General features: G+C 37.9%; 20 protein-coding genes across 20 annotated transcripts; 3 read left to right on the forward strand and 17 right to left on the reverse strand.

The window, feature by feature from the left end:
* Positions 1–26,104: 26,104 nt before the first annotated feature.
* On the forward strand, positions 26,105–28,316 carry LOC106649248 (odorant receptor 45a). Its single transcript, XM_014366553.1, has 9 exons — positions 26,105–26,278; positions 26,346–26,465; positions 26,520–26,637; positions 26,688–26,949; positions 27,010–27,117; positions 27,191–27,281; positions 27,339–27,478; positions 27,534–27,666; positions 27,744–28,316. The coding sequence occupies exons 1-9, from the start codon at positions 26,111–26,113 to the stop codon at positions 27,792–27,794; spliced, it is 1,191 nt and encodes a 396-aa protein (XP_014222039.1). The 5' UTR covers positions 26,105–26,110; the 3' UTR covers positions 27,795–28,316.
* Positions 28,317–34,519: 6,203 nt separating this feature from the next.
* LOC106649063 lies at positions 34,520–35,464 on the reverse strand. Its single transcript, XM_014366331.1, has 2 exons — positions 34,912–35,464; positions 34,520–34,839 (listed from the first exon to the last, which is right to left on the reverse strand). The coding sequence occupies exons 1-2, from the start codon at positions 35,462–35,464 to the stop codon at positions 34,520–34,522; spliced, it is 873 nt and encodes a 290-aa protein (XP_014221817.1).
* Positions 35,465–37,992: 2,528 nt separating this feature from the next.
* LOC106649252 lies at positions 37,993–38,858 on the reverse strand. The gene is made up of 2 exons (XM_014366560.1): positions 38,646–38,858; positions 37,993–38,580 (listed from the first exon to the last, which is right to left on the reverse strand). The coding sequence occupies exons 1-2, from the start codon at positions 38,856–38,858 to the stop codon at positions 37,993–37,995; spliced, it is 801 nt and encodes a 266-aa protein (XP_014222046.1).
* A 3,016-nt stretch (positions 38,859–41,874) lies between these two features.
* On the reverse strand, positions 41,875–42,782 carry LOC106649064. Its single transcript, XM_014366332.1, has 3 exons — positions 42,664–42,782; positions 42,229–42,594; positions 41,875–42,157 (listed from the first exon to the last, which is right to left on the reverse strand). The coding sequence occupies exons 1-3, from the start codon at positions 42,780–42,782 to the stop codon at positions 41,875–41,877; spliced, it is 768 nt and encodes a 255-aa protein (XP_014221818.1).
* A 2,132-nt stretch (positions 42,783–44,914) lies between these two features.
* Positions 44,915–46,637, forward strand: LOC106649236 (zinc finger protein draculin-like). The gene is made up of 3 exons (XM_014366539.2): positions 44,915–44,957; positions 45,034–45,145; positions 45,227–46,637. Exons 1-3 carry the CDS (start codon positions 44,929–44,931, stop codon positions 46,229–46,231), a joined length of 1,146 nt encoding a protein of 381 aa, XP_014222025.1. The 5' UTR covers positions 44,915–44,928; the 3' UTR covers positions 46,232–46,637.
* An 884-nt stretch (positions 46,638–47,521) lies between these two features.
* On the reverse strand, positions 47,522–51,413 carry LOC106649065. The gene is made up of 6 exons (XM_014366334.1): positions 50,759–51,413; positions 49,693–49,922; positions 48,858–49,442; positions 48,731–48,797; positions 48,409–48,604; positions 47,522–47,660 (listed from the first exon to the last, which is right to left on the reverse strand). The coding sequence occupies exons 1-6, from the start codon at positions 51,411–51,413 to the stop codon at positions 47,522–47,524; spliced, it is 1,872 nt and encodes a 623-aa protein (XP_014221820.1).
* Positions 51,414–63,881: 12,468 nt separating this feature from the next.
* Positions 63,882–65,087, reverse strand: LOC106649066 (fez family zinc finger protein 2-like). The gene is made up of 2 exons (XM_014366335.1): positions 64,996–65,087; positions 63,882–64,920 (listed from the first exon to the last, which is right to left on the reverse strand). Exons 1-2 carry the CDS (start codon positions 65,085–65,087, stop codon positions 63,882–63,884), a joined length of 1,131 nt encoding a protein of 376 aa, XP_014221821.1.
* A 5,298-nt stretch (positions 65,088–70,385) lies between these two features.
* On the reverse strand, positions 70,386–72,104 carry LOC106649067. Its single transcript, XM_014366336.1, has 6 exons — positions 71,531–72,104; positions 71,426–71,461; positions 71,129–71,395; positions 71,031–71,062; positions 70,775–70,943; positions 70,386–70,690 (listed from the first exon to the last, which is right to left on the reverse strand). Exons 1-6 carry the CDS (start codon positions 72,102–72,104, stop codon positions 70,386–70,388), a joined length of 1,383 nt encoding a protein of 460 aa, XP_014221822.1.
* Positions 72,105–77,332: 5,228 nt separating this feature from the next.
* On the reverse strand, positions 77,333–79,078 carry LOC106649068. The gene is made up of 4 exons (XM_014366337.1): positions 78,976–79,078; positions 78,337–78,606; positions 77,498–77,787; positions 77,333–77,410 (listed from the first exon to the last, which is right to left on the reverse strand). The coding sequence occupies exons 1-4, from the start codon at positions 79,076–79,078 to the stop codon at positions 77,333–77,335; spliced, it is 741 nt and encodes a 246-aa protein (XP_014221823.1).
* Positions 79,079–84,538: 5,460 nt separating this feature from the next.
* On the reverse strand, positions 84,539–88,889 carry LOC106649069. Its single transcript, XM_014366338.1, has 2 exons — positions 88,511–88,889; positions 84,539–84,966 (listed from the first exon to the last, which is right to left on the reverse strand). Exons 1-2 carry the CDS (start codon positions 88,887–88,889, stop codon positions 84,539–84,541), a joined length of 807 nt encoding a protein of 268 aa, XP_014221824.1.
* A 2,183-nt stretch (positions 88,890–91,072) lies between these two features.
* Positions 91,073–91,990, reverse strand: LOC106649071. The gene is made up of 3 exons (XM_014366341.2): positions 91,792–91,990; positions 91,513–91,686; positions 91,073–91,431 (listed from the first exon to the last, which is right to left on the reverse strand). Exons 1-3 carry the CDS (start codon positions 91,988–91,990, stop codon positions 91,073–91,075), a joined length of 732 nt encoding a protein of 243 aa, XP_014221827.1.
* Positions 91,991–95,841: 3,851 nt separating this feature from the next.
* On the reverse strand, positions 95,842–96,704 carry LOC106649070. The gene is made up of 3 exons (XM_014366339.1): positions 96,506–96,704; positions 96,241–96,414; positions 95,842–96,167 (listed from the first exon to the last, which is right to left on the reverse strand). The coding sequence occupies exons 1-3, from the start codon at positions 96,702–96,704 to the stop codon at positions 95,842–95,844; spliced, it is 699 nt and encodes a 232-aa protein (XP_014221825.1).
* Positions 96,705–98,424: 1,720 nt separating this feature from the next.
* LOC106649072 lies at positions 98,425–99,321 on the forward strand. Its single transcript, XM_014366342.1, has 3 exons — positions 98,425–98,623; positions 98,730–98,906; positions 98,993–99,321. The coding sequence occupies exons 1-3, from the start codon at positions 98,425–98,427 to the stop codon at positions 99,319–99,321; spliced, it is 705 nt and encodes a 234-aa protein (XP_014221828.1).
* A 2,543-nt stretch (positions 99,322–101,864) lies between these two features.
* On the reverse strand, positions 101,865–103,167 carry LOC106649224. Its single transcript, XM_023458211.1, has 3 exons — positions 102,924–103,167; positions 102,643–102,819; positions 101,865–102,559 (listed from the first exon to the last, which is right to left on the reverse strand). Exons 1-3 carry the CDS (start codon positions 103,120–103,122, stop codon positions 102,192–102,194), a joined length of 744 nt encoding a protein of 247 aa, XP_023313979.1. The 5' UTR covers positions 103,123–103,167; the 3' UTR covers positions 101,865–102,191.
* A 2,111-nt stretch (positions 103,168–105,278) lies between these two features.
* On the reverse strand, positions 105,279–106,368 carry LOC111693505. Its single transcript, XM_023458222.1, has 3 exons — positions 106,126–106,368; positions 105,858–106,034; positions 105,279–105,774 (listed from the first exon to the last, which is right to left on the reverse strand). Exons 1-3 carry the CDS (start codon positions 106,322–106,324, stop codon positions 105,440–105,442), a joined length of 711 nt encoding a protein of 236 aa, XP_023313990.1. The 5' UTR covers positions 106,325–106,368; the 3' UTR covers positions 105,279–105,439.
* Positions 106,369–108,728: 2,360 nt separating this feature from the next.
* Positions 108,729–109,920, reverse strand: LOC111693482. Its single transcript, XM_023458155.1, has 3 exons — positions 109,722–109,920; positions 109,452–109,628; positions 108,729–109,368 (listed from the first exon to the last, which is right to left on the reverse strand). Exons 1-3 carry the CDS (start codon positions 109,918–109,920, stop codon positions 109,037–109,039), a joined length of 708 nt encoding a protein of 235 aa, XP_023313923.1. The 3' UTR covers positions 108,729–109,036.
* A 1,928-nt stretch (positions 109,921–111,848) lies between these two features.
* Positions 111,849–112,976, reverse strand: LOC111693506. The gene is made up of 3 exons (XM_023458227.1): positions 112,778–112,976; positions 112,495–112,674; positions 111,849–112,395 (listed from the first exon to the last, which is right to left on the reverse strand). Exons 1-3 carry the CDS (start codon positions 112,974–112,976, stop codon positions 111,995–111,997), a joined length of 780 nt encoding a protein of 259 aa, XP_023313995.1. The 3' UTR covers positions 111,849–111,994.
* Positions 112,977–115,994: 3,018 nt separating this feature from the next.
* LOC111693507 lies at positions 115,995–116,664 on the reverse strand. The gene is made up of 2 exons (XM_023458228.1): positions 116,623–116,664; positions 115,995–116,534 (listed from the first exon to the last, which is right to left on the reverse strand). Exons 1-2 carry the CDS (start codon positions 116,654–116,656, stop codon positions 116,134–116,136), a joined length of 435 nt encoding a protein of 144 aa, XP_023313996.1. The 5' UTR covers positions 116,657–116,664; the 3' UTR covers positions 115,995–116,133.
* Positions 116,665–119,980: 3,316 nt separating this feature from the next.
* On the reverse strand, positions 119,981–120,945 carry LOC106649074. Its single transcript, XM_014366344.2, has 3 exons — positions 120,750–120,945; positions 120,465–120,644; positions 119,981–120,363 (listed from the first exon to the last, which is right to left on the reverse strand). The coding sequence occupies exons 1-3, from the start codon at positions 120,943–120,945 to the stop codon at positions 119,981–119,983; spliced, it is 759 nt and encodes a 252-aa protein (XP_014221830.2).
* Positions 120,946–122,756: 1,811 nt separating this feature from the next.
* Positions 122,757–124,903, reverse strand: LOC106649211. The gene is made up of 3 exons (XM_014366506.2): positions 124,604–124,903; positions 124,298–124,492; positions 122,757–123,926 (listed from the first exon to the last, which is right to left on the reverse strand). The coding sequence occupies exons 1-3, from the start codon at positions 124,800–124,802 to the stop codon at positions 123,481–123,483; spliced, it is 840 nt and encodes a 279-aa protein (XP_014221992.1). The 5' UTR covers positions 124,803–124,903; the 3' UTR covers positions 122,757–123,480.
* Positions 124,904–128,792: the final 3,889 nt, after the last annotated feature.

Consider the following 128,792-nt stretch of genomic DNA (forward strand, 5'->3'; position numbering starts at 1 on the left):
AAATCAGAAATTTCTCAAAAAAATCTAAAACACCGAAGGAGCGTCAATGAGTGGGGATAAAGTGCCAGTATTATTATTAACTATAATCAATGTATCTGTAAGTCTAAAAAGCTTTTTTTCCAGCCAAAAAACTATCCATCAATTTATGAGTATTTCAATCAAGGAGCTTTTGTTCTAAATTATAATTTAAGAGAACTGCGACAATATCTTCCGTTAGAGATAAAAATCACATCGTTTTAAAAATATTCAAATTTTGTTGATACGTAAAACATGAACTCCTTTTGTAATAACTTGAATAATCGACTGATTTTCTAAACCCGTTCAGCTTCCATAATCACAATCTTTATACCATAAATTGATAAGTATCTTTTTATAATAAAGTCTGTATGTTCAGGTGTTTTAATATCAGGGTCGAGAGCTAGTCAAAATAAAAGTCACGCTTGAACGAACAAGTTTTCGGCTGAAAGTTTAATTTTTGAATTAATGACAACAATCGAATATTTAATTTATTTTAAATTATCAAACTTATTCATAATTAACTATATAATTCACTTTCGCTCTTGTAATATCCAATCAATTAACTACTTCTATTGTAACAGATGATTGTGTTTGACATAAAATTATTATCATTCAGACCATATCGGGCCTCAATGTGTATAGGACACGATATTTCTCTCGTTTGCGCTGAGACACGAAAAATTAGTTCTTTTTACGAAGCGCACGTATAGATCTCTTCGGGTGAAATTCGACAAGCACAAGCTTATTAACGATGATAAAATATCTCGCAAGTGCTTTACTATGAATTCGATTTTCACCACTTTCACCTCTCGCTACCGCGGCCACGGTCGCGTATTTATTTTCCGGCTGCTTCGTATAATACGCGCCAGCGTAAAATAGTTCCTGCGCGACGTTTTAATTGGCGCACGCAGATAAGACGAACGCACAACACATACACCCCGGTGTCTCGAGCCATATTTCAATCGTTCGGGGATAAAAAGTCTCCGCGCCGTATTTGCGCGACGCGACGCGAAGGAAAAACCATATTGATAAAGACGATCGATCCTCGGAACCTTAAATCACCGCAGCAGCACACGGAAGAGCTCGAGCGACGACACGCGTATACCTGTGTGTGTGTGTGTATGTACGAGCCACCCAGCAGGGCTGTATCTACGTACATATAAGAGTCTAAACAAAGAGAGAAAAAAAAGAGAGAGAAAGATAGTGGAAGAAGAAGCAAATTTTCAGAAGCGCATATCGAGCTGTATAGAGAGAGAGAGAGAAGAGAGAGGAAAAAGTGGTCTCACGCGAGTGATGACTCGTTTTCTCTCTCTTGCGCGATCCTCTTCCGCAACTGTCACTCACTTAAGGCTATCTATAACCGATCTCTCTCTCTCTCTCTCTCGTCGTTTTTCAACCCCATACAGAGGCGCGTCGAAAATACGCATCTCATATATAGACAGAACGCTCATCGTACACGTCATACTTTGGAAAATCGCCGCGCACAAATAGGTAGAGTGAGAGAGAGGCGTTTGTGTATATTAGCCCACGTTATAGTCTATTATAAGTAGACAATATAAAAGAATTGATCGCTCGAGGATTCCGAGTGTCCGGAAGGACACAAAAGCTGCGAGAATCGACGCCCTATAACTATATGAAATTTAGACGTAAATAATCCTCTCGCGTGAAAGAGAGAAAGAGAGAGAGAGAGAGATGCAAAAGTTCTCCGCAGCGGCATGAGCGCCTACATGACCAGTGTTGTCTGGAACTTTCGAGTTACATCACGTAAAGACCAGATAATCCAGGTATATATGCGCGGGCAGACAGGCAGCTCTCGCTTGCTCTAGCGCGCGCGCACACACACACACACATACTCTCATATGCTGTTTTTAAGCGAAATTACTCACACACACGTGTATCGTGTGCTGGGGCACATGCATACATACATATGCACGAGGAGAGTCGTATATTTATAAATAAGGCGCGGGTATATACCTCTCTACTCTCGGGCTCATAGCTCCCCGCATATAGAGCCAGCTCCAATGGAGCCTCGCGCGGAACGATATGCGGAAGCGCCGCGTCGCCGGAGTCCACCATATAATGCGCTGCGTTATACACAGCACACACACAGCACACATGCATATGATATAGGTGTCTACGCGCGAACGACGAGGAAAATCGAGTATCGATCATTCGATTTTCCGGACGATAATCCGTCGTCGCATTATTTACACTTCCCACCCCTCGCAGTGTGGTATCTCCTGTCTATACGTAATAATTGTCAGACGGTCCGTAGACGCCTTTTACGTTATTTTTCGCGCCCATCGCATCGATCCGATCGGTTGCGTAAGAGATCCGTACCGCCGCGCAACGACATGGGATCCAAGAGCTGTATGCATGGCTATATATATCGTGTATTATATACAAAAAGAAGCAACTGTGCGCCGAGCATTATGTACGATCGCCTCTATCTCTCGACTCTTCTCTTTACTTCGCTGCGCCGAGTCGAGCCTCAGCGTCGTCGGGCTTTTGCAGCCGATCTCCCCCTTACGAGCGCGCGCGCGCGCTGGCATGCTCTCGGGATCCTAACTGTATTTTGACTTTGTGGCCTGAATTGCGGCTAACACGGTAACAGACTCTTTTTTTTTCTTTCTCTCTCTCTCTCTCTCTCTCTCTCGCTCAAAGTCAACCCAGCGAACCGATCCGCGACACCCCGGAATATAACGGATCTTGGCTCTGGGCTATACACAACGCGCCGCACATATGGTCAAGTATATAGCGTGATTACTCACACACACATACAGACATACAGACATGCACGCGTCCCGTCGAGTAGGTATATAGTCGACTGCAGCTCCGAGAGCCATGACCGTGGCCCAAAGAGAAGCTCGGCTCGGCTCGGCTCGGCGCACGTGAGAAGATCATTGTCAATACACACACATACATACACGTATTTTTATTGACTGCAGCGCAGCTCTGTATGCAGCTGCATGTATACCTCTCGCGACGGTCAGCCGACGCGGAAGAGAACCCGACCGGGAACGAACAAAGATCGCGTGTTAAAGGCGCTTCTCTCTCTCTCTTTCTCTCGGTGGACGTATATAGCCTCTCTCTCTCTCTCTCGCGGGGTGGCTATATGTTGCGCCGATTGCTTTGGCCGCTCGGGCAAGAGCCCAAGAGAGGGAATATGTATAGCGGGACAATCTCGTCTTGGTCTCGTCTTCTCTTGGCCGCCGTCGTCGTCGTCGTTGTCCGCGCGCTGCTTGCGCGCACCGGTCCGCAGCTTTTTCAATGCTTTTTCGTGGAAACGAATCGTGCGCTCGCTCGTTCGATGTTATTTTTTTTACTTTAACTCAACTTTATTTCGGCCTTTTTCCCTTCTTTTCGCGAGTTGGAAGGCAAAGCGAGCAAGCGCTAACTAACTGTAAATGCACACTGCTGAATTTGCCTGCGCCTCAGATATCGTGTGCAGCAGCAGCAGCAGTTGTTGCACAGAGAGAGAGAGAGCACCGTTAACGACGATATAATGCCGAGTTTTGCGGTCGTTTTGTCGTCGTTGTATACAGTCCTCGCTTACGTCCAATGCATATATGATCGTGTGTAAATTAATTTTTTCTCTTCCACCCCATTATACCCCCTTTATACGTCTGTAATGTGATTTATGCATCATTATGTAACAATCGTTTCGTGTATTGACCGATGTGGCTGTTTCTCATCTCTGCATTTGGTTATATACGAAGATCGGTATGGATCGGTATGGGTACTCGAGTCCATGAACATTTGACTTCTTATTTTTTTTCGTCATTACCTTGATATTCTACCACGATCATTCACGTATACATCCGTACGTACATTCTACACATATATAAAAGGTACAGCTGAGTGCAGCCGAGGGGGAGTCGCGTCCAGCTCTTGCTTGCATATATATATACGCGCGCGCGGGGATCGACGCGAATACTGTTACATAGGCGCGAGGCAGCCGAGTGCAAGCCGGAGCGCGAGTTAGCCTCGCACACACACGTGTATATAGCATATATTTATATCTGTGTGTGTGTAGACGTACTCACACATACTCGTTGCAGACACACCACCACGGTCGCCAGGACCTTGGGCCTTAACCCACTCTTACTCGGAAAAGGGACTACTAGCGGGCATGATACTTTTCTCTCTCTCTCTCTTTTTCTCTTTTGCTCTTCTCTTTTACTCTTGTCTTTCTTTCTTTCTCTCTCGTTTCTTCTCTCGTTCGACCTTCTTCTTCTTCTTCGGCCTTTTCTTGGGCGTCCTTTTTGCCCGATCTGCGCGCCTTACAGCATCGTAGTAGTAGTAGTTGTAGTAGTACACCATATCCCAGGCCTCGACTTCATTTTTCTCCATTTTTTACCCCCTTCTTTATGCGCGAGCTTTGCCTCGGTGTGCTGCTGTCTACCTGACTCTGCCTGCACTGTGTGCCAGGCAGTGTTCCGCGTTCTCGCACGCGCCTAACGCGTTACTCATCGTCGCGCGAAAATAGGACTTTAACGGTTTTTCGATCACTCGCTCGAAGCAGACGTGCACTTATATACACACTCGAGAGGAGTTGAAGTGCAAAAAGCGCATCACCTAAGAGGAAGAAAAAAAACATTGCCGGTCAACCCCTGCTGTAGAAATGATCGATATTGTTAATGACTTATGAACAAAACTGTTTTTGGCGATTTTTCTGCAACAAATATGTAGCGAATATTAGGCACGTACTTAATCAACTGAAAATGTTAATGAAGCCTCTTACACTGGTGAGTGTAAATTTGTATGTAAATTAGCAATCGGCAAGGTAAAAATAATTTTATAAATCAAAGCACGATTTTGTGTTATTGCGTGTGCATTGAAGATTGTAAATAAAATAGATTTTTAATGAATTTTCTTGGTTAAACTCAATTTTATTTTACACCATGGGACTGCTTAAATATAGTATCTCAAAGTAATAATCACTATTATGTGGACTCAGTAAGAACTGTTCGTGTTAACATTTAATCAGTTTTTAACCACTTTGAAAACGCGTCATATTACTTTGAACTTCGACCGCTAGAAGTCGAGGGCCGTAATCTGTAAATCTGCTAGTGGCAAAATGAAAATATTTGTATAAGTTAAAAAATATCCAAGTATTTTTTTGAAACATTATTTTCCGTAATTTTACCCCGAAACTTACATCTGAATATCGATATAGTAAAAAGGAGTCAACGTTGGTACGCCAATCGGTACAAAACTGAGAGAAGCCAAAGTCAACGACAAAGCTCACTTTAAGCTTCCACCGCTAGATGGCGAGTACCTTTAGCTGTAAATCTGCAAGTGGCAAAATCAAAATAATTGTGTAAGTCAAATCAGAATTTTGGTATTATTTCAGTTTAAATGATTGATGATGCGTGAGCGCACAAATCTCGCAGCCGCCAAAATTCCGAAGATGATTACAATATACGATGTGTGTGTCTGCGTATAGACGACGGTGAGAAATATGCAAGAGCGCGTGACTCGAATAACTTGACCCACTTACGTTGACGTCGGCGTCGGGATGCGCTTATGTTTTTTACGAGCCTTGGCTATTTTGTTTCTCTTCTCTCCCTTTTTTTTTCTTGCGCCTTTCTCTCTCTCCCATGCCGTGGCGTTAAACATCGGACACGTTGTGTATAGTGTGCATGCGAGTTTTTGAAGTCGACGCGCCGCTGCCGGCCAACAAGTACCGTAAGCAGCGACGACTCGGGTTATATCTCTCGCTTACGTTGCGATTACGTTTTCGTCTCTTACACGTATATAATTATTATTATGCACGCGAAGATGATGATCATCATCATCGTTTTTCTCACGCGGCCAAAGCGACGCGATCATTGCAATCGTCGTAATTGTCATCATCATCGTCGTCGTTGTATCGTCGGTGATATACATCGCGTCGCAGGTGATCTTTTCCCCCCATCGAGTTCATAAGCTTGACATAATACTCGTGTGCCTGGAAGCAACAGCAACAGCAGTAGCAGCAGCTCGCGACGATGATCACCACTACCACCAACGATCGACCAAAAAAAAACGCACCCTCTTGCGTGGTGTGCGCATTATGCGTCTACAATGGGATCATCAAAGAGGCAACGAAGAAAGCGACGGCAGCAGCAGCAGTCCAGCGCGAGTCTACTACGACTACTACACTACACAAAAGCTCGAAGAAAGCTGCTGCTACTATTACCGGCAGGAAGTGCTATGTACGCTCGATCGTCTCTCTCTCTCTCGAGTTTGCTGGGCCGCCGTCATTTGCCCGTGTTGGTATTGAAAAGGCCTGGCTCTCTCGATTTTTCGGTCGCGTGCGATGCACGCGACACGAGCGCGTGTCTCGCCCGCGCGCGTGGAATAGCAGTAACAGCAGCAGCATAGTCGAGAAGTGTGTGTACAAAAAAAAAAAAAGAGAAATGTCTATAGACTCGTGTATGTGTACGACGGAAGAGGTGAAAGGGATCCTTGCTGCATACGTACACGCATACCCCTTTTACTCAACTTCATAGTTCCGTCTTCTTTCTCTCTCGTCGTCGATATGTGTACGTACTGTCGTGTATAGTATCCCATGCTCTTTTTTTTTTGTTTCTTCCGGCTGCAGTTATAGATATTGCTTTTGCCAGCAGCTGCATCATGCACTCGCGTGGCCTGCACACAGAGCACTTGCCGCCGCCGCGCACGAGAGATCTATATATAATCCACCACACGCGCGGCTAAAAAAGAGGAATGCAGCAGCAGCAGAGAAGAATACAAAAAAAAGAGAAAGAAATGGGAAGAAAGAAAGAAAGCAAGCGAGGAAAGGTAAGAAAGACAGAAAAACCCCCTGCGTGCGTGCGCCGGTGCCCAGGACAAAGAGAAAGTTGCGATCTCGCGCGGTGCAATTATCAGCGAGGCAAAAGGCCGCGCGCAAAAATTTTCTGGATTTATATCGAAGCCGCGCGTGTGTATTTTTTTTTTTTATTTTTTCAATGTAATAAGTCGGTTGAGCTCTGACCGTGAAAACAGTATACACGCGCGCGACTTCCTGAACTTTTTTCAAGTATACTCGCATCAACCTTTACGTTGTATACAGCGAAATAACGAATTGCGCATAATTAGAATGTATAATATTCACTGGCATTCCGTGTATGACTCCCCGACGACTGACGTACGAGTTTAACGAGCTATAACTTACTCGCACGTGTGTATATTGTATATTGTAGCTCTAAATACGCATACAAGCGTATGTATTACGAATTATACACACCTACTCGCATTATGTCAGCATCAAAGAGCATCGAGCGAAGATGTGTGTGTGCAAGAGAGATTATATTGTGTCTGCGCGTCTTAATAGGCCTCCTTGAGATGAGCACATTATGTGAAAAAAAGCACCGGGCCTCGTCGTTCGTATAGTCGTGAAATGCCTATATAGCTTTATCCCAGATGACAGGCGTTATACACGCGGCCCAAAAGTTCAAGAGGAAAGGAAGAACTTCATCATCGTGCGCGCGTAATAATATATAAATGAACGAGATGGGCTGTGCACGTGCCACCGCTGCTGCTGCAAGGGAACGTGTGCGTGTACCGACCTATACCAGGTGAAAGGGTTGCAGCATTTCTCCGGCAGAGTTTAACCCCTTTCGTGAGCTCGCAATATATTATAAACTCTCCCATTGATGTCTAGTCTCGAGAACGACTGCTTCTGCTGCTGCTTACGCGTCTGCCGTGTGCTGTAATGATCGCGCACAGGACGCGCCTACTGCAGCCGCAACGTGCAGCGTGTGTCCTATCCTTTGAAATAGGCATTTACCCCAAAAAGGCAGCTTCCTGACGAGGGCCACGTGCCGCGCGATGCAACGACTTTTTTCTCGTTGATACACAGGAAGCCAAGATTACGGCATCTGTCTCCATCGTCGTGTGCGCCTTATAAAAAAAAAAAAACCATTTTCGCGAGACTGGACGTGTGACACCGTCGAATCATCCCAAGGTCCATCGCACGTACGCACGTACGTACGTACGCAGCTGCTGCTGCACGACTCGCGCGTTGCGTTCTTTCGGCATTTTTTGGAGAGAGGAAGCAGCAGCTTTTGAGCGCTACGTATGCGCGTGGGTGGGTGTGTTTTTTGGACGAACGGGCACGCGCGCGTGTGTCTGGCACGCGACCCTCGCTTTTTTTATAAAAAAGTATTTACGATATGCGGATGGACCACAGCGCGTCGTCCGCGATTTTTACGAGGCGATTGAATAGTTACGGGGGAAGAGATGTCGGGTGTAAAGATATTCGATACTGTCCAAGCTGTTATTCTAATGATGTGCTGCTGGTCACTTTTTTTTTGGTTCAGCAGACATTGAGGGGGTGCATTTTTTACAAGGTATGGGTAAAGTTTTGTCCTACGCAACTTTTGAACGCGTGTGTCGAACCTTATGTAGAGAGTCGATAGAGAAATAAGTAACTCATTATCAGATATTTCTACCGAACATCTCAATTTAGTTTACATATTTCAAAACTAGATTGGATTCCCAAATAATTTTCGTACATTGTATACTTTCCAAAGTAACTGACCGTGCTGCATAATTGTATTCGTGCATGCAAGATTTTTTCATGAGTTTCATTTCATTAACAGACATTTTTAGAATTTTAGATTCTTCGAACGCTCTAAATGCAATATTACCACTTTGACTCGCCTCCCACTAGATGGCGAGTATACCTTTAACTTCAAATCTGCAAGTAGCAAAGTCAAAATAATTATATAAGTCAGCAGCAAGAGTTCAAGAACAGCATGTGTATCCTGAATGGCTCCGCTCCGAACGAAATTTTTTCCAATTTTCTGAGCTGTACTCTTGAAAGATTATTTCGGAAGAGCTCATTTATGATTATACTTATAAGAATTACTTGAGAATTTTTATTTTTGAACGCTTCCAACCCCATAATATACTATAATCATCTTTGAGGATCGAGTATCCCTTGAGAACTCAAAATATGATATAATAGTTGCGCAATTAGCGCATTTAGCTTTTGACAAACGACACTCCCACATATACATAATACTTGCAGGACTTTACAACTTCTTCCTTCAAAAATCACATTTATCCCTGTGCGTACGGTAAATGAATCGGTAGCGTCCTGTAATAATCCCGTATGATTTTTCCTTGGCCGAACCGTCTAACGAAACCACATCATTACGTACACGTCTACCTCTCACGGCGCAGTCTTTTAGAAATTATTTCTCTTTGATCGCGCACTCCGAAACGGAGGCGCGTAATTTCGTATACATTGTATTTGTATGTATGTATAAAATTCGTCCATCAAGAGAGTATAGCGGCAGCGCATCGGGCCGAATCCCTTTTATAATTTTTCGCAGATGGTGCGCCGCAGATCGTCTTTTTCCGGAAATCCATGAAAGAGAGACGCGAGAAATAATGGGCGCCGGAAGACAGAAGCGAAATAGGCACCCCCGAGTGAAAGGATTGCGGGAGTGGCCGTATGTGTAGTAAAGTACTGTACATACTACTCGAGGCTTGTTGAATCATAGTCAAAATTAGATGAATATGTGTAGCTATTATACGTATAATATGGCTCGAGTGCAGCGTCAATGGAGAGCCATGCATGTGTCACGTGCACATTTTTTAAAGTTTTAATCCAACATATATATTTCGTAAGGCTTCGTAAATTGGTTTATTTGTGTTTGTTGATCAATCGATTAAATTTACTAACTTACAATGATAATTTTGATAATGACGTATTATCGGTTTATCCCTCACATAATCTGCTTCTTATTCTTCCAATTAACCCCATTTATAATACGTAATAGATTAGAAATCGTACACCACGTGCGACTGTCAAATCATAAATTCAAAAATTTCCAAGGTTTTTTGTTATTGATGAATATTTGATCACACGAGCTATCGGGGATCCGTTACTATTCATCTGTACAGTTAGTCAAAATGTATGTAAAATCATGGCGATTCGATAATCCTGTATTTACCCACCTGTGTGTATGTGTGACTTGAAACTCGTGCGTACAAACGTAAGTATTATATATACGTGCCATTATGTTAGTGGGTACATCATTACGGTGCTTTACATATAGCGGATAAGTAACTATAAGATGTAATAACTGGGCCAGTGAAATTCTGATTGAGTCATGTCTGTGTTGTTGTTGTTATTCTTTATTTTTTTTTTTCGGAGACGCACGTGTTGTGGCGTACTCGACTTGAAAAGTCTCGAAACGTTGTCGAGGCCTCGGAGGTAAACGGCCCTGATTTGGAGCAAGTAAACAGATCCTCTGGAAAGATTTTTACCGTCAGAATTTGCATTTCACGCGCATCGCGAACTTTCGCGCGAAGCTGACTCAATAGTTGGAAAGAATTACACCTTATAACGAAGCGATAATCGTCGGCAAAAGATAATCAATGCATCTATTTGATTTAATAAGAGATATCGCTATCTGGCGTTTATAATACAGTATTGTAATGACATAACATTAATCAAATAGAGAAGTCAACCTAATTTTTTGGGGCTGGCGTTCGAAAGTTTTACTTGTGTTTTCATCAGCCTCGGGACAGTGTAATAAAAAGCGCATGTGGCATAGAAATTGTCTATCCATCGAGAAAGTTTTCTCCTCCTTGTGACGCGCGAGGAATGAATTTCACAGTCTACCAACGCGCAATTGTAAATAGAAAACTTCCACCTCACCTATTGCCTCAATGCTGCTGTTTGCTTGCTGGCCTGACTCCACTACGTCCCGTGCATTACATAGTGCCATATACGACTATATGGTCAGTCGAAGAAGTAGAAAAAAAAAAAAATACGCGTGAGTTACATAACGAATGCGCACGACGATGTGTATACTTTGCATTGGCACAAGTTCTAGGGGACAGGGCCACGCCTCGTGACCCATAGGCTTTATATATTATACACAGGCGACGTTTTTGCCCGTTCTCAAAACGTCGATGTATACGAGGACTCGAGTATGTACCCGACTTTGACGCGTTACGACTCGCGTAGCAGCACCACCACACCACACGTCGTGCATCTTATTGTCGCACTCCGCACGCGTGATGTGTACCTATTATATTCACGTACTCGCGCGCCGAGAAAGAAAAGAGAGAATGAGAATGAGAACGTCCGCACTTGTTTTCAGGTTGGCGCGCGACGACGACGACGACGACGACGACGAATTCCTGGATTTCTAGGATACATCGTGTTTGAGCGCTAAGAATCGGAAAGTGTTTTTTTTTTCTTTCTTTCTCTTTCTTTCACCGAAGAATTTTATTTACACGATCCGATAGAAAGTCTTCCTCGGTTTTTCTGATGCAAAAAAAAATGCGGAAGGAGATCTCGAGTCAATTTTTCGGCCCCGCGAGGATGACGATGACGTTAGTCCCAAAGCACGTGCGAGCTCGCGTACGTTGACTTCTCGGCCCAAATTCTTACGCGCCTTATGTATATATGTATAATGTATTTTTATTGGACGATAATATAATGTGAGCCGCGTTTGCGGGTGAATTAAAAGCACTAAATCCGTTCGCGTCGATGTTATTACACGCGTTTAATACAGCAAATGCACAAAGGAAAGGAATAATATAACGTGTACCGTACGTATCGCGTGTACCGCTATTATATATGTACTGGCCCGGCGATCGCGACGACGAAGAACGACGACGACTGACGTCATCGCCGAGAGACAGGACAGAGAGAGAGAGGCCTTGACATCGACCATATAATCCTTGGGACCCTGACATAGAACATTTAGATTTATAATAAATGTATATAAGCGCGAGATCGATTGCGATCGGATGTGATCATGCTTCGTATCGGTACGATACACGTGATTCTTGTTTATTTTGTCGTTGGTTGATGATCATCGACACGAGGTGATCCTTTCGCGAAAGTTCAATAAACTACCATTTAACTTTCTGTATATGATTAGCCGCATTATGACGCCCGTTAAAGCGCGAGCTCGCGGTGTTTACATTTAATTTTTAAAGCGAACGCGAAAAAAATTCCTTGAAATGCGATAAGGCGAGTGTTGGTTTGCTGTGTTTTTGTTTTGCTACGAAAATCTATTCTTAACCAGGATCATATATTGCCGATTGATCCAAGGTAGAAATTCTCAATATTAATAATGTTTTAAAATACACTACCATTCATTTTATTAGTTTTGGTGGTACATTATTGTAACAATTATTTCACAAACATTAGTCACATTTTAATTTATCTGACAACGACAACTACAATGACTTGAAAAATTTAGATCAGTTTCCAACTACTGGGAATACGTTCGATAATATCACTTTGAGCATTTACCACTAGATGGCGAGTACCTTATAGAGCACCTAGATCGATGTCGCTTTAGCGATATTTCTGTATTCTTTGACTATTAAATTCAACAAACCGACATTATACAAAACACAGGGCAATTGAAGACAATTTTACCATTATTACATTATTGGATATTGTATACCTCTAAGCCCGGTAAAGTCAACGACAAAATGAAAGAGAGCATATTACGCTTAGTCGACATTTTCCATCACTAGAGGGCGAGTACCTTAATCTGTAAATCTACAAGTGGCAAAGACAAAATAATTATATAAGCTTGAGATTTGATTAAAATCGAGAAGACTACTTCTCTATTAAAATGTTACTATCTTATACTGATTTTGAGCTGTAATAAAATTTTCGATACGCGTTCTCACACTTGCATAATATTAACATCACGATGATTCTCTTGTTCGCAGCTCTATGACAAATCGGCTGGAATTTAAATTATCGGTAATAATGTTGGCGGAAGATAAATATCGACTGGACGGCATATAATTATATATCGTTTGAACGTCCGGTCTGCTGCTTGATAAACGGCGCTAATTTGAATAAACATTTTGCCCGTAAAAGCTGTATTTATATAAGCTTTGATTGAAAAAACATCATTTAACGAACCGATCTCTCTTCGGATCGCGCCAAAATCTTCCACATCGGAGCTTTTTTGTAAGCTTTATATTTAAACGCGCGCGTCATACGAATTGACTTCGATCAAAGATTTTTGGTCTCGAAGACGGTGCGGGGGGGACATGGAAAATATTTATTTTCCATTTATGCGTACGCCACAACTTCTGAATCTTCGAAGAAGAAAAAAAATTGAGAAATTACGAGGAAGATACCTGGCAATTTTCTCGCTTGCCGCGCGCAGCAGAAAAAAAAAAGAAGAGGCATCGCATTTAAATATATACGCACACACAGCCGAGCAAGCACGTAAAACACCTTGAACTTGATATTATTCAATGTGCTCTCGCTAACCCGTTATACACATTCGACCTACAAAGGAGATCACCGTGTGAAGCGAGAAAGAGAGAAAGAGCATTAACCTGTGATGTAAGAATATTATAGTCTTTTTTTTCGAGCCGTGCACGCTCGTTGTGATGCAACGCCCAGATGCTTTTTTTGCAATGTCTATTGTGAAAAAGAAAACTGAATTTTTTTTTATCGCTTAATTAGAGATTGTCTGACAAATAATACGGTCCAGCTGTTTTTATAGAAAGCTGAGTTTGTAAAATTTGACCGCCTTGGTACGCATCAATTTTTCTCTCAATTTTCCTGCCTTTAGCAATTCAGATAAACTTAGGAAATTCGTTTACAAACATTAGCTCCGAGTCGAGAATTAGAAATAGCCTCACGGAAAATTGTTAACGTTGTCTGTGTGAACTTCCTCGAGGGCCGTTACGTTATATGCGCATGTCCATTTGATAAAGATCAGCTCTCCTCTAGTACTTATAAATTTTTCAGTCTCTGGAGGGGATACAGGCTCAGCTGCTTCTGCTGCTGCTGCTGCTGCAGTACTGCATCAGCTGACTTTATAATCGTACTTATCGTAGATCTTGGAGCTAGAATCATGATTTGCTATGAGGTTCATTTATATTTCATTCATATGATTGTATACAGTTTGTTATTTGTTCATATTTTTTACCTTGCATACGTAAAAATATGCTCACTTGTTTTCACATGTCTTTTTCGTACACGATGACAGATGTCTAAAATTTGAGCATTGGCGTATGACATCGATCAGTATAATGCATGAAAAAATACGGCAGGTAAAAGAAATTTTTATCTTTGATTAGATTTTCATGAACCCCCCGTAGAAATGCACGACATTATTAATATTCAAATGGCCAACTTAAAAACTTAAAAAATGACCCTTTAAAATTTTTTGAAGTGAATCACCAATAGGTCAGTTGTTGTAGGCGATTTTTTGATTAAAAATATGTCCCAACAATTCAGTGAATTTTTAAAAACCTTAAAATGACACTTTACTTGTTTCGAAAAATCTAGATGAGTTTTCAACGGCTTCGAATAAGATAATATTACTTGAAGCCTCCACCACTAGATGGCGATTAAAAAATCTGCAAGATGCACAGTCGGAATAATTGTATAAGGCAAAGCAATGAATGTGTTTAGGTATTGTTATGGAATCTTGATTTAAGGTCAATATGTTATGGAAACATGGGTTTAAAAAATTTATTCTGTGACAAAAAACTGGCCTAAAAATGTTAGGAATTTCTACCAATGAACGGCAAGTTAAAATAAGCTAACTTCAAAGCACGAAGCCCACTGAATATTATTGCCGATCAATTTGTAAACTATTGTGCGCCGGAACGAACATTTCGAACGATCTCGAGAAAAAAAAAATGTTGGTTAACGCATAACTCAATTTGAATGCATGTATACTGCTGTATGTGTGGCTTTTAATCGTACACATAAATGCGCGCACGCGGCGTACGTGCTGCGAAAAACAAATTGTGATCGCGTCCAGGAGGCAATTTTTTTTTCGTGTATGCGCGCGCCCTCGGTCAATGACCGCCTCCTCTCTCTCTCTCTCTGCATATAACCAAATGTATTACGCAAGCTGACGTAATAAATTAACTTTCGAGGCTTTCGTGCAGTGCACATCCATGCGCATGTGTGTGTATGCCTGTAAGACAGTTTAATGAGACAATTTTTTACGCTCGAGGATAAAGAAAAGCAATCGCTTATTTTATACAATACTTCGTGGGCAATTTATTAGTTTTTTCGATAAAAAAGGCCAAAAACACGCGTAGAACACACGTCTTGAAACAATTATAAGGAATTCGGGGGAATCGTTCGATGCAAATGTTGCGATAATTGTGCACCCACGAATCCATCCGACATCGTGCGCGGATCGATGTTTGTCCGAAACTCTGCATGCCTCGAAAAAAATAGCGGAGAGAATAAAAAAAAAGTAAAGAAAAAACGAAAAGAGAGAGAGAAAAAAATCAATCACTATCCTCGAGCACTTCGGACTTCCGCGTTTCCCACGATTTCTCACGTGCTCGCGCGGCTCGGCGCAGCTTATACACAGCATACACACATACACTTACTCGCATACGTACATACACGCTGCACCCAGCTGCAGAAATTTGGCTGTATTCACAAAACGTCATTGTCAAAGTCAACGGGCGTGTACCACGTATAAAACGTTAGCTCTTCTTCTTCTTCTTCTCCTTCTCTCTTTCTCTCTCTCTTTTTTTTAAATAAATGCGGCGTGCCACAGCACCGAGAGGCAAAGAGGCAGCAACAGCAGCAGCAGCAGCAGTGCTGCAATGAAGAAGAGGCGCTCTCGCGGCTGCTCGTCGCTGCTGCTGCTGCTGCTGTGTATATACCAAGCAGCACACCTGGGGGAGAGTCAATGTCCTAGCGCTCGCACTGGGTCACGGCGAGCCGTCCGCGGCCAACGAACTCGAGAAAGAGAGAGAGAGAGAGAGAGAACACACAGAACAGAGCAAAAGCAGGGGTAGCATCAGCAGCATCAGCAGCAGCAGCAGCAACAGCATCAAGAAGCATGAGCAGCATCTCTTTACTTTGCGCGCCGGCTTATACACGAGCCGGAATATAATAGCGCAGCGAAGTGCAGCGCAGTTGCGCGATGCGGCAGAGAAACACAGCGAATGACGAATAAATGGATGGGCACGTCCTGCGCGCGTGGAGCCATATGATTTAACGCTGACCTTGAATATATTTATACGTATGCGATAAGGATCAAGGCTAGACCAGTCGATCAATTTTTTTTTTTACAAGCCCGATAGACGTGGCATATACACACTCTGGCAACGCCTAAAACATGCGCTAAAACATATCATCTGATAAAAGAGTTATATAATAGTCGGCTAAAGTCTAGACTATTCTCTATACTTACGAGGTTCATGTTCAAGAGTAGAGTAGCTGTAGACACGGCGAATATTTATTTATCGCTGCGAAAATCAAACGATCGAAGTGGGTTCGTGAGATATGCTTGACTATTATGAATATGAATAATTGAAGTCAAAAGTCATCTGACCGCATAAATCAATCATGGACACAGATCGTGTGCGAAAAAATTCAAGTTCAAGTTGAGCCAATAAGTAGTTCATCGACCCCTTTATATGATGTGTGTATACATCTAGTGAACTTACGTAATATAAACATTTTACAACGTGCCCGCGTCCACTCAGGTCAAGGCCAATTTTGGCATTAGTGGGCAAATGTTTAAAGCTCCTAATCAAGGTGCTTTCATGATCCTATAGTCGAGTTCGCTCGTTATCATTATCATCAGGCATATGAAGACGTAATATTTGTATGTGCAGTCCGTGAGGGACCAAGCGAAAAATGTGTAACGAGCTGTTGAAACTTTACAAGCTCGGCTCGAGCCGATCGCGAGAGGCGAGTTGAGAATCGGAGGAGCTGCTCCGTGTATGTGTGTGTGTGTAGCAGAGCAGCAGCAGCAGCGGATCGCGGCGCGTATAAGTCACTTCATCATTGCCCCGCTGTATATAAGACAGTCGCCGGTGAGGAGAGAGGAGAGGGAAGAGCAGTTTATGTACATGAACGATTCTACAGAGAATTCAAGAGCACAAAATTTTTTAGTTGTGACTCTGGTAAAAATGCTTAACATCTGTGATGACGTAATGACAGAAATGAAAAAATGAACCTATAAAGTATTATACAATACATGATTATTAACTGGCTAGTTTTCGGCAAATTTTCTTTTTCGAATACGTTAAAAATATTAATCGCGTTTTAAGTGATCTGAAATTGTCAATTTAATTATTTCAACAAATTTTATCAGTTTTCAACCTCTTCGAAACGCAACAATACCACTTCGAGCCTCCACCGCTAGATGGCGAGTACCTGTACCTATAAATCTGCAAGTCGAGAAGTAAAAATAATTTTATAAGTATGGCACAGATTTATAGCTTAAACGTTAACTTCGGCTTTTTTAATTAAGCTTCAAGCCCCTACCTCTAGATGGCGCGTACGTGTGTATGTAAACTCGCAAAGTGGCCAAGTCAAAATTTGTGTATAAGTCGATCCATAAAAGTCCTGCATCGGTTTATACACCTGCGGATATCAAGTCGAATCCATAAAAGTCCTGTATCTTATAATATAACTTCTTCTGTCGATCTGTAACGGTAAGCTTTCTCTCCCTCCCGTGATGTTGTTCATATTCGGGAGATGACTCCGAATCCGATTCGGACATAAGCTCGTCTTCTGAATGATCTTTGTTCTTTTCTCTTTCGATCTCATTTTCAATTTCCATCAATAAAATTACAGTTTTTTGTGAAACATGTCAAGTAAATGGGCATTCGTTTTACTCCTTGGCGGTTTAATGCATCGATTACAAGCTTTTTTGACCTCCAAGAACGCTGACTGAGCAACTGGATTCAAGATAGCTGCACCTTCAGATATTTCATCGCCGTAACTAGAACTTGAGGAGCTACGGCATCGTTTGACCGCCTTCAAGGCAATTATTTCAAGGGTATTTCGATTTATTTGGATATGTTTTCCCAAAATTTGAATTGATTTGAGAAAATGACTATTGAAAGTCTGCTCAAATGGTCACATACGTGCACTTTGGGGCGTGTTTTCGGTAGTTACCGTTTAATTTCTTTAAAATTGCCGACTCTTCCGAAGCTCGAAATCTAATACGGTTTGATTAACTGAACCTCATCGAGAAATTGCATTATCTATTAATAATTGCATTATCGTTTACAAAAAATTATAGGGTAATCTTTGATAATGCGAGAAAAGTTCGGATCGAGTTAGGACTCGATCCATGCGGTCTAGTCCGGTCTGACAAAAGAACATCGTCGGTCCATACGATTCGACAGAGAACCGACCATATACAATACATGCATAAAGCGAGTATATATACCGACGCGGGCAGCGACTATCGCGGAGAGGGATGACGGTAGGAGGAGCGTATACGGAAGAAGATTTCCCCCCTCCACCGCCACCGCTTAGTCCGAAGAGGACTGGGTCCTGTGCGCAAAGAAGTGCAATATAGCGTGCGGCACGTTAAGTGTATATATATAGCAGCAGCAGCAGCAAATACACAGCTCCGCGCACACAGCTCCTCTATTCGGTGTGTAAAGAGTCAAAGAACTCGGATGGCTCGAATTTGGGTCAGGACGCGCTTGTACAGCGGCGCACGCTATAATACACAACCCCTTCGGCGCTGCTGTGTGTACTATACGCGAATATGAAGCCTCTTCCGCGATCTGCAGCAGCAGCATCAGCATCAGCTCGCAAGTTGTCTTTTTCTCACGACTACCAAGCTTAGCGTTGCCTACTATATACAACCTATCGCGCTAGCATCTCTCTCTCTCTCTCTCTCTTTCCACTCGATTACGGACTTTTCTAATTTTTACCTTTTTAACGACGAGCTTCGGTGCATATAACGGCGAAATGCTATATAGCGCCGGTAGTAGTAGTAGTAGTAGTAGTAGTAGTAGTAGTAGTAGAGACGATTCAACCGAGAGAGAGGTTTTGCCTGTATACACACACATACACGTACGTATACAGCTGAAAACAGAGAGAGAAAGAAAGAGGAAGAGATGCAGCAGCGCCGAGCCGAGCCGCGCGCACACGGCGCCAACCGATTGGCTTTTCTTTCGGCGGCGATGCGAGATCCTTTGTGCCTTAATACAGCAGAGAGAGAGGAGCAGCGAGGATAGAGAGAGAGAGAGAGGAAGATGCGCGCTCGCGGGACGTGCATTTGAAAAGAGATGAGTCTGCTTGATATTATATATTGTATTGTGAAGAAAAAACATTCCGCGAGCCGAGCGAAGACGAGAGAGCTTTTATGTTATATGAAAACGTATGTATATGCATTTATACATAACTTATTCGAAGCTTATGTGCCTTATTAATTTTTATATTTTCGGATTGTATAAGCCGGCTTATCTCGTTATTAGCCTCTTCCGCTTCGTTCCGTGCGCGGATATATATGAAAAATCCCATTTAGACGTGTCAACAGGGTCTCACGATCCGAAACGCGCAATGTTACATGTGGTGAGAGATGCCACTTATCTATCGACGCGTCGACATAATCGAATGCTAATTTCATTTCGCGCGCACGCACACGATTTTTGCGATCTCTCAGCTATAGTGGCCTACGTGAGAGAATTATCGAATACATTATGAAAATGATATAATTATTCAATCCACCCACGAGATCACAGGTTAATTCGTATACATCCCAAGGATGAGCGGCGGAATCGTGAATTCTTCTCACTGTCCGAGAGTCTGCTGTATCAGAACGTCCAAATTGGATTTTGCGGGTGCGCGCGTATTTTGGAACGAGTCAAGAATGTCTAGAGCGCAGCAGCTATTGGATTTCGGTGACTGGCCATATTTGGATTTTGGCCGATTTCACGTGTGTAGTATAAGTGAGATTTAAAGCTGTATTTGGAAAGGGGCTTCATACGGGTGTCTCAATTAACACTTCATAACTCAAGGTTGATCGATACAATTCTTTTGTTGAAATTTTCACGCGAGCTAGACCATTATACCGTGACTACATTTAAATTTCATTATTTCGCTAATATGGCAAATTATTATGTATTGCTCTGCGCGATCGGTATTTATATCGGAGATAATTAACCGGTGATAACTATTAATTTTAATTGATGCTCTCGATACTTCACTACAACTATTTGTCGGCTACATATTTATTTAGGCAACGAAAAAAATTAGCATTCATTATCACCGGAAAATTGTTTTATCGACGCGCGGGCAAGATTCGATTAAATATATAACACATGGATTATTCATGTCTCTCTCGAGGCAGATAAAGTCACGTGCGAAAAAAATAATGGACCGGCCACGGAGGAATTTCACGGAACGACGCACGAGGCACACGAGTTTCTGTGTAGGAGTCGTATACCGAAGTTTCGTTAATATAATGCACGCACGTGTAATTGCGAGCGAGCGAGCGATCGAAGGACGAAAAAGAAGTTGTTGTTGCTCGGCTTAGAATTCTTCCTTCTTCAAAAAATGTTTTCCTCCAACCATAAATTTCATCTACTTCCTATCCCAAAGGAATTCAATTTGACGCGATAAGAGCCCCGAATAAAAAAAAAAAATTGTTGACCAGTGGCACATCGCACGCAATGGCGCGTGTATATCTAGGTAAAAAATTATTATAAACTTTTGCGCCGCCGACGATCGTCGTTGATCCTTGCTCTCGGGATGCTCGCGCTCGGCGCGTGGTAGTGGTGCGGGGCCCCGGTCGTTGAACTTCGCCGGGCTGCGCGATATAAGCCAGCGGTGTATCGTTACGTATATACTTTACCAATTCTCTCACGACTGTGTATCCCGGAAATCCATGCGCCTCTCTATACGTATACACACGTGTATATTATGTGTATATGCGCCAGGGTATTTGTGTGTGTGTACGAGTTTTGATACATATGGATGCAACACATATATGCACATATTCATGCATCTGTGCGAGGCGTGCGCGCGGGGTCTCGTTATCGAACGCGATTTTTTTTTCTTTTCATTCTCTCAGTCTCGTCGCAAGCTCGAAAGAATTTCGACTCTGTATTTATATCAGTCCAGCTTTTATACGTATACGAAAAACAACGCATCGCACGCCAAAAAGTGTAAACGTATAGGGAGCCCTACAAGAACATCGCGAAGGGTATGTACGTACGTATATAATAATGGTGCGGTACGACGCGGCGCAACGACGTCGTCGTCGCGCGGACGAAACCGGCTTCTCTTCGGCTCGAGCCGCTGTTGCAGCGGCGATCGCTGTATATATAGGTATATATACAGGTTTTGTTATTTTGCCTGTATATGCACGATCCTGCCGATCCTCGCCGATCTTTACGAAGGAGAATCGGACTCGTTGACGAGGTAAACACAATTTTTGTCAGTAAAATAATACACTAGCGATAAGGATGACGATGATTTCGCGAGTGATTTTCCACGTTGACGGTCGCGGCGATCGGAAAACTCGACGGTCGCCGGTGCCGATTTATCGTTGATCCAAGTCGATAAAAATTAAGTACGTACCGATAATCAGATTTAACCGCGGCAGCCGCGTGCGTATATAACTTTGTGGCTTTGGATTAATTACGTTCCGCGGGCTGCATATTACAGTATATATCGTCATCGGGGGATATACGTGTACGTGACTTTCACATGCGAGGCATACACCATCGTGTCTCTTACTTTGTGCACTTACCTATGCGGCGAATGTGTACGCTCACCGCGCGCGTATGTGTGCACGTAAAAAAAAGAAAAAAAAAGGAACGACGACTTTAACGCGCCGCCGATATATAGAAGGAAAGAAAGCGGTTAAGTACGTCAAGGAACGAGGAAGGAAATCGAAATCTCGCTCGCTCGCTCGGATATATGCAGTTCACACGTGTGTCTGTCTGTATGTGTATATACATATAAATATATATAGATATATATATATAAAAGGTAGGGAAGGAGTGCATAGTGTGCAGCCAGAAGAAGGAGCCTAAGCTCGGGCGCGCGAGACGCAGCTCTCTTGTATTGCGCGATGCGACGTGTTGTGTGTATAACTTTCACTTCCTTTCCCCTTCAGTCGCATAGACTACTTTTCCTTTCAGACCCTTCTTCTTCTTCTGTGCTCTTCTGCCAAGTGTGTGTGTGTGTGTGCACATCTAAAACAGCGTGTCTGTGTGGACGAGACGTCGTCGTCCCGCGGGTTGTGCTGCACACACACACAAATATACGCGTGCATGTAAGTATGTATTGCTCCCCGAGCACAAGTAAAAATGTTGTGATATACACTGAGAAGGACGTGTTTGGGACTACAAAAATAGAACCTGTACTTGTAAATTAAATATCAAGTTGGTATGTGTGACTACAGATTTTTGTTGAGCCAGCAAAAATAAGAGTTAATAAAACCAGAATACCACGTTTATGTTGCTAATTCTAGCTTTACCGGCCAGACTAACGAAAAATCACTGCCAAGAAAGATGCTGAAGGCAGTGGGGGGTGTGGATTCGATGATACGGTCTACCGTGCTAGAAATGCTCGAAATTTTAACGCTGCCTTTTGGTCATATGAAATGTTTTTGTCATCTCTCAATTAAAATTATTCAAAACTATGCTTCAACTTATACGTATTTTTTATTTCGCTACTTTTAGATTTGCAGATCAAGGTACTCGCCATCTAGAGGTGGACTCTTAAAGTAATATTAGTGGAAACTGTTCCAAATTGTTCGAACTAATTTTATGGTACCTTTTCAGTTTATTTATTATGCGCTATATAATAATTACATAATTGTGGCAAAAAAATCTTCAAAAATAGGCCAGTCAATCGAATTTCAAAACATTTTAAATCGTTTGAACCATTAGGCCATTGCACGAGACGCGATTTTCTACCAATTTTAATTGCTGCTGCAGATGCATCGGTGGCGCTACACAGCATTGCCGTACCGATAACTATACGGTTTGCGGATTACTGCCGCAACCATTTGCGTCAAATAGACAAGTACATGCACTAGCACATGCATTATGGTTGATGTCCAACTTATTAGTGTTGATGGATTATCGTTAATTCTACCTAAAAAACTCAATTTCGCAAAGTGAAATAAGTACTTCAGCCACACCAAATATTAGTTTTGTTAAAAATAACGAAATCCTCTTCGTTGGTACATTATTCATGCATTTAGGAATTTTGAAAATAAGAAGTATTTTATTAAATGTTTAAATAACTTCAGACTGAAAGTGTGAGATCATTTGCAATACTGATTTATAATTTTTGATAGAAAAAAACATTATAATTCCGTTACCATAGTGAAAATTACCATTCGATATTGTAATTTTTCCGATATTTTCATTTCGAGGCGCCTTTACAATGCTACTTGTTAACTTCAATCGATTTTCCCATAGTTTTTATTTAAAAAAGAGCAGTTAGTTCAATTTGTGTTTAATTTGCATCCAAAAAATTGCGTTTCGTGGTCACGAACACGACGTGCACAACGACATTATTATCCTAGTTCCGATGTAGACACATAAAAACCATCGACGCTCGATTCGCTATCGCAGTTCTTTCTACCTAAATCAACGCATTCTTGAGGTGACGTTTTAATGTGATGGTTAAATAAACTTGCAGCAGTCGTGTCGAATTCCAGTATTGAGGAATTTGGCACAGAAACGCTAATTATAATAAACACGAATAAAAATATTCGATCGTTACCTGGAAAGTGTAGGTGTTTTTAGTATGATTTCATAAAAATACCCGAAAGAACAACATTTGTATCATGCCATAGCATTTATCGATGCATAGTTGGCTTGTAATGTAATAAGTAATTTTCCATATTTTTTGAGTCATAAAAAATATTGAATTTCAAAGATATACTGTGTATTGCTAGAAATCATGAATATTATTTTGAATTTATTTTATTTCAAATACTCATAAATAAATAAAAATTCAAATAAAATGTTATGCGAGCGAAATTATAAGTAATTTTTTGCCCCCAAGTCGAAAGGTACATTTTGTAGTCACTGGGAGTTAGAGAAAATTTTTTTATTTTTTTTGGTGATATTTATATAAACAGTTGATAAAAATTTTCATCAGTGACGTTTTCATAAAAACCACGTGCACTCCGACAAAGGATGACGAGTCGTAGCAAAAATATATACGGCAAAGCATAAGTCGCTTCCCGGTAGAGAGAAACGGCGAAGAGGAAGCTTGCGATATTGTATAAACACATCAAAGCATACGTATACATATGCTCTCCAAGCGAGATAGAAGAAGACGCAGAAGGAGGAAGATGAAAAGAAGTACTAGTACCATAGGCGCTAGTTCTACGGGCAGATATCTATACATGCATAGTACCTATGGACGCACGCGAAGTTAGCAAGAGAGAGAGAGAGAGAGATATGGTAGGAGGCATGGTAAAAGCCACACACACACACACATACAGAACTCGCGGCTCGCAGAACGCGAATTAATGCAAGAAAGAAAAAGAGACGACTCGCGAGTTGTGTGTGCAGTTGTGCGTTCGCGAAGAAGGCGGAAGGAGGAACCGAGTGGAGCGCGCGCGCGCGCGCGAACCGGTCCCGGTCACTGGGCCACCTGCCGGCCATCGAACTCGACACTGCAGCAGCAGCAGCAGCAGCAGCTCGCGAGCGCTGCTCCTATACATGCACATGCACACACACACACACACTTATCCCTTCCCTTTATAGGTGCGCTTCTCTATCTTCGCAGAAACCTTTTCCTTATGGTCTTTTCCTTCTCTCTGCGTCGCTGACTTTTTAGTTTTTACGCGATTGTTTATCATTTGGTTTTCCTGCGCGTACACGACCGGTTGTATATAAATGAATTTCATCGACGAGCAGTTTTTTTTTGTTATCAAAAGAAGAAAGAAAGAAGAAGAAAGAAAAGAAAGATCAAATAATTTTGGAAAATGTGGTAAAGGGTAATATGGAATACCCATGGAAGTCAATAGTTATTAACAATTTTTATAAATATATTGCATGATGAGTCTTTAGTAATTTGATGCGAGAAAAATATTCAATGCCGGTATTAAAAATAGATCATTATATCATGCGAATTCTTTATGTACTTTGATGCTCAATAATTTTCATAATGTATCATAAACTTGAAAATCTTGATGAAAATGTGAATGAAATCTAACAACTTTATTGCAACAATTACCTTAATTTTAATCATCATTGGGTAAATGAAACAAATACATTTTTCGCCTCGTGCACAGTCGATCACTTATCGATTGAAAAACCTACTCTGAGCTCCTGCGAGATGATAGGAATCTTGCTGTTTTGCAACAACTAAGGCTGTTAGCGCCACCTGTCTCGGGGTGATTGAAGTTATAAACCAATTTAGATGAAAAATTTAACCGGTAAGATTTTGTTATATCACTGATTATTTTTCTTTGCACGAAAGTATGAACAGTCAGTGTGCAGTAATGAGCACGTGTAAAGTTTGTATAATCCCAATGCATAAATAAAGATATGATACGATAGACACGTATTTGGATTAAATGATTGTCTCATTGTTTTACTCACAGTTTCAACGCATCAAGGTGTGTATCGCACTAAATAAAGTTTCACTGCAACATAGATGCGTTGCTCAACAGGGGGAATAATTCTACAATCATTTCTTTACCTCCTGCCTAAAAAATCTTGACATAACGTATTTTGATAATAACGAAAAAAAGACAAAGTTTATGTCCTGACTGAAACAGGCTGAAAGGAAAATGTTTCAATGATCACAACCATTAATTGGTTTGTTTTAGTGCTTTCTCTGATAAAATTATGTAAAATAATTGAGACAACATTTTGAAAGATATAAAAATGATAATAAAATTGTTCCGAAAAATCAAGACCAATTTTCAACCGCTTTTAAATCAATAATACCACTTTAAACCTTCTCCGCTAGATGGCAAGTACCTTCATTCGTAAATCTAAAAGTGGCAAAGTTGAAATAAAGATATAAGTTCAAACTCAAACGTAGTTCATTAGCGCTTGTTCTGGGGCATTTACCACGAGGTCGCAAATACAGTTTGATTAAACGAGTACATTCACAACTTTAAGATCAATATTGTAATTATTCAAATAACAGCAATAGCTTTACGTATAATTAGACGTAGTGTCTGTGATTAATATTTTGAAAAGCCAATTATTCTTATTGTTTTCATTATCTTAATAAAAGTCTATTGTTGAAGAAACCATTAATTATTAACACAAAAATTGAATGTAACATTAAAGTCACCCTATAAAGACTTTGAAATCTGTGAGAACCTTTCACAGAATAAATTCTAAGTTTAGCGATAAAGTGACAATGTTAAACGATCAAAATTCAGTTGATTCATTTTACGATAGCACCACGTACCATCTGAATAAAAAATGTTTGATACTAGCTGGTGGCTGGCCTTTTTTAAATCCAAGAAAAAGAAAAACCATATGGCTCGCCATTAATTTTTCCTTATTTATTGGATTTGTGGCAGAGGTAGATGAGTTTGTTTGCAATCGATTTGCTATAATATATGTGCAGTTGGAAAATTTTTATGATGCAGATAATTTACATCGGGGAAATAATCGATAGAACGACAGAAGTAATCAACTGCTTGATGGTAATTTTTTGTGCAATTTTGGCTTTTTGTTTATCGATCAATGGCGCCGTCAAATCTCACTCGGTAAGAAAAAGTCAAAAAAGTAGCTTCTCTCGATTAGTGACAAAAACTTTTCAGATGAAACGTCTACTCGATTCTGTGAGAGAAAATTGGAATGATTTACAGAGCGACGACGAAAGGAATATTTTCTCAAAATACGCTAATTACGGCAAGATTTTCACCATCGGCCTGTCAGGTATAGATATGACACTTTTACCGCTCGATGATAAAATTTTTGTTCGCCAGTTTGCTACTATTTGGTTCTATTGTGTCAATGTGTATCGCCACTGATACCTCCGATGCTACATTATTGCATCACGGGCAACTGGACTGACCCCGAAAGAAACATCCTGGATGTCGAGTTTTTCATCGATCCCGTCAAGTACTATTGGCCAATTTTCATTCACGGAGCTACATCCACCGTAGCGGCGGTTTGGATGCTTGTGGCTTACGATCTTTTCTTCGTCGTGGTGGTGCTGCACTGCTGCGGCATGTTCGCTGTTTTGCGGTAAATACAATTTTAAAAATTAACCCAACATAACCATTGTGAACAGTAGTATGATTTCAGATACAAAATCAAACAAATGGACATTATGCTTTATCGTTATTCCTACGATCAGCAGTTGGTCTTGAAAAAAATTGAGGAGATTGTGATGTACCATCTCAAGTGTCTCGAGTAAGTCTGTTCGAATTTCGTGAAATTTGTAAGATTTTGAGATATTGTTTATCCAAGATATTTTTAAACTCAGATTCGCCCAAAAAATCGAGGATTTTTTCTGCATTCAGTGTATAATACAGATATTGGTCAATACAATCGTGATAAGTGTATGCGGATCGCAGGTGCAAAATCAACGGCGATATTTGATATAATTCATGGTCTAATCATTGCCCTTGCAGGTCATACAACTTGCAGATACGTCTCCACAAGAATCATTCAAGTTTGCTTTCGTGGGCGTTTCGGGCACCTTTCGTCTCGCTTTCTTCAATGTCTGTGGACAAATCGTGAACGATCAGAGCCTCAGAGTACACGATCAATTGTAAGTTGACCATTTGCAATATCGCTCGTAATTCGAACAAATTGTTTTAATTCAGAATCTACACTACTTGGTACGAGTATCCAAAACGAGCAAGAAAATTATTCGTAATTCTTTACAATAGAAGCGCCGAGCCTTGCAATCTTACAGGTGCTAAAATGGTCAATCTCAATCTCGCCACTTATTCCATGGTACGTGAAATTCCTTATTAAAACTTATCGAATTGATTAGAATCAAAATTTTTCTTATCGACCCATTATTTTTCCAGCTAATGAAAACTGCTATGTCTTATTTCATGATGATTATCGAAACACAATAATAGATTAAAAAATGTTTTATATTAAATCAAAGTTCATAAACACACATTAAAACTATTTTACATTTTAATAAAGAGTGGGGAGCTGTGTACCTGCATTTATCGAAATAAGTATGATGACAAATCACTCTCGCTTGGCTGCAGAGATTTGTGTCTTGGAAAAAGCCCACGGAACATCTTCCATTTACGTTTGAAGCCATAAAATCATTATTATGTTATTATTATGTGTGTTGTTTTTTCTCAATCTTTGGCATTATCCCGGTAACCTTTGACGAGCGATCATCTAGATGTGATTTTATTGAAAATAATTATTCATGAAAAATCACATACAAGCATTCTTAGTTTTCAAGCCTGTGCTCGTCCGTGAGAAAAGCTCTCTCAGGGCAGAGTAGGTTCTCGAGCTCTATCCGATTACCTTTATAATAGAATCGTCGACCAAGCATCGCCCTCGGTCCTTTTTTGAGTTCCCTCCTCTTCTTGTTGTTTTGTCGTTGTGGCACTGCTCGACGCGGCTTGACATCTCGCCGCTAAGTTCCATCGCACCGTGTCTCCAGTCTCGCACACACGGGATCGCGGATACAGAGATGTCATACCTTTGCTTTGAAGCATTAGGGCTGAATTGCAAGATGCCTCGGTTGCTTGAAGCTGGACGCTTACGCGGCCTCGACATATTACTTTCCTTTACCAAAAATTTTGATGAATTTAAAAACTCATTTACTTAAAGTATTCGTTGAATATTCATTCATTTTTGGTTATATTTAAGTGAATTATTTTTTATATAGGCCGTACAAATAGTGCATGGAAATGTATTTATACACATTATTTTCAATCCAAAAATAAACCAAAAAATCTAATTCTGTACTCAAATTTAAACATTTTTATTAAAATTGTCAAAATATCATAATTAGTGCCAGTATTTACCGCTAGATGGCTTAAGTACCTTTATTTGTAAATCTGCAAGTGCCAAAGTCAAAATTATTGTATAAGTCAAAATGAGACAAATTAAATTTCGGGAAAATACTACGGCACCGCTCCAAAAATTTGGGGAAACATTTTTCAAATTGTCGAAATCATTTGACCCTATGGTCCGAGAAGCCGCCCAGACAGTTAATAATCAAAGGTGGCTGCTTTTGAACAGTCAGTTGAATTTAACAACTGACAGCCCAAGCAACACATTAGAATTACATTATTTAAATATACCAGAAGGATTAAAAATAGCGGGAACCACAGTCCAAACGGGCGACCACGGCTGAAGGATGCAGTTGAAAAGCTCCTTAAAGATAAATACCAATCCTATGCAAAATAAGTAAATTATTTTAGACTCACCAACTATTTTTTTATTACATTAAATTTATTACATTAATATCACTTTCTCGTTTTAGCATTGAAGATCAAAAGAATGAAGGGCGAATAGTTGTACGTTTTACCACATGAGGCAGATATTTTCTACCGGTTGGCATCAGAAAGAATAAAGACAAAGCCTTTATCGGGGGCGCAGCCTAGTAGGCAGAGACTCTGTTCGAGACAACGTTAACAACGAGCAATGAGTGTTGCATAAGGTGGTTGTTTGTCTCTCCTTGACAACAGGGAAAAATTCATCTCCAGATCATAATAGTAAAAAAATTGCCAACATCACATCTAAAGAGTCGACAAATGTTGAACTGGAAATGCCAAACGCCGTTTCTACATCTTTCATGCGTTAGGCTTTCGCCATAAAAACAAACAAATACATTTTTTTGTGTATTTTTTTCTCATCTTTTTAATAGTGTGGTTATTTTTTTTTTCGTAAATTTCCCAAAAACAATTTTCGATTTTTTTTATTCTCTACATTGAACTAGGAGGTCTTAATAAATTGTTAATAAAATAATCTTTTTTTTTTAGGGCAAAGTAGAAAAATTAGATTTTGAAAGAAAGCTGAGAGACCACATTCAAAACTTGAGGGTAACCTTTTTTAAATTATTAAAATCGGTTGACCCTATGGTCCGCGCAGCTGCCCAGACAATTAACAATCTAAGGTGGTTGCTTTTGGGCAGTCAGTTAAATTTAACTACTGACAGCCCAAACAACAGCTTAGATTTGCACTATCTAACTGTGCAAGAAGGTCAAAAAATGGTTGAGGTTAATATGAATCTTCAAATAAAAAAACGCACCACTCAAAAATACACCATTGTGACAGGAAAAGGCAACCATAGCCAAAACGGGCCTCGGCTGAAGAATGCGATCGAAAATTTCCTTAAAGATAATTACGCATCTTTTATACGGTAAGTAAATTATTTTAGACTCGCCAACTATGAACTAAGTTTAAGTTTGAACTTATATCTTTATTTCAACTTTGCCACTTTTAGATTTACGAATGAAGGTACTTGCCATCTAGCGGAGAAGGTTTAAAGTGGTATTAAATGATTGTAGAATGGACCAACATGATGTGCCGTCTTATCCAAATGAAATTACCAACGATCGTAACTCCTCGTAACCTAGATATTCAGAATAGGAAGGTACTTACGAAGCATTTACTCCAGCAAATATTTTAGAGAAATTACCCGACTCCTCTGATAACTAATAAAATAACTCTCTTCGAGTAGTTATACCAATCAAACCAAAAACTACAAGTGATATTAGATTTGATTTTGAGGATTAACATAATATAATCATTAATTCGTTTATTTTTAGTGATTTTTCTGTTGGAATTAAGTAAAAAAAAAATTAAGAACATTTCAAAAGATATAAAAATAATAATATAATTGTTTCAAAAATTCATAACCAATTTTCAACCACCATAGATACGATAGTACTACTTTAAACCTATCCCACTAGATGGCGAGTACCTTCATCTGCAAATCTGAAAGTGATAACGTTAAAATAAACGTATAATTCGATCGTCAAATGCTATCTTGTGAACAAGTCACAAGTGACAGATAAAAAGTTCCTCCTTTATTTTGAAATAAATTTAATGAGATTTAAATTGAAACAATTTTCAAAAACACATGATCTACCGTGTTCCATCTTTCTCTCGTAAAATTTTGTTAAATATTGATTTTTTTGGCATTAATGTTATACACATCGAACTAAGATCTTAAATTTAATATAATATTTACGAATCATAATACGAACTATAAAATGAAAGAAATACACTATCAATCTGCAGTATATTCATTTATTTGATGAAGCAACACCATACATAAAAAAATGTTTACAAATATGATTATTTTCATCATCGCGAGCTTCGATCCGCAGCCGCCAGACAAATGTTAAACAAATCCTTGTTCTGCAGCTTCTCAATGATAATTTCACAGCGCTTGGTCGACAGTCGGTAATGCATCAATTCCAAAAAAGGATCCAGGGCCCAGTCGTGGAAAAATTTTCTCAATACTTTCTCGCACAGACGCAAAGAACAAGCACCAATAGACTCTTTGGGAACCTTAAGGAATCCGTACGTGCTTGCGAACTTGAAGTAATCCATGTACGTGGATTTTTTCGCCATCTCTTCAAACAATGAATCGACCAAATCGTCAACATTCTTATTGGTCGAAAAATCCGCACTTTCGTAAAATCCGTACTCGTGGACAAATCCCATGAACTTCAGGGCGTCGTCTTGGTTCAGTTCGTATAAGCCTCTTGTCTCGAGCAGTTCGACGATGGCCAGCAGGCCAGTCGCAGCAGCCAGTTTAGTTACAGAACAGCTCCGGTTGAGAGCATAAATATCAAGATCATTGAGGTTAAGGTCATAGAATTTACAAACAGCCTCAGAAAGACTACCAAGTATTATATGATAATTGATGCCCTGGTACCTATCAGAGTCACTCGGGGTCGGAAAAACGAAGCCGGACAGGTCGGCGCCACAATCCAGAAGACTCTTAACTGTGTGTGGCCAGCAACGCGTCACGGCCCATTCCAGCGCTGTTCGGCCCAAATAATTGTCCCGGGCGTCGATCCTTACCGTCTGCTGCCATTCTTTATTTTTACTTGAAAACAATATCCTTACTATGTCGCTCCTGTCAATGAGATGCTGAGGTAGTAGTCCTTCCTCGTTGGCCAGGCTCGGATCGGCGCCTCGCATCAGCAGCGGCTCGATCATCTCCGCGTTTCCGCACGCAACAGCCAAATGCAACGCTGTGTTGCCCTCGTTGTCCCGGGCATCGACATTCACCGTATTCTCCATCTCATCGTTGACCCTGAAGAATAGCTGTGACAAGCCGTTATTCTCTATTATTTCGGATCTCTGGCACATGATGTGTAGAGGAGTTTGTCCTTTCGCATTGGCTAAATTTGGATCAGAGCCTCTTCTGAGCAGCTCTTCGACAATGTTCTTACTAGCGTTGTCCTTCAGAAACAAGTGCAACGCTGTGTTGCCCTCATTGTCCTGGATATTGAGCTGAACCGTCAGCTCGAATTCGTCGATGCTCCTAAGTAGCATTAGGATCACGGGGTAACGATTTTGACAGAGTGCTTGCAAAACAGTCGATCCGTCCTTGTTGGTCTGATTCGGATCGGCGCCATGTTTCAGCAGCGTTCGAATAGTCGCTTCTTCGGGATACTCCAAATTTGTGGCTGCAACATAGTACAGCATCGAATCACCTGTTTCTGGTACGAGGCAATTGGGATCCTGGCCGGCCTCGAGGAATTTCTCCACGACTTCGTCGAGGTTATACATGCAGGCCATGTGGAAATGTGTGTAGCCTGAATCGTCGGTATAATTTACGTGGAATTTGTCGTAAATTTGGAATAGGTTTTTCAGATATTGTTTGTTCATCCAACTGCCGGTTTTATCTAACCTTACATGGTGTACTGCTGTGGTACGACGCAGCAGGGGCTTACCGTCTTCGTCCAAGTCGGGCTCGTCCTTGTAGCCGCTGCGAGCGACGAACTCAACGATTTGGCAAATGAATCTCGGCCAAGTCGCCTTAATGCTCGCCACGAGAACCCAATCCATCTCTTCCTTTGTAAAAAAGTCGTGCAGATTTGGAAGTTCTTCCTTCCAATCACTTATTAATGCTCCAAAATCACTGAAAAATAGCTTTCGATGGTGTTCAACCTTCCAAAAGTAAATTTCACGTAACTTCTTCAATTTTTTTAATTTTGGATGCTCCACGTTTTTTTCGACTGCCTCGACTCCACCTACGGACCTCTCGCTATTTGACGAAGCCATTATAAATTTCGAACACCAACACACAAACACTGATTATTTAAAAAGTATATAAATTTTTTTTTTCAAAAACCACTAGCTAAATTACGATGTTGTAATTTGTACGGTCTGTAGACGTTCACTTTGATCTATGCAGAGAGTAAAAAACACGCTGTCGAAGCTGTGAGAGCTGTATGCACAGAGGCGGCTTGAAAGTGAAAGTCCAAAGGCAATGTCTCTATCTCGCTGGATTTTCACTCGTCCGCACTTGCGCAGAGCAAGATAGACAGAGTTTTGTGACGGTACAAAAAAATTCAAAATCGAGAACAGTTAAAATTTTAGAGAGAAAATTCAATCCCCTTTTTTATACATTTCTTAAGTAAAATTGCGAGATTTATCGATTTAGCTAGTCAAAAAGTCAATCGAAGTTGAATCCTCGAAGTTTTTCATTTTTGACCGCATCAGTAGAAAGCTAAGGTAAAAATTTATCGAAAACCTATAATTGTTACTTTTGTAATATAAAATGATTTTTAAGTCGAAAACAAAGACTCCAACTAAAAAAATCACAAGAGTAACTTTTTAATTATAATCATTCAAGAAAATTGAAATTTATTTAAAAAAACCTTTTTGATTGTTACTGCATTAAAATTTCATTATCTGAAGACTGGATTTTGTCATTCGAAAAAAAATTAATTTAAACGGAGGGGAATTAGTTTATTATTGGCAGGCATTTTTAAGAGCATCTTGAGCTGTGCTTTGTGACTTTATTTTCATTTGTCTGGTTTCTATTGATATAATTATAATTATGTCTTAAAACTTTTTTATTATTATTATTTTTTTATCATAATGTAGCCTAGCATTTATTTTTAAAATGGTCAATTTAACAGCATACTTTACGTAACTTGTGTGAGGTAAAACTTTTTACAAAAAAATGTCGTTAAAAATTGGCAAAAAAATCAACAATTTTATAAATTACTAATTAAAAAAATCACCTGTTTAATAAAAAAAAAGAGTGATTAATTAACTACTCATAATCATTTTTAAATAAATGAGCTTTCAGAATGTTATTTATCATTTGGTATAAATATCTTTGGATTAATATCTTTAATATTTATTATAATTATATACATACACAAAAAATGTGTAACAATTGGTTAGAGCAAAAATTATGTTGACTATTACAATGTATCGATAATTACATTCACGATGTAGATGAAATGATTGACTCAAAATATGTATTATATAAATGTTATTGATGCAGTACCTCATGTACATCTCCTTTCTCGCTCTTACTAAATAATAAAATTAGAAAATCTATAGTTACATTTTGAACTATAATTTAATGCACGCCTCGTAAATCAATATTTTACATGCATCGAAATCAAGAAAACAAATGCCAATCATGGAAATACTTTTAATTCGTTGGGGGGGTAAAATCAGCCTTTTCGAAAGTTCACAAATTTTTTGTTAAAAAAAATTTTTTTTTTCCAGAAAACCTGAGAGGTATAATTTTTTTCATTACACTAAATAATCTTTCTTCATTTTTACGACGATGTATTTGGGAGAATCGATGCGTATTTCACCTCTCAGTTTTCTCGGGCCTTGGCTAAAAACTCGACGAGGCACCGGAACTGCTCGTTGAGGAGGAGGAGGACAGCGACGACGCGGGCAGGCCGGATCCGGACGACGAACCGGACGACGAGGCCAGCGAGGAGGGCGAGTTGTACGAGTTCGAACTACTGCCACCCGTGTAGTAGTTGTAGGCAAGGTTTTGGGATTCCAGTGCGCCGCTGCTGCTGGGCGTCCAGACACGGGAATAGGGGCCGCTTCCATCCCAGGCGTTCACCGGCTCGTAGCCGGAGGTCGTGGTGGAGATCGGCGGCAGACCGTACGCCGGAACGGGGGGCGTCGGCTCCATCGTCACGCCTGTGAGAAAAAATCATCGGAAGCGTTGGAAATTAACTCGATTACCTATACGATATTGATGCCAATGCTTACCCATCGGAGCGGCCATGCCTCCCTTCTTGAAAAACTGGAAGGCTATGAATCCGACGACCAGCAGGATGGCGAGCTTCGACAACACCAGAGCCTTCATGGCCTTGAGGCCGATGATCGCCACGAAGATGGGCATCAGTGCTTTTAGCTTCAACTTCAGCAACAGCAGAACCGGCAAAAGCAGCTTCTTCTTCAGCAATCCTCGGGCCTGCGCGGTGGCCACCTCGTTGTTCTTGAACTCGACCTCGAGATCGGCCAAGTTACGCGCGGGTCGATACTTGAGCCTCGCGTCGAACACCGGCAGATCGACTCCGTACTCGAAGCTCTTGAAGTACTTGAAGTAGCGCGAGAGCAGCGCCTCGTCGATGCTGTCCAGGGATCTGGCCTCGGTCTTGGTGCCCAGTCGTTCGTCGAGATAGCCCAGCATCTCGCGCTTCAGGCACGACGTCCACGAGTCCGCCTCGACGCAGTCGTTCAACGATCGCGTGAGAAAGTCATCGGCCATGGTCGTCGCGATCACTAGGCCCACAAAGCCGATCACAGCTATGAATCGCATCTTCGTATTGTGTTTTCGATTGAACCAATGTACAATGAGAGACACTTAGACCGAGGCACACAGAGAGGCACAACAAACAAACAACAACAATGATCGATGATCGAACCGCGACTGAGCGTAGGAGTGGCCAGCCCCTTTTATTTAATTCGCCCCCCGACGTCGTCGAGCCGCGAGTCGTCTGAAAACCGATGCGCTGACACAGAATCTATGTTATTCGGTCGCGCATGCGATGAATAGCCGATCGGTGAAAAAAAAAAATCATCGTATTAAAATTTCATTGGCAGCGAGAGAGCAGCAGCAGTAGCTCGACGGGAAAACGGAACTGCAGCGCGTACGTGTTTTTTATTATGGGCGGTGCATCGCGACGACTTTGAGAGCTCTCCGTCGTGCGTTGGAATATGCGACTCGATAAATGACACACACGCACACATTGACAGGGCTTCTAAGCCCTGGATACATTATGCGTGCATAGGAGTGGCAGAGTGACTTTGGAGCAACGCTGTACTGTAAATCTTTTATTTTCGATACTTTTTTGCATTCTAGAACAAGTGCACTTTCACTTGCTGAAAGAAATTATGTATAGCTCGCATTGTAATAAGTTGGATCATCGAATCTTCGAAGGTGTCGAAAAGGGATAAAACCAATTATCCACCGATAGGAAAGGAAGCATTACTGATTTAAATTTAAATGCTATGACACTTGATAAAGTATAATTGAGCCTGAGCTTTTCAAAGGAACTTTATTTTATCGATACTTTTGAAAATTATGGTACGGAATCAGTGATTCATTTTTGGCAATAGAACAATTCGTTGCGTTAAAAAGCATGACTAGGATAACAATTTAATTCTAGATTCGTAGAAGCATTCACTGCACCGATCGTTTCAGTTTGACAATAATGGGTCATGGTTAGTGGAAGTTTTTATAGCTTTTCTCAAGACAAAGTGAGCCTAACATTTTTTGAATGACGTTTTAAAAATATAAATCGATGAATATTCGTTATAAAAATTTCGTTTGATAATATCCATTTTGATAAATTCTATATTTAGAATTTGAATTATATTCTTAAACTCATGATTTTTATTTTTCTAAAAAAAAATATAGAAATTAAGTAATTGTATAGAATAGGGTGTTTATACAAGTTTTAATGCAATCAAATTAATGCAATTGAAAGTTAAAATTTTTAATCACATTTAGGTGTGTATCGCTTGTTAAGATAATGCTTTTTTCTGATATTCATTGCATAATATTTGAGCGCAAAGTTACATTGAGTTTGCATCTAAGGTTGTCTAGACTATTCAGTTATTTTCTAATGAAAGCTTTCAACAAAAAAACCACCCATAACCCTGCCAGGAATATTCGAATTAAATACTGGACTACTGACTAAAAAATTATGACTTAATTGTTTAAAAAATTGAGACCAGTTTTCAACCACTTCAAAAAAAATCATGTTACTTTAAGACTTCACCACTAGATGGCTTTGTCTATGAATCTGCAAGTGGAAAAGTAAAAATAATTGTATAAGTCAAACTCGATTGACACTCGGTTTTTATCGATTTTGGCTATTCATAATAATTCTATAAGTCTACTGAAATCCTTAATAATTACAGTATTTATGATTATCAAAATTTTTGATTGAGTCTTTCGATTTCAAGAGGAAAATTGAAAATTACTATTGAAAGTGTGTTTCAATGGTACTTTGCATGAATTTTATTTTGTCAAATAATTTACATTGTGGCCGTTTATAAACGTTACACTTTTAGTTTCTATAATTCCACTTATAACACTTCATGTCCATGCAACTTTTTCATAAGCCAAAAACTAGGCATGTAATGGTAAGCATTTCTACCAATGAAAGGACGCATTATTTTTTAATAGACCCTCATCCATAAATATATGTTGAACTAGATTTATAAATTCAATAAATGGTCCGTTTAAAATGAGTTTATATAATAAACTTTTTACATTCACAAATTTTCTAAAATGTAAAAACTCTATGGATGCGTCTCGTAACGAATATTTCAAAACAAGAAGCTATATCGAGTCTAAAAAGTGTTCGGCAATTAGAGTGTGATCTGTATCGATGACAGTTGTTGTTGAAAAGTCAGTCAGCCACCAAAATATTAACGTAATCAAGTTATTGCTGTAGTTTTTTCTTTATCAAATCATCTCTAATCAGCAATATTGATACTTTCTATGAATGTACGTAGCCCTGAATTGCAAAAGTAAAAAAAATTTCCGTCTTAGTGAAAATGTTGTAATCTTTCAAGTTACATTGAAAATTTTTATAACCAAATGCACATAAAAGAGTTTTTAAAATCTTCTCGTTCAAAATAATTCAAGCACGTATTGTAAAATAAAGTACCATAATTTGTATTAAAATAAAGCGAGTATTTATTTTATTTACGTAGAAAAATACAAAATAAGTTTTCTAAAGAGAGATTGGAAGAGAAGAGTATATTACAATAGTCCATCGACCGACGAATCGAGTCGAACGTGTTACACAACATGAGAAAAAAAAACACCGCAGCTCAAGCTTTGGCGTAGGCCGCGTAAGCCAAATCTTGGGCCGCATCGACTTGCTGCTGCTGCTGCTGGACGTCTTGGAACGATCTGTACTGGGCCGCCTGGTACTCCCAGGGTCCGTGAGCGGCGATGGGCGCTGCGTGACTGTCGGCGGCGATCTTCTTGCAGAGCTGGAAGATGGCCAGGCCCACGGACACGACGAAGCTGAAGAAGGACAGCTGGAGCGCGTTCCAGGCCTTGAGGCCGAGCACGCCGATCGCCAGCGGGATCAGGGTCATGGCCTTGAGCAGCACGAACACGAGGATGGGGATGATGACCTTCTTGAGCTTGGATTTGCGCGCCTCGACGGCTCGGCCCCCGGCTGAAGCTGCCGCCGCCTCGTCGTCGGCGAACTTGACGTTGAAGTCGATCTCGTTGCTGTCGATGTTCCTCGACGAGACCTTGACGGAGGTCGTGAAGGGAAGCTTGAACGTCACGTCGTGGGAGGTAAGGTAACTGACCACGGTCTCGAGGAAGGATTTGTCGCTGCTGCTGCGACCCGTCATCTCGTCGGCGGAGTACGAGTTGCGGGTGACTTCTACGCTCTCGGAAACCTGTGCGAGAAAAGTATATCATCCATGAGAAATCGAAACAATATTAAAACCCAATCAATGCTTACCTTGAAGTTGTCCTTGCGAAACAGCTGATCGAGAAGATTGAGAATCTTGAACTTCATGCACGATATCTCGTCGTTTTTCTGCGAGCACTCGAGCTTGGTCTGCTCGACCATGGCGTCCATGCTCGTGCCCTTCCAGAACTCATTTTTGGCCGGCTGAGCTGTCGCGGCCAGAGCCAAGCAGCACAGAAGAACGATCCTCGCGATTGAATGCATTTTTTCTCTCCGCTCGTTTTCGCACTTTCTTATCGGGGTGACACTCGAGTGGTCGCAACGACGAAACTGATGGTCAGTCCAGCCAGGCCATCGGCTTTTTATACGCGCTTTGCGCCTTCGGAGCTTCGGAGCTTAATCCCCTCTATCCGTCTCTCGGGTGCATTTTTTAACGCATCCACACACGCACGCACACACGTGCGCGCGTGAATTTCTCTCTGACACACCGGTGTGTACCGCTGCTGCTCTTGAATTTTCTTTTCGTTCGTTAGATCGATGCCACAATATTACGGGCGCATCGAGACTTGCGATGCGTCGTCGTCGGTGGCGGCGCGCGACGTGACGCGAGTACGAAATAGTACGCCGGGGCGATATGCAAGTAGGAAAACATTATGTATACTCGTGGGCAGCTGTCGGGTATTAAAAGTAAAAGAATTTCTGGGTCTCTCTCGTTCGCGCCTCCGTTGTAGGACGATGGCCTCCTTCGCGTACTTGGCGATATAATAAATTTAAACCAGCTCGCCCGCGATAGATCGATTTAGATATATATATACCAAAATGCAGCGTGAAACTGAAATTGCAGGCGATTGCGGTGATTACGACGAGAAGCTTGAACTTTCAATTTTCATAGACAAAGTTGTGAAACGTTCGGGATAGAAAAAATTGTACGATCACTACTGAATGTTTAAGGAAATTTGAAGTCATTGTCGGTCTGGCGAAATTTATCACGCACACTGAATTGTTGTTGAATTCGTACGTTTCATATTAATAGATAAATTAATAATGGCTGCATGTTTAACGATCAATGATGCATCAATTTTTAGAGGCCAATTTAAGAAAAGCGAAATCTCGGCTGAAAACTTAATCTCACTTGGAGTTCCTAACCCTAATAATGTCTTAATGAGCGGAAAATGATCATTAAAAATTAATGAGTATGAAATTAATTATTAGCTCGTTTTTGGAGATTTTTTTGACAAGCGCATTCCTTCGTTAAAAAAATCATGTGAAGTCGTTTTATTCGTCACCTCATTGGTCGAGGAGTAACAGCGCCTCGCTTCATGATTGGTCGGAATTTCGCGTCGATCGTTCATATAATTTTTTTAGAAAGAAAACTTAAATACGGCGTTTGCTAAAATGTTTATAGTTGTAAGTCATCAGTTATTTAAATTTAGTATTTGTCATTTTCACTTGATCAGCTCGCCTCATATCACTAGTACTACAAAGTCTCCAAAAACGAGCTAATAATTAATTTTATACTTAGAAATATTTTAAATGATCATTTTTTAAATATTATTATAAACTTTAAAATAACCTGAAGATGATCATATTATAGATTTAAAAAATTCACATTCGACCAGTTTTCAAGCACAAATACAATAGTAAAATACAATAGTCTCATTTCAAGTCTCCACCACTAGATGGCAAGTACTTCTATATGTAAATGTGCAAGTAGCCAAGTAAAAATATTTGTATAAGTTTGAGATAAGTTAGATGTATTGTGAGTTTACATTGTCTGCTGTCTCACTTCTTTGGTGGTATGCGAACAAGTATATGATAGATGTAAGCATCAAACATCAATGTTCTTAAGTTTGAGATAAGTTAGATGTCTATGATTATCTAGTACATGTAAGTCCGTTGCTATATTGTAAGTTATTACAATATTATTACTTTGTATTGCCTCCAAAAACTTATTTAAAAATATCTTGGCTATTTATATTTTTTGCTCATTACATCCTCGTAGAAAGCATAACTTGTACGCTTCTGCAAAATCTCGCCACTTGTGTTCGTCCATTGTTCGTCTCATTCATAGGATTTTTAAGATCCTCCGCGTAATAATCCTAAAATTCTTCACTACAAAAATCTTTAAAAGATTCAAACTTTATTTTTATTTCTTGTCTCTCAGCTGTATGTATGAACACTAATATATTTGTATAAGATCGTATAAGTTCATCCTATTTCTATACAGATTCAGAATTATAAATGAATTGGTCTTGAATGCAGGTAAGTAACGAAAGACTTACTTACATTGCAAAACATATGTAAACGTTGTTCTTCGTCACCCTAGTTTCCAAATGAATAAGTGTTATTCTTTGTAAAGAACTTCATTAGGCTACATTTTTAAATAAAAGATTTTCTTCGTAAACGCCGGCGATGTATAGACGCGCCCCTGAAACTACGTTAAACTTCATACTTTCAAGTACTACGTCATGAAAGCATTCAGGAATCTAATCGATTTTAAAATGCTCTTTAGAAATTGACATGAATTATGTTAATTCGACAGCAATCGGTGTCGGGTCATCTTATAATTAATTAATGAAACGAATCCCGTAATAAATTTTGAATTCAACAATCGAATACTGCTCCGTCCGTTTGTAACATCTAGTTATGCATACTTCGTAAGTTCTCGATTCCGTTCCGGCATAACATCGATAGAGAATATTTAATCGTATCCGATGGACGATATGTGCAAGCTTTTTTTAGGTCATAAATGTTAACTGGTTCAATGATTTTTAATAGTAACCTCGATAGGTTACAACCTACATTATGAAACCATTTAAAATAGATATTTCACTCTTTTTGACACTTTTCTTTTTAAGATTTTGATGTCATTTTCGTGTTCCCATTACATTTTTCCATTTCTTTTCATTTTCTTCTCGCTTTCATTTTTCCTCTTCACCATTGTCTAATGGTAAACAATTACAAATCATAATGAAATAATTTTTTTCAATTTTTTCCAGTAAAAATACTGCTTGTCAATCTAATTCTTATAAGGATTCTTGATTCATTCATAATTAATATAATTTTGGCTTCATTTATATTTATGTAGATGAGAATTAATTAAAATCATGAGGTAAAGCAAAATCATCAAAATATGTCAAGTTTTCATTTTCATTATAAAACAGTTTATTAAAAAATATAAAAACTCAATGCTCGATTACAACGATCTTATAGTTACAAAATTTACAATACATATAATCAACACAAGTAATCATTTTATTATATTATATATATCTAATATTTATTTTCGGTAGGCTCTGTAGGGCGCGTGGGCGGCCACGTCCCAGTGGGGCGGATGCTCGACCGGCGGATGGCCGAGGTGGACGACCTCGTACGCGACCTTGGGCTTGGTGAGCTTGAAGATGAGCATGGCGCCGCTGAGCACGAGCGAGAGCAGACCCAGGGTCAGGGCCTTCCACGTCTTCATGGCGATGAGGGCGAAGGCCAGCGGCACCAGGGCCGTAGCCTTGAACTTCAGTCCCAGCAGAAATGGTATCATGACTTTCTTCACGAAGCCACGGCCTGCGTTGAAAAAACGATAAAATTAATGAAACACATTTTTTGATTTTATCAATGTCAGGACAAAAATTGATTCTTGCCATTTTCAACCGGAGCGTCGCTGAGGGGAACGGCGATGCTTGTAGGCACGGACTCGACCAGCGATCGCGGCACGATGTCCGAGTCGACGATGGCCCGCGGCAGTCTCGCCTCCAAGGTGTGACTAGACAGGTACGAGTCGAGCTTTTCCAGCATGAGGGCGCGCAAAAACTTCCTCTTCGACAGCTCGATGGAGTCCTGGGACGAGTACTCGAACTCGTCCACGTCGTCGATCGGAAGACTCCTCGAGCGCAGAATGAACAGATCCTCGGTGATGGGGACTTTGTCCTGCTGAGTGGCGTCGCTCAGGTACTTCAGTACTTTGGGTTTGGCGCAGGACAGAGGGGCCTCGTCGTTGAGACATCTGAACGAGTAAACAAAGGAGTGGCGCTTGAAAAACTCTGGTCTTATTTCGATTGTCAATTATATTTACCTTCGGTATATTCTTCTGAGCGCATCGACCATGGTTTCCTCGTTGTCTTGCGATGACTCGGCTCGGGCCAAGCACGCCACCACCGAAATCAGAAGCACGATCTTACAGGCAAGTTTCATTTTGTGTGTGATTTTTTTTGTTCGAGGTTACACCTTTATTTCTCCAACGAAACAAATGAAAGCAAACGAGCCGCACTTGTTTTTTTCTTAAGTTTTTTTGTTTGTTTTTTTTTATGTACCAAACAAGCGCGAAGCTTAACACCGAGTGCCATCGAAACGTAGGACAACTTATTTTTATAGCCGATGGCCAGCAGAAGCCAATTTCGCGGGCGGGGATGAAGTGCGGGCGAGGATCGAATTGATATCGACTGCACGTAGCACGACGCTCGGGCGCGCGCGCGTCTTTCGCGGCGAAGAAAGTACCGTGTGTGTGTGTAAGACGACAATGGGAATTGTTATTTGGAGTACCGGATCGAGAGCTATGCAACGCCGCCGCGACGTATGTGTTTGTGCGAGTAAACGTGTACGCGTTTAACCCTATTCTTTCGTTCGGTAAACAGAGCGAATTTCATTTTCACTTTGGTGACATTTCCGCTTGTCGTTCTTTTTTTATTTCATCAAAGTCGGTGCGCTGGTAAAAATTCTTAACTTTTAGTGGATAGTTCTTGAGTAACGAAAGAATTTCTTGGGCATAATAGGGCAATTAGAACTGCGCGCATACTAATCAAAAGTTACCTTTTATTTTAAATTGTACACGCTACACCCTGGTTTTGTTATTTAATGACTATTTTTTGACTATTTGAAATTTGTGCCAATTATTTCTTAAATACACTGTCAATAGTTATTTTTCGTTTTCTACGTTTGAATGTTGCAAATGCAGTGATTTGTACCGGCTTTAATCAATGAATATTAAAGATACGGTAATGGCAAAAATCTCACTCACAGTTTCTTGAGCTATACCATGCAAACAAAAGTCAAATTTTAAGACATGAAGCTTCAATCAACAGTAATCTGTTCGAAGTTCTCGAGCTTATTGAAAACCTTGCCTCGACTTATACAATTATTCTCACTTTGTCACTTGCGGATTTGCAGATAAAAGTACTCGCCATCTAGTGGTGGAGGTTTAAAGTAGTTTTATCATTTTGAAATTTGTTGAAAACTGTGATTGGAACAGCTAAATTGTCATTTTCTGGTCTATTATTCACGCAATTGCTACAGAGGTATTGCTTAAACACGCTAATTAATACAACAATAAAAAATGTGAAGGTTTACGAATTGAAGATAGTATGTAGTATGTAGTTCATTTAAAGAATCATTCTAGATTGAGATCGCTGCCAATATATTGTCAAGTAGTTTTCTTTCTAAAAAATAATAACATGCAAATGTTGTTTTCTTTTTAATTAAATTTTAGCTATCAAATATTATTTAAATATGAAAATTAAAATTTCAACTATTTTTAATAAATCGAATCAAATTGTATACTCAAAAAGTTTCAAGATATAAATTTTTGGAAAATTTCACTTAGACGAGGTTTTTATCTTTTCTGTAAAATCTCTCGCAACATGTAAAAAGTAATAATATTAGCAACCAACGAGCGTGTTTTTAAAGATATTTTTTTCCAACTCAGCTGATCAAAATTAATTATAACTTTTAGAGTTTTTTAATCAAAATTTGATCAATAAATTAAGGAACTCTCTGTTTACCTGCCGGTAGAGTTTGTACTTTTTATTTTCATGAAGAAATTTTTTTAGAAATTTCCTATGATAAGAGAGGCAAAAATCGCAATAATGATCATGACTTACTTTTTAGATGGTATCGGTAGATGGTAAAATATAAAACCTAAATGCTCGGTCGTTATAATATATACAAGTATTTCTTCATCGCGAAGTGCATTTCGGATTAATGCATTAATTTAACTAAAAGCCTGACTGTATGAACTTAGTGTTAATTGAGAATTAACAAAATTAATAAAAAATTATATTTATTATAAACATAATCTCGTTCATAATTGAGTTGAGGGATCAGTTCAATGCATCTTATTTAAGGCTAAAATAGTAAAATTTTCAAAAGTAATTTGTTTAATAGTTAATGCCGAGTTTATTTAGAGCGTTAGTCATTGCCGAAAATTCAAATACAATGACATAAATTTTCTCTGTTTACATTTATTTTAACGCAGGTATCATGATTTGTAAATATTATCAAATTTAAATTAGTCAGTTTAGTGTTGTAAGATTACTAGTCGTCAACGAACTTTCAAGACAGAAAGATGGAATCCAGTGGTTTTAATGTTGACAGGTAGTTCTCATAATATGAGAATACAAAAAGTTAAAATAATTCGACATAATACTTCATTTTATTAAAAATATTTCAGAGTGAAAAAAGAGCCTTGTGAAGAGTTTTTCAATGAGATTGATTATGAAGTAATTGACGAGACGCCAGCTGCTGGAGATTTTCAATCCTTGAGGCATCTGCGGGAAAATTCAGTAAGTGTTGAAATTTTTTTGGGACCATGGCTTTTTAGTTGCCTACATAAATATTTTCACAGAAATTAAATTTTATTATAGACTCAAGCGCTGCGAAAATGTGACGAAAATCAAGAAAATGAACTTGACCTGCGAATCGAATTGGAATGTAGAGAACAGAAGCCTATCTTGAATTTACCAGCAGTCAAGAAAATGGAGGATCATTCTCAAAATCACTTGCAAGGCATAAAGTATTGCTACGATTATCATACTCATAACATAATTAAAGTAGAAACTACAGGAGTAGTAAAAAAAGAATCTTTCGACGAAGATCCAACAAATGGACTCAGCGACCCAAACCAAAAAAGAAGAGTTGAAAAAAAGTTAATCTATGAATGCGGAAGCAAAAAACACATCGACTCGACACATGATCGTATCACCCACACTTGCGATATATGCGGGAAGACATATGCCCACAAAAAGGCTCTCAAAGTACACATCGATTCAGTGCATAATAAAATCACTCACGCATGCGAAATATGCAAAAAGACATTCAAATATAAAGTTAGTCTCAAAAATCACCTTGTTATACACAGTGGTCTGAAAAAGTTCAAATGTGATTTATGTGAAAAGAAATACCCGACAAAGGGTCATCTCCAATATCACATAGATTCTAAGCATAATAAAGTCACCCATTCGTGTGATATATGCGGCAAAAAATTCACACAGAAGAATGGTCTTAAGGCCCATATCAATGAGATTCATAGTAAAATCACTCAAGAATGCGGTGTATGCGGGAAAAAATTCGCAGCCAAGAGATATCTTCAAAATCACATAAATATGACGCACAGTGATATCAAATATACCTGCGATATGTGTGAAAAACAATTTGCAGCGAAAAAATATCTCAAAAATCACATTAGGGTGAAACATTGTGGTATCGCTCACGCATGTGATTCACGAGGAAAGGAATATAAAAATCAATGTAGTCTCGATAAACTTGTAAAATCTTCGAATAATTATACCACGCATAAATGCGTTACATGCGGAAAGACATTTGGAAAAAAAAGGAAACTCAAAGTGCACATCGCCATGGCGCATCGCTAATGCATCATGAGTTTATGAATGATATGAAATCTGTATTTGATCCTCGTATGAGAAACTCTTATGTACGAACGAGGGTATTTTTTCAAAATACTGATTTAATCATTTTTATTTATTGATGAATTCTGCCTATGCTATGTTGTCTGTCTGTAGCATACAGAATGATAGATAACTAGAGATTCTGTAAAAAGTTTCTTTGAATAAAATTTTTATACCGTCGATATAAAATGGAAAAATTAGGCTCGATTTATTTTGAACTTTTTAATTTTTTAATTTAGAGCAAAATAGTATCTTGAAACAATTACTACATAGCTTTATTTTTTCTTTAGATTACATTGGAACAATAAGTATAATGAAATTATTCTGTAATGAATTTATAGAGGAATAAAATTGGCAAAAATAAATCAATGAAAATCATAATTATATAGTCAATTGAATGTTATTATTTACTTTACATTACATCGAAATTGATCGATTCGTCAAATACATCATGTAGTCAACAACGTACACTTAATATTCGTTAAGTAATGACATTTATACTTAATACTTGCGCACAACTTTTTCTTGCACAATCATTAACTCTTTCGCATTCTCGATCAAGTGTTCATTGTTCCACAACCTCCCAGTTTTATAGGATTAAAATTGATCGACTGAAATGGCACCTTTTTAAAAGATTTACAAGTGTATATTCATCTACGTAGCTATGATTTTTTTTTCCGTTGTTGTCTCAACGTGTCCAGATGACGGATCAAAGTCGGTCTTACCCTAGTAATGGTAAAATACTAAATATATTTTCTAACGCGACACGTACAACCCGCGACACTTCGACGTGTCACTCGAATTCAGATTAAATTAAAATTATTTATATACAGTTAATTCGGACGTATCCACAGAAGCATTTATACTCACTCGCGTAAAATGTATCAATCGATTCTATCGATTGCGTTCGCGATCAATTAATTATTATAAACTATACACTTCGAACGAACAAACAACAAAAAAATTGAAATCGTTCATCTTCGTCGACGAACATTTGATTTTAAAGTAGTTTTGGTTTTAACGTCATTAGTTAATCTCGATGTATACGCTCCCCAGTCACGTGCATCAGAAAATTCGTAACTCAATGCAGTCTCTCGGCGATCGTCGAATTTTACAATCGATACAGTTCGAGAAACATCGAACGAATCTTCGTCGCACTTTGCACACAACGCACGAGATTTCGAGCGTACACACACGAAACTGCTCTACACACTATAAACAATGCATCGTATTTATAACGCCGCCAAATCGGAATCATTCCGTCTTGATGGCGCAGTGATACGTCCTCAGGCAGTCGCCTCTATCTTGACCCAATCGCGCCGCGTTGAAGTATCGATAGAAGCGCCGACTCGATTCCGAGCGCGAATTTCCCTGCTGCAATTCTTGCACATCTCTGAAAAAGGTACAAAAAAAAAGTTATCATTGATATCATATACCGTGTTGCTAGATTGATTCATCTCGGAAGTTAGAAATGTATAGTATCGAAGTAATCGCGAACGGACGCGTAAGCGCGTGTAAGCTGCACCGCACACGCGGACGCGCGCGCAAAACGCAATCTCCGCTCGCACAGACTCGATGACCTAATTCGGTAAAAGTACATTACGTCGCGCGCGCGAGTACATCGCGCACCACCTTTCTCCGCCTCTCGTGTGCTCGCACACAACATTTCTCTCTCTTGGCTCTTATCCTCTCATTTATTCTCCTTGGTATCTGATCCAGAAATCCAGAATTTAAGCGCGCGGAGGTGAGAGGCGCGGTCCTCTCGGTGTACGATATTTAAATTCAATATAAGCTCATTCCGATCAGCTGTGTGGCGAGAGAGAGTTATATATTATCAACGACGCACGCGGGGCTCTAATATCCTCAAAAAAGGATTAATTATCCAATCAGCTCGGCGGTAGAAAATGTCGTAATAAGCTCTACTTTACACTCGAAGACGTTTGAAGAACGATTTCTTTTTATTCCTTTTTCTCTTTTTTTTTCTTTTAAAGCGCCCAATTAAATACGTATACATACGCTCATAAACATAGTCGCGCAACGTGATTCACGCTGGGACGTAATTAGCGCGTATCTAACACACGTGTGTGTGTATCAAAAGGCGCGCGTTTTATCATTATATTACGCATTTGTATTATGTGTACCTGGATAGCTCGTTGGACACGAGGTTGCTGTGCGGCGTGTACTGGGCCGGATTCTTGTACATGCTGCAGACTAGTCTCTCGCGGCACTGCTCCTCGGTGAATCGCAGCTGGGCGAAGATCTCGTCGAGGCGCTCGACGATCGGCCCGAAGAACTTGTCGTCGTACTGCTTCGTGCGCGTCATCGGCATCGCCACGGCTGAGGAAACAAAACATCGTTGGATTTTCAGGTGAAATGATATAATTGTTCTTCGCATGCAAAATGCGGTTCGAGAGTGTGATTTGACCAAAAAAAAAAGTATAAAATTATTATTATAATAATTACCTCCGGAGCCTATAACAGTAGGTTGCACTTGCTGGTCGATCTTTGACTGATGCTGCTGATGCTGCTGCTGCTGCTGCTTCGCCACAGCTTTTTGCTGCTGCTGTGGTTGCTGCTGCTGTGCAATTACATGTTGATTCTTTAATTGTTGCGGTTGTTGCTGTTGCTGCTGTTGCTGCTGCTTCTGCACTGGTTTCGCAGGTGTCAGCTGGTAAGGCGTCGCGAAGATCGCGGGCACTCCTCCTGCCGCGACCACTGGCCCAGACGGTGCCGGCAACACACCGGGCGGCAGTCTGTTGTTGGGCGCGTGAGCCCCGTAGGCCAGACTGTTGGAGATCTTGTCGGGGAACGGCCTTCCGAACATCGCGGGTGGCATGACGAACGGCGGCAGCGGCGGCACCTTCGAGCCACTACCCATTTTCGTTCCGGGCGGCGGTGGTCCGTGATAGACGACGCCCGCGGCCTCCTCGGGCTGCGCGTCGTCGTCGTCCTGGCCCTCCTCGTAGCCCGTCTCGATGCCCCACTCCTTGAGCTCCTCCATGTCCTTGCGATACTGTATGTGCGGATGGGCGTAGTCGTAGCCCTGGAAGTTCTCGTCGAGGATGATGGGGCCGCCGTCGTCGTGCGGCGCCACGGGCGGATGATCGTAGTAGACCTGCGCGGGCTTGTGGTAGACCGGCACCGGGACCGGCAAGTGGTGATGATGGTGAGCGACCTGCGCGAGCAGCAACAGAGAGAGAGAGAGAATGTAATTTATAGATATTTTTCCATTAAAATTCATGGAGCGATCGCTCTTAACTGTTCCGGCCGTAAAAGAAAAATTTGCATGAATATATTTTATATACGGCCATAAAAGCGCAACTGTTTTTTCGCGCCGCTGAATTCGCGTGAGGAATTCTCGCGTAACGCGCAAATTTTCGTCGATTCGTTATATTACATGCTGCGTATCGGTTATTATACAATACCTTGTTATGATGGTGATGATGATGCTTGACGGTGGAGTAGTAGCTCGAGCAGAGCTTGAACACGTGCGCGAAGGCCGGCACGAAGAACAGCAGCAGCTTGAGGAAGAGCTTCTTGGCGGTGCCCACGCCGAATAGGAACGGAATCACGAACATGAACTTGAGCTTGATGATCTTGATGAGGAGGATCAGCAGGAGGATCGCCCCGAAGATCTTGTTCTGGATTTGTTTTTCTGCGAGAGAGAAAAAAAGTAAATATTGATGAATATTATAATGCAATCAACAGAGAGCCCCCCTCAAAAGAGAGAGAGGAATTACATAGTAGTACAGATATTGTGTGCCGTTAAAGCTATACGTTTACTGCAAAGTACGCAAAAAACTACTGCTACTACCGCCTGCGCCAGCCAACAACCCATTATTATAATTCAATGATAGTTAATGCAGTAATCTCGAGGATTTATTAAAGCTCCTCCGAGTCACGGAACTGAATCGTAAACTATATCGCGAAACACGTCGTCGCGAATCGTCAATTAATTCGACCTTTTCTCTCTCTCTGCTTTCGGGAGCGAGGAACCGTTAATTTTTCTGTCGACGACACAGCGCGACGTTTGCGCGATAATTATTACACACGTACGTACGTATATATTGAGTGACGTAGTAGTCGATACACAGACTGAGGGCATTTAAAATTCACTAATTTATTCTCGTCGTTCAATATACAGAAGAGGAGAGACACACATGAGAAATAAATAATACGAGAAACAGGTGTCGCGACGCGACTACTCCATAGCGGCGGCGGTGGCTGAGTCTCTCTCTCTCTCTCTCGCATAAATGAAATCCGGTGCGATGTGTCAGTGGGTCAAGTGCGCGAATGTGTTTACATACACAGACACGTATGTATACGCTGCGCGAGCAGCTGTTACCACGTGGGTTATAACTACTTACTCCACACACGCACGTAATAACGGTACTTTTATAAAATTCTCCGTCTCTCTCTTTCTCTGTGCCAAAGGTATAATATTCACGCGCGTAAGTCGGTAGCAGCAGCGGCAAGTAAAAATTAACTCACTGATTTTTTTCAGTATGAATATGCGTCCCGACGACTGCTCCTCCTTTGGCTCCAGTGCTCTGCCGCCGAAGTCGATCCTTATCAGCGCCCCGGTGGCGTCGATCTCTCGCGGACTTATCTTCATGTTCACCCCGTCGGCGATGAATCCGGGTAGCTGTATGTCGTAGTCGCGCGTGGCCAGGAACTTGATGGTCTTCTTTCTCAAGGCGTGAGTCACCTCCTCCAGCGGCGCCTTGTATTCACCGTCATCCTCCTCATCCTCTTTATCCTTCAACTTTCTGCTCTTTCTACCGCTGCTCTCCTTCTCGTCGTCGTCGATCAAATTGTCCTGCGGACTGTCATCCGCCTTGTCCTTCTTCACGTTCCTCGATGGCTCGCAAGCATCCTCCTCGCAGTAGCTCAGATCGTTCTTGTACAGGGTCAGACTGTCAAACACGGTGATGTTGTCGCGATCGGCGAGCGTCCGGTCCAGATAGTCGTAGGCGTTCTTCTGTATGCAGGAGAAGCTCGCTCGCTTGCTGCAGTCCTTGATGATGCCGAGCCAGAGCTCGTTGCTCGCCTCGCTCGGCGTGAAGCCCAGCAGTCGCGTGTAATTCGCCAGTTTGGCGTAGTCGAAGATGTGGGCGTCCGCCACCGTGGCGATCAGGCCCAGCATCGCTATCGCTACGAGCATTACCGAGGTCGCGCGTCGAAACATCGTTTCTGCTTCTTTCTTTCTTTCCTTTCTTTTCGACGATTGAATTTTATATATTCCGCTAACAAAGTGTCTTCTTAACTGAAGCGTAATTCAGTCTCATTACAGAACGAGAGAGAATCACTGGAGCGCGTCTCGTAATGTAATATAATAATCGGAGCTCTCCGCGATAAACGTCGTCGTCGTCGTCTTGGCTGTCATTCGGCCTGGGCCTTATGATATTTTATAATACTTTCTCCGTCTTTTTCGAAACTCGTTACAACGAGACCCGTCGTGATTTTCCTCGAATCGCCAATCCTAAAAATTGAAAATAATCGCACGTTATAACATTTTTTTTTCCTCATTCTCATTATACACGGATAAAGTGCAGTTATGTATCGTTGTTTATCGTAGCAAACAAGGTTTATGCATTGCTCACCTGTTGTCGTCGTCGTCCAAACAACCCATAAAAATAAAAAGAAGAAGAAAAGGCCGATTGTCAGGTGGTGTACTTTTGGACCACGAGCTAAATAAACTCTCGACAAATGCCAGCGACGGCAGCAGTCAGCAAACAGCCTCTCTTCCGCTGGACCCACTTTTATGTTAAATCGGTCAACGTTCTATAACACATGTGCGATACCTTGCCGGTCATCATACGATCAAGCCGGCGCAGCAGCAGCAGCTCCTCATCTCTTCCTCTCGCAGTCTCTCTCTCTCTCTTTCTCTTTCCCTCGCGGCACAGATAATCGTCTCTCTCTCTCGTCGACGTCGTCTTCTTCTTCTTCAGGCTTTACGGAGTAATACACACTCGCACATGCACTTGTCTGGTATTATATATGGTATACGTAAGGTGCCCGCACACACCACACACAATATAATGTATATATATAGAACGAACCTCCTCGCGCCTCGATCTCCCGAAGTGAACTGAACCGGCCTGAGACTGCCGGTCTCTCTCGTCCTCCGGGCCGGGGTTTCTTTCTCTCTCTCTCTTTTGCTCTCTCGGTAGAGTAAGGCGCCTTGTTCAAGTGTGTCAGTAGCCCTCCTACTCTCCTATAATACACACTCGTACTCATGCACACACACTTATATACACCGGCCAGTCGAGAGTAGTCGCGTTCGCGAGTTAACTCCGCGCCGAGCTATCATCTGAATTGTGTTATATTTATTATTATATATATCTATATTTCGGCTGACGCTGGACACTTGTATTCCGTGGAGGATTAAAATGTGTATAAGGAAGGTCGGGAGGAGCTCCGGGCGAAAGTGACGTTGTACAGTTACATCTTGTTACTTTTTTCTCTCTCTCTCTTTTCATTTCCTATATATTATATTATGACGACGACAACGACGAGAATAAAATATATATTCCGCGAGCCATTGTATTGTTGTTTCGATGATCGTTTTTAGCTATGGTAAAATAAACCGATTTTCGCCCGATTTACGACTGTTTGTCAAAGAGCTTCGAGCGAGAGTCGTAAAGTTCTATGGGAATGGGTATTTTTTTTTTTTTTCAACACATCGCTCAGGAGTGCACATTACGCGTGCCTCGTAAAAATAGCTGATTTAAGCTGCCTATTAAAAGGCAAAACATTTTACACGACTGATTTACACGCGTTAAAAGCGTACACGTCGAACGTCAATTGTTTCCAAATTGACTTCTAACTGTACGAGGAGACAGTTCGACGACGCTTAAATTGGCAAATTCTTGCAATATTTTCCAGATCTTTATTATTTTTATTATCGTTATTATTAATAAATCGAATGCCGGAGTAAATCCGCTCGCGATCGTTACGGAGTCGCGGAAAATAAGCCATAGACCGCAGAGAGCGCATTACGAATTTGCGCGAATTCCACACTCCAGGGGGAGAGAGAGAGAGGATAATCGAGTCACGATGATCGCTTTTCGGTTTTGATACCGCAGAGAGTCAATTTTTCATGCCTGTATAATCATGGTCAATCGCGTCGTCGCGACGGTATATATATCTATCTATCTAATCCGCTGAGTCGCGTGCCTCTTTTCACGGACATCTTTATATATATTACGTTCGCGGATGAATGAACGTAGGAAAGAAAGAAGAAAAAAAAACACAAGAAAATAGGTAAGCGCGCGTGCACGTATAATGCATATATATACAAATGTAAATGCCTTTTCTGCGGCGCGCGCGCGCGCGCGCGCGAGCCCACGTTTGGGCGCGTTTTAATATATTTACAGTATTAAAGTACGTTTTGCATTGTTATGATGTATATATGTGCCATTCGCCGCACGCTACCGTACTACCTATCCTATCCCACAACAATCGCTCGTTTTACAAACTTAATTTTTTCCTTCCTTCTTTTATTTCTTTATCTCTGTCTCTATAAGCCCACGCGCGGAGATTGTTTTTCTCTTTTTTTCGTACGCACATTTATGCGCGCGTACGATAGGCATGTAGAGAAAAAAGGCACGCGCGTCGTCTACTTTTGTGGTGAATTATATATGATTTTAAAATGTACGTACGCAGGTAGGCAGTATAACGACAAATAGAAAGTGTTCTGTTTGCCTTCGAAAATGAAGTTAACGGGATTATACCGTGTGTGTGTTCGTATGTATGTATGGCGTATAATGAACAATATTGTCATTGGCATCTCCTTTTTCTCTCTCTCTCTCTCTCTCGACAATTTGTATCGCTCGAGACGAGACATAAAAGCGCGCGCGATTATTATTTCGAATGTGAAATTTGCACACGCGTGAGGTATGAAAAAATGAAAAAAAAAATAAAATGAAAAATACAGTTACCTACGCTAGAAGCGATTGTTTTCAAAAGGAAGGAAAGAAAGGAGAGAGAGAAAATAAATCAACAAAGCTGCACGTACTAAGTGGTCATTTCAAACGCAAAGTCACATTTCTTTTATCTCGTGAAAGTTCAGGAAATTCGTGTGAGTACGTGTGCGAGTGTAAAAATGTAACCGATCCCGGAGCAATCTGAGCTCCATTCGAATCGTGCACCCTGACCCTGGTAGAAATACTCAACTTAAGAACTTTCAGGGGTCTCATTCAAAATTCCGCCAATTATTAGCCTTGAAATGTTGCATAATGAATGTTGATGAATAATTTTACCACGATATGAATCAACTGAAGCGGTAATAATAATTTGTGCTTATTCGGCTATTCGCTCTGATTTTTTAACGCGAATAAACGTAAAAGCCCTTGGTGAACCTCCTAATAATGGCTTGTTTTTAGCTATTTTTTTATTATTAATTGTTTACAAATATGTATCAAGAGGTTTTTGTTTTACACAATCTAAAGATAACAATTTAATTGTTTCAAAAAGTCTAGATGATTTTTCAACCACTCTGAATGCGATAAAACTACTTGAAGCCTCCACTACTAGATGGCGAGTATACCTTTATCCGTAAATCTGCAAGTGGCAAAGTAAAAATGATTGTATAAGTCATAACACAGTTTTCTAAAATTTATGTACTCTTTATAGACCATTTTGTATTCTGAAATTTAAATACTCGATATATCCTTTCTCGAGTCAAGTAAAACTCCTCAAAATGTGAAACATATTCTATCGGGGAACAAATCAAATGTCAAACACGTACGTACTAATTAAGCAACAAAATTACACCCCTCGATCGCGAGCCTCGAATTCGTACGAAATTCACCGATGGCGTCTCCGATAATTAGCCCCAGTAACAGCAGTTTATAGCAATTAGTGTCTATTGTTCCACTGCGCACTCGTAAGACGAGCCAAAAGGTTTTATTACGGTACACCCGTACGAAGTTGCATTGCTTCTACAACACAACTCCGCTAATTACAATTACAGATATATTTCTTCAAATCCTTTTCGCAAATAAACAACGCGTGATTTCGTTCATCGCGATACACTTTCCGAACAATTGATAAATTCAATTTATAACAACAACGATCGCTCGGCAATTTTTCACTCGTGTAACGAGGATAATCGCGATGAATCTTCCCGGCAAAAATATTACGTCGTTTCGGGCGGCTATTATTATTTTTTTTTTTTGCTTCCTTCCTCCGAGGAGAGGCGGAAGATGCGCCGCGTGCAGCGCCGCGTAGTGCGTGTGTGCGCAGGATGTGTATCAACGGTAATAATGAAGCGAGTAAATATATGCGCTCGGGTCCTTGCACACACACACACACACACACACACACATACGTATACACTGACGAGAGGCGAACGAACTCGAGCTCAGCCGGGTATCATCATCATCTATTGCAGCTTTACGCGCGCATACGTACACGCTTATAAACACACACACACATGTATAACACACACAGACGAACTCATGGATGCGCCGCGCGAGTTGAATTTCATTGACCCAGAATCGATCAGGTTGTAAGTAGCAAAGAGAAATATATACTCGTGTATGTGTATAGTAAGCTGCGCAGTCTATTACAAAATGCGCTTATACATTATACACGTGTGTATTTACAGTTGAACTGTATACACACGCGGCTGTATAGGATGCATTCACGTGCGTTGTTCAGTGTCGTGTCCTCTCTTTCTCTTTATTATATGTGCGCAGGCGACACTCCATTCATCATTTGGCGCGATCGAAAAAGGAGTCGCTCGCTAAAGTGTCAATCGTATAGTAATAATCGAATAAATCGCTCGATCTAGTTTTCGGCGCGTCGATTGTTTATATTATAATATATTGGCTCTATAGCCTGGATAATAATGATAAATCATTCGGATGTGTCGACAGGTATAAGCTTGTTTTACGAAACCTTTACCTTCTCGATACAGTTAATGAGACATAATGGGAGGATATTTTTCACGTCGTCGGCGTTGTCGCACCTAAATTAATATCGATCATTCGTGTATACATAAAATAAGGCGAGAGACATTAATATATATTTTTTCTTAGAGTATCCCGAGTTATACAGTTTATGCGCAGATGTATAAATTCGGTTTATATGCACGCTTTCGTTGTATCGTAAAAAAGAACGATTATCATAGCTGCAGATCATTATCATTATTATTATTATTTAGCAGATAATAATCTTCGAAATGAGTCGAGTCCCGTTTGGCGCATCGCTGTAGTACGGAATACGGAAGAAAAATCGTCATCCAGCGGTAGCCACGATTCCGATAATTGCTGCGTTGAGGCTCGTCAACCTGCATCAGAACGCAAAAATCGCTATCCGATACATCGTCTTGGGATATACTCAAGCTTTCGCTGAGGGAGACAAAAAATTCGTTCAGCGCAGTGTCGCGTGCGGAGTACATATTACACGCGTTTACGTACACCCCAACTCGTACACAATAATCATACCGATTAAGTCATTATTTCAGTCAACAAAGTTCGTATATCGTACACACCATAAATATACACACTTGTACGCGTGGGTATTCGTTCGTTTGTAACTGTGCCGTGCTCAATCGTAAAATCACATGCGCCACACGTATACGTATATATATTGCAAGTGTGTATAATTTATGCACCGATGCACCTGCGTACTTCGCCGCTTATTTCGAATGCGCACACGAGCTTCAGCCGCACGTGTGTGTATGTCTACATACAAATAATATGTGTGCGTACGCGCGTACGGCACGTTTAAACTAAATAACCGCGATCCACAAAATAAGTGCACAGCGGCAGCAACGACGTGACAAGCAGCTCGCGCCGAGCTATACATGAAAAGAGAGCCAGAGAGCCTCTTTTTCCGCTCGTTACCTCCTTCGCGCGGCCTGAAACGGGTTAACAATGCGCCGAAGTGATTGTATTGACTGCATAGAAATTGTGTGAGTGTGTGTTGACGAATATTGAACTATTAATTTGTTCTCTTTTTCTCTCGGTCGTCGTTGAAATGAATTGCCGATAATGATATTTACGTGCAACGTCGCCGCAGCAGCTCGTAGCGCGTGAGAGAGAGGAAAGTGATCGACGACCGATTTTCCGCGACGTGTCGCGGTTATACTATGTGTTTAAATTGTATCGATGACACGTTGTATGTATAAATGCGTATACACCTATTTCCAGGCTTTACGTCCTCGTTTTTTCTCTCTTTTTTTTATCTTCCTTTTTTTTTTCTTTTTTCATTTAACCAGAGTATGTCGTATTACATACATTCACTTGTACTCGCGTGCTACACTCGCATTCGTACATACGTGTATATATAATATTCAAAAAAACTTTCACCGGTGTGTGCGTGTGTGACGCGACGACGTCGAGTCGAAATCGCCACCGCGGCGCTCTTAATAATGCGAGCACGAGTGTGTGTCTGTGTGTCATGGTCAAGGATTCTCTGTCTCTCTCTTTCTCTCACTCGAGATTCGGAAAGGTTCAAGATTTTTGTGTTTTGGGCGTGCGCGTGTAACTGTATTTACGATGGCACGCCGATCGCTTCTTTTTAAAAAGGCCGTCCTCGATTTTTTTCCTCTTTTCTTTTTTCATTTTTGCATTATTTGTTTTCGAATTAGTAATCGATGTCCCCGATCGAGGCGGTTAATTGGTGTACAGAGCCGCCGAAAAAGATTCCAGAGGAGAATAAATCTACACACGCTCAAGATTCGTGTATGATTTTCTAAATTCTCGACTCATATTTTGATTACACAGCACAAAATATATAACTCGAATTCACGAGAGGTCAAGAGCAAGACACGTATTTACTCGGATATATCTTCTTTCCCTGGGTTAATCGTAACGGATAACGAACTAGATGCTCGGGCTTCTGCAGTTTTAAGCCCACGTAAAAGGGTACCCTGAGCGATGGAAGAAGATCCACTCGCATAAATGCGTGTGCAGCAAGCAACAGAGTTGCAAGATCGGCGCACGGTCACGTTGCTCTCCCGTAACGGTGTGCGTATGTTTTTTTTTTCTTCTTTTACCTCGGTGGTTTTTCTATGCTCGCGTTCGAATGAGCATTCAAACGTACGCGCGTTCGCGCGAGATGTATACTTGTTGGAAAAAGAAACGCGAGATTAAGTGTGCCCAGACAGAGTAGTTGGTATGGGTAATTAAATCTACAACGAATGACGTGAGCGTTGACAGCTTTGAAGAGTAACTGGAAGAAATCAACGTTTATGAGCTAGTTCTCGATCAACGAAAAAAATTTTTGTTCATTGAAGAGGGCCATAGGAAGTGTATTTGTCATATTTGAAAGACACAACGTGTCAAGTGGATTTAATTTTTTTATTTGAAATAAATACTAAAATAGAAAATACAAAATTATGCGTTGACTTATATACGATTAACTTTCTGCTGCCACTTGCAGGTTTACATACAAAGGCGCTACTTACCATCTAGCGGTGGAGGCTGAAAGTAGTATCAATTAAAATGTGTTTAATAGTTTTAATGTAATTTTTACAGAAAATCGTCAAGAACAAGCCAAATAATATTTTTCATACCAGCGGCCAGAAAGTGACTACTTCTCGACCGCTGCGCAAAACGAGCAGTGCTATTTTGGGGCCACTGTGTATGAAAAATAGTATACAGGCCTATTCCTCGAAAAACAGAAAAGTCCCAGAGTACGTGTAATTAGTGGCCGAAGCTAAATATGCTGAAAAACATTGAATTAGTTGTTTTTCGGTTATTATAGGCTATCATCAACATCGAGCATTTCTACCAAAGATGAATCGTGCAAATTATCTTGGACGTTCGAACGATCGAATTTTTCACGCCTCTGAGCATCTACGCCCAGACACTCAACTACATAAACATTGATCTGCTGCATCGAGTAACTTTGCAGCATTGTGCAAAAGTCCGGATATTCGTTATTAGCAAGTCGAGAAATCGAAAGTACATACAGGAGTCCAGCGGCGCAGATAAATCCGCCGTACACAATCGGCAAACGATTATTCCTCGATTAGAGTCTCAATTTACGCGCGCGTCGATCGTCGATTACGAATTCTGTATACATTACCTAGTAGTATCTCCTTGTATAATAATATTAACGGCTCCATTCAGCAAAACAGTAAACTCGCGGCCGATTCATCCCGATGCACTCTCCCCGTAGTGCACGCAGACACAAGAGAGAGAGAGAGAGATGCCTTGTTAAGCCTTCTATATACTCGCGAAAGCGAATCGCGCGCATCAGCATCATCATCATCAAGCATGATTGTTATTATGCCATTTCTCTACCCGAGCTACTACTAGTCGGCGCGCCGCGAGTACATCGCGTTTCCGTTATATAAACGCCGCATATCGTGCGCGCGCACGAACGTTGCAAGGCGCAGAGCTGCCAGAGTAGAACGAGGAGCTATAGCATGCATTTAAGCTTATGGTCGAGATCGTGTATATTATAGCGTAGGCAAATTTCATTTATTTGCCTGGTGTTTAGTGCACGTGGCGCCCCGTGAGCTGAATACAGCGTAAACAACAACAACAGCAACGGAAAAAAAGACGTATACAATATGACAATTGCCGAGCGCGACAAGCCGACCGTGTTTACCGAAAACGAGTCTGTAATTTATGCCGAATGAATAATTCGAAATGCGCGCCGCGGTTTCGAGCGCCAAGAAAGTTTTATGATTTGCAGCTTGGAATATGTTATCAAATTTATCCGTATAAGTTAGCAAGTGATAGATTTAGGTGATGAATTTAGGACGATAAGCTCGTTATTTCAGTGGTAATCGTTGCTTTTGTCCAACGAAAGATCGGCTGCCTTTTCAGGCTTTATACTTTTTAAACCGCGCGATTATGATTATGCCACTGCGAGGCGATTACGCGCGTTTCTTTGCATCCTTTAAACGGAAAAATGATACGGATCGTTTTTGTGCCTTTTTTTTGTGTGTGCCTGTGCGAATGGGAGTTTTTTCTTGCGCATCGAGACTGCGAACTGACTTAAACTAGTAAATTAAAGTATTAGCTTGGTATGCGGACAATGTGGTAGCTTTGAAAGTTCAGAAATCATGAGAGAATCAGAAATGTGTGTGTGTATGCAGTACGTATATATAATAATTCCTCGTAGCTTTATGAGGAGCAATTGAGTAAGCAACTTTTCCAGATCATTAGAAGATTGTGTGCTGCTGCTGCTCTGCATTATGCGCTTACTCCACTTGAAGCGCAGTGTAATATATAATATACACGCACGTAAGGCCAGGGCAAAAAGTGGAATGGCATTTACGGCAAAATTCACTGGCTGAAAATTATAAGGTCATCGCCTCGCTCTTGCCTTAAAAGTCAAGACCCGTTGAGCTTGTAAATATATAGGATATGGTCGATTTGCATTGGGCTCTCGCGCGTCGCGAGCTCTGTACGCGCAAAAATTACCATAATATTGTCATCTCTTTTCACCACCGCGTCGTGGCAGCCGCGAAACGACGACACTTTCGACCTGAAACAACAGGTGCTAATAACATATACCTTTTTTTTAGTTGCAAAATAACGTAAATATGTAACCGTAATCGGCACTAGGAGGATTCTTAGCCGAAAGATTCCACTTCAACGACTCGTGGACTACGAACTACGAACGAGACGAGTGTAGGTATTTATTTGTTTATTTTTTGTAACGCAGCAATTTTATCTTGTAAGCGCGACGAGAGCTTGCAAAGATAGCAACGGGTGGCATGAAAAATATTTACCGATATCTGGGATATAGGTATGCTGGTATGAGTAACCGTTTACCGGTTTTCCAGAGATCGGTAACGAAGAGCGCTCAGGTGTCAGCAACGGGATCGAAAAAGAAATTCTACTAAAGGTAAATCGTCGGCTCATAGTGTAGAAAGTTATCATCTTAGACTCAAGGCCAAAACGTTTCCTATTATTAATTTTATCCGTAATAAGATTTAGGTGCAACTAAGACAACCTTTCTTTTTTAATTATATCGATACTGCTCACTCGTCGCTACAGCGAAGCTCTTGCCATCGTTCGCGCTCGACACCCTAACCCGTACTACTCTTCGTCAGTGACACTTATCTTCACGTCTTCGCAGTTCGCAATGGCCGCTAGAGGAATCTCAAAAGACATAGTTGTCAACTCGCCAGAAGGAACGTTTCTCTGCCAGTTTTGTAGGCGAGACCAACACGACTTCGACGGGCTAATGGACCATTTCAATGGCACGAAACCAAATCTCAAACTTATACAATTATCTTAACTCTGCTACTTGCAGTTTTGCAGATAAATTTACTCGCCATCTAGTGGTGGTGGCTAGTATTATTGTATTGAAGTGATGGAAAACTGGTGTAAATATTTGAAACAATAAAAATTGTCATTTCTAGGTAATTTCAAACGCGTTTTATAATGTTAACAAAGTTGCAATAAAAAAATTGTCCAAAATTAGCTAATTAATGGTCATGTTTTTTAAAAATTGTCAACTTGTAATTTTTTTTATCATATACATGTGGAGAATTTCTACCAGGGTTCAATTTTTTATTTACAAACATTTTTTCTTTAACTATTGCTCTTTTATGAAAAATGATAATATTTTTAAAACTCAACAATACATTGCAAGTATAACAATCGTTCAGTAACAATTGTATGGTGGAATATTGAAATTATACGATCAATGACTCATCATTTGAGTGCGAACAATTGCATGAAAACAAGAGAGCACCTAAACTGAGTAAATTTAAAAAAATTTAATAGCTTATCAATGAAGGATAATTGTGGATCTGCAATCAGATCATTAAACGGCTAATGAATGTAGATTTGTGTCGTGTGAGCATCGCAGCTGCAGGCCAAAGCTCGCGACGGCTCGTTGCTGTTTGGTAAAAGTAAGGAGAAAATAACAAATGATAAGGAAAGGTTGCAGCAAAACTCCTATGTACAAGTGAATGAAAAAAAATCTGCCAAAGATTTGTGCTCTGAATCATATGTCATTTTATTATATAATCATGTAAAAATTTGTTCAAGTTCGACCCCGATAGGTGGCACCCGCTCAAAGGGTCGCTCTCGCAGGTGGGGCAACAGAGTTTCCCGCATATAAGCCACTTCGATGCCACAACATACAAATTCCATTTAAAAGGCTTCTTTATTTAATCAGTACCATGACATTTCTTCATATGGTCTTTAAGATGACCGTTTTGTGTAAATTTCCTTGCGCATAGTTTACATTTAAATCTTACACCATTATGTATTGTATCCACATGCCTATTGAGATCACCCATTCGACCGTATGTATTACCACATACCTTGCACACAAGCTTGATGACTTTTTTGTTGTAAATATCAAGTGCTTGTGTAGCAGGATCATTATGCGCAATAATATGGACCATGAGATCATTCTTTCGACTAAATTTTACCGGTGTTGAAAAAATACACATAGAAAACTATTCCCCAACCAAAGTATTTTACGAAAATGGTTATATAATATTATATTAATTCTGTCACTTGCGGATATGCAGATAAAGGTACTCGCCATCTAGTGGTGGGGGCTAGTAATATTGTATTGAAGTGATTGAAAACTGGTTTAAATTTTTTGAAACAATGAAACTGTCCTTTTTAGGTTATTTCAAATGCTTTTCATAATTTTATCATAATTGCAATAAAAAAATTGTCTAAACTCAGCTAATTATTGGTTGTGTATTAATTTTGAGAATTTATACCAGGGTACATTTTTTTATTTATAAACCATTTTTTTAAACTATTGCTCTGTTATTAAAAATAATGTTTTTAAACTGTAACAACACTTTCCAGGTATAATAAGCGAACAGTAAAAATTGTTTCGTGAAATATTGAAATCATACGATCAATGACTCATCATTTGAGTGCGAACTATTGCACGAAAACAATAGAGTACCTTAACTGAGTAAATTTAAAAAAATTTAATAGTTTATCGATAAAGGATAATTGTAGCGCTACGAGCAGATCAATTATCGGCTAATGAACCCAGATTCATGTCGTGTATGCATTGCAGCTGCAGGCTAAAGTTCGCGACGGCTCGATGCGGTTTGGTAAAAGTAAGGAGCAAATAACAAATGATCAGGAAAGCAGCAAGACTTGTACATACGAGTGAATGAAAAAAATTTGCCAAAGATATGTACTCCGAATCTTATGCGATTTTATTATATAATCATGTAATAATATGTTTAAGTTCGACTCCGATATGTCCTAGTTGAAAAAATTGCATCGATTTCTACGTGGATTATCCACACAGATTCCGCGTGGAAAGTACGTGGATTCTACAAGGAAAGCGCATTGATTCCATGTGGAATCCAAGTACTTTCCACACGGAATCTGCGTGGATAATCCACGAAGAAATCCACGCAATTTTTTTCAACTGGGGTGGCACAAATGTAGTTCTCGGGGTAGGGAACAAAGGTGAAGACATAGACGGTGCGTGTTCTATTATGTGTGGTTTTATTGCCTATCTCTTACAGACTAACTTAGAACTAAATAACAAAGCTGATCGAACTTTAATTGTCCCCCCTCGCCGCAGATGAGGCGCCACACAAACTCGACGGGTCACTCTCGCAGGTGGGGCAACAGAGTTTCCCACATATAAGCCACTTCGATGCCACAACATACAAATTCCATTTAAAAGGCTTTTTTATTTAATTAGGACCATGACATTTCTTCATATGGTCTTTAAGATGACCGTTTTGTGTAAATTCTCTTCCGCATACTGTACATTCGAATCTTTTATTATTGTGTATCGTATCAACATGCCTATTCAGAACACCCATCCGACTGAATTTTTTATTGCATATCTCGCATATGAACCTGTTGGCATTATTTCTTGAAATTTGGCAAATATCAAGTTCTCGCTCAACAGGATTATGATGCCTCTGAATGTGGTCTTGAAGATGACTTTTTTGTGTAAATTTCCTCTTACATATATCGCATTCAAATGTTATATCATTATGCTTCGCATTGACATGTCTATTAAGGTCACCCATTCGACCGTATCCATTTCCACATATTTTGCACACAAGCTTGGTGACTTTTTTCGAATAAATGTCACGTGCAGGATCATTATGCGATATGATATGGGCTTCGAATTGATACTTTCGTAAGAAACATTTTCCGCATTTATCGCATTTGTGCTTGACACCTTTATGCACTTCATGTGTCTCTTGGATGTGCCTATTGAGAGTGCTTTTTGAAGAGAATATTTTTCCGCATATTTCACACATATGCGTGACACTGTTATCGTTCTCATTGTTGCCAGATTTAAGTGTATTGATACAGATTGAGTATTTAGCAATGCTTGTTTTATTTGTCTGATTGAGTTGACTATCTAAAATAGCAGTCGAATCAATTTCTTTGGTATTAACAAATTGATTTTTTACCGACTCTATCGGCTCTAATTTGATCGCATTTTGCAAGTAATTTGTAGAATAATTGTCAGTTTGTTCGATTTTCAATAAATTTAAGTCGGGTTTTACGTCTTTACATTCGATTTCCACTTCCAGTCCGTCGTTCTCTTCAGTTTCTTGATTATAATCACTGAAGTTTCTAAGAGAACGTTCCCGCGAATAAGTATCCAGCGAAAATTTGGGAAATTGAGCATTTTCCACGTTGGATGTCTCGTCGATTATTTCACCATCGTTATTTTCAGTAGTCAATTTATCAATGGGCTCTTCTTTCACTCTGAAAGATATTTAATGAAATGAAATGTTATGTTGAAATATTTTCATTCTTTACTATTCATAAAATAAATATTACCTTGGAGTAAAAGATCTATTACTTTGTTGAGCTTGGATTTCATGGTGATCCATAATACTATGAAGTATTGCAGAAGTTGATTTACGATCCATGATAACTTCCAAACGTTGAGATGAGCGAGAGAAAAAAATGCTTGAAAACGAGAAAAAAAATTATTACACAAATAAGAAGGAGTTCACTAAAAAAGCTGTATCTCTGTAATAAATATATTTTTTCAACTAAAAAGTTTTAAAATTTATCAAAAGATACAGAAAATTTGTTTAAAACTGATTCATTCACAGCTTAACTTAAAAGGTCTATTTTTGTTTAAAAATGTTTTTCGGCTATACAACTTCCCAGGTGAAAATAGTATGTCAGATCTGACTCCAGATCTGGCATCAGATCTGGTATAAGATCTGATAAATGTACGCCAGATCTGATACCAGATCTTGTATTCGATAATCGACATCAGAACTTATATCAGATCTGACATCAGATCTGATGTCAGATCTGAAGTGACTGTATTGCCTTTAATTAATTAAACAATAACTTTATTAATAATTAAAACTTTATAACAAATTTAGTTATATTTTAATAATCACATCGATAATACCTTTAAGAAAAATTCCTACAATATTTAGGTTTCTGATAATGTAAATTTAAATTGATTCAACAACTTTTATTATTAAGATTTATTATAAAATTTTAATTATTAATAAACTTATTGTTTAAATAATTGAAGGCATTACAGTCACTTCAGATCTGACATTAGATCTGATGTCAGATCTGATATAAGTTCTGATGTCGATTATCGAATACAAGATCTGGTATCAGATCTGATGTCAGATCTGGTGTATATTTGTCGGATCTTATACCAGATCTGATGCCAGATCTGGAGTCAGATCTTACATACTATTTTCACCTGGGAATTGACATCACGTCGAGAAAAAATTAAAAAAGTTTCAGAATATGAATTTTGGTACAAAAAAAAGTTTTTCTATACTTTTTAAGGCCCTATATTGTTCTAAAAAAATTTTTTTAGTTGAAAAAATAAAACATTTTTCCGCCTTTAAAACGCAGGCAATTCGAAAAGATCTGAAAAAAATTAATTTTTTGCAATTCAATGCAATACAAATGAGGAAAAATTTTGAGTTTGAAAACAGCTCATATCGCCTCTAATGAATTTTCAATAATTTTGAATGATTTTTTCTAAAGCCCTGGGCATTTAAAAATCTGAGAAAATTTAAGATTATTTGATTTTTTGAAATATATTTTCATGAATTTTTTCAGATTTTTTAAGTTAATAACGTCTTCACAATCGGTAAAAATAGAAAAAAAACGTTCATACGGTATATGTAGGATAAGGAATATTTGGGAAAAGTTGAGTCCTAAAAGCAACATGAAGATACATAAAAATTTTTTCTATTATTTTGCTAAAATAGTAATTAACAATTGATTTTTTAATGAAAGATAACAATTAATTACCAACTGGATCGATTGGAATTAAATTAAATAATTTTGATTGTTAATTTAAAATTCATTAAAAAATAGAAATTAATTGACTCTATTTCAACTGATAAAAAATTATTCTTACTTATTATTCATGAATTTTTATAGTTAAATTTTTTATTTTGCTCGTTCAAATATTAATCAAAATTATTTACTTTAATTAAAATAATTTATCAATTGAAATCTGTTTAATTTGTTTTTTTATTTCAATTGATTTTTATTTTTTTAATCATCTTCAATTAAATTTATTTTAATTTCATGTAATGTAATTTGATTTAATTCAATTTAATGTAATTTAATTTAATTTAATTTCATTCAATTTAATTCAATTCAATTCAATTCAATTCAATTTAATAAAAACAAAAATTATTTCTCAATTAAAATTAATCCAGTTGATAATTAATTTCTATTTTTTAGCTGAAATTGATTTTAATTATTAAATGATTTTCAGTTACTATTTGGAAATAAATTAAAAAAGTTATTGATTTTCAAAATATTACTGGTGGTGCCTTCAAAATGATGATATAAAATGTTTAATTTATATTGTTTTATATTTTATACTATTTTTCACACCATGTTAAAGAATATTTAATAAAAATAATTGTAAAAATAAAGGCCTTTTCTTCCTGTACGTACCAATCGAAAAAGTCTAATTACTCTACTTAATAGACATTTGATACTGTACACGCTTTAAATTTCTCTCACACACACATCACCCACACATGCGAGCGTGCTGTCTCTCACTGTGGGTACAGGAGCGTATCAACTGGTTACCGAGCTTTCATATATATAGCATACAACAAAATGGCGGCGTATGCTCGGGGAGATAAAAGCATTCTAGTTGAAATTGCTAAAATGCATAAATTTTTTTAATTTTTAATGTTTGCCGAAATCATAAAAGTACTGTTTCAGTATGACGTATCAGTTCGATCGCTTGCAAAGTAGCTGTAGCTATAAGTATTGACGTTTTGAAGAAGTATACGCGATCCTGGTCCTAAGACTCAATCGGTTATCTTTGAAATTTACGACAGGAGACTGAAAACATAATTTTCCAGAAAACGCTAACGAAGAAAAAAACCAAATGGGAATCAAATAGTTTTGAAAAAAACAATGGAAACGGAAGAAAAAATTTTACTCAACTAATCATTAAAAAAATTTGATTTTAAATGACTGTGGGAGACGGAAATAACTTTTTATTAAAAACCACAGTCCAAAACATTTAAAATTTTTACACAATTATGTTCCATTTAAATGCGTGTCAATTGCCAGAGAATTAATCAACGCCATTGTTGGTATATGCTATATACATCAGAAAATAGAAGACTTTTACTTACTAGTCTGTACTGTCGCGTGAAGTGGACTGTGCTAACGTAACTGTTACACTAATATGCTTCTCGTATACTAGACTTACTCATTGCTCTGCATAGGGTGCAATCAAGTAGTCACTGCACCTCAAGAGGGCGCTTGCATATTCGTCTCTAAGTCTGTCTCATTCTCTCACTTTCTCTATTAATCGAATGATGTTTGCCTGCGCAGCAGAGTGGCTCGACACTGATACTTGCCGTATGTATATATGAATACTCTCAGTTTTTGAGAAAAAATGAAACAGTCATTTTAAAGGTAAAGTTTTCTTAGAGTAGTTTTTCTCCTTCATACGCTAAAGAACTATTGAATAATCAGTGGCGTGTTAGAAAAAGTGCCGCTTACAAGCTCATTTTCACTTACCGCGCGCGCAATTCGAAGGGCATTGATACATAAGATTTGGGATTGATAAAAGTACAGAGAGGAAGAAAAAACAATTATGAGAGTTTTCTTAGAGTAGTTTTTCTCCTTCATACGCTAAAGAACTATTGAATAATCAGTGGCGTGTTAGAAAAAGTGCCGCTTACAAGCTCATTTTCACTTACCGCGCGCGCAATTCGAAGGGCATTGATACATAAGATTTGGGATTGATAAAAGTACAGAGAGGAAGAAAAAACAATTATGAGAGTTTTTACTAATTCTGAAGAAATTTAGAAATTATTCTTTGTTTTAAATTAATTTTAAATGGTTTCTATGTTAGCTTTCCAGTTAGAACATATTGTTATTACTAATCATGTCTCTCTTAGCGAAAATAAACAGTCTTTCTACAAATGTTTCAAACAAAGTCGACTTGTATCCAAATTTTTTTTCGCATCGATCGCATGCATAATCTTTGCGATTCTCGTGGACAGTCTTTATGTGCACGAGTAAACTCTGTTTATTTCCGAATTTCTTCCCACAATTGTCACATGATTTTTTTTTAAACTTCTCTTCGCACTTCTCACATGCAAAATTCTTGCAGTACTCATGTCACTGCACTTTTTTTATATGCCTCTCACTGTTTTTATATGCCTAAGCAAACTTTGGTTATTTCTAAACTTCTCTTCGCACTTGTCGCATGCATAATATTTGCGACTATCGTGTACTGTATTTATATGCTTGAGCAAATTATTTTTATTTCTAAATCTCTTCGCGCACTTTTCACATAGATAATCTTTGAAAATTTCATGGAATATTTTTTTGTGCTTGAATAAAGCTAATTTATTTTCAAATTTCTTTTCGCACTTGGTACAAGTGAAATTTTCGTTATCTTTGTGTACCAATTTTCGATGCGTAAATAAACTTGATTTTTTCATAAATTTCTTTTCGCACCTGTCACATGCAAAAAAGTTGCAGCATTTGTGTTCTGATATTAGGTGTCTACTTAAATGACTTCGAAACTCAAATTTCTAAACGCAAACGTTACACTTGAAATTTTCACGATCTTTGTGTACTAATTGTTAATGCGCAAACAAAATCGATCTTTTTACAAATTTTTCTTTACAGTGGTTACATGAGTAACCTATTTGTTCTTTTTGAATTGTGTCTTGGTTTATTATTATGCTCGATTCTAGTGTAAATGCCTCCTGGCAAATATTACGAACGTTTTTTTTGTCGTTTGAAACAACCATGTCGTGTTCACTTGAATTATCTTTTAAAACAACTTCCTCGTCTTTTTTCTCACTTTTATCCATTTTAGTGCCTAAAATAATCGATGAATCCTTTTATCGGGGGTCACGGAAATTAAATAAGTAAAATTCATTTTCCGATGTTATGAGGTGTTTCACGGGGATAGAAAACATTAAAACTAATTTATGTTAACTGTAAACATGATCAGTTTTTGAGGGACTATTTAAAAATCGTGAAAAATCGTGTTGTTTACAAATAAGGTATACCAATTTATCTGTTTAAATATCATCCTCAAAATATTTGAAACAATTTAAAATTTTCACTTCTTGGCGATTCATCCATCCACCGTCAATGAAATGAAATAACTGTTTCGGCTTCAACACTATATGGCGAGTACCTTAATTTGTAAATCTACAAGTGTCACAGTAATCGTAATCGTTTAAGTTCAAGCACGGCGTTCTTATCATATTCAGATTCAGCGTTTTTACACTAAGAAAGAGCAGGATGGATAAGTCTATACATTCGAAATGTTACGTTCAATATGTTTATTATTTTATTAAGAAATATTAAAGTACAAAAATTATAACTAATCGTACAAAAAACGCTATGTTGTTTTTTTAATAACGAGCCGTCACACAAAAACAATCATGAAATGTTCTCCTATGGCCATTTAAATATTCATGATTTTATAAATTAAAAAAAAAACTTACAACATTCATAAGTATAGTATAATGATCGTAATCAAGATACTCGGTATCTTGATCTAACAAAAATTGCACTATCAGACTGTACACGTAGAAAGATGAAAATAAAACTCACGAATGATCATGTAGCGAGAAGGAAAAAATTCTTAAAAAAGTACGAGAAAGAAAAATAAATAAATCGATAGTAAATCCCATTTGTACAACAACCACCATCTATCTAATTCGCGTCTAAGCTTTTGAAAGTACTTTTTTAACTCTATCCTTGGACTCCTCGTAATTTTTCCATCGGGACGCGTAAACGGGCCTCAGCGTACTGGGCCGATTGTTGTTGTTGCTCGAGACGACGCTGCTGCTCTTGGTCATCGACACGTACTTCTCGGTGGTGCTGCTGCTTGGCTCCGGTTCGGCTTGACTAGTCTTCAATTGTTGATTATAATTAGCCGGCTCGGTGGTGTACTTCCAAGAGTTCGTGTCCTCCTCGTTCCACTTTTCGCTGGTCAGCGGCTTGATCTCGTAGGGTGGCTCTTGAATCTCTGCGCAAAGGTTACGAAAAAAAAAAAAGAAAATCACTCGATGCTCGACGTTAAGTGGGCAAAACCAAAGAATCACACACTTACCATCCTGATTGAGGGTGTAGGCCGAGTTCTCCGAGTCCGGATAGATGTAATCGTTGACGAAAGACATTGGACGACGATCGAAGCTACGACCCCAGCCGCCACCGCCGCCGCCGCCGCCACCACCGCCTCCGCTGGAGTAGTCGTAGCCGCCCCCGCCGCCGCCTCCGGTCTGGGGTGGCACTCCGTAGCTGTCGGCGGGTGGCGAGTAGCCGCCGCCACCGCCGCCGCCGCCTCCGCTTATGCTACTGCTGCTGGCTTTTGTGAGTAAAACAATTTCTTTCAATTGGCCTGTTATCGATAAATACACATTTTGGTTAGTCACGTGAGACGTTATTTTTGTTTTTTAATCATTACCTTGGCTACTGCTGCCCCCGCTGTATCCTCCACTGCTGCTACCGCCGCCACCGCCTCCGAAGAAACCTCCACCGCCACCGCCGCCTCCCTTCTTGCTCATGAACTGCATGATGAGCATCATCTTGGATATCATGAGGGACATCATCGAGAACACCATGCCCTTCATGGCCGCGACGCCGATCATGCCCATCATGCCCATCTTCAGGCCCATGGCCATCATCATCATGACTTTCTTGCAGCCGCTGTCGCCGCCGCCCTTGCCGCCTCCTTTGCCGCCTCCCTTGCCTCCCTTGCCACCCTTGCCGCCACCGCCGCCTCCTTTGTCGCCTCTGCCTGCAAAATCAAAGCCGAACGATGTAAAAAAATAAAGTTTGATTCGAATGATTGCTTAGACCTGCTAACCTTCGACGGCGTTGCTGCTCGTATCGTCGGCCATCACGTCGATCTGATTCTTCTGGCCGTTCCATCTGGGCAGGGTGATCCTCAAGGCGAAATTATCGAAGAACTCGTCGATGCTCTGGTCGATCCTCTCGCTGGGCCCGAGCAGCAGCAATCTACCCTCGTCGCTCCTGTCGCGCGCTTGATTCTTGATCTTCACCAGCTTCATGTTCTGGCCGATCAGGGTGATCTCCGGCAGTCTGCCTACCTGATCCAAGAATCTCGCGATCCTCTTCTGCATGCAGCTGAGCGAGAGATCCATGGCGCAGCGGCCGATCTCTCTGAAGGGAAAGGGTGGAAAATTGTCGGGCTGCTGCTGCTGATCCGCGCTGCTGGCTGGATGCTGCTGCTGCTGATCTTTACCGGGCACGATCCTGATGGCGACCTTGATGCCGTTCTTGCTGTAGTCGAAGATCTTGCGACCCTTGTTAATCAGCTCGAGATCGCGTATGCTGGACGCCTGCGCAGCGACGACCAGCAGTGCGAGCGCGCACAAACTTAGCCGCCTCGAGGAGGCAGCCGACGTTCTCGTGGCCATTGTCAGCTGCTGCAGCTCACGACGCGCACCAAGGTTTTTTTCGTCGAACTCGCGGATGGATCTCTCGATGCTGATTTGTTTTTTATCGTTAACGCGTGCACTTGTCTCGGAAGCCAATGATGAACTGACTGTCTGAGCGATAAGACGAAGCACTTTTATATAGAAGAGGATCCGTGCCGTTTATGCGAGGAATACTTGCGGCGAAATTGTCACGACGATGCAGCAGCAGCATCGGGCCGTGGTGGTGTGGTGCATGATCATACAGACGCTGGAATATAATCGGTATATAACGTAATAATTGTGCGGGCGGATGATGATGCTGACGGCGGTTTTCATTATGTCTTTAGGATATTAGGTTGATAGATCCGCCTACCAAGCGCTACAAGTCTACTTTTCGACTCTCTCGTCTCTTTCGAAGACGTTTGAGCATGAGAATGAAGCGAACTATAGGCATCCTGGGCGCATCCTCGTGCTTTTATTATAACTAATTTTTGTGGCCGAACGAAAGAAGGTAAGTCAGCCATCGACTGCTTCTTGTTTTGCACCAGTGACCTTGAAATTTGTTTGGTATTCGCTGGTATCGATGGTAAATAAAATAATCCGTTTTTGAATGCGCTATAATAGACTAATCTTGAATTGATTCAATTGTTTATTTACTATGACCATAATGAGTAAATGACGGTAACTCCAAGGATATATTTAATTTTCAAATAATATAAAAACGACAGACAAATGTACTTTTTCAAAGCTAAAATTTGATCGGATATTTTCCAACCCTATAAAAACAAATTCATTGAAACACTGTTTCGTAATGAATTTGATAAACGATGGAAGGAAAGGAATAAATAATAATGTTATAAATAATGTTATAAAAATAACAAAAGTCGAATCTCTTTTAATACTTGTTCTTCGGGTACACATTTTTTCAGTATTACAGTGATTAGTACTCAAGTAAGTAACTTAATGTCAGCTTTCACCGACAGATGGCGAGTAATTTTATCTGTGAATTCGCAAGTGGCAAAGTCAATATAAATGTATAAGTTAGTCAATGTTCTTAGCACTATAGATTGCACATCATTTGAAAATGCATATATTTTGAGTTTGTCGAATACGTTTGTTGTATAAAAACCACTGTCATTACTGATAGTGGAGAAAAATTTCAAGAGTAGCAATATTTCCATTGTAAATTTTACTTTTAACACTACTGATTCATCGTTTATATTAAAGTAAACTAATTCCTTATTGTTTACGAATTTGATTTTTCCAGATTTGTAGAAGATTTTCCCTAATATGCCAGTTTTACTACTGTAATTTTAATATAAAATTTTTATTATTTTTGCAACATGAATTTTTTTGCAATTTTTAATTTGTTATTTTTAATTTCAATTATTCTGGGTAATTATTTGCTGATTATGTTTTTAGAAAACAGAGAAATAAAGAAAGAAAGGAAAGAGGCTTTATTGATTCGCGTCCAGAATCAGTTCATAAATTATTCGTCAACAATGTTGGGATTAGACCGATACCTTAGATTTTTTTATAAAACTTTTTATAAAATTATTATTTGTCCTTTTACAGTATTTATACAAAATCCGCTACACCTTAAATGTCTAAAGCAGAAATTAAGTTAAACTCAATATAAAAAAAAATCAACTGAATTTATTTATTGAAGCCGTGGATCTGTAGTATAAAACAATATGGAATAGTTAGAAGCTGTTCAAATTAAATGTGAAATTCAACTTAATAAAGTTCAATTTTCTAATCCAACTACGCTACAACAAGACCATCAAAAAAGCCCTATTCTGAATCCATTCCGAATAAAAAATTTGATAATTTTGCAATTTCCATTTGCAATATCAATATTAATAAAATTTTATTCAAAATAAAAGTAGATAATACTAGAGGAACTTTGTTAGACAAATGATAATTAATTAACATGAAATGTACAAAAAAGCATTATGAACGATGTAAATTTTTATGATTTTTATGATTCAATGAAAGGAATCTCATGACAATAAAATAAAAACGATTATTCACTTGTTAAAGTATATAATGAGCATTATCAAAATAATTGTAACATGTTGGAATTAATTTTTATGATAAATTGACATAATTTATTCCTCGTTCATTCGATATGAACCGTTTTATGAGTTCATTAAATTTGAGTGTGAGTCTTATAACGACTACTAATTTTTTTTATTATTATAGGAATTCAAAACCATGTTTTCGTGTCACGAATATCGTATGGAATAAGACTCACACTCAAATTTAATGAACTCATAAAACGGTACATTTTCTATTTCCACAATAAGTACGATGGTACTTTTCAAATATTCTGAATCTGATTTATTCTTCTAATTTCAATAGTTCATTGATGAGGTTAGACATTTTTAGTATAAGTAGTTTTGTTATTGAAAACCAAGATTTGAAAATATAATAGATATAAATTGTCATTTTTCACATTCAATGAACGTTTTGTTCATTTGTTGGGTGTGCAATTGTAATAAAACTTTGATATTTTTGCAAAATTTCGAAGCTAGCTGTTTATAAGTCTTTCAATCGAAGTTTAACGTCATGTAACGATATATTATTTGTTATTTTAGAGCAATTCTATTGTCATGCTGGCAATATTATGATCACAATATTTCATCTTTGCGACAGCGGAATATGATGTCGATATTTCTGACTGTTTTATGTGGCATATACGTTTGACATTATGCTACCCCTGTAGTTAATTTTAATCTACTATGATACATTTAAGGTGGCTCGTCAGCAATCATAACAATAGTACAGCGAGGCGTATGTCTATCTCTTTCTCGCATTAGGCAAGCAACCGCTCGCACTATTCGAAATCAATGATTTTACGCACATTTTGTTTCATTACTCATTAGTTAGTTCGATAAGGGGTAATTTTTAACATACTAATCGAAAGGTAGTGACTTGAAGCATAACATTCTTGTTTTTGGTTAAAATCTGTTGTTTAATAAAAAAGTTATGGCGTCAAATGTATGAAATTATGATGGCCTCCCATAAGAGCCCATGATTCGTTCTCAAAAATTGGTTCGGTAACCCGTGCTGAAATTTCTACTACATATCAAGGGCACCTTAAATGACATTTCTGCATGCGAAGTTTCATAAACATCTGTTGTCGAGCCGTTTTACTGATGAGCCACCTTAAGAATTGATGATCGATTGCTAATGAAAATTGACGAACCGAAGCAAAAGTGTCTTGGATAATTCATGGATTAATTATTTATTATTAATGTTATTTGAAGGGACATGACTGTATTTATTTCTGAAAATTCATGTTGAGTGTAAACAAGAAAATTTAAGATTATTATGAATTTTTTTTTTTATTTAAAATTATGTTTTTATGAGTCTTTTTTAGTCCGAAAGTATGACACTTGTCTCTTTCATTATTTAAATTAATCCAGCATTCATCAATGACGATTCATGATTCTGTAGTTCTATGCTGCATGAATCCGAATGGAATTTATGACCAATTCGAACACTTAGGGCCTTGAAAGCTTCGTAATAAGATTTTCTCCGCTGATTCTTAATTGAATTATTTATTTAATCCACCAATCTCAAAAACTATCTGTAAACTTTGTAAGAAAATCTATTTTTGGAATTTTTTTAGTATTTTAGTACGTAAAACATTTTGCTAGCCTTTTCTTGAAATTCTGTTTCACATGAGTAGGAGAGAAAAGCACTGTTAAGAATATTGAATTTTTTTTGGAAATTAATTTATTCGTACTGATTTCATTTTGGCACTAAATTAAGAAAAGTAAAGCCAGACTCTACCGCTAGATGTCGAGTAGCTTTAAATGTAAATCTGTAAGTGGAAAAATGAAAATAATTGTATAAATCGAACAGCCAAGAAAGCCAAGAGCCACATTCATTATAATGTGATTAAAAGTTGCTAAAACAAATAAAAAGTAAAAATGGACCTTTTTACAAATCTGAAGTTTATTAGGATATAATATAAGGATTTTTAAGGATACAAATCGGTTAAACCAAATCACCTTTTTATCCGTCGAAACCAAGCAAATAATGTATATTTTTTATTCTTGCTGCAGCATAATGACATTTGCTTATTATAAAAGTTTAATGATAAACAAAAAAGGATTTTCAAAAAAAAAGGTCAAAATTTAAACGTTTAATTTAAAAAGCATATTTTATTTGAAAATTGTATTTTTTTAATAAGTATAAAATTGTATTGATAAAATTAACATTATCTACGTTTACATTTATTAACTTACGATTCATTTATTAACTTGTTATTGTTTGAAACCAAGCTTTTTGTACTATACCTGACGCGAGTAGCAATCAAAACAAGTTAAAATCCATTTAAATAAATATCATACCTTTAGAACTATTTTAAAAAGTAATGTAATCACCGAAAAGTACAGAGAAAAGAAAGTTATGAATGATAGGTCAACTTTATATATTTGTATTTATCGAGTGAAAACTAAGAGCTCAATTTTAAACTACTTTTAATTTTTCGGAGAAATGATTACCTGATTTTAATCATTAATAGGGACAGAAGACGATAGAGAAAGTAAAATTCTTCGATAAAAGCGATCAGTAATTAAAGCTTAATATGACGGGACGTACTACAACCTATGAAAAATTGATATACTCTATCGGTGAATATTTCAAAATTAGAATTAAAATTTCACAATATCATACGGCTAAACTAAAAAATAATTTAAAAAAAACACTGCTCGGAACTTAATCTTTGGCTACGAAGTTCTTCAACTAGCATAATTATTAGTTCAAGACGATAGAAAAAAAGTCTAAAAAGCAGAAACTTATGATAAACCGATACGATAAAAAAAGCAACGAGTTATGCAGTTACCAAAAGAGAATTCAAATCTACTTTCGCTGTAAACGAAAAAAAAAAAATATATTCAAACTACGATCACTAGTAGGTCTTTCCGAATATAGAAAATACAAATTCTACGTTATTCGTGCGAATAAAGATCGACGACGGATAAAAGCAGCATAGCATTTAGCGGTACGCAGTCAGGGTAAAAGTAAAAACAAGCCATAAACCGCGCCGCGGCGTAAAAGTCTCGAGGAAACAGTAAAAAGCGATCGGAAGTAGGCGAGCGCAAAAAGGGGCGAGCGCGTCGAGCGCAGTTGTAGCATGAGCTATTTACAATGATATGCACTCCGAAAAGACGACGCGACGCACTTTACTTCATTTTTGTTTTTGTTCTCTCTCTTCAAACGTAACGACGAGCCCGTCGTCTCTCTCGCACGTTGCCGTAAGTGACGATCGTCTCCTCCTGGGAGTGGTGCAGCTGCTCGTGCTGCCGTTGTTCGTGTTGTTTCTGCGCCTCGTACCGATGGTTCTTCTCGATCTGCTGCTGCATGTGCACCTCCGGCACCGTCTCCAAATTGCGCGCGTATCCGGGATAGGCGTGATGCTCCTCGGAGCTGTGGCTGTGCGTCGTGGCGTAGACGGGCTTGCTGACGATCTCGTAGGTGGTCTTGTGATCGCCGCCCGACGACAGATGCTTGAGCCCGACGATGGCCGAGAGCATGAGGGCCATCAGGCCGGTCATGAGGGCTTTGCCGGCCAACATGGCCAGGGCGCCGAAGCCGAGGGCGCCCAGGGTGCCCTTCATCATCATCAGGCCGGCCATCATGCTGCCGTAGCCTTTGTCCTTTTTACGGCCTGCGGGGGGGATCGGAAAAGCGACAGAAAAAAAAATGTGAGCGCGTATTTATCTCGATCGTTAATGATCCAGCTTGTTGCTTTAATTGAATACATGTGCTAACGAGGCAAGATATTAGGAAAAATATCGCGATTAAACACTGATTGCCCCAATGTAATAAACCCATTGACCCATTAACCGTACAACCAAGACGAAAATGTTTGTGTTTTTACAGTTTTAAAAATCATCATCCAAGCCCACTACCACGACGTAAGTAGGTTTTCTCACTGTTCGCGTTGTGTCGGTCGCGCACTCGAATACGTTCGACAAGTCGATTCCTAATTGTGTCACCTGACAATTTTACACGCGCTTCAATTCGATCGTGCAATGATCGATTTTGCACGCCTGTTTTTATTTTGCACGCTCGGCGTCGCGATCGAGCTTATGGCTCGAAAAAAGCGACCCTGTTCGAACGGCCGTTTCTCCGCGATTGAAATTTTCTCGCGACGCGTCCTATCGTTTCTATTTCGAAATTTCTTTCCAAAAAAGTTAAAATATTATATACAAACCTGACTCGACGTCGTGACTTTTCTTCTCGCCAAAGTCCAATTGTTGCATCGCGGCGTCGTTGAATTTTTTCGTCGCCTCGAAGGTGCGAGGATCGAACAGCTTGATCGATATCGCGTGATTATTGAGATAAGTGCCAATTTTGTGCATCAAGTAGGCGTCCATGCGTTTGTCGACGTCTTTGGGAAAATCTCGAGCGAGATTGGCAACCACGTCGGGTGCATCGCTGCTGCTGCTGTTCTGCTTTATAACCGAGACTCCAGGCAGAATACCTGATGGAAACAGAGAGACAAGAGAATTACGTATATTTGGCAGTGTGAATAATTTAAAATTCACTTGTTTTTATTACTATAGAAGCTACTTTGATTTCTCCGCTTTAATCATTTCGGATGTTCTAATGTTTAGAAAACTTTAATCGTACCCTGGCTCCAGTCTGGGTCGATTCATTAAAATAAAATCATGTGAAAACGAAAGTGATAGATGAATCAAGCCTTAAAAAATTTGAGGATCACTCGATAATTGACAAAAAAAAATCACAGCCACTGCCGAGATTTATTTATCCGATGATTCTTACATTTTCTAATTGCTACAAACACTCACACTCATGAATACAGTTGTATAATCGAATATCGACCACTCACCGAGATTTTCTTGCTCCGACAGCCGATCGACGAACGACACGATGTCGAGCTTCAGACACGTGGACGTGTAGGTCTTGACGCAATCTTTTTTCCAGCTGTCCATGGGCGCCGTCGTTGACGCTGATGCACCCTGCGAATTCGTCTCCACGGACTGTCCACTCGTGTTTCCATTGATCTCGGCGTGCGCGGCGCGATCATTCGCCATCGCGAGCATCAGTAGCAACGCGCAACTCGATATCACCTTCATTTTTGCGATCTCCCGCGAGATTCGGGCGAAAAATTGCAATGATCCTCGGCCCGGTCCGTTTACCGGATTAAAAGACACTGGACCGAGCACCAGACCGGCGACTGCATTATATATGCACACACAAAGACACAGAGACACGAGCCCCGGCTCGCGAGTGCAGTGCAGCAGTAGCCGTAGCTCGGCTCTCTCACGGTCTTTTTAGTTTGCCTCCCTATCTCGAGCACGGGCATTAGTATACGTGTATATGAATGAGCAGCGCAGCGCAGAGCAGCACACCTCTCTTACGCCGGTGTTGCACACCTGCAACGCCGACTCGTCTGTGTATTTGGAGGACTGCACAAACAGACATACTCCATACACACTGTGCATAGAGAAGGGATAGCAACGAAATGGAGCGGAGAATTCAGAATCAATGTCAAATTTAGCCGAAAAAAAAAATGTTTATCACGGATACCAAGAGGCACAGAGATCATGTTCGATGCAGTCGTATACGATTGTCCATGCGGCGCGCGCGACCATTATGATTTTCATTCGGTCCCATTGGAGAGAGAGATAGCGTATACATGCATTATCATACTTTCATTTATCGCGACTCTATTGTATGAGCTCTGAAAAATGAACGCGAAGAATTTTTTTTCGTTCTCTCTCGATCGCGATAAGAGCACTGCTCGGTGTGGTTTTAAAACGAGACGCATTTTAGCAGTCAATTATTATAATTCATTTGAAAAAGTATCCAAGCTACCGGGTTAAAAATATTTACATTAAAAATTTAAAGATTTTTTCATGGATTGTCGCATTAATGTAAAGTAAAAGTGTTTAAATTGTCATTGAAATTACATTAATTTTCGTGTATTTGTTCTCAATTTTCTATAATTGAAATATCAAAAAGGTCAATTAAATTGAATTTTTAAATTATAAGAGAATAAAATTTTCGTTGATACTTGTACCCAAAAATGAATCAAACTTCATTGCATTTATTACCATCAAAGGTATTGATTTTTTAAAATCTACATCGAGATTCAAAAATCTTTATTTTTTATAAATAAATTGTAACTATTTAAGAGGTACCGATGTTTGCTTGATAACCGCGTAATTTTTGGCGAAATATTATCAATTTACCTTGGCCTTAGTATCTTCTTAAAACTCAATTAAGTTATTCAAAAATGTATTCTTTCCTTTATATTTTTGAACTTATGCAATTGTTTTTCCTTTACTACTAGCAGATTTTTAGATGAAAGTACTCGCCATCTAGTGGCAATGTTCAATTACGATTGGATTTTGATGAATCTTTCGAGCAATTTCAATCAAAATCTATTTTGAAGATAGAATTAAATCGGTTTTCTTCATTATTGCATTAAAAATAACAACCACCCAATATGATGGAATTTTCATGCATTTTTTGTGGAGTTCAAAGTAAAAAAATTAATCAATATCTGATACATTAATTTTCAATGGATATTTCATGTGAAATTACAAAGATTTTTGTGATTTAAAAAAAAATAAATATAGAAATTAATCATTGCTATAAAAGCCCTCGATAAAAGATTCCTTTTTTGGCGTTTGACACATTTCTGCTTAAAAAGAATTCAATTTCTAGTCACATTAATAGTATCGCATCAAGCACGTCCGGCGGCAATGAGAAAAAGTGACAGTGAAACTTAATATCAATACTTCAAATTCCAAAGCGAGCAAAAACTTTTATGATCCTTAACAATATTTTTCACCGCGAATCGTTGAAAAATTACAATCGCGGGACGTTTTATGCGCGTGCTAAATGGTTGGTCACTTTCTCTCTCGACTGTATAGAGTACCGCGAATAGTGCTCGTTGCTCTAGCCGATACGCGGATGAGAAATTATTCACGTAGCACCCGAAAACGAATTTAGTTTCGTGCGCAAAAAATTTGCAAAAATTTCTCACAGGCTTCCGAGAGACCTACTTCGAGCGCGCGTGGAATATAAATTGAAGCGCGCGGTACAAAGTACGGGCTAGCGCTAAATCAAATTTTGATGCCTACGATGATTGTTTAGCGCGAGATTCTTCATTTGAAGTTGACGACATCGTTTACTTTTTGAAATTCGAAATTTCATTTCGTTTCAATTAACCGGGAGAACTCACACGTCTTGTATTACTGGAATCATTCGAATTCGATCAAGTTTAGGGCACTTTTTCCTGACAAATACATGTGATTCACACTCCGAATATAGATTGCATAAAACATTACTTATTACAAAAATTAAAAAAAAATGTATTAACATCGTAAAACTAGATCACTATAACATTAGACACTGAAATTTAATATTTCAGTTGTGGTTTTTTGATCTGACGTTATTTACCTCGTGACTTGCAATGAGAAATCTAGATCAATCGTTGATTGAAGAAACCCTATTCTACGATAGCTCAATAATTTAAACTAAACAAATATTTACTGCACATATTGTAAATAAATATGAGGTTTTCATGCAGATTTTTACATTTATGTAAAAGAGTGTCTATTTGGCGTACAGTACAATAATACTACAGTTTATTAAGTAGTAAATGACTCTGAGCTCGGCTAACGGATGCTATTGAGCTACCTGCCCCTGTACTTCGACTTTTCTGTTCACTTCGCAGATAGCCGGGAAACCTGAGTACAGGAGCTTCAGTCGTACAAACTGTTCCTCCGCAAACGACGCTCGAGATAAAATGTTGAACTCGAGTCTTCTTAAAGCTACATTTATACCAATTTTTAAATTACATTATGTTCGTCATTATAATTAGTTGTATAATGAAAAGGTATAAATGTGCATTCAAAGTTATTAGGTAAATATGGACAAAATTGATATTAGATTAGAACAAGATATCATTGAAAAGGTTTTTTTTTTCAATTCATCGAAATTTTCATTTAAAATTGGTTTCTTATTTTTTACTAAAAAGCTCAGTGATATTTTCATTGACTAAGTGCATGAATTAATAGCATATTTTTGTTTTTCAAAATTTTGATACTTTTTTACTACCAATGACGTTTGTATTAGTTCGAAAATCTAACCCGAATTCATTTATTTCATAAATAAATGATATTTAATCATTCTTTGCAAATATCACATTTTACAGAAAAATGCAACCAAATCGAATAAAAATTGAACAAACTCCTACACGTGCCACACGTGTCTCCCACAAATCGTCTCCCTATTCTAGTACGCCGAAATATCTGAAAAAATAAAAACATTCGAATTCTCGAAACGAGCAACCTCCACTCGCCTAAACTCTGTTTGCTAAACTCTCGACGCTCCTCTCAATACACACATCTTTGCGGCAAAGACGCGTCGTACATATAAAACATATTTATATATACACGCAGCAGGAAGGCGATCTTGCTCGCGCGGTAGCATTCACCGTGCGAATGTTAGCCTTCACCTTGGCCGCCACCTGGTAATATAGCCGTGTGAGCGCCTCGATCACTGCCTCGTATAGACTTGCAGCGTGGTCCGCTCTTGCTGTGTTTGTGCATCTTTCGCGATGTCGTCTCCCTCCCGTTCTCCGTGCATCCGAAGAGGAGAAAAAAAAAATTACCGTTCCACAACGGATCCCGTTACTCCGACTGAGCGAGCGAGCGAGCTATCGTCCCCCCCACTACACCGACGATCCGCGGCAGTGGCCGCCATGGACGGTGGCAGTGAGTAGAAGGCTGAGGTCATGGCTCTTTCTCTCCATATATCCACTGTGTATATGTTTCGCTCGCGCACACAGCTCGGCGCAGCAGCGGTGGCGGTAGTGGCGGCGTCGGTCGCGGAAGTTAACGACTTACTGACCTCGATAATTGTCCAATGACGCCGACGAGCTCCGACGCACACGCCCACGACCTATATTCGACGTCGCCTTCCCCACTACTCCCACTTCGAGCTTCTACTACTAATACTACTACTCTCTCTACTATATGCGCATGGGAGCCGACGCTTGGTGCGCCTTCTTTTCCGCATACTTGTCGCGCGTCGTACTATATACACGTTCCACCTGTTGAGGTATTCGCCGATCCGGTTTCGTTCCCTCTCTCGCCGAGGATTCTACCTCTCTATCCCTACTCTATGAGGCCTCGAGCTATGTTGCGCTCGATGCACCGAGCGCGCACGAACGCACGCGGTTTTGCCTTCGTGGATTTTTTTCGTTCTCTCGAATACGTCTCGATGCGATATAATACCGATGAGAATATATAGGGAAAAATTCGTACGTATGGGAAAGTGTTTCACGAGTACTTTTTTTCCACCGTTGATAGATCGAAAAATCGTAGAAAAAAATTATTCGTACCCTTATAAAACGGATCAGCCAGATATCCGTCATCTCCCGTTCGTCTATGTATGTATAACGAACCGATCACGCTGACCGACGATCGCGCACGATTAATATGTAAATTCATTAATTGTCACCACGCGTAGTCTCCAATCGCAAAAAATAGGTCAAATATTTTTGCTTCGACCTAACGCAAATAGTTATAATATATCGACAGGATATAAATCTCAATGATTCTCGCGTATCAACGGCACGAGGAAACAGATTTTTTGAATGCTATGTTAACCGCTCGCCACGCTTCGAGGAATGCGTGCGTGCGAGCGCGAATATTATTTATGAATTTTTTTTTTCGAGTTGTATACAAAATGTATAATACGTTTATGATACTCGTGTGTGTGTAAGTTCGCGTGTGTGGCTGCTGCTGCTGCTCGAGCAATTAGGTTTCTCGCTTGTGGCAGCGGCGAAGCGCATAGCGATGCGGCCTTTTTTCGAGGGCGCGATTTGCAAGTGTTTACGTATAATTGTGACGCGTGTACCGTACGATTTTTCTTTGGCACGATTGTCGGATACTGCGCACGTATGGTCGATCTCCGAAGCCTCTAATTTTTTAACACCGATACGATATAACGCAAGACGAATCTTTCAGTTTTTCTTTTTCTTTTCTTTCGCGTTATCTCTTTTACTTACCTCGTGCCTCGAGCTACGGCAGCATGTGGAAAGATGGTTAACCGTGATTATTCGCACATCTTATTGTTACAATTAGACATACTTATTACTACAATGTTTTATGTATAAACAAGCATTTTAGAAGCTTAATTATTTCTGATCTATGGCTTAATTTTGTACGTTTTATATGAATAAAAATAAGTGCAATTTTCAATTATATAAAAATTCAACGAAATCGTTCGTGTATTTCAATTAAAATTAAATGAAAAATTATACAAGCGATGATGGATTACAACTAAAATGGAAACATTACACGTGCGCGATGCTAAGCGTAAACTCAATTACACGAAATATACGATTCGTGTGTACAAAAATATTATCAATCTCACACCGGCAGCTCCGGATAGCCGTGCAGATACTGTTGTTGATGCTGTTGCTGCTCCTGGTGCAGACCGACGAGTTCCGGTGTCCAGGCGTGAATCTGCGGCTGACTCAGCAGATCCTCCTGCGATCTGTGCCAGCCGCCAGCGCCATGATGATCGTGATGATGATCGTAAATGTCGTAATGATCGTCCACGTAGGGTTTGGCCGCGTAAGTAATCCTGGCCGGATGATACGAGGTCGGGATGTGCGAGGGCGTGAGAAGCGCCTTGAGAGCCACGGCGCCCGAGAGCAGCAGCGCCAGCACACCCGCGCCGAGGCCCTTGATGCCGATCAGGCCGATCAGAGTCAGCATGATCGGCAGGACGATGGCTGCCTTCAGTTTCAGGGCGAGGAGGATGGGCACGATGATTCGCTTGAGCTTGGTGCGAGCTGGAATCGTGAGATAGATTTACATTTTTTCATCGCTTTTATCTTGTTTAAATTTAAACATTTGTTTTGGATACATTCGGTAACTAATTTTTTTTTTTTTCATTTTTTGTTTCTCGACTTCTCAAAGTTTGCGTAATTAGGGGAAAACGTCTCTTATGGACATAGCTTCTTTGTTGTAATTAACGTTTCTTTACATTGGTCAAAACCTTATACACCCATTTTGACTTTACCACTTGCAGAATTCCAAATAAAGGTACACGCCAACTATTGACGGAAACTTGAACTAGGAAAGTGGTTTCTTTTTTGGAAACAATTAAATTGTCATTTTTAGTGTAATTCAGTGCAATTTCAGTTAATTTAACATGCAATTAATTTTTTTAAATATAATTTTAACAGAAAAACTGTCAAAAAACCAAATCATGATTATGAATTTTGAAAATAGGTCATAACGTTGAAAATTTCTAACAGGGCAATAGAAAAAATTGTGGAATATTTGTTCAAATTTTCTGATATTACCACGGCAATTTTTCATTCTCATATCTCATATTATTATGCATCATGTGGTACAAATATAAGTAAAAGGACCCTCCGCGAGGGCAAAAAGTCGAAATGTTCTATGTTTATAAATCACCAACTCAAATATATCTTTTCTCATGCAGAAGTGAAAGCTTCTTTAAATTTTTTGTTTTTAAATTTTACGCCTCAAAGGTACGCTCACGTCTTGGTCGTAAACAGTGATGAAATCCTTTGTAAAAGAGAAAGTACACACACACACATAAACACACGGACAAAATCCTTACCATGATAGTCAAGTTGTCGGTGATTTTCTAACTCGCTTTGAGAGAACGAGAAAAAAAATAAGGAGGTCGAGCAAAGACGACAAGTCGAGTGCCATATACACACGAGTCAAAAAGTATATGCTCTCTTGTATGTACACACATACAAACACACTCGTAAACGTGCAAGAAGATTGCGAGAGAAGTGTAAAAGAATGAGAAGCGGAAAGAAAGAAAGAAAGAAAGAGAGAGAAAAAAAAAGAGGAGCGAAAAGGAAAATTGCCGTGGCGAGTGAGAAGATACGCCCGTGTACATAAAAATGTCTGGTGTCCTCGAGCCTACTTTCTTTCCAAGGTGATTCGTGTAAAAAGGTATATAACACGCGCACGCGCACACACACACATTCTCCCTACTCTCTTGCCCAAGGTATAATGCCCAAGAGCTCGACCCAGATAGCCGAAAAATTCGTCCGAGAGAGAGAGAGAGAGCCACGCGGAGAGAACATCCTCTTCTCCTGACCTCCTTCTGGTTCCAGCGAGAAAGAGAGAGAAGAGAGGAAGAGGATGTCTCGAGCACGTGAAGTAGCCCACGCGTTGGGTTAACCGCCGATGTATTACAATACGTCAATACCTAAAAGCCATGCATATGTACTTATGCTTTGTAATTTTTTTTTTCGTTGTTCTCTTTAACTAGTGCGGCTGCTGATGCTACTGATAACGAACTAGGGTATTTTTTAAATTTTAGATGGCTCGGAGGATTGCACGGGTGTGCTATAAGCAATTTTATATTGTTGTAAAGATTTGTAAAATAATTTATTAATAATTATGAATTGTGAAAAAACTCAACTATAGCAAGTGAATAAAATATATTATAATTCGAATGGAATTTAATTGGTAAACTAAGCAACTTCTCATTCGGGTTTTCGCTGTTTCGTAGCGCCATCTGAGTCAAAATTTGCGCTACCTCACTACCAAAGCAATAAAACTCGAGCAAATACGGAAATTATTCTGGGATCAATTAACGGTGCATTTATTTGCAATAATATACTTTTTTGATTGTATTTGATGAGCAATGGTTTTTATATTATCAAACTCAACTTTTAAATTGATATCGTATTTTTCATTTAATTACGAAGGAGTTAATATCATGCATTGATTTATTTATATTATAGATAAATAGTATTTTACTAAAAAAATTCAAGCTTTTATGCAATTAATGCATTTCAATATTTTTTTCCTCAATTGTATTCGTAGGTCTCAAAAAATATTATGTTTGTGTCAATTTTTATAGCGCAACGCTGAGCATTGTTATTTGACGATAATTTTTTTTTTAATATTACATACAGTGTTTCATCAATTATATCAATGGGAGATTTTTCTAATTTCAAAAAAATTATTCAAATATTCTATCAATTATTTACAACTAATTCGTTCAAAAAAAAAATTTTAGAACACAAAATGAAATAGGTGTCGATGAAGCCTGAGAAAGTGGTATATACAATACACACACACACACACACACACAAGCTCTCCGCTTGCACGCGTGGAATACCTCATTATTATACACGGCCTGGCTCATGAAAAAAAAACAGGCGCACACACACGCAGCGGAATGCACCACGCGCAGCGCCTCGAAGAAAGAGAGATAGCCTATATACTCGTGTGCGCAGCGGCGCATGATGCACCCGGAGCAGAGAAAAGTAGCACTGCGAGTAGGCCTACTTTTCCGCGATGGCAATGGCGGGGGGGGGGGGGGNGGGGGGGGGGGTCCGTAGCAGCAGCGAGCAGTGACCCACTTGACGGCCATTCGCGGGACCGCCGCAGCAGCCAAGTGCAGCAGCAGCCGGCCTTATATAAAAGATCGGGCGGCGCGCCGCAAGCCGCCAGGACATTTGGAGCTGCCGGCGCGGTGCGTGAATCTCTGCAGCTGCGAGACGTGCTGCCGCGTGCAGCGCATTTTACAAGTGCTGCTGCTGCTGCAGCTCGTGCTTGGCTAATCGTGTGCACTGCAGCGTCGCACTGAATGTCACGACGTTACATATTTTTTTTTGTTTTTGTAATAAATTTGTACGTTTTATGCGTGTCTCGAGCGAGGCGTCGATTTTTAAGATATGCAAGTTTTTTTTCACGGTATAATTCGCAATCATTTATTGTATATGGCAGAATATTTGAAACCCATTCATGAAGGTAGAGGTCAGTCTTCCTTTACACGAAGTTTGAACGCGAGACTGAATTAGAAAATGGTAGTTCACCGGAGACAAGACAATTTTTTTTTTCGAAATAAAATGAGTTGATAAATAATTTTTTCCCTTTATTGTTTAACTATGTGAAAAAGACCGCTGTTATCGGAAAAAATGAACGATCACCATAAAACAATATTCATTGTTTTAATTATGATTGTTTACTATGTATAGCGGTTACGTTTACACATATAGCTAATTAGGTTAATAGATAAATAGTAATTAAGACTCAAACTAGTGTAAAAAGAGTAAACATGAATTATTTATCCTCGTGTCGTCTAATGGCTCTAATTAAATCAAAATCCTGAAACGTAATGCTTACATAGCAAACCGAGAGAAATCTCTATTCATTTCTGATACTTTCAATAGATAGCAAGTCCATTGTAAAATAAGTTAGTCTTGAATACACTAAAAAAATCATATAGATATATAGTGCAATTTTGCCATGGAAGCAAAATATATTTTGTTGAATATTGTACCCCTAAGATTTTTTTCAGTGTAGTCGTAAGCAAAAAAAGTGTCATCTTACGTTCCGAAGCTCCGCTTATCAGACCCCTCATTTCGAAGCTGTAACTCTTTCGTCCCAAAGCTCGACCGAACAAATCGCTGGACGATCCGTCGCTGGGAAATCGAATCGACAGTCGTCTGCTGTCGAAAAAAGCATCGATCCTTCGCATCAACGGATCTTCCTCGATATTTTTCTCGCTCGTCTCGTTTACTTCTGTAATTTTGTCCAAACTAACGATGCTCGGTACTATCTCGATCGAGTCCCGACGATTTAAATCATCCATAAACGACGTTAATTTGGCCTCGTTCGACGACGACTCCTCGATCGCCAGTGCCGATGCAACGAGACAGCAGAAAATAACGAGACATAATCGTACGGAGGATCTGCTGCCGGCGAACATGTTGTAAAAATTTTTTTTTTTTCTAAGTAACTATATATATGTAATTGCTATATGGCACTGTGTACACGAGCAGCTGACGTTTCGATGCACTCGACAAAACTCTTTATCACGACTGTCATTACGAACGAGGCAATTTTTCCTTTTTATATGTCGCCCCCGCGATCGGCACCACGGAAAGGGTGGGGTTTTAAAATCAATTGTCAAACTGCAAGTGTTGCCTCGATCGACACGCACGTGGTGTCGCGAATTTTAAATTTTACACACACACGGTGACTTTTAGATATAGAGAGATGCTGGCGACGCATACTAATTGCGCAACAGTAGGCACGCGCGTTTTTTCTTTCGCCGCTTCGCACACAGTTCGCTTTCGAGCGAGACTCGTGCGCGCCTCTCGGAGTCCTTCACACGGAGAATTTCGGATCGCTGCTCTACATTTTTCTGTTAATGTATTTTAGAAATTTGTTTGCTTTGAAAAATGTCAATAAATATACCCGCGGGATGGGTACACTTTCACCCGGTAAAAGGTATACACATTAAATTAAATAATTACATTACACGCATGGACGTTTTTTAGCTCGGTCGAAATTTTAAATAATCACTGCGATAATACCCTCGTACCTACTGTGATTTAATTGATACGGAAAATGTTCGATGTCCAAAGCCTCTTAGGTGATGAATGACTTATTTCGTAAATATAAGGTACATAAAAATTACTATTAATTTTTTTGATTATGAGAATCTGTTGTGGGGCATCTGGGAATTGTTGTGTCAAAGGGGGTTGCAGCTGCTTTACAAGAGTGGAGGATTGCCCAACAGGGATTAGAAAACACATTCCAACTGTAATGATTCGATTATTTTGACTTCAATCAATGGGTGATAGATTTTTTATGCTCTAATCGTTTCTCACATTGAATGATATGTTTGAAAACAGACATTACGCGACTTCTCAGATTTATTATGAAATTATGCGATGGACGTGACCGTATGTCAATTGCGTATGATGGTTGGGGTGAAAGCTGTGATTTTTTTACTCTAAGAGACGCGGCTTTTACTTCCTATCAAAGATAATCGTATAGCTTATAAAGGATACCTTACTAGAGCATTATATTTGTCAAATGCTGTGAGTATGACTAGAAAACAAAGACATTTTTTAGAGAAATGATTTGTATTATGAAATGTAACAGGAGACTCAAAGAAAATTTTATATTGCAACACTTAATAGGGTTTCATCAAGATCGTTATTCAGAGTATTTGAATTTCTGACATAAATTTCATTTGCTTTGAATGCGAATAACTCGTAAGAACTTGAAGGAAGTAACTGAGATCTGGCCTACTAATTTTTACTGATCCAAGAGCAATGAGTGTGTTAAATAGCTCGAGTAGAAGTTGTAGTGAGTTGCAGCTTATTCGTATAATTTTGAGTCTACTAATGAAATGAAAAGTGTCAAGACTAGATTTTTCGTCATGGAATATATAAAAAATTAACAATTACGCGTTTCCAATACCATAAGTAATTTTAAAATTTATTGTTTTATTGGAAATAGGGTGAAAATTATGAAAACTTTTATAGTTTTGATTGAATTTTTTGTTTTTTTATTAAAAAAATTAATGAATCGCAATGAGATGAATTATGAATGGCAAATATGAATTAACAAATGATGATTCATATTAAACACTAGTTATAACTATAACAAAAGCGATGTTGTTTCGCTCATCGCACATATATTTGAAGAAAAATTGCAGACTAATATACAATTGATCTCCAAAATTTACAATAAATAATTTACATATAACTCTAAGTACACCCACAAGCCCTCAGCTCATTATGTTTACAGTGTCAGTATAAAACTTGATGCGATGAATCAAACAGTCGTATTCAAGTTAATGTTAGCCAGTTCAAATTGTCAGAAAATCAGTCACTTTGAACTTGTTAATACTTTGGTCGGAAAAACTTAACATGATATCGGTCGTCACTTAAGTCGAAAAAACTCGATTAAATCACAGAACAGTCACGTCACAGTCGTAGTCAATCGTCATTGTTGTCGTCAAGTCGGGCAACATTAGACGAGATTTTCGTCGCGCTCGAGTAAAATCGTATACTCAACAGCGGAAGGAAAATCATCAATGTGTCATGAATAAAATTGCCATCATGGCATTAAAGTATTTCTACTGTAGATGTGAACTTATTGAGCAGGTGCTTGTGCGGAGTAAGCGAGTTGCTGAGCATCCAAAGATCTCTGGTATCCAGTGAATGCACCAGCTTGGGCATAGGTGGCTGGTTCGTAGTTATATTGAGGGGCGACGTTGTTCTTGCCGAAAAGACCACCTGGGAAGGCGATTTGGCTACCAGCACCGAAGAATTTTTGGAAAAGGAGGACTCCAGCGATGAGGATGGCGACCTTGCTGAGGAAGATGGCTTTGGTGACGAAGAGAGCAAGTCCACCGAGGAAGACTGGGGCCAGAGCGAAGAGCTTGACTCCGATGAGGGTGAGCAGAGGAGTCAACAATTTCTTGTGTTTCTTGCTTGGGGAGTGGGAGAAGACTGAAAAATTGCGAAAAATTAGTAAATAGGAAAATTTTACACTTAAAAGTGTCCAATCAAAAAAAACTTATTAAAACTTACTGTCATCGAGGGAGCGACCTTCTGGCATATCGACCTTCAGACTGTGGCTTTGGACGAACTTGGCGGCGTTATCGTACATCATGGTGGCAACAGCCATGGCTTTTTGGGTGGAATCAGCGGGCAATTCGGACATGATTTCAGATTCTGATTTCAATGCTTTACCGGTGCGTTCGACTGAAACAAAACGAGTGAATATTAAAAAATGCTGCACAATTTTAAAAATAATTTAAATAAATCAAACTTAAAATTTTGAACAAACAAAATTATTCAAATATTTACCTGGGGTGTCTCTGACGAGGGTGACTCCATCGATGAGGTTGATGTCAGCTGACCTGGCGGCCCTCTCGAGGGTTGCTGTGGCTTTGACGGCTAAGCAAGTCAACTGATCAGCTGACTCGTTACAATCCAAGCCAGAGCTTGGGGCTGGTGTGGCAATGGCCGAAGCCACCAAGAGACCGAATACGACGTATTTGAACATTTTGATTTTTTTTACTCAGTGAAGCTGAGGTACTGTGGTGCACTCGAACGAGAACTAAAACTCAATGATTTGGATTTCTTTCTGTCCAAGTATATATACCTCTGGACCAGTGGACCCCTACTTCTAGCTCGTGTACTTTGCGTGCGTCATAAGTATGTACGCAACATCCGAATATGTCGCGCGCACACTTTTTTGCTTTGTGTTGTACAACGCACACTTCCTCAGTTAATTTCTCGGACAAACTTCTCAAAAAACTAGAGTGAGGAGAGGCAAAAGAGTATCCCAGCGAATCATTAGCCTTTATCGAAATTGCAAATAATGAGTGTGATGTGTGAAGATCGATGGGTGGTGGGCCACGCCACTCGTCACACATGAGAATGGATTATATTATTTTACACATGTCAGATTTCTACGACTGCATTTTTTAACTGAGTAATTTGTAGAAAGTTTTTTCAACAGAATTTCATTTAAAAGCTGAGCTACATAGATTAGCCGAAATTTTTGAGTGAAAACTAGTCACCGACTTTTTGGCACAGGTGAAAGTATGACGCTATTCACAGATACATTTTTTATACTTAAAAAGACACGAAAGATAATTTTAGGAAGATGTGAATCTTCATTCAGATATTTCATCATTTCTTTCAAACCATACTTCCGAATTCTTTCATACTTCAGTGCACTGATTGATACTAAGCTTTTTATTAATAAATTTTTGACCGAAAAAGCTGATCATTTTGGGTATTTTTAACTTTAATTTTTAAGTGTTTATTATAAATGAAAATAACATGAAAGTACAGTTTCGTAATGATTGTGATTTATTTAATAATTATGTGTTTTATTTTTCAATTCGATGAATAATATAAATGAACTTTACAAAAAATTCACGAAAAAGTTTCAAAGACTATTTGATCTCCGAGAACAAATATTATCCTTTGCTATTTATTAAGATTCGGTTAATATTTAAACACTCGCCGTGAAAATGAATCATGGAATTTTTAAAGTGCACAACATTTTTTGGCACATTAACTGTTAAAAGGCCCGTAACACACAAATAGTCTTAACCCGAAAATATTAAAATTCAGTATTACTAGGAATCTCGGAGTATCTAGGAAATATCTTTTATTTGATTTCAATTTTTTTAAATAAAAAAAACATTATAAATTTTATTAATTTAGTTTGAAATAAAACTTTTTGTTTTCTTTTAAGGATTACAGAGCCGAGGAAAAAATTATAGATCGGTTTCCAAAATAAATACAGTCAAATTTTGAGAAGCATTAGAAAAATTTCGATTATAAACATGACTTCCATTTGACCGACATTCTCTTGTTAACTGGCTCTCAATATCATCTGTCACATACTTTATTAGAACATATTAATTATTTTTCAAATCAACATTGAAATCTGTGAACCTTCTCATTGTAATATCCTTTGAATGATTACCATTTTTTCACTTAATTATTTTTGTACGTTTAAAGTAGATGACTCGCGCAAATTAAGTTCAAAGCAATTTAAATCTAAAACGTTTTGGTAGTATGCTTTTCGTAGTTCAGCAAAAGGTACTTACAAATCTCACAATAAAATTATTATTTAAAAATTAATTATGAATTTCAACAGGATAATACTTTTTTGTAAATTTTAGTTTCATTTTTTGATGATAATAAGATTTGTTAAAAATTCGCTATGTAATTAGTAAAATTATACTTACTTTAAGAAATATTTTTTTTCCGAAAACTATCGATGTATTTTTTTTTAAATATTGTTATTATGATAATTCTGAAGACAATTTCTAAAATTTTGCATTGCACTTATTTATTATGTTTTTGAATTATCATAAAAATTGTTTAAAATTCTTTTTTTTATGTATATAGCATATAGAATTGATTTACAGAATATGAGGAGAAAAAAGTGTTGAAATATGAAGGGTATTTAAAATACATATATTACCTTTGGATTCATTCAGCATTCCCAAGCTTGATCATGAACACTTACATGTTCAAAAATTGAAAGTATTGACGTAAGTGAAAGTGTTCTTCACACGTCTGTGATTTTTTTTCACTCATTCACGTCTTTAAATTTGATAATAGTTACAATATAGAAAGTTATTACAGGGAGGATACATAATAATAAGTTTCGTATGACGTCAAAATAATTTTTCAGTTTAAAACTTATGCAATATCATTTCACGTTCAAAATTCCATTGAAGAAAAGACAACACAAATTAAGAAAATGTTAAGCCTTTGTCTAAAAAATTTGATGAGGGGTTTTGACCTTTAAATATATTCAAAAAAATATCTCCTTGCACTGAAGTAAAGCAGAATTTACGTTTTTAATTATAAACTAATTGTCACTTAAAAATTATGGTTTTGAAACAATTCAAAAAGTTTAAATATTTTGCCATTTTTATAAACTTTTCCAATGCAAAACTTACAAAATAAATTTTATTTGTGAAATTTGTTCAATCTAAAATAATCCATCTGTGAAATACTATACTTTTTATTCATTAAAACTAGAAAATTTTAGTAACGAAAATGACTATTTTATGAATATAATTACAATGGATTACACAGATTTTAAGAATTTTTTTGTCATTGAGTAAATAAATCAAAAATAATATTCTAAATTTTTTTTTCAAAAGAGATTTGTTATCTATTGTTAAAAGTGATTCAGCAGTTTTTCTGAAAATATCAAGTAGTGTAAAATATACTTTTATTACCGACATCAAATAACATTTACGAAAAGCCTAATCTAATTAGTTCAAATCCTAGTCGTACGGAAAATAGTCGTATCTAATTTTTACAGTAACACAACTGCAGGATTGAATTATTCGTAAATTTGAGAAATGTACATCATTTTTATTCATCACGTGATAAAATAGCAAGAGATTTCATGAAAAAAAATGTTTATCAGCGATTTGAGTTTTATTTATGCTGATGGTGACCACACAACAACTATCTTCAATTATAACCAATTAATATATCACTGTAATGCCTTACCAACCACCATCAACTAGCTAAAGATCAACCCGTAGGTGCTAATTATCTTCAGAAAAAATAGTCAATTAATGAAATAAATGTTATGACTTAATCTCTCATCATGAATAAGAGCGATCAATATAGTTACTCAGCTTATGGCGTGAAACTATCATCAGTAACAAAATAATATTTTTTTTAGTGATTAGGGTGAAAATTCATGAAAACTTTTATAGTTTTGATTAAAATTTTTTTTATTAAAATTAATGAATCGCAATGAGATGACTTATGAAAATCGCACATATGATATAACAAGATGATTCATTTAAATACTACTTATAGCTATAACAAAAGCGATGTTTTTTCGCATATCGCAAATAAATTTGAAGAAAAATTGTAGACTAGAATACAATTGATCTCCAAAATTTACAATAAATAATTTACATATAACTCTTAGTACACCTACAAGCCCTCAACTCATAATGTTTACAGTGTCAGTATAAAACTTGATGCGATGAATTAAACAGTCATATTCAAGTGAACGTTAGCCAGCTCAAATTTAAGTAAATCAGTCATTTGACCAGACTTCTAACTTGTTAAAACTTGGGTCCCACACTTTACACAATATCCGTAGTAACTTGAGTAAAAAAAAATTGAATTAAATCACAGAATAGTCACGTCACAGTCATAGTCAATTGTCGTCGTCGTCGTCGTCGTCGTCGTAGTCAATCGTCGTTGTAACTGTCAAGTCGGGCAACATTAGACGAGATTTTCGTCGCGCTCGAGTAAAGTCGTATACTCAACAGCGGAAGGAAAATCTTCGATGTGTCATGAATAAAATTGCCATCATGGCACTAAAGTATTTCTACTGCAGGTGTGAACTTATTGAGGTGGTACTTGTGCAGAGTAAGCCAGACTTTGGGCATAGGCAGCTGGTTCGTAGTTGTATTGTTGTTGGGCTAAGTTGTTCTTGGCGAAAAAGTCACCTGGGAATCCTCCAGCAATTCGGCTACCGGCACCGAAGAATTTTTGGTAGAGGAGTACTCCGGCAGCGAGGATGGCGATTTTGCTGACAAAGATGGCCTTGGTGACGAAGAGGGCAAGTCCACCAAGGAAGACTGGGGCAAGAGCGAGGAGCTTGACTCCGATGAGGGTCATCAAAGGAGACAACATTTTCTTGTATTTCTTGGTTGAGGAGAGCGAGAAGACTGTAAAAAAAAGAAAATTAGTAAAAGAAGACAAATTTACTTCAAAAAATGAAAAAAAACTATCAAAACTTACTATCATCGAAGGTGCGACCTTCTGACATATCGACCTTCAAGCTGTGGCTTTCGACGAGCTTGGCGGCATTATCGTACATCATGGTGGCAACAGCCATAGCTTTTTGGGTGGAATCGGCTGGCAATTCGGACATGATTTCGGACTCGGATTTCAATGCTTTTCCGGTGCGTTCGACTGAAATGTAACGAGTTAATATTAAAAAATTTTGCACAATTATAAAAGTGATTTAAATTAATTAAGATGAAAAAAAATATCAGATATTTACCTGGGGTGTCTCTGACGAGGGTGACTCCATCGATGAGGTTGATGTCAGCTGACCTGGCGGCCCTCTCGAGGGTTGCTGTGGCTTTGACGGCTAAGCAAGTCAACTGATCAGCTGACTCGTTGCAATCCAAGCCAGAGCTTGGGGCTGGTGTGGCAATGGCCGAAGCCACCAAAAGACCGAATACGACGTATTTGAACATTTTGATTTTACTCTGTGAAGCTGAGGTGCTGTTGTGTGCACGAACGAGAACCGAAATCGACTGATTTGGAATTTCGATTTCCCCGAGTATATATACGCGGTCCATAGGACCCCTTCTTCTAGCTCGTGTATTATGCGTGCGTCACACCTTACATGTTCGACACCTCACATGTACCTTACAACATCAGAATATTTCTATTGAGAAATACATTCAGTTAGTATGAATCAAGTAAATCTTTAGAAAATTATTTGAACGAAAAATAAATTTTATTGCGAGCAAATTTATCATGTTTGCCTCATGTTCGCCGAATTCATCCGCCACGGGGTTCATCTTGCGCGCGCGTGTCAAGCTTTCTCCGTATGAGCCTTGCACACATACTAGAGCTTACTTACACATGCGGGGGCCTGCTCTAACGTGTCGGTGCATGCTGAATAAATATTATACAATAATTAGATCTACGTTATTAGTTCATGACAGATAAATTTTTTAAGATTTTAAATCTTTTAAAATAAAGATTAGTAAACAGATTTTATTCAAATACTTCGTTCATGGTGCTTAAGAAGTTTGAGGTTTTCTAGCGAATTACCTGATTTTTATGTTTTGAGTATACTTTACATTTTTTAGGTAATTTTTAGTGAATAGTTGTTTAATTTCATTCGTAAAAAGTGTTAGATCTACAGAAACGATTTTTATCTACCCTGGATAATCTGCGAAATACCATTATATAAAGTTCAATTAAAGTATATAGTTCATTTTTCAGAATAATACAATTTTAATGTAATTTTAATATTTGAATAAATAAAATAATTAATGGTGATGTTAAATGATTATCTTTTGATAAAACTCACGTGTTGTCTTCACATAATTATGTATGTTGATTATGGAAAAATGTTCAAGAAAATATTCGATTGCAGTACAAAATGAACTATGAGTAATGAAGCCGTTCAAATTTTTAAATGCAGCTAGGAGCAGTTTGATTCATTAAAATCTAATTAATAGTATTTTTTGAGATTGTCTATTCGCAGTTCAAAATAAACCATGTTTGTATACCTACATATACCATATCACGTATGCGAGACAATAATTTTAAAGGTAATTTTGGAGCGCGATTAGACATTTTCATATTTTATATTCTATTTCTGCAAATAAACGAAATTGATTGATCGCATTTTAATAATTGGTATATGTTCGATGCGTAACCATGGCCACCAGGTAATCAATAATTGTTTATGTAAAAAGACGAGATTCGCCACTGTACTGAGCTAGCCTCACTAGAGAAACCGTCAACCGCTCTCGTGATAATAAAAATAAGTTTTAAAGCATAATTTTTACTTCAAGCCAAAAATAATTTGAAGACTCTCATCAAAAGATTTATTCAAGATTTTAAAAAGGCTCATAGTTTTGCTGGTAAGTCAGTCAATCAATTTTTAAATCCAGAACCGAATAAAATTTTTTTTTTAATAAAATGTAGTTTTCAAACATTAAAATATTTTAAAATTAGTTGCATACGTAATAATGATTTTTAATGAATATATTTCTCAATAGATATATTCTCATGTGACGTACATGTAAGGTGTGACGCACGCAAAGTACACAGGATAGAAGAAGGGGTCCTATGGACCGTGTATATAAACTGGGTGAAATCGAAATTCCAAATCAGTCGATTTCGGTTCTCGTTCGTGCACACAACAGCACCTCAGCTTCACAGAGTAAAATCAAAATGTTCAAATACTTCGTATTCGGTCTTTTGGTGGCTTCGGCCATTGCATCGCCAGCCCCAAGCACAGGCTTGGACTGCGACCATGTAGAAGATGCGCTGACTTGCCTGGCCGTCAAGGCCTCAGCAACCCTCGAGAGGGCCGCCAGGTCAGCTGACATCAACCTCATCGATGGAGTCACCCTCGTCAGAGACACCCCAGGTAAATATTTGGATAATTTTGTTTGTTCAAAATTTTAAGTTTGATTAATTTGAATAATTTTTACAATTTTACAACATTTTTTAATATAAAACTCGTTATGTTTCAGTCGAACGCACCGGAAAAGCATTGAAATCAGAATCTGAAATCATGTCTGAATTGCCAGCCGATTCCACCCAAAAAGCCATGGCTGTTGCCACCATGTTGTACGATAACGCCGCGAAGCTCGTCGAAAGCCACAGCTTGAAGGTCGATATGTCCGAAGGTCGCACCATCGATGACAACAGTAAGTTTCAATATTTTTTTCGTGTTGTACTACAGTTAGCGTAGTTGAATTTTTCTGATTTTCTAATTTCCTTAATTTTTTTACAGTCTTCTCGCTCGCCTCAACCAAGAAATACAAGAAAATGTTGTCTCCTCTGATGACCCTCATCGGAGTCAAGCTCTTCGCTCTTGCCCCAGTCTTCCTTGGTGGACTTGCCCTCTTCGTCACCAAGGCCATCTTCCTCAGCAAGGTCGCCATCCTCATCGCTGGAGTCCTCCTCTACCAGAAATTCTTCGGTGCCGCTAGCCATATCGCCGGAGGATTCCCAAATGACTTCTTCGCCAAGAACAACTTAGCCCAACAACAATACAACTACGAACCAGCTGCTGCCTACGCCCAAAATCTGGCTTACTCTGCACAAGCACCCACTCAATAAGTTCACATCTGCAGTAGAAATACTTTAGTGCCATGATGGCAATTTTATTCATGACACATTGAAGATTTTCCTTCCGCTGTGAGTATTCGACTTTACTCGAGCGCGACGAAAATCTCGTCTAATGTTGCCCGATTTGACGACAACAACGACGATTGACTACGACTGTGACGTGACTGTTCTGTGATTTTATCAAGTTTGTTTTATTAAAGTGACGATAGATATTGTGTTAAGTGTTTCAACCAAAGTTTTATCAAGTTCAAAGAGACGGACAAATGACTCACTTACTGACAATTTGAGTTGGCTGACATTATTTGAATACGACTGTGTAATTCATTGCATCGAGTTCCATACTGACACTGTAAATGAAATGAGCTTAGTGCTAGTGATAGATAAGTTAATTAGGCATTATGAATTTTGGAGTTCAGTTGCATTTTAGTCTGCAATTTTTCTCTGAATTCATCTGCGATGATCGAAATATCGTCGCTTTTGTTATAGTTGTAAGTAGTGTTTTATATGAATCATCTTGTTATATCATATGTACGATTTCCATACATCATTTCATTGCGATTCATCAATTTTAATAAAAAAAAATGTCATTAAAAAAATACAATTTTTTATGATTTTTACCCTAATCACCAAAAATAAAACATTATTTTATTACTCTCGATATTGTTATGTCGTAACAATCGATTAAATAAGCATCTGACTCGTACATTTTTGAGCAAATACTTGCGTACTTACTACCCTCAAAATGTTTCTATCCCTGGATCATTGTATTAGATGCCTGTTATTTTTCTCCGTCGATTTCAAATTTTACCATACTACTTTCGTATTTCAAGCTATATAACATAAATATTTCAACATGAATAATTTCTCTTATAGATACAGAATGTACAGAATTATAATTTTTCATAAATTAAGTACGAACATTTTTCACGTAGCTTTTTTACTTGAAATTTAAATTTCTTATTTAAACAAATGGAAGATTATGCGATGCTATGTGTATGCCAAGAAAACAACGTAGATTTTTTTAGAGAATTGTTCGGATTAAAAAGGCAACTCATAAAAAAATGTATGTTACAAAGCTTGAAATAACTCCTAAAAAGCCATGCATGAGAGTATTTTTAAAAACTTGAATTTTATTCGTTTCGGAAAACGCAAATACCTCATACGAGGAGTTATTTATTTTTTTCAAATTTAAAGTTTAATTTTCTTCAACATGACTCAAATTTTAACACTCTTATATTGATTAGCATATTAGCGTAACACACATGCTCTTCAAGCTGGAGTGAAATTCGAAATCGACCAAACAAAAAAAAAAGAAATCCGATCAGGGTTCCGAGAGGTAAAAATGTCGTAAGAAATAGAGAGTACGCAAGTTTTGGCCTGAAAATGTACAAGTAAGATTCGTGGGCTACATGGATGACACAGGAACTAGTTTGCATCATATTTTACCCCGTTTAAGCTCATTCATTCAGGCACTGACCACGCTCGTGATTTTGCACTGATCGCTGGCAAAACTACCAGTGATTTAAGAAAAATAATTTACCATTTATTCAAAAACCATTTCATATATTCTATCCGATGATATATTTTGTTTATACTGAAAAAAAATTGATACTTGCCACGCCAAGCGTTTTTCCAGATCGTCCTCGCATAATAATTTATATTGATTTTGAGGAAAAATATTTTGGAGTATTATGTTGAAATTTCGAGTTAGAGATATACACTAAATGAAAAATGATAGGTGCAGAAAACGTGCTTTGAAGCCCGGAAAACGTCGCGTGCGGCTATTCTCAATGAATCCTGTTACCCCAATCAAACTATCTAGAGAAGATTTACAACGCGGGATGACAAACTGACGATTATAGAGAATATCTTAACTAAAATAAGACAATGAGCTAAATTTGAATTTGACAGCATTGTATAACCCCACAAATGAATTTTTTCAAAAATTCATTTATAATTAAACATAAGGGGAAATAATATATCGATAAGCATGTTAGAAAAGGGTTTCCAAAGAAACTTGTGATTGGCCAGTTATCAAGAGAAATTGCGATCAGTACAAATATTTGCATGCACACGTCTGAATGATTCAAGTTGGACACGATCTCTCGTATCAATTTCAAGCCAATTAATAAAAACCAAAAGTGTCCTGATTCGAACTCCAATCTTGAATAAATTACTTAATAGTTACGAGTAAATAAATAATATATTGTTTTCGGTAATAAGGGTCAAAATCCATTAAATGTATCGAAGTTTTAATTTGATATTTTTTTATTAAAAATAATGAATCGCAATGAAATGATTTATGAAATCGCACATATGATATAACAAGATGATTCATTTAAATACTACCTACAACTACAAAGAAAGCGACGATGTTTCGCATATCGCCAATAAATTTAGAGAAAAATTGCAGAATAATGTGCAACTAATCTCAAAATTTACAATAAATAATTTAAAATTTTTTTTAGTACACGCACTAGCCCTCAGCTCATTTTGTTGACAGCATTAGTATAAAACTCGATGCAATGAATTACACAGTCGTATTCTAGTAAATGTTAGCCATCCGAAATTCTTAGTAAATCAGTCACTTGATCGTCACTTGGAACTTGATAAAACTTTGGTTAAAACACTTAATACGATATCTGTCTTCAATTAAATAAAAAGAAAATTGATTAAATCACAGAACAGTCACGTCACAGTCGTAGTCTAAAGTCGTTGTTGTCAATTGTCGGGCAACATTAAACGAGATTTTCGTCGCGCTCGAGTAAAGTCGTATACTCAACAGCGGAAGGAAAATCTTCAATGTGTCATGAATAAAATTGCCATCATGGCACTAAACTATTTCTACTGCAGGTGTGAACTTATTGAGCAGGTGCTTGTGCGGAGTAAGCGAGTTGCTGAGCATCCAAAGATCTCTGGTATCCAGTGAATGCACCAGCTTGGGCATAGGTGGCTGGTTCGTAGTTATATTGTGGGGCGACGTTGTTCTTGCCGAAAAGACCACCTGGGAAGGCGATTTGGCTACCAGCGCCGAAGAATTTTTGGAAAAGAAGGACTCCAGCAATGAGGATGGCGACTTTGCTAAGGAAGATGGCTTTGCCGACCAAGAGAGCCAATTTGCCGAGGACAATTGGAGCAAGAGCGAAGACTTTGAGGCCGATGAGGGACAGCAGAGGAGATAACCGTTTCTTGTGCTTCTTGCTTGGGGTGAGGTGGGAGTGCGAGAAGACTGTAAAAAATTGCAAAATATTAGCAAATGATTTTCATTCAAAACATTTTAGTACACTGTAAAAAAAAATTATTGAAACTTACTTTTGTCGTCGATGGTGCGAGCTTCTGACATATCGACCTTCAAGCTGTGGCTTTGAAGGAAGTTGGCAGCATTTTCGTACATCATGGTGGCGACAGCCATGGCTTTTCCAGTGGTATCAGCTGGCAATTCAGACATGATTTCAGATTCGGATTTCAATGCTTTTCCGGTGCGTTCGACTGAAACATAACGTGTTAATATTAATAAATGTTGCTAATTTATAATAATAATTAAATATTGGCAAACAAAAAATTTTGAATGAATAAAATTGTTGGATATTTACCTGGGGTGTCTCTGACGAGGGTAACTCCATCGATGATTTCGATGTCAGCTGACCTGGCGGCCCTCTCGAGGGTAGCGGCAGCCTTGACGGCTAAGCAAGTCAGCTGATCATCTGACACGTTGCAATCTAAGCCAGAGCTTGGGGCTGGTGTGGCAATGGCAGAAGCCACCAAGAGACCGAATACGACGTATTTGAACATTTTGTTTATTTACTCAGTGAAGCTGAGGTGCTGTGGTGTACTCAAACGAGAACCGAAACCGACTGATTTGGAATTTCGATTTGCCCGAGTTTATATACCTCTGGACCAGTGGACCCCTACTTTTATCTTGTGTCTTTGTGTGGGTCACACCTTTGTACGCAACATCCGAATATGTCACTCTCACGCGTCTTTGTTTCAAGTTTTGTCAGCATACACTTCCTCCGTTAATTTCTCGGACAAACTTCTTAAGAAAAAAGAGTTTTACCTATGGGAGGGGAAAAAGAGTACCTCAGCGAATCATTAGCCTGTTTAACGAAATTGTCCAATGATAAGTATGTGTGTAGATCGACTGGTGGTGGATCATCCCACTCATAACCCAAGAGAATTTACTATATTATGTTACACATGTCTGATTTCTAGGACTGCATTTTTTAACAGAGTTATTTGTAGAAAGTATTTTGAACAGACTTCCGTTTACAGCTTGAAAAAATGAACGCTATGTCAGGATAAATATACATATTCATAAAATGCCATTTAATGAATGAACAATGTTTAAGAAAATGATTTTTTTGTAAAGTACATACATTTTTCACCAAGAAAACAATTTGGTTTAGTCTATTGAATATGAAAATCAAAAAAAGGAATACATGTAAAATTAATGTGCGCTCCTCTGAAAAGATTATTTTACCAATTAGATCTTTTTTCCTATGAAAAAAAAAAAATTTTATTTGTGGTGAATAAATGTAAATGATTGTTATACCAAAACTCCCATTGATTATATGTTCAAATATTTAATAGATTTGAAAAACTCATATCATAGCCTCAATTAAATAAATTTTATTATTTACATGTATAAAACTCTAAAAAGTTGAATAGTTCAAAATAAATATGAAGTTGGATCATTTACATATTTGTACAAATACAGTTTTCATATTAAATAGATAATATTTTAATCCAATTTTAAATTTAAATTATTAAAAAATTAACGTTAATTCAATCCAAAGACAAAACTACGGTTAAGAAAAACATGTATTTCTGACGATTTTTGACTAGTATTTACATTATAAATATCCCTACATTATACATTTTATTGCTCGTTTGAGTCGATGAAGATGCCGTGATTTAATCTACGCACTACCAGACCACTCCACTTTTGTTTGTTTTGTTTCTTTTTATCCAACGACAAAACTGTAATGTTCCAACGTATCCAATAAAATAACTTCAAAAATACTCTTACTTTCGATCGATATCTTTGAGCCTCCTTAAAATTAATGCCAATTATTTTATAGTTTTTTTTTTACCAAGAATTAGCATAACAATATTTTCGTGTGCATAATAATAGTACTTGCACACGAAAAAATCAGAAATTAGATTTTATACCTCATTCTGACTGTTAGTTGAAAATGTCGGTTTTTGAAAAAAATTATATCTTTCAATTTTATAGGGTTTCATTATATATTACAATATATTTACCTATGACATTACAACTTTCATACAAAAATCTGTCAATTTTATGACGTTGCTGAGATTTTTAACAAATAAAAAGTTTTGAAATAAAAAGAAATGATCGTTTCATGCAAATAAAAAAAAAACTATTGTGACTCAATCTTTCCTAGCGAATAAGATCAATCAATGATTATTGGTAGTTGGTAATATGTCGTTGTTGGTTAAGGGTTGGAAAATGGGTAAAAAGCATGAGAAATTTGATAATTTTCAATAAATTTTTTTTTATTAAAGTCAATAAACTGCAATGAAATGATTTATGGATATCGCACATATGATATAATAAGATGATTCGCATTAAACACTAGTTATAACTATAACAAAAGCGATGTTATTTCGCTCATCGCAGATGAATTTGGAGAAAAATTGTTGACTATTATACAATTAATCTCCAAAATTACAATGAATAATTATAATATTTTTTTAGTACACGCACTAGTCCTCAGCACATTATGTTTACACTCTCAGTTATAAAACTCTATGCGATGAATTACACAGTCGTATTCACACTTTTTCCAAATTATCAGAAAATCAGTCACTTGATGTCACTTTAGTCACTTTGAACTTGTTTAAACTTTGGTTAAAACACCTAACACAATGTCAGTAGTCACTAGTGTAAAAAAAACTTGATAAAATCACAGAACAGTCACAGTTGTAGTCAATTGTCGTTGTCGTCGTCGAGTCAGGCAACATTGGACGAGATTTTCGTCGCGCTCGAGTAAAGTCGAATACTCACAGCGGAAGGAAAATCTTCAATGTGTCATGAATAAAATTGCCATCATGGCACTAAAGTATTTTTACTGCAGGTGTGAACTTATTGAGGTGGTACTTGTGCGGAGTACGCCAGATTTTGGGCATAGGCAGCTGGTTCGTAGTTGTACTGTTGGGCTACGTTGTTCTTGCCGAAGAGACCGGCACCTGGGAATCCACCAGCGAGTTGGCTACCAGCACCGAAGAATTTTTGGAACAGAAGGACTCCGGCGATCAGGAGGGCGACTTTGCTAAAGAAGATGGCTTTGCCAACCAAAAGAGCCAATTTACCGAGGACAATAGGAGCAAGAGCGACGACTTTGAGGCCGATGAGAGACAGCAGAGGAGACAACAATTTCTTGTGCTTCTTGCTTGGGGTGAGGTGGGAGTGCGAGAAGACTGTAAAAAATGGCAAAAAATTAGCAAATGATTTTCCTTCAAAATATTTTAGTACAATGTAAAAAAAAATTATTGAAACTTACTTTTGTCGTCGATGGTGCGAGCTTCTGACATATCGACCTTCAAGCTGTGGCTTTGGAGGAAGTTGGCGGCATTTTCGTACATCATGGTGGCGACAGCCATGGCTTTTCCAGTGGTATCAGCTGGCAATTCGGACATGATTTCAGATTCGGATTTCAATGCTTTTCCGGTGCGTTCGACTGAAACAAAACAAGTAAATATGAAAAAATATTTTCGCAATTGTAAAAATGATTTAAATTAATTGAGATAAAAAAAAAATCAGATATTTACCGGGGGTGTCTCTGACGAGGGTAACTCCATCGATGATTTCGATGTCAGCTGACCTGGCGGCCCTCTCGAGGGTAGCGGCGGCCTTGACGGCTAAGCAAGTCAACTGATCATCTGACTCGTTGCAATCCAAGCCAGAGCTTGGGGCTGGTGTGGCAATGGCAGAAGCCACCAAGAGACCGAATACGACGTATTTGAACATTTTGTTTTTTTACTCAGTGAAGCTGAGGTGCTGTGGTGTACTCAAACGAGAACCGAAACCGACTGATTTGGAATTTCGATTTGCCCGAGTTTATATACCTCTGGACCAGTGGACCCCTACTCCTATTATTTCACTTTGTCTGCGTCAAATCTATGTACGCAACATCCGAATATGTCATGCGCACGCGTCTACATTTCGGGTCCAGTACAGATACACTTCTTTCGTCAATTTCTCCGACAAATTTCTCCTAGGAAAAAGACTGAGGAGGGGCAAAAGAATATTTTGCCTTCAGCTCGCGTTGTAATCTCTCGTTTTGCTAAAATACCAATACTGCATCTGTTGAAAAATGTACTAAATTAAGTTTTGTTCCTTCCATAGCTGAAACTCAAAACATGATACTATCAGTTTCTTTGTGAAAAAGTCGGAATTATATTTTAATAATTTTTCCAAAATTAACCATATTTTTTTTCTTCATATCATGCTTGAATTTATGGACCCACATCTCTGATTTGGGGATGAAAGTAACACTTTTACTTCCTGTCAATATCATGCGAAAGTAATTATCTCCATGACTAAGTTAACCGTCTGTAAAATAGGTAAATTGTATTGATTTATTTGATTTCATGTTTGACGTATTCGATAGCTATTAAAATGCCAACAATTGAATAACGTATAAAAATTTAACAGTATCGTAGTTTTACGTACTCAGTCCACTACATTCAATTTCAATCCGACTTGCAAACGTATAAATAAACTCTTTACAATTATAAGGGTTACCTTTAGTCATTCGCTTTGCTACTTCCCAGCTCAAATTGAATAATATACTTAATTTAAATTTTCAAAATTTCACACAATAAATGTTTGATTGAATGCTACTTCGAATCAAGTAAAACTTTTAAGTGAGTAACCAACTATAACACTCATAATCATTAGGAATATATTAAAATCAAAATATATTGAAAACTTATCGACGGTAAACGCAAAAAGAAAAAATATGATACTAATACTTTCATTCGTATACTTTACGGGGCCGTTTGTACAATATTGATATCATATTAATCTAAAATCATTTATAAATATTAAATAATTATATTAGTCATTTGCTAATAAACGGTACTGACGATATTTGATGCATAACCCGTCCTCGACCAGCAGCTCTCGCTGCAGTCGGGACTCAAATGTCGGCGGGCTTTGCCATATAAGTGTATATTGATAAATAAAAATTTTTTTAATAAAATATATCATAACTATTTCAATCAAATATACTTTCGAGCTTGGGTAAAGTAAATTCGATATCTGAAGTGAGTATAATAATGTCAACTAAATATTAAATAAAATTCTTTTCCGTCCATAAAACGAACTATAAGTAAGATACTATCGCATATTCATTGTGAAAAAGTGCAAATTATTTTTCATAGATTCCCTTAAACTCAACGAAATTATTTGTAAGTCTTATCTAATATTTTTATGAAGCGTCAAATTTACTAATTGAATCTTACGAAACATATCGTAGCATTTAAGAACATGATATTCGATAAAATTGAATATCTATTCATGATAAAAGATATTAATATTGGGCCCCACAGCAATCATTTATTTCGTTACATAGAATAAAAATTCTATCATTCAATAAATAATTTTGAATCTCTTTAAAATGAATGCCAATTATTTTATAAACGTTTTGTTACCTGGCATCATGATAAAAATGTTCACGGGTGCATAAAAATAACACTTGTCATTTTCATCTAACAGTCAGAATCAGAAATAAAGTCTCATTTTTTATCTTTTCGCTAACGATTTTTGAAAATAATTCACTATTTCCATTTTCTAGGATTTTATTACATCTTTTACTGTTACCTTACAAATTCCTTGCAGAAATCTGTCAATTTAATGACGTTGCTGAGATGTTTCAGAAATATAAAGTTTTAAAAGAAAAATATAAAATTTTCAAGCCTAGAGTGCATCTTAATTGTTTGAATCAGTAACACAATCCTCGTGAATAAAATCTATCAATGATTATGAGTGATTAAGGAAAATAATGTTTTTGGTAAGGGGTTGGAAAAAGGGTAAAAAGAATGAAAAATTAATAATTTAAAAAATTTTTTTTTATTAAAGTCAATGAATTGCAATGATATGATTTATGGATATCGCACATATGATATAACAAGATGATTCGCATTAAACACTAGTTATAACAATAACAAAAGCGATGTTACGTCGCTCATCGCAGATAATATTTGTATTAGTTGTGATAATAATTGTAGACTATTGTACAATTAATCTCCAAAACTACAATGAATAATTAAAATATTTTTTTGTACACGCACTATTCCTCAGCACATTATGTTTACACTCTCAATTATAAAACTCTATGCGATGAATTACACAGTCGTATTCACGCCTATTCAAATTTTCGGTAAAACAGTCACTTGATTAGTCACTTATAGTCACTTTGAACTTGTTTAAACTTTGGTTAAAACACCTAACACAATATCACTAGTCACTAGTGTGAAAAAAAACTTGATAAAATCACAGAACAGTCACAGTTGTAGTCAATTGTCGTTGTCGTCGTCGAGTCAGGCAACATTGGACGAGATTTTCGTCGCGCTCGAGTAAAGTCGTATACTCAACAGCGGAAGGAAAATCTTCAATGTGTCATGAATAAAATTGCCATCAAGGCACTAAAGTATTTATACTGCAGGTGTGAACTTATTACGATGGAATTAGTGGAGAGTAAGCCAGATTTTGGGCATAGGCAGATGGTTCGTAGTTGTACTGTTGGGCTACGTTGTTCTTGCCGAACAGACCGGCACCTGGGAATCCACCAGCGAGTTGGCTACCAGCACCGAAGAATTTTTGGAACAGAAGGACTCCAGCGATCAGAAGGGCGACTTTGCTGAAGAAGATGGCTTTGCCAACCAAAAGAGCCAATTTGCCGAGGACAATTGGAGCAAGAGCGAAGACTTTGAGGCCGATGAGGGACAGCAGAGGAGACAACAATTTCTTGTGCTTCTTGCTTGGGGTGAGGTGGGAGTGCGAGAAGACTGTAAAAAATGGCAAAAAATTAGCAAATGATTTTCCTTCAAAATATTTTAGTACAATTAAGAAAAAATTTATTGAAACTTACTTTTGTCATCGATGGTGCGAGCTTCTGACATATCGACCTTCAAGCTGTGGCTTTGGAGGAAGTTGGCAGCATTTTCGTACATCATGGTGGCGACAGCCATGGCTTTTCCAGTAGTATCAGCTGGCAATTCAGAAATGATTTCAGATTCAGATTTCAATGCTTTTCCGGTGCGTTCGACTGAAACAAAACAAGTAAATATGAAAAAATATTTTCGCAGTTATAATAATGATTTAAATTAATTGAGATGAAAAAAAAATATCAGATATTTACCTGGGGTGTCTCTGACGAGGGTAACTCCATCGATGATTTCGATGTCAGCTGACCTGGCGGCCCTCTCGAGGGTAGCGGCAGCCTTGACGGCTAAGCAAGTCAACTGATCATCTGACTCGTTGCAATCCAAGGCAGAGCTTGGGGCTGGTGTGGCAATGGCCGAAGCCACCAAAAGACCGAATACGACGTATTTGAACATTTTGTTGATTTTACTCAGTGAGGCTGGGGTGCTGTGGTTTACTCAAACGAGAACCGAAACCGACTGATTTGGAATTTTGATTTGCCCGAGTTTATATACCTCTGGACCAGTGGAACCCTACTCCTATTTTTTCACTTTGTCTGCCGCAAATCTATGTACGCAACATCCGAATATGTCATGCGCACGCGTTTACATTTCAGGTCCAGTACAGATACACTTCTTTCGTCAATTTCTCCTACAAATTTCTCCTAAGAAAAAGAGTGAGAAGGGGCAAAATAATATTTTAGCCATTTTGCCTTTAGCTCGTGTTGTAATCTCTCGTTTTGGTAAAATACCAATACTGCATCCGTTGAAAAATGTACTAGATAAAGTTTTGTTTCGTCCACAGCAGAATCTCAAAATATGTATGCTATCAGTTTTTTTTGGGAAAAAGTTGGAATTATATTTTAAAAATTCTTTTCAAATTAAAGTAATATTTTTTGAACTTCGACAAATAGTTTGATGGAGCATTGGATTTATCATCTGAATTTAAGAAAAATTCAGTTGTACTAAAATACTATAATATTCCATAAAATTAAATATTTGTTAAACAATAAAATATTAACGAAAAAACATTCATGAATTTATTAAAAAAAAAATTCAATTTAAAAATTAGGAAATAATTTGTTTCTTAAATTAAATGAATATTAATTTTACACATTTTTTTGATAAAGGCATCAATCTACTATGAAAATTGAATGTTTCTCTATGATTAAAAGAAATAAATATTAGGCCTGAGGATTAAATTATTTCGTTCGATCGAACAATAACTTTTATATTAAATTTTTCTTTTTTCTCAGTGTAAAATAAGTTATCATTGAGCGCCTGACACAAAAATTAACCGGCTTAATTACATGACTTTGACTTATTTCAAAATTATTGTTAATTGATTGATCGGAGTTAGTGTAACAAACATTATCAAGAAAATATAAGGCATCTTTATAAAACTTCTCGTCCCTTACAAAGGAGAAAAGATCAAATTTTATATTTCATTCAATTTGTCAGTTTAAAATCACAGTTTGCTCAAAACAAATGATTCAATTTTATCAGGATTTTATTATCTCTTTTAATATATGATAATCTGTAATGAGATTTTAAAATACTGTGCTACATTTGTATACAAATGGACATGCTTCTGCAACTATTATAACTTCTATTCTGACAATTATAAAAAAATGTTATTTGAATGACGTTGCTGAGCTGTTCAAGAAATAAAAAGTTTCGATAAACAAGTATGACATTATTGAGCCCAAACACTCATTACTGTTTTCAATGAGTGAATAAGTGATTTTCATGAAAATGAATGAGATGAAAGGTTTTATGACTGGAACTTCCGTCGTGAATAAAATCAATTGATGATTATAAGTAATTTGAAAATATATGGTTTTTGGTAAAAAAGGGTAAAAATCACGAGTAATTTTATATTTTTGAATAAATATTTTATTAACATGAAATGAATCGTAATGAAATGATTGACGAAAATGGCACATATGATATAACAAGATGATTCATTTAAATACTACTTATAACTATAACAAAATCGATGCTTTCCACTTATCGCAGATGAATTTAGAGAAAAATTGTAGACTAATACACAATTGATCTCCAAATTTACAATAAATAATGCACATCTTTTCTCTGTACACGCACTACCCCTCAGCTCATTTCGTTGACAACATTAGCATAAAACTCGATGCGATGAATTACACAGTCTTATTCACGCCTATTCAAATTTTCGGTAAAACAGTCACTTGATTAGTCACTTATAGTCACTTTGAACTTGTTAAAACTTTGGTCAAATCACTCAACACAATATCTATCGTCACTTTCATGAAAAAAACTTTACAAAATCACACAACAGTCACGTCACAGTCGTAGTCAATGGTCGTCGTCGTCGTCAAGTCAGGCAACATTGGACGAGATTTTCGTCGCGCTCGAGTAAAGTCGTATACTCAACAGCGGAAGGAAAATCTTCAATGTGTCATGAATAAAATTGCCATCATGGCCCTAAAGTATTTCTACCGTAGATGTTAACTTATTGAGCGGGTGCTTGAGTGGAGTAAGCGAGTTGCTGAGCATCCAAAGATCTCTGGTATCCAGCAGAGTATGCACCAGCTCCAGCCTGGGCATAGGTGGCTGGTTCGTAGTTGTATTGTGGGGTGACGTTGTTCTTTCCGAAGAGACCACCTGGGAATCCACCGGCGAGCTGGCTAGCAGAGCCAAAGAATTTTTGGAAGAGGAGGACTCCAGTAATCAAAAGGGCGACTTTGCTGAAGAAGATGGCTTTGCCGACTGCGAGTGCGAGTTTACCCAAGAAGAAGGGGGCGAGAGCGAAGAGCTTGACTCCGATGATGGAAAGCAGAGGAGACAACAATTTCTTGTGCTTCTTGCTTGGGGAGTGGTGCGAGTGCAAGTGCGAGTGCGAGTGCGAGAAAACTATAAAAATTGGCAAAAATTAATGAATAGGAAAATTTTACTATATAAAGTAGTATTTCCTTACAAAAATACAACGCCAAATAAATTAATGAAACTTACTGTCGTCGACGTCGAGGTGGCGAGCTTCTGACATATCGACGTTCAAACTGTGGCTTTGGAGGAAGTTGACGGCGTTATCGTACATCATGGTGGCAACAGCCATGGCTTTTTCGGTGGAATCAGCGGGCAATTCGGACATGATTTCAGATTCTGATTTCAATGCTTTTCCGGTGCGTTCGACTAAAACATAACGAGTTAAAATTAATAATGTTGCTAATTTGTAATAATAATTAAAAATTGTCAAGCTTAAAATTTTGAATGAATAAAATTGTTAGATATTTACCTGGGGTGTCTCTGACGAGGGTAACTCCATCGATGATTTCGATGTCAGCTGACCTGGCGGCCCTCTCGAGGGTAGCGGCAGCCTTGACGGCTAAGCAAGTCAGCTGATCATCTGACTCGTTGCAATCCAAGCCAGAGCTTGGGGCTGGTGTGGCAATGGCCGAAGCCACCAAGAGACCGAATACGACGTATTTGAACATTTTGTTTTTTACTCAGTGAAGCTGAGGTGCTGTGGTGTACTCAAATGAGAACCGAAACCGACTGATTTGGGACTTGATTTGCTCGAATATATATACCTCTGGACCATTGGACCCCTACTCCTAGATTGTGTCACTTGCGTGCTTTACACCTATGTAAGAATCTATTTACAGCATCCGAATGTACGAATGGAGAAATACATTTATAAAAAGTTAGTTGTAGTAATCAACAAATTATTTGGAATTCTTTATCATTGCAGAAAAAATGTATTATTATGTTTCTATTGATAAGACTTAAGGTTTATATGTTAACATACATTTTTGATTTTTCTAAATTTTTCAATGTGAAAAATGCGGCATAATTACAAAATATCATACTCGATTTTATCTTAATTATCTGGCTAATGTTTTCAAGAAACAAAAAGTGTTGTTAACAAAGTACAGTATGTTTATGTAGAGAGTATTGAATAATGGTTTTTAGGAATCTGAAAATTTTCAGGTAAGTTAATTTGATCATAATTGTATCCACTTAAATAATAATCTTTATCTGTCCATTGGTACTCATCACAAATACTTATTCAAAATATTTTAGTAGTTGCATTAAAAAATTATTCTTATTTCTAGTTATTTTTTAAAAATAAAATCATTTTACTCATTAAATTTCGATAAAAAAATTTCACTCATTTTTAAGATAGTACAACGATTAATAATGAGTAGATACAAATAAATACAAAATATTGTTGGTTTTAAATTGTTTGTTAACAAAGATGTGAAAGCTATACTTATAAAACTTTGAACAGCTTATCAAATTTTAGTTTATTTTCGATTACGTTTGATTTTTTTATTGAGGTAAAGAATGGATTAAGCATATAATTTTGTATTAATCGATAATAAATAAAAAAATTAAATGAAAATAATATTTAATCATTATTTTCAAAAAACACTGATTTGTGGCTTCATTCTAATTTGCATATATGAAAGTCTTCCGGTAAATTTTAGTACACGAATTTCAGAGTATCACAGCTGGCAAATTGCGATTTGTATACATAATCTACAACATTATTTACCATAAGGTGAATATATATAAAAATTGTCCTCACTATTTTTCACTTGAAAATTCAAATTACAATTTTTTTAATTCATATACATTACAGATAGTATCCATAGGCCCTATTGTGGCGGAGTTAAGGAATCTTTAGCTTGAATAAAAAATGCATTCCTTGTTATGAGATACCTGATAAGCCTAAGGTGCGGATCTTATTTTAGCTTGGGTACTTCATCATTTAAAATATTTTCTAAAAAAAAATAAATTCGTTTTTTTGAAACCGAATATCATAAAAATTCTGTCATTCTGCTCCGTAAGGTGTACTGTTATCTTTTACGGCGTACACATATACCTATTGTCGCGTAGAGAAATTTCGCTCAGAAAAAAATTCGAATCTTAATACTCGCTAATTAATTTGCATAATGGCGTGACACACATACTTTTCGACCAGTTGTAAAATTCAAAATCAATGAAGCAAAATAGGGCATATTGAGATTGATGTCTCGAAAGATATAAATGTCGTAAAGTAAGAGAGTAAGCAAGTTTTTTGCTAAAAAATGTACACGCGACGTTATTCATCTCAACTGCGAGAACTCAAAAACTATGTCAAATCAGAACCGATTGATCAAAAACCTTCTACCATTTACTGAACAGAGCAAATGACTTCCGATGCAAGTGATTGATTATTCTTAAGTAAACGAATGATGAGTAGCATCATTACAGTATTTAGATTAAAAAGATGAAAAAATTTTTTTTTGAATATCAGACGTAACTTTGGCTAGTTTAGTTCATAAAAAAATTGATTACATTGTAAGAGTACCATAGATCTTTTTTGCTAAGCATTTAACAAATTTAAGGTGTATGTCGCTGGATTCCATCAATCGTGTGATTCAATTTTCCACCATAAGGTCTCATTTTCTGAATAGACATTTAGCCATGAAGGCAACTATATGGTAATTCGAATCAACTTTGATTACTTGTGTGAACAATGAAGTGCGGATTTGAAAAAAAAATTGTTTATGTGAATTCTATTGCTTATTGATGAGTGACCGTAATTGTAAATACTTAATTTTATTCGCAAAAATTGTTAATGACATACATTTTTCTCGAAAAATGGACTATAGTACCCGTAGAAAACCATACGTAGCTTTTGCTTATGTGACAATTTAGATAGCAAATATATTTTTTCTTACTTTATTTTAATTTAAATAATATTAGTATTCTTCAAAAAATTCAGAAAATAATATACGTTCTGAACAATTTGTATTTGGTTTGTGTGGCGCAGGATTTTGAAATAATGAATCAACCTTAATGGATGCTGGGCTAATTTAAATAAATAAAAGGACTAATAACATATTTTCCGATATCAGAACTTATGAAAATACAATTTAACATCATGAACAAAATATCCACAGGATTCAATATAGGTTTATCTCCTACATTGTTAAGATTAATTGAATAACATATTTTTGATGGTAGGTAGGATAAAAGTCATAACAAATTTTATATTTTTGAATGATTTTTTTTATTAACATGAAATGAATCGCAATGAAATGATTTATGAAAATCGCACATGTAATATAACAAGATGATTCATTAGAATACTACTTATACCTATAACAAAAGCAATGTTTTTTTTTAACATCGCCGATAAATTTGGCGATAAATTGTAGACTTATTATACAATTAATCTCCAAAATTTACTATTAATAATTTACATATTACTTCAAGTACACGCACTAGCCCTCAGCTCATTAAGTTTACAGTCTCAGTAATAAAACTCGATGCGATGAATTAAACAGTTGTATTCACGCCTATTCAAATTTTCAGTAAAACAGTCAGTTAATCGTCACTTTAAACTCGTTAAAACTTTGGTCAAATCACTTAACACAATATCTGTCGTCACTAGTGTAAAAAAAACTTGATTAAATCACAGAACAGTCACGTCACAGTCGTAGTCAATCGTCGTTGTAACTGTCAAGTCGGGCAACATTAGATGAGATTTTCGTCGCGCTCGAGTAAAGTCGTATACTCAACAGCGGAAAGAAAATCATCAATGTGTTATGAATAAAATTGCCATCATGGCACTAAAGTATTTCTACTGCAGATGTGAACTTATTGAGCAGGTGCTTGAGTGGAGTAAGCGAGTTGCTGAGCATCCAGAGATCTCTGGTATCCAGCAGAGTATGCACCAGCTCCAGCCTGGGCATAGGTGGCTGGTTCGTAGTTGTATTGTGGGGTGACGTTGTTCTTTCCGAAGAGACCACCTGGGAATCCACCGGCGAGCTGGCTAGCAGAGCCAAAGAATTTTTGGAAGAGGAGGACTCCGGTGATCAGGAGGGCGACTTTGCTGAAGAAGATGGCTTTGCCGACTGCGAGTGCGAGTTTACCCAGGAAGAAGGGGGCTAGTGCGAAGACCTTGAGTCCGATGATGGAGAGCAGAGGAGACAACAGTTTCTTGTGCTTCTTGCTTGGGGAGTGGTGCGAGTGCAAGTGCGAGTGCGAATGCGGTAAGACTGTAAAAAGTTGCAAAAAATTAGTAAATAAGAAAATTTTACGATAAAAAAATTTATAACAATATGGTAAAAAATTATTGAAGCTTACTGTCATCGACGTCGAGGTGGCGAGCTTCTGACATATCGACGTTCAAGCTGTGGCTTTGGAGGAAGTTAGCGGCATTTTCGTACATCATGGTGGCAACAGCCATGGCTTTTTGGGTAGAATCAGCTGGCAATTCGGACATGATTTCGGACTCGGATTTCAATGCTTTACCGGTACGTTCGACTGAAACACAACGAGTTAGTATTAAAAAATGTTGCACAATTGAAAAAACAATTTAAATAAATCGAGATCAGTATTTTGAATGAAGAAAAGTATTTAATATTTACCTGGGGTGTCTCTGACGAGGGTGACTCCATTGATGATTTCGATGTCAGCCGACCTGGCGGCCCTCTCGAGGGTAGCGGCAGCCTTGACGGCTAAGCAAGTCAGCTGATCATCTGACTCGTTGCAATCCAAGCCAGAGCTTGGGGCTGGTGTGGCAATGGCCGAAGCCACCAAAAGACCGAATACGACGTATTTGAACATTTTGTTTTTTTACTCAGTGAAGCTGAGGTGCTGTGGTGTACTCAAAAGAGAACCAAAACTCAATGATTTGATATTTCAATTTGCCCGAGTTTATATACCTCTGGAACAGCGGACCCCTTCTTTTAGCTTTGTGTGTCTTTGTGTGGGTCACGCAAAATCAGAATATATCACTAGCACGCGTCTTCATTTCGGGTCCTATACAGCATTCACTTCTTCCGTTAATTTCTCGGGCAAACTTTTTAGGATAAAAAGAAAGAGGAGGAGCAAAAGAATATCTTAGCGAATCATTAGCCTATTTAATGAAATTGTCCAATGATAAGTACGTGTTTAGATCGATCGGTGGTGGATCATCCCACTTAAAACAAATGCGAATTAATTATATTATTCTACATATGTAAGATTTCTGCGACTGCATTTTTTAACTGAGTTATTTGTAGAAAGTTTTTTAAACAGGCTTCCTTTTTTGGCTAGAATAAATTAACGCGTATCTGGATAAGTCAATTGATAATCATACATATTCATAAAATGCCGTTTAATAAATTGATGAATTTTCAAAAAAATGATTTTTTTGTAAAATATTTAGATTGTGCTCCAAAAAAATAATTTGTAAGTCTTCCTACATTAGAGTATGTATCTTCAGTACCTACAATCATTGAAATAAGCGCAGGATACATTTATAATATCTTATGACTCCAAAGTCCTGTCTCGCATGAATTTAAATGCAAATTCTGATCAATTTTGACCATTGGTGTCTTAAAATTTTTGGTACATTGTTTTTACACTTAAGGGAAACATAATTTCATGAAGGGCAAGGAAAACTTTTGCAGACAATAATACAAAAATAATCCAAATAATAGCATTTTTTCAACCCTTACAGCTACATTTCGGGAATGGTTGACACAGGATTTAAAACAGGTGTGTCCCCTCAAGCTGTGAGTAGTGTTTTTTCCTAGAAATTAACACTCATAAGTGCTTGATTTAAAATTGCCAAGTATTTAGCTTTGAACATAGTAACTTAATATTCGTTTAATTTAAAGAGAAATCCAATTATTTAAGTATCAGTCTTTTAAGTGGATGGCACATTTAGTACAAATGACTGACAAAAAATTTGTTAGAATTATTGTGTATGAAATGATTATCCGCTGTGACAGTATCAGTTCGATATCGGCGAGTCAAGTGTCATGTGAGCAGTGTTGAATGGTTGGGTAGTTAAAATTGTGCATGGGTTCATAAGTGTGAATTTATTTTAACAATAATGTCAAACTATTTGATACCTGAGATGAGCACGTATTAATATCAAATAAATATTTAATTCAATTCTTTTCATCTTCAGCAGAAACGAAAAACATTATTCTATCATTACTTGGTGAAAAATTCAACTTATTTTTCAATACCTCTTTTAAAATCAACCTCATATTTTGTAAACTTCATCGAATATTTTGAAGAAGCGTCAAATTTATCTGTTGAATCTAGTAGAAAACATAAAATTTCATTGCATTTAAAAAATATAATATTTAATAAAATCAAAAAAATTTATGAAATTCGTATACATTTTTTTATTGATATTTAAATTAACCTACTAAAAAAGTAATACATATTTTAATGATTCAAAGAAATAAATATGAAGATGCTGAAGACTCAATTATTTCGTTGGATCAGCTATAAATTTTTAGATTCAAGTAATTTTTTTTCCTTTGTGTAGAGGAAGTTATCATTAAAACTTTCTACTTAAAATTCGATCGCTTGACTCCCATAACTTTCAGTCTATTCAAAATCATAACCATCTATTTTATAAGAGTTTGTTTACCCAACTTTATCATAAAAGTATACACATGTGCTCAAAAATACCCCTTGTACTTAAAAGGAGCAAAAATAAAGTTTTGTATTATATTCTGATTGTCTCAGCATGAAAGTTTGAATATTTGAATCCTTTCGAGTTTTAATATCTCCTTCAATATAATAAATTGTAACGTGATTTTGATTCAATTTATGTAATAATGTACATATTCTACAAATATTACAACTTTAATTCAGAGATCTGTCCAAAAACATTATTTCAATTACGGTGCAGTGATATTCGAAAAAAAGGAAAATTATAAAATATTCGAACTCAGGGGGTTCAATATGTTTTTTGGTCACTTAATAAGTTTTTTCACATAAATTAATACCATAAAAAATGTCATGATTCAATTTTTCTTTAAATTTATATCAACTAATAGTTCCCACTAATACAGTAATATATTGCTTTTGGAAAAAGGGTAAAAATGATAAATAATATCAGAGTTTTAATTTGATGTTTTTTATTAACATGAAATGAATCGTAATGAAATGACTTATGAAAATCGCACATATGATATAATAAGATAATTCATTTAAATACTACTTATAACTATAACAAAAGCGATATTTTCTCGCTCAAATTTGGTGAAAAATTGTAGACTAATATTACAATGGATCTCCAAATTTACAATAGATAATTAAAATATTTTTTTAGTACACGCACTAGCCCTCAGCTCATTTCGTTTACAGTGTCAGTATAAAACTCGATGCGATGAATCAAACAGTTGTATTCACGCCTATTCAAATTGTTTGTAAATCATTCACTCGGTCAGTCACTTTGAACTTGATAAAACTTTGGTTAAAACACTTAACACAAGATCGGTAGTCTCTTGAGTAAAAAAAACTTGATAAAATCACAGAACAGTCACGTCACAGTCGTAGTCGCACGTCATTGTTGTCAAGTCGGGCAACATCAGACGAGATTTTCGTCGTGCTCGAGTAAAGTCGTATACTCAACAGCGGAAGGAAAATCATCAATGTGTTATGAATAAAATTGCCATCATGGCATTAAAGTATTTCTACTGTAGATGTGAACTTATTGAGCAGGTGCTTGTGCGGAGTAAGCGAGCTGTTGGGCATCCAAAGATCTCTGGTATCCAGCAGAGTATGCACCAGCTCCAGCCTGGGCATAGGTGGCTGGTTCGTAGTTGTATTGTTGGGCTACGTTGTTCTTGCCGAAGAGACCACCTGGGAATCCACCGGCGAGTTGGCTACCAGCACCGAAGAATTTTTGGAACAGAAGGACTCCAGCGATCAGAAGGGCGACTTTGCTGAAGAAGATGGCTTTGCCAACCAAGAGAGCTAATTTGCCGAGGACAATTGGAGCAAGAGCGAAGACTTTGACGCCGATGATGGACATCAGAGGAGATAACATTTTCTTGAGCTTTTTGCTTGGGACGATGTGTGAGTGCGATAAGACTGTAAAAAATTGCAAAAAATTAATGAATGAGAAAATTTTACTACAAAAAGTAGTGTTTCACTACAAAAATACAACGCAAAAAAAAATTAATGAAACTTACTGTCGAGAACGTTGAGGTGGCGAGCTTCTGACATATCGACGTTCAAACTGTGGCTTTGGAGGAAGTTGACGGCGTTATCGTACATCATGGTGGCGACAGCCATGGCTTTTTCGGTCGAATCGGCTGGCAATTCGGACATGATTTCAGATTCGGATTTCAATGCTTTTCCGGTGCGTTCGACTGAAACATAACGAGTTAATATTAAAAAATGTTGCACAATTGTAAAAATAATTTAAATAAATCGAGATCAACATTTTGAATGAAGAAAATTATTCAAAAATTTACCTGGGGTGTCTCTGACGAAGGTGACTCCATCGATGATGTTGATATCAGCTGACCTTGCAGCCCTCTCAAGGGTTGAGCTAGCCTTGACTGCTAAGCAAGTCAGCATATCAGCTGACTCGTTGCAGTCCAAGTCAGAGCTTGGAGCTGTTGCGATGGCCGAAGCCACAAAAAGAGCGAAAACTACGTATTTGAACATTTTTATTCTTCTTTGCTTTTTTTACACAGTGAAGCTGAGGTGCTGTGGTGTACTCAAACGAGAACTGAAACCGACTGTTTTGGGATTTCAATATGCCCAAGTATATATACTCTGGACCGGTGGATCCCTACTTCTAGCTCGGGTCATTGTGTGGGTCCCACTATGTACGCAGCATCTGAATATGTGACACACACACACACGTGCGTCTTTACTTTGAATGGTGTGGTAAGTACAGTATACATCGACAGTATACACATACTTCATTTGTCAATTTCACAGACGAGCTTCTCAAAAAAAAAAGAGTAAGGAGGGGCCAAAAAGTATCGCAGCGAATCATTAGCCTTTATCGAAATTGCAAATGATGAGTGTGGTGTGTGTAGATGAATGGGTGGTTGGCCACACCACTCGTATCACATGAGAATGAACTATATTATTTTACACATGTCAGATTTCGAATTAATAATTTTTAGAAAGTTCTTTTAACAGACTTCCGCTTACATTAACTACTGTGTGTGGTCGTTAGTACTGCAGTCGAATAAAATATGTATGCTAGTATGAAATCGCTGTATTTGCTTTTGTATTATTTAATTCACTTTTAGTCATATTCAATTTGAAGATGATACAAGTTCATAAGCACATGATAAAAATTCTAATCATTACTTTTGCAGCAAATAAATCGAATTTATCAGGGGAACGGTCATAGCACTTTCGAATTTTTCAGTTATTTTTTACTTTCAAAATATCATTAATTTGCATGTGAGCAGAAAGAATAACTGTTCATTTCTTCCTATTTTATTTCATCTTTTTGAGAAAAAAGGAGTACGATTGAATGATATATTTTTTTTTGTTCCCATTTTTTTATTTTTTATGTAGAGATACTTTAGTGTTCAAACGCGAACATTCTATAAGTTCAAGGAAAAATAGCAAATTTACCACTGACTTCGTTGTTATATTTTAATATTTATTTTTGTTTGACAGTTTCATAAAAAAATAAATTAAGAAAGAAAAACTTACTAAAAGAAAGATTACTCAAATCTAATTTATTCAATTAAATTAGGAGATACCAAAAATGAATTCAATATTTACAATCGAGAAGATGAATGTTTTTAAAAATAGTCGATAATAAATAGTCTGACATCTATGGACATGAAAAAAGTTCAATTCTATCTCTCAAAATTCGAATTTAATTCAACTTTCAATACTCTTTAATAACTTTTTAATAAAGGGATTTTTGATCGAGATAATTATTTTTAAAAAAATCTCATTAAAAGTCATACGAAAGTTTAGTCCTTATTATTCGTATGTTTAATACTGATCGGGTACATCATATAATCCTCTTGCGCAAAATCGGTACTTTCGGATTTCTTTCGGAGAGTTTATACCATAGTACGCACAAAATGGCAATTTTTATAATTCACGGAAAAATAATTTTTTTTTCATAAATACCATGAAAATAGGGTAAAATTATCATCACAGTAAAAAAATTTTATTGCTGTTAACAATTTTTTGATCTCTTTTAGTTAAATTGAATTTTCATCAGTGAAAATAATTTTTTTGATTTATGAGATTTTTTAAAATTTAAATAAAAAAAAAATTCAAGTAAATGAAAAGATTTCCGTTTTCATTTAAGAACTTGTAATCACCGAGATTTAAATTTTTTTATGAATTCCAAGCCAAATAGTGCAAAATAAAATCAAATTTTGTATTTCATAGTTAATTTTACATTTTTATCATTAATTCGATAATCATCTATGCAGCAATAGTATTTTTCGCAGGGGGTCATGAGGTAAGTGTAAAATTAACAGTCAGAATTTATGATTCAATGAAATTTTGGTTTTTTTTTTATTAAAAGTTAATGAAATGCAATTGTGAAAATGATAATAATGAATGATATGCATTAACAACATGATTCATATTACATACTAAAATAACTATAACAATTATGTGACGGTTCGATGAAATTCGCTCAACGTCACACGGTAAATTTACGTTTAAATATAATAATAACAGATTCTTTTGTACACGTACACACCTTTCCAGCTCAATTTGTAAACATTGTTCTCAGTGTATAACTCGATGCGATCAGAAGTGTGATTTCGTCGTAGTTATCGAAGTCAAAAATATATCATGTCAAATCGTCAAATGTAAGCGTTCGTCCGATATCTGCGATGCCTAAATCGTCACTCGATATTTATGAGCAGCATCGAATATTTGTAATTCGTCCTAATTTTAAAGCTGTCTTGCGGTCAGCTCGTCACAGTCAGTCGCGTGTCACTTTGTCAACAACAACAACAACAAAATATATATAAATAAAACTCTATACAATTCACTTTTTTGAAACGGTCACGTCACAGTCACAGTCAAAGTCGTCGTAGTCGTCGATCGTCGAGTCGGGGGTCGTCGTCTCGGCGCATCTCGAACATCCAAACACGCTCGAGTGCCGCCCAAGAATAAAGTCTTTCGTCCGATTAAATTAAAAGAAAAAAATCGCAATCATGGCACTAAGTTACAACTACTGCGGAGTCATATCTCTACTTAGTGAGCCTCGGCGGCTGGGGCCTGGGCGGCGTAAGCCAGCTGCTGGGCGTCCTTCTCGAACGAGCGTCTGTACTGATAACCCTGGCCCTGGGCTTGAGCGTAGGCTGCGGCGGGGTGCTCGTAGGCGATCGGGGCGGCGGCGTTGTTCTTGCCGAAGAGGCCGGCACCCGGGAATCCACCGGCGAGCTGGCTACCGGCGCCGAAGAACTTCTGGAAGGCCAAGACGCCGGCGATGAGGAGGGCGATCTTGCTGACGAAGACGGCTTTGCCGACCAAGAGGGCGAGTCCACCGAGGAAGACTGGGGCGAGGGCGAGGAGCTTGACACCGATCAGGGTGATCAAGGGCATGAGCATCTTCTTGTGCTTCTTGTGGGAGCCGCCGAGTCCGCCGTGTCCACCACCGAGGTGACCGCCGAGGTTGTGGCCTGGTTTGTGCGAGAAGACTGCAAAAAAAACGTCGATCGAATTAGATAAGTGTCAATTACAGCTGATTAGCAGATTATTTTACTCGATGAAAGAAAAAAAAGATGTCGAGTCAGAAAACTAGGCTAAGAGAGTCACTCTCGCAGCGAAAGTAAAGGAGTGACGTTACGATATTTATCACGAGTCTCATAATTACGTAAAATAGTTTCACGTCCCTCAGAGGCGATGAGTAGTCGCGCTTTGATCCATTCAATAATCGTATCGAGTGAAAGTTATTATCGAGGTACTTTAGCGGCGTTTAGCGAAGGATGAGATGATTTTGACCCGATTGAATGATTTTTTTTTTTTTTTTTAATCGGAAGTTGATGATAATTTGCAAAAGTACACTTACGCGAGGTTGGGTCCTTGAGGACGCGACCGACCACGGAGTCTTCGGACATATCGACCTTCAAGCTGTGGCTCTGGAGGAAGTTGGCGGCGTTATCGTACATCATGGTGGCGACAGCCATGGCTTTTTCGGTGGAGTCAGCTGGCAATTCGGACATGATTTCGGATTCGGATTTCAAGGCTTTTCCGGTGCGTTCGACTGAAACAAAAAACGAGTTAATTATTAAAAAAATGTTTTTAATTAATTTTTGCGAATCAAAGACTCACGATCAAGCTCAAAGCTTTGAGAGAAAAATAATTTGATGTTTACCTGGGGTGTCTCTGACGAAGGTGATTCCATCGACGAGGTTGACGTCGGCAGACCTGGCGGCCCTCTCGAGGGTAGCGGCGGCCTTGACGCCCAAGCACATGAGCATATCTTCCGCATGGTCGCAGTCCAGCTCGGAGCTGGGGGCTGGCGAGGCGATGGCCGAGGCCACCAATAAACCGAAAACGACGTACTTGAACATTTTGTGTTCCTGTTGAATTTTACACTATTTTTTTTTTTTTTTTTGTTACTCAGTGAAGCTGAGATGCTGTGGCGAACTCGAATGAGAACCGAAACTGTATGATTTGGATTACGATTCCGCCCGAGTATATATACCTCTGGACCAGAGGGGGATCCCTACTTCTCTCGGCTAGTCTTCGAATCGTTCGCGCGCGTCACACCTGTGTATGTGTTGTGTGTATATGTACGCAACATCTGTATATGTCACGCGCGCACGCGTGTCTTCACTTCGACGGCTCTTAGCATTAGTCCATCCATCGCATATACTTTCTTCGTTAATTTCTCAAACAAACGCCAGAGAAAGAAGGAGAGAAAGGAGGAATTTAGTTAAAAACTTGGCCAATGAAGATGCCTCGCCACCGGATGTAAAAAAATATATACATATCAATATCGACCCGCGTGCGCGTCTGCGGGTCAGAGACACCGGCGCGGCACCGGCGGCGGCTGGCCAATGAATTAATTACCCTACATTTTGTTTAACTTATGTTTTTTGTCTAATGCGCCGTTGATTTTTTTTTCTCGACGTATTTATCGACTAGAAAGTATTTTATTGTACGGAATTCCGTGAAAATGTTTAAAGGTTGATAAAAATAATTTTCCTGGGTGCGAACTTTTAATTAAGATAGGTTTTGTATCGTTTTTGTTTAATCGAGGAGAAAGTAATACATTGTAACGGGACAAAATTTAATTTTGATTTTATAGTCCTAAATGTATGTGATTTTTCGAATCAAGCTGGTTTTGCGCGTACGCGCGCGTTTCACCGCGCGACTTTTTCTATTCTTGAAATATAGTCACTTATGCTGTTTTAAATCCCCAGGCAGACCATGAATGTCCGAGGCAAAAAATATCATCTTCATTGTTCATTTCAAGCTTAAGTTATTTGCCCGTATGCCGCTGACCTACTGTCGAAGGAACAGCATAACAACAAATTTTATATTTTATTATATTTCATTTGAATGAGAAGACATCTGAACTATCATTTGAAAAATTTTAAAAGAAACTGCAATTTTTGTGTAGTAATTTATTTTGGTATTGTTGTACATTATTAAATGCAAATGAGAAATTTTGAAAAAATGTAAAATTTTTTACATAATTATGATTAGCATGTGCTTTGATTATTGATAACAAAAGTTGTTTATGAATTAAATGTACAATAAGTTTTCAGTTCGAGTTTTTAATTTCAAAAAAAAAATTCGAATAATTTGTTTACAGATTTTATTTAAAAATATTTCAATTTTCAATCTCAAATAAGAACATGAGAAATGTCAGTATTTGAAGGAAACTACATAGAAAGAAAAACTTGAAAATTTCCAAATTCTTTTTCAGCATTTGACTTTTAAACGCCAGGGGTGGTCAATACATTGACCTGTGACTTGCGGTACATAAATTAGTAGCTATACGATGTTTTTAGACCCGAATTTTGATAAAAATTTAAATTTAATTTAATAAAAATTAAAACATCCCTTCAAATGTCTTTAGAATCAAAGCTATATAGCAAACATTTTTTACGAACAGCAAACCAATGAAGATCTTTTCTATCATAGGATCAATACTTTGAATCAATTTTCGGTCTGCGTAATTTTCCAAAAAAAGTATTCAGCTAAGGCTAAGACCGAAATATCTATTCAACTCTTGCTCAAAAGAATTTGTAATTTACATCAATGCTGCTTCGAATTCGAGGATAATATAGATAGTTAAAAGGGAGCACTGATTACGTAAAAATCATTTCACTTTTTGGCTCAAACAAATAATTTATTCAAACTACAGGAAAACTCTTGTGTAATAACACATGTTTACTACTCTTGAATATATTAGAAATGTGATATAATTGAACTGACGTCAATATGTAAAAGATTACAATTAAATTAAGCCGCATCAGTGTGATATAATTTTTAGAGTGACGTCAAAAAGCGAAAGATTGAAATCATGAAAGTGTAAAAAAAAAAAATTAAATGGATTTAGGTTTGCATCACCTCTCAGTACGCACAATGGAAGAAAGTTCTTATTGATCGGAGAATTCGAACATCTCACGCATGATCGATATGAATGAACAATTAATTGGACGAACATTCTTCTGAGAGATAGTTTTTATTTCTTATACCTAGATTAATATAGTAATTTCGCAACATTTATGAGTCGTAGTTTGTCTTTAAGGATTTTAAACTGTTGGCATGATAAGTCAAACTAAACAAGGATTAAAGACAAGGTGGAAATAAAAGTCATTAGTAGTATATTTTTCACTCCCTAGGTGTAAATCCCATTTTTTGTGCTACCCAACCTGAAGTAACATTTTACTCCCGCTGCGCAAAACCAAAATGTTACTTTAGGCTGTGGGATTCATAAAAAATTGTAATTGCACCTATTTAGCGAAAAATGAAAGTCTCAGAGCACGTGATTATCAACCTCGGCTTCGCCTCGGATGGTAAACTGCACGTGCTCTGAGACTTTCCAGTTTTTCACTCCCTAGGTGCAAAATATACTATTTTTCGAGCTTTTTATTAAATAATTTCATCGATGATTATAAAAAGCTCTTCTGATAAAAAGTCCATTCAAATATTTCTACCTTTATTTTGACATTTTTTTAAATTTAATTGAAATATGTGAAGGTGTTATAATAAAAATAATAATAATAATAATGTAATATTAATGACATAAAAAATTTTTTTACACTTACAAGTTTTATTTATATATTTATATAAAGTTCAAAATTTTTTTAACCATAGTTTTACACGAATAATTTTATTGTAAAAATTTTTATTTTATTACTACTGTTATCTATTGCATAAATTTACTGTTCATTTATGCTATACGAGCATTAACGGTTTAGTGTAAAAATTTCGGCGAGACCTAGTACACATATCATTTTTGCATAAATTCCAAATTAAGCTCTTTTAATTCAAATTCTTCGAAATTGTATGGTTCCTTTCGATCGAAATTTGCTGTGATACTTGTTTTAGGTTCACCGTTACTAATTAATCATTAATTGAGATTTTAAAAAACAGACGATTTCTGGTTGATTAGAAGTGCGGTACTTGATAAATTTGCGAGTGTCACGAATATAGTTTGTAAAGAAGGCAAGCCAATTTTTTCCATACTTTCATATGATTTTTGTGCGTATTTTCATGAGTGATTATTAAATTTTTTTAACTAAATATAATAACTTCAATAAACTTATCAAAATAAAGATGCTTAAATTTATTTTAGTAAAAACTTTAAAATTTTTTTTGTAAGGAAAAATCATCTAATTTATCTACCGGGTTACAAACACTAAAAAAATTATAACAGGTCAACAGTTATGAAAATGCAATGCTTTGATTGTGTATTACTGCTTTAGCAAAGTTTAATAAATTTTATATTTTTATTTTATCATGTGAAGTGTGTAAAGGATGAAATAATTGTAGGTATATAATCAGCGTTACATGAAGCGGTAAAAATGAGTCGATGAATATTGATTTCAAAAATAAAAGTTGAATCAATATCTCTAGTATGCCAATAAAGAATCGTTTACAGATATCGATATAGTAAAAAAGTGTCTCCTTTTTTGCTCTATAGTATATAGTCCAAATAAAATTGATTTATTCTACCCTGATCAGTATTTTGAGAAATCATTTAGTTGTTTTTTTAATATTTCAGAATTTTCGCCTCAACATAAATAATTTATATTATCAGAAGGTACAATACAATATCACAAAATTGCTCTTCATATCGCGAGAGATGAATTCATACATGCATTGCTTTGGAATTACCTCTAAAATGTATATGGGTCAAAATAATACTTTTTTACAAAACCGTGCGCACGTATATCACCGATCTTGACGCGCTTTTGGTATGTTATAGTACATGGTAAAAAGGTCCCAAAAAAAAATTTTCAGACCCCCTCCCCCCTCCTACCCCCCACTTCCGGTATAAACGTCCATTTTCGATCTATATTTTTTCTGAGGACATGAAGCAA

The sequence above is a fragment of the Trichogramma pretiosum genome, unplaced genomic scaffold, assembly GCF_000599845.2.
Source record: "Trichogramma pretiosum strain Unisexual culture from Peru unplaced genomic scaffold, Tpre_2.0 scaffold17, whole genome shotgun sequence".
Classification (NCBI taxonomy): Eukaryota; Metazoa; Arthropoda; class Insecta; order Hymenoptera; family Trichogrammatidae; genus Trichogramma; species Trichogramma pretiosum.

Excerpts from the sequence above, each read along its gene's own strand:
- LOC106649248 (XM_014366553.1), top strand. The coding sequence starts at position 26,111 with ATGTTAAACGATCAAAATTCAGTTGATTCATTTTACGATAGCACCACG. Across the intron at positions 26,279-26,345 it reads TTATTGGATTTGTGGCAGAG|ATAATTTACATCGGGGAAAT; the intron begins GTAGATGAGTTT and ends TTTATGATGCAG. Across the intron at positions 26,466-26,519 it reads GCGCCGTCAAATCTCACTCG|ATGAAACGTCTACTCGATTC; the intron begins GTAAGAAAAAGT and ends AAAACTTTTCAG.
- LOC106649063 (XM_014366331.1), bottom strand. The coding sequence starts at position 35,464 with ATGCGATTCATAGCTGTGATCGGCTTTGTGGGCCTAGTGATCGCGACG. Across the intron at positions 34,840-34,911 it reads AGGCATGGCCGCTCCGATGG|GCGTGACGATGGAGCCGACG; the intron begins GTAAGCATTGGC and ends TTTTTCTCACAG.
- LOC106649252 (XM_014366560.1), bottom strand. The coding sequence starts at position 38,858 with ATGCATTCAATCGCGAGGATCGTTCTTCTGTGCTGCTTGGCTCTGGCC. Across the intron at positions 38,581-38,645 it reads TTCGCAAGGACAACTTCAAG|GTTTCCGAGAGCGTAGAAGT; the intron begins GTAAGCATTGAT and ends TTTCTCGCACAG.
- LOC106649064 (XM_014366332.1), bottom strand. The coding sequence starts at position 42,782 with ATGAAACTTGCCTGTAAGATCGTGCTTCTGATTTCGGTGGTGGCGTGC. Across the intron at positions 42,595-42,663 it reads CTCAGAAGAATATACCGAAG|ATGTCTCAACGACGAGGCCC; the intron begins GTAAATATAATT and ends TTACTCGTTCAG. Across the intron at positions 42,158-42,228 it reads GCTCCGGTTGAAAATGGCAA|AGGCCGTGGCTTCGTGAAGA; the intron begins GAATCAATTTTT and ends TTTTTTCAACGC.
- LOC106649236 (XM_014366539.2), top strand. The coding sequence starts at position 44,929 with ATGGAATCCAGTGGTTTTAATGTTGACAG. Across the intron at positions 44,958-45,033 it reads AGTGGTTTTAATGTTGACAG|AGTGAAAAAAGAGCCTTGTG; the intron begins GTAGTTCTCATA and ends AAAATATTTCAG. Across the intron at positions 45,146-45,226 it reads GGCATCTGCGGGAAAATTCA|ACTCAAGCGCTGCGAAAATG; the intron begins GTAAGTGTTGAA and ends ATTTTATTATAG.
- LOC106649065 (XM_014366334.1), bottom strand. The coding sequence starts at position 51,413 with ATGCTGGGCCTGATCGCCACGGTGGCGGACGCCCACATCTTCGACTAC. Across the intron at positions 49,443-49,692 it reads ATCATCACCATCATAACAAG|GTCGCTCACCATCATCACCA; the intron begins GTATTGTATAAT and ends CTGCTCGCGCAG. Across the intron at positions 48,605-48,730 it reads TACTGTTATAGGCTCCGGAG|CCGTGGCGATGCCGATGACG; the intron begins GTAATTATTATA and ends TTGTTTCCTCAG.
- LOC106649066 (XM_014366335.1), bottom strand. The coding sequence starts at position 65,087 with ATGGATCGTAAATCAACTTCTGCAATACTTCATAGTATTATGGATCAC. Across the intron at positions 64,921-64,995 it reads AATAGATCTTTTACTCCAAG|AGTGAAAGAAGAGCCCATTG; the intron begins GTAATATTTATT and ends AATATCTTTCAG.
- LOC106649067 (XM_014366336.1), bottom strand. The coding sequence starts at position 72,104 with ATGGCCACGAGAACGTCGGCTGCCTCCTCGAGGCGGCTAAGTTTGTGC. Across the intron at positions 71,462-71,530 it reads GAGCAGCAACGCCGTCGAAG|GCAGAGGCGACAAAGGAGGC; the intron begins GTTAGCAGGTCT and ends TTGATTTTGCAG. Across the intron at positions 71,063-71,128 it reads CGGGGGCAGCAGTAGCCAAG|GCCAATTGAAAGAAATTGTT; the intron begins GTAATGATTAAA and ends TATCGATAACAG.
- LOC106649068 (XM_014366337.1), bottom strand. The coding sequence starts at position 79,078 with ATGGACAGCTGGAAAAAAGATTGCGTCAAGACCTACACGTCCACGTGT. Across the intron at positions 78,607-78,975 it reads GTCGGAGCAAGAAAATCTCG|GTATTCTGCCTGGAGTCTCG; the intron begins GTGAGTGGTCGA and ends TGTTTCCATCAG. Across the intron at positions 77,788-78,336 it reads AAGTCACGACGTCGAGTCAG|GCCGTAAAAAGGACAAAGGC; the intron begins GTTTGTATATAA and ends TCCCCCCCGCAG.
- LOC106649069 (XM_014366338.1), bottom strand. The coding sequence starts at position 88,889 with ATGTTCGCCGGCAGCAGATCCTCCGTACGATTATGTCTCGTTATTTTC. Across the intron at positions 84,967-88,510 it reads GATAAGCGGAGCTTCGGAAC|CTCGCACCAAGCTCAAGCGA; the intron begins GTAAGATGACAC and ends TCACGATTCCAG.
- LOC106649071 (XM_014366341.2), bottom strand. The coding sequence starts at position 91,990 with ATGTTCAAATACGTCGTATTCGGTCTCTTGGTGGCTTCGGCCATTGCC. Across the intron at positions 91,687-91,791 it reads CCTCGTCAGAGACACCCCAG|TCGAACGCACCGGTAAAGCA; the intron begins GTAAATATTTGA and ends GTTTTGTTTCAG. Across the intron at positions 91,432-91,512 it reads AGGTCGCTCCCTCGATGACA|TCTTCTCCCACTCCCCAAGC; the intron begins GTAAGTTTTAAT and ends GCAATTTTTCAG.
- LOC106649070 (XM_014366339.1), bottom strand. The coding sequence starts at position 96,704 with ATGTTCAAATACGTCGTATTCGGTCTTTTGGTGGCTTCGGCCATTGCC. Across the intron at positions 96,415-96,505 it reads CCTCGTCAGAGACACCCCAG|TCGAACGCACCGGAAAAGCA; the intron begins GTAAATATCTGA and ends GTTACATTTCAG. Across the intron at positions 96,168-96,240 it reads AGGTCGCACCTTCGATGATA|TCTTCTCGCTCTCCTCAACC; the intron begins GTAAGTTTTGAT and ends TTTTTTTTACAG.
- LOC106649072 (XM_014366342.1), top strand. The coding sequence starts at position 98,425 with ATGTTCAAATACTTCGTATTCGGTCTTTTGGTGGCTTCGGCCATTGCA. Across the intron at positions 98,624-98,729 it reads CCTCGTCAGAGACACCCCAG|TCGAACGCACCGGAAAAGCA; the intron begins GTAAATATTTGG and ends GTTATGTTTCAG. Across the intron at positions 98,907-98,992 it reads TCGCACCATCGATGACAACA|TCTTCTCGCTCGCCTCAACC; the intron begins GTAAGTTTCAAT and ends ATTTTTTTACAG.
- LOC106649224 (XM_023458211.1), bottom strand. The coding sequence starts at position 103,122 with ATGTTCAAATACGTCGTATTCGGTCTCTTGGTGGCTTCTGCCATTGCC. Across the intron at positions 102,820-102,923 it reads CCTCGTCAGAGACACCCCAG|TCGAACGCACCGGAAAAGCA; the intron begins GTAAATATCCAA and ends GTTATGTTTCAG. Across the intron at positions 102,560-102,642 it reads TCGCACCATCGACGACAAAA|TCTTCTCGCACTCCCACCTC; the intron begins GTAAGTTTCAAT and ends AATTTTTTACAG.
- LOC111693505 (XM_023458222.1), bottom strand. The coding sequence starts at position 106,324 with ATGTTCAAATACGTCGTATTCGGTCTCTTGGTGGCTTCTGCCATTGCC. Across the intron at positions 106,035-106,125 it reads CCTCGTCAGAGACACCCCCG|TCGAACGCACCGGAAAAGCA; the intron begins GTAAATATCTGA and ends GTTTTGTTTCAG. Across the intron at positions 105,775-105,857 it reads TCGCACCATCGACGACAAAA|TCTTCTCGCACTCCCACCTC; the intron begins GTAAGTTTCAAT and ends CATTTTTTACAG.
- LOC111693482 (XM_023458155.1), bottom strand. The coding sequence starts at position 109,920 with ATGTTCAAATACGTCGTATTCGGTCTTTTGGTGGCTTCGGCCATTGCC. Across the intron at positions 109,629-109,721 it reads CCTCGTCAGAGACACCCCAG|TCGAACGCACCGGAAAAGCA; the intron begins GTAAATATCTGA and ends GTTTTGTTTCAG. Across the intron at positions 109,369-109,451 it reads TCGCACCATCGATGACAAAA|TCTTCTCGCACTCCCACCTC; the intron begins GTAAGTTTCAAT and ends CATTTTTTACAG.
- LOC111693506 (XM_023458227.1), bottom strand. The coding sequence starts at position 112,976 with ATGTTCAAATACGTCGTATTCGGTCTCTTGGTGGCTTCGGCCATTGCC. Across the intron at positions 112,675-112,777 it reads CCTCGTCAGAGACACCCCAG|TCGAACGCACCGGAAAAGCA; the intron begins GTAAATATCTAA and ends GTTATGTTTTAG. Across the intron at positions 112,396-112,494 it reads CCACCTCGACGTCGACGACA|TTTTCTCGCACTCGCACTCG; the intron begins GTAAGTTTCATT and ends CAATTTTTATAG.
- LOC111693507 (XM_023458228.1), bottom strand. The coding sequence starts at position 116,656 with ATGTCAGAAGCTCGCCACCTCGACGTCGATGACA. Across the intron at positions 116,535-116,622 it reads CCACCTCGACGTCGATGACA|TCTTACCGCATTCGCACTCG; the intron begins GTAAGCTTCAAT and ends AACTTTTTACAG.
- LOC106649074 (XM_014366344.2), bottom strand. The coding sequence starts at position 120,945 with ATGTTCAAATACGTAGTTTTCGCTCTTTTTGTGGCTTCGGCCATCGCA. Across the intron at positions 120,645-120,749 it reads CTTCGTCAGAGACACCCCAG|TCGAACGCACCGGAAAAGCA; the intron begins GTAAATTTTTGA and ends GTTATGTTTCAG. Across the intron at positions 120,364-120,464 it reads CCACCTCAACGTTCTCGACA|TCTTATCGCACTCACACATC; the intron begins GTAAGTTTCATT and ends AATTTTTTACAG.
- LOC106649211 (XM_014366506.2), bottom strand. The coding sequence starts at position 124,802 with ATGTTCAAGTACGTCGTTTTCGGTTTATTGGTGGCCTCGGCCATCGCC. Across the intron at positions 124,493-124,603 it reads CTTCGTCAGAGACACCCCAG|TCGAACGCACCGGAAAAGCC; the intron begins GTAAACATCAAA and ends TTTTTGTTTCAG. Across the intron at positions 123,927-124,297 it reads CCTCAAGGACCCAACCTCGC|TCTTCTCGCACAAACCAGGC; the intron begins GTAAGTGTACTT and ends TTTTTTTTGCAG.